This window comes from Erpetoichthys calabaricus, chromosome 1 (genome assembly GCF_900747795.2).
Source record: "Erpetoichthys calabaricus chromosome 1, fErpCal1.3, whole genome shotgun sequence".
Classification (NCBI taxonomy): domain Eukaryota; kingdom Metazoa; phylum Chordata; class Cladistia; order Polypteriformes; family Polypteridae; genus Erpetoichthys; species Erpetoichthys calabaricus.
The window spans coordinates 330,141,760-330,260,296 of NC_041394.2; the positions used below are offsets into that span (position 1 = coordinate 330,141,760).

Below are 118,537 nucleotides of genomic sequence, written 5' to 3' on the forward strand. Positions count from 1 at the left end.
GAGAACTCAATTATTGCTGATGAAGCACATATTGCTTAAGTGACATTTTAATGCTTCATTTTAGTGGTCTCGCTTGTTAAGGTTCTCCAACCTTAATTGCTTATTTCAATCTTAAACTGCTGCATTCAGTGTTTTAATTGCTCCTTATTAGCAATAAGATGTAAAACAGGGGTAGGCAATGTCGGTCCTGGTGAGCCGCAGTGGCTACAGGTTTTCATTCAACCCAATTGCTTAATTAGAAACCAATCATTGCCAATCTCAGACCTTATTTAATTTTATGGCTTGTTAGTCTGTGCAATGTAAGGCTTTTATATCGTAGATTTTTTTCCTTTCCAAGGATATCATCCAAATGATTTGAAGCCTAAAACAGATCATTTTCAGTCTGTCACATTTTTCTATTAAGTGTTTTATTAAATCAAACCGTGCATGATGAACACACACAGATGTAATTGGAAAAAAGCTAGCTGGAGAACTGCTGGCTGCTTTGTCTTTTACATCTTATTGCTAATAAGGAGCAATTAAAACACTGAATGCAGCAGTTTAAGATTGAAATAAGCAATTAAGGTTGGAGAACCTTAACAAGCGAGACCACTAAAATGAAGCATTAAAATGTCACTTAAGCAATATGTGCTTCATCAGCAATAATTGAGTTCTCGTTAAGGAACTGGGTTGGAACAAAAACCTGCACATACTGTGGCACTCCAGGACCGACGTTGCCTACCCCTGCTGTAGGATATAGTTTAATACAAAATTGCTTTCAGGAAATTGATCAAAACAAAATTTTATAATGGCCAGCACATATCTCCGAATTAAAAAAAGGAGTGTGTGCCACTTTTTTTTGGTGGTTGCAGTAGTTCAACATCATCGACGGTGTCAGGTTCAAGAGCTCCCAGCAGTCGGAATGGAGCGTCGAGTGAACCCGTATCGTCACAAAGAGATGCCACCAATGTGGTGTCCAACCCTAATGGAAGAAACAAAACTTAAAGAATAACATAAGTGGATTGAGACACACACGTTCCAAGAGAAAAAAAAAACAGGACACTGTTGTCAGCGACAAACTCAAAAACAGGATCACTGAGGTGTCAGTCACAAGTGATTGTTCTGTTCTAGACAACAAAATAACAAAATATCAGCATACACAATTGGAGATAACCAGGAACCAGGATGCTCTCATTCCGTAAATACTTGAAGGTGATTTCCAGCCAGGTTCAGATGTCCTCCTACTGATCCTGTAACCCCTATGAGCTTCCAGAAGAATCACAACTGGGGACAACTCTGCATCCTTGCAACAAAGTGACGAAAAAAACAATACAGTGGTGTATTTAGAATAAGGAGTCTGGTTTACATTTATCATGAAGCCCATAAGCAGATATGAGAGAAACATCTTTCCAGTTCCTAACATAGAAAATGTATTAAATGAGCAAACCATTTTTCAAGAGTGAGACCATGGATGGTTTAGAAGAGAAAAACAGAAAACAAACTAATTTTGAGGGTGCAAGAAGCCTGTATTGTTGTTCTGAGTGTGACTCATGTTGGTAGTATAAATTAATTCTGCTCAAATTATGAGCTAATGAGTGGGAGTGCTGCCACTTTCCAGATCCTGTGTCCTGGGTTTGAATCTCATGGTCAGTAAGCAGGTTCCTGTGTGGAGTTTGCCTGGTGAATCATTAAAATTTGGGTGCGGACAGCACAGCATCCAGTATGGTGCTCAGGGTCCCCGTTCCAAAAGAGAGTTGTTTATAACACAGGGAAGACCCCCTGTGAGCAGATGAGCTGCTCCTTGAACACTGACACATCCTCACAGATGGGGTCCTTTTCGACATGCATACATCAAAGAGTTTCTAAGTCAGTCAGTTTATGTATTTATTTTTACAACAGTCTTAATTGCATGCTTTGAAGGTCTCCATTTTGAGTTGTTAGAGTTTCTTTCTTATAGCAAGGATCTTTATAAATTTGTTCTCAGGTAATTTCTTTGGGTTTTTTTTTTTGTGTTTCTTTCTCCTTCCTATTACAGTTTTGGAACATGCTGACTTCATTTTAAATATTTCCAATCGAGTCCAGCTGCAGTCAGGGCAGATTTAGGCCTCAGACAGATTCAGCGACCTGAGACATGATTTTCTCGGAGAGACACTTATATGTTCCGTGAGATGAGTCCACACCCTGGGCCGGAAATAAAGGAAACAGAGTAATTAACAAAGTAGAACATCGTAAAGAATTCAAAAATGTTGGCGCGGTACACATGCAGAGTAGGTTAGAGATAATGGAAGTACGAACATTCGAAAGTCTCTAAAAATGGACAGGAAAGATCGTGTTAGCGCAAACAAACAGAAATTATTAGTCAGTGAAATAACGGAACAGCGAAAAGAGATCGAATATATTGTTCAGATTTAAACTTTAAGTCAGAGACTTGTAGATCGTCTAATTCGTGTTGCCAGCAAGAATTAAAAGATTCCAAAAACGTTGTTGTGGTATGAAGTCCCATGAGACAGAGACTTTTAACGTGAGATTCTTTCAAGTCATGCCATACTTACAACTATTTTCAGACAAGATAACAGTCATCTAACCTCAGTCGTGTGAATGCTTTTGTCAGACACACTTTTTCAAATTTTATCAAGACAATAATTTTATACCTTCAAGATGACACGTCAACGGCTAAGTGAAGAAGAAAGAGCATGGACAAACATTCAAAAAAGTCGTTTTATTTAATAGAGAGAAAGAAACGATATTCACTCACAGGCAGTTATACGTTGCGTTGTCACGATGTAAGTCCAAACACGGAATCAAAATTCAATGCGATCTTGAAGAAAAGTTAACTCCAAATATTGTTTTTACTAAAGTTTTAAAGCAAAAGTGAAAATAATGCATATGTAACAATTCCCATGAAAATAACAATCTCTTAAAATTATATATGCGGTAAACCAAACCCAGGTGTGGGCGAGCAGGGGGCAGAGCCCCCTAGTTTATTATAAATTAAAAAAGCTTCAGCAAGATAAACTGTCGTGCTAATGTAATAAGCGTCTCTTCATAGTTCAAAGCCGATCTTAGCTGGGCGACTCAAATGACTACTTTATACCTCTTCATGCTTCTGAGGGCGAGTGCGTCATTCCTCTGAAGCATAAATTCAGCCACAATTAATGCATCGTTAATATAAATATTAAAATTTTCTACACCAGTAATAATACAGTAGTAATGATATAACAGAGAGAGGACCACAAAGACTGTTTTCTATAGAGCTCCTAAACATCTGGTGCGTAGTATTACATATTTTGACTGTTTAAACAAATTATATGATTTATTCAATTCCGAGTCTATAAGAATATGTAGCGTTAATTGTACTGAGTGCAGCACATTATTTATTCTTCATCTTCTTCCTTAGCATCTCCCATTTTTATATGGGGTTAGCCTTCTGATTAGCAGTGTAGATCCTTAGCCACAGAGCCACTACTCCATTGAGTGTAGCTTATAACTAACATATTAAAAAGTGCAGTCTCATAAATGTGACATGGCAAACGCAGATATAAAATATATACTATAAAATACAAAATGATAAGATTTTTTGTTCAATTTATTTCTAATATATGACGCCTAAACAACTGCTTCGGATGCAGAACTGAGAGACCTCGATAGTTTAAAAGTTTAATAAATGCTGAATACACATTTGTAAAGGGAATTGAAATCGTCATGAGGGGCATGTCATATAGGCGTCAGTTGACCGGCGAAACAGGGTAGGGGGTGTCAATTTATGGACCTCATAGTGTCTGAAGTGCTCGGTTCTGTCCGAGGCCTAAAACTGTCCTGACTGCAGATGGACACTTCTCAATATTTCTGGGATTCGTTCTTGCAAAGGTTAATATTTTTTTCATGTCTTTTCCATTTGTTTTCTGTTATGGGTGGTGCCATCTTTTGGGCTGGTTGAAGTGGAAAGTAGCTCAGATAGCGTGATGCACTACACTCGATGCTACCGCATGAGGATCGACCCCGAGGATTTTAGGGCTATCCAAGATTGGGTTTTTAAAACAAAACTCTTGTAGTTTGGTGTATACTTCTTGGTGAATTCTGGTTAATTTAAACTTTGCAACAGTTATTGACGATGATTTTGAGGTTACGGTTTTTGGTAGTTGAATTAGTGTTGACTTTTGTCTTTTTTTCCATGTCTTCTTATAGAGTTGAGTCTGGGGGGCTGTCAAGAGGCAGGCCTTTTAAAGCCCATTGCAGCACTCCTTGTGTGATTTTGGACTATACAAAAATAAACTGTATTGTATTGTATTGTATTGTACTCTCTCTTTTACGTTTCATCACCCTTATCATCCTTCAAAAATGAAAAACAACAAGCTGCCTTTTCTCCAGTGTAGACAGAACATCCTTCATCCGTGTGTCTGCCTGGGTTTTGATCCCACATTCCCAAATTAGTGATTTCACATTCGCTCCATACAAGTGTGTGTGGGCTCGACAATGGACTGATGTCTTGTCCAATCCAAGGCTGCTGCCTGCTTTGCTTCCGGTGATTCCAGGAGAGGCTCCAACCTTATATTAGACTGAACAGGTTTGAGAATGACTGCCTGGTTTACCTTAAAGCCTTACTCGATAGTAGAATATTTGTGGGAATCTGTTTAGATGTGTACTTTCTTGATTGTTGTACAGGCAGTTCATTTCTCTTTTCCTCAGCTTTTCACCCTGATCTGCATAGACTGCTGCCTGCTGATGGTTACCATTGATTCTGTAAATGTGAGGAAGTATAACACATGTCACTGCAAATACGACTCCCAGAAATACAACACCAAATATTTCTAGCTGACAAATGAGTTTTAATAGATGAAATGGTAAGGGTCTGAATCATAAAGTGAAAGAAAGACCCCATCTTATCTAAATTCAACAAAATAAGATACTCCACCTTGCAGTACATTAGGCACATCTGTAAGTTAAAGACCAACCTACAGAATGAGTTGGGCAGACATTTCCTTACAGTTATCATAATCAAACTAGACAAGTGGGATTACGGAGACCTGACATGTTGTTCTGTCTGGAATGAGGTGTCACCTCAAGGATTATTATTGTAGGAGGCATACGGAATGGAAACGCATCCCGGCAGGAAGTCAGGAAGAACCCTCACCCAGATGGGAGGCCCCAAGAGTTCAGAAAGGCATTCCGGCTAAGAGATGGAAGAAGGTCGCACCCGGAAAAGAATGTCCCAAAGGAAGGATATACATCCCAGCCGGAGAAGAGGCCCCAGGCAAATGGACAGGTGATTGCAGTGCATTATTTGGCTTGGATAAAAGAAAAGGGCAGGGAAGGACTGTCACAGAGGGATATTTATTCCAAGAGAGGCTAGGTGGCAGCAGCCATCCATATCCGCACCCATTAGGGAACCAGCAGGGAATGCCAGGAGTTGAAGTCCGGCAGCACAGCCTCGCTGGGGTCCGAGGGTGGCGCAAGGGGGAGCTGCGGGGAGATGCACTCTCCAAGTTATGGGACTTCCATATGACCCAGAAGTGCTTCCACTGGGCAGTCGTCCTGACACTGGAAGTACTCCCGGGTCCTTAATAAAAGGGACTCCCTTATCCAGGTGAGTCAGTGACAATATTGAAACTCTCTTCTTGGCTGCCATTCCATCAAGATTGTACATCTGTCTTTTTACAGCAGTAGAACAGTAACATTTAACGCACTGAAAGCATGCTGTAGATCCCTAGCTGTAATTATCAGTTTCTTTGTGCTTTCCCAGCACATCATGCGCTCTGATCTTTGGCTACATTTACAGGCATGCCAGTTCTTGGAATGGCTGACACCTCTCTTGAAATTTGACGTGATGTGAGCACAAATGGAGACTCAACCGACAACTGCTCTGCTTTTATTTCAAGGTATCTGATCACCTACTCAAACTGGGCGCTGCAAACCCAATTTGGAAAAGGCAAGGATGTACCTAATTTTTCACATATGGCTATCAACATGTTGAATATGAAATTGAATAAAAAAATAATGTGTTATTTATCACCTGAAGTTACATTTAGTGCTTGGTGTGATCAGGGTGATTGGTATATAAATGAAAGAGGGGGTACTTACTTTGTCAAATGATTAGCCAGGTAAGCCTCCTGTTACATCAATTCTGCACGTAACAACAAGCACATAAAACACCAAAATGTTTATTTTTATCTAAATGTCAGTTAATTTACATCTAGTGACTTCCATTGTTTTATTTGTGAACAAAGCAAACTGTATTGACTCCACTGGACACCATCATAATTTAGTTAAAAATGGAACCAGGAGACAGATTGTGGTTTCATTAACAGGCAAAGATCAATAACAGGGAGACAATATTCTAATAAACAAGCCCAGGACATGACACCAAAATGGTAAATCAAAGAATGTAGGTGCAAATTTGGTAACTAAAATAACTTTGCATAACCAGAGTCAACAGAGAAAATGAAAGCTGTAGTCCATTCACAAAAGAATTTCAGATCCACAAACCTGGACAAACCAACAAGTGCATGAGTTTGATCTTTATATCACTGACACACTTTTGGTGCATCTGGCTTAGCAAATGCTTGGCAACCAGACCAAACAAAATGCACAAGATGGAGGCACCTTTATCGCAAATCGAAATGGTGTCACTGTGAAACTTACTCACTTATAAATCTCTCTATAATATAAAAAAAAATCTTGGGACGAGACAAGACTTTTTCAGAGAGACACTGTCACGTCCCATGAGACAAAGAGTAGATGACAAACTAGAATGTCGTAATAAATTCAAAAACGTTGGCGTGATACACATGCAGAGCAGGTTAGAGATAATGGAAGTAGGAAAAGTCTCCAAAAAATGATGGTAAAGATCGCATTAGCGCAAACAAACAGAAATTATTACTCGGTGAAATAACGAAACAGCGAAAAGAGATCAAAATATATTGTTCAGATTTAAACTTTAAGTCAGAGACTTGTAGATCGTCTAATTCATGTTGCCATCAGGGAAAAGTTGTGGTTCTTCCCAATGAAGAGGCATATCCGTGACAATTAAAAGATTTGTTGTTTGGTGAAAGTGAAATCCACATACGCTGCTATGCTTGTGTCACAGAGTTGCACAGATACACGGGAGATTTTAGAGACAGAAACTTTATTCAAACGAGCAAAGCAAGCAGACCAGTCCTCTAGTGTTATTAAAAACATATCTTACTTTGGTTATCTTTAAAAAGAGATGTGCATAGGGGGCAGCTTAAGGGCTCTACTGACTGTAATTCCCCTCCGCTCCAGGGTGGGTGCTGTGTTCTAATGCCTGTTCTCGTCCTCCCTGTGCAGAGCAGATGAGTGACAGCTCTAAGGCCTCTGATGTCACTTCCTATGTCTGTCTACCTGGACAGGCCTCATCCTGCCAGAAGGACCAATAGCCACAAGTTCAGCCATTTTGTGTTCAGTTTGAAATGACGCTGTCTTGCTATTGCCATTTGTTTTCTTGCTCTTCCATTATATGGGGGTCACTGTGTTTTGCCCCAGCTCTTTAACGTGGTCTGTCTAATCTCATACAAGTGTAAGAAACAATTCAAATCACGATACAAACTGGTTTTGATATGGATGACTTGCGCAGCATACTGTACATACCTGTGGTTCAAACTCGACTTTAAAATTATTTGAGATTTAAAGTATGGTAGGTGCTCTGATATTGTATTAATACATTTGAAATGTTTTTCTGTAAAATAAGTAATGAAGTATTATACATTTGTAGATTTTCCATCCAGTTGCAACCTATGTCAAACAATTTGGGTTACGCATCTGCGAGTCCCACCTGTATTTGTACTGCATTGTGTTTTTCTATTCTAAGCATTTTTGCAAATGGACTGCTTACTGCTGCGGTCTTACAGCACCAGGACCCTGGGTTCAAACCCTGAATGGAGGCTGATATCTGTGTAGAGTCTGCACATTCTGCTAGAAGGGGAAACTGAATGTTCTTTTAAACTTGTTTGGATTCATCCTGTTTGTCTGTTAAAATTCTCTCTGTGTGACTGTTCCATTAGGCTGCTCTGTTTGTTCTAACTGACTGAGTGTTTGCCTCATCTTTTGTTAGCTGAACGTGGACACTGTCGTGGTGACAATTCTGGTTTTAGGTGTGTTCGCAATTAAAGCAAAAAGCGCCTACTGTTGTTGTCATGTCTGTCTGTTCGCATGAAACAACTCTACTCCCAGTGGATCACATTTGTGAAGTTTTTGGCAAGGGAATTTGGCAGGATAGGTCAATTTTTATTGAGATATCTTGAACACAGTATGCAGCCCAACGGTTTGAAACTTCAAAATCTTCCATTGAAAAGTAATGGCAAATTTCCAAACTCATCTTATTCTATATGACTTCAATTAAGAAAGAGTTTACTGTTTCAAAATCCCCCTTTCTTCAAATTGTATATTTTTAATATTTTCATCTTTTACTCATTCGACAGCCACTCCTGGGGACCCACGATGTTTCTGCTGCCTTTGTATATTTATGCTTGATATCAAAACAGGGACCCTACTCTTCCTGGAGGCCTATGATGCTGGTAAGATGGTCCTGTTCATAAATATGTTATCGTTGGCACAACTTGAAATATGTATGTTTCTTTTATTGTATCCTTTTTAATTTGGCCTTTTTCTATAATGTTTGGTCATTTAATGCAATAAAACCTGCTTTTGTTTAGTGCTTGCTCTTCACTGAGTTTTTACCAGGAATTATTGGTATCCACGGGAGCAGACAACACCAATTACTCCAGGGTAGCGATGTGTTTACTTCACGTGTCACCTCATTAAGGAATGTACCTTACAAATGACACTCAAGTCATTGCTCCCCTTTAGCATTCCATCTTTTCGGTATCTTAATTACAATTAAAGGAGCAAACTCTATTGAAAAGGCTGAATTAAAAAGAAAATGGCAAATGAAATGTAGCATTCCATGTTTTGGAAAAAAAAATGCAAATATTTCATAATTTCTCAAAATAAACAACCAGCTCACTGAACTTTGGGAATCATTAAAACTAAAAATGATGCACCGATTGTGAAATTGGTCGAAATAAAAATGTTCAACTATGGGGGTCCCTGAGGTCTGTAGGGATTGAACAGCACTGGTCTAGAAGGAAAAACTGAAGTATAATAAAAAAAATAAAAGTGCCATGACAAGTGACAGGGGGTTTCTCCTATCATGATGAGGGAAAAATGAAACTACAAGAAAAGTTCAGTTCTGATTAGTGAGTGGCATGGTTTCCTGACTGAGGGTCTCCTCTTAAAAGAGGTTGCACCAATAAATAAATAATTTTACAAACAAAAAAGGAGCACATCTATATTTGCATTATAGTTAAGCATACCCACAAATATACACAATTTAAATATAATCGCGTTTACAAAAGGCCATCCTACAAAAAGGCATTTTTATCTGTTATAATAAGTTGGCAGTCAGAACACTATTGTTTGCTTTACATTATAAGTTAAATTATTTAAAGGGAATGAGATTGGTGGGACAGCATTTGCTGTCTGTTGGTTCATATTATTGCCTAAAGGCAGGGTCATCTCAGAACAAGAAGCCACATAACATTTAAGGACTGCAGTTCCTAAAACCTGACCATTCCTCAGTCGCTGGAGGTGTCACTGCAGGTGAATGAGTACATGACTCATTTTAAGATTGTTTCAGAGTTTTCACATTGATTCCAAGACTTGCATTGCATTGCATGTGTAGGGCAAGGTGGGAATAAATTTGGCAGCCATTCAACATAACATTTACAGTGATTTGATAAAGAATTTCAGTTCTAATACTACACCTCAGCCCCCATACCCAGTCAGGGAGGTGAGGGTCCAATTGATTACTGGGTGGATAATCAAGCTTTCTGATTGGCCCACACACTCATATCAATGGTAAGGGAAATACTGTATTACAGTTGCTCTATAATAACTGTATTGTCCCTAGTAATGTTTCTTTTTGTAGTTTTTGTGGTTAATGGCAGGTGATGGTAACTAGCAGGACATCAAGTTGGACCTGGTCATTATTTATTCTGGGAAATCCAAAAATGTGACCTCCTAAAAGAAGTCTATTTTGCATGACTCTTTCCATGCGAAACGGACAGTTGTTTGGTTCCACATCTTGCAGATCTCAGATTGCATATTTTAGTATGCTTCTGAAGATTGCCACTGCAAGAAAATCGTTTGCCACATTCAGAACAGCAATATGGTTTCTCTCCAGTGTGAATCCTTTTGTGGACCTGAAGACTGCTATTGGTGGAGAATTGCTTGCCGCATTCAGAACAGCAATACGGCTTCTCTCCTGTATGAGTTCTTGTGTGCGTCTGAAGGTCACCACTGTAAATGAATCGTTTGCCACATTCGCCACAGCAGTATGGCTTCTCTCCAGTGTGAATTCTCCTGTGGGCCTGAAGATGGCCAAACTGTAAGAATCGTTTGCCACATTCAGAACAGCAATACGGCTTCTCCCCGGTGTGAATTCTTTTGTGAGTTTGAAGGTAGCTATCATGCAAAAATCGTTTGCCACATTCAGAACAGGAAAATGGCCTCTCTCCTGTGTGAGTTTGTGTGTGTTTCTGAAGATTGCTGCTGGTGGAGAACTGTTTGCCACATTCAGGGCAGCAATACGGCTTCTCTCCAGTGTGAATTCTTATGTGTTTCTGTAGACTGCTTCTGTCCAAAAAGCGTTTACCACATTCAGTACAACAATATGGCTTGTCTCCAGTGTGAATTCTCATGTGTGTTTGAAGACTGCTAACTTGTGAGAACTGCTTTCCACAATCAGAACAGGAATATGGCTTCTCTCCAGTGTGAATTCTCATATGTTTTTGGAGACTGTTATTGGTGGAGAATTTTTTGCCACATTCAGAACAGCAATATGGCCTCTCTCCAGTGTGAATTCTTGAGTGTTGCTGAAGATGGTTACTCCTAGAGAACTGTTTTCCACACTCAAAACAGCAGTATGGCTTCCGTCTTGTGTTACTCCATTTAGTATCACTGGAGTTAGATTTCCGTTTAAACTTTTTACTTTGCTCTTGGCAGACCAGTAAAGCAGCTAAATTTGTATCATGCCCCTGTTGTTCAGCGTTCACTTCCTTCATTCCGATTTGTTTTACAACTGGCAGAGTTAAAGTGGCTGGAGTCAAAATCTCTGATGCCAATTCTAGTTTCTTCATATTTGCTTTCCACTGTGTTTGTTGAGGACTGCAGTGTGGAGAGGTCTGACAAAATGAAGATGAGAAGAAGGTGCCACTCTCTTGTAAATCTATAATGAAATAAAGTACAATATATTGCAAAGTTTAGAAGGCGATTCGCCATGAAGCAATATACAACAGCTTTTCCCTTGGAAATAAACCAGGCTAGCAACAATACACAAATACTTGTCTTTCCATCTTACTGGTAAAAGAATAACATTTTCTCTGCTGAACACTTTATTTAGTTTGATTGCCACCCAAAACTCCCACTGAAACAAACTATTGATGTTCAAGTCACTGTGCAGACTGGCATTGCACTTTCAGACTTTTCTGTCCTGTTTGGTGTGCTTTTCAGCAGCTGCCATTTTGAATGTGTACTATGGTCTAATATTCCAACTTAATTGTGCTGCAGCACATTTATTAGCCAATGACAGTGAAGAAAACAACTTATGCTAATTTGAGCAGTGTGACTGATTGCTGGCAAGCAGAAGCTCACTCATGGATGACCTGACAGCTTGCATGTGCCTCCAATTATCATGACTGGGACAGAACCCTCCACTTCTCCCAATGGGGGCAAAAGCCCCAAGAGCGAACCAGAGTGGACTTTCTTCAGATGCTGGTAGTACTAAGGTGTTGTACCGTGTTAGCCATTATGGATGTAGTGAGAAGTGAAGCAAAATGACACCTATTACGTCTTGCCTGAAGAAGGGGCCCGAGTTGCCTTAAAAGCTTGCATATTGTAATCTTTTTAGTTAGCCAATAGAAGGGGTCATTTTGTTTGACTTCTCACTTCAGCTGTTGGTAACTGGAAGTACCCACCTACTGAGTATCATTTAGTATGGTAACCTATTTGCAGAGGAGATTAGAGTCAAAGGACCTGGAAAAAGGACTTTGCCACAGAGTTTGTAAGATTAGGATGTGAGCAAACCCATGAGCAAGAGTGGCATTTGGGGGTGGCAAGTGGGGCGACTGCCCCAGGCCCTGCACCTAAGAGGGCCCCGCTTTTGAGGTATGCATGTCCCGTTCGAGCAGATTTCAAGTTATATTCTCCAGTTATATTTTGATAAAGTCCGCGTGTTATCTTGCAAAAATGTAGCTGAATACTGTAATAAGAAAATCTGATGTATGTTAACATTATTTTTATTAAATTTACGCACAAATTTATACAATCCACACATGCCGGTAACAGTGTTTGATGTAACCGCGTGGGGTTGGTCAGCCCTAGGCCCCGCACACCCCTAAGAACGCCTCTGCCCATGAGCAACATAAAAGAGGGGCTAGTAAAAAGCTTTACTTTTGATCCAGCTCCCCATTCCTTTGAGTCATATAATACTAAATGATGAAAGACTGCAAAGTGTTCCACACGATTGCCTCGCAGCTCCACAATCCTTGGTACGAGTCCTGGCCCTGGCACTGTCTGCGTGAAGTCTGTGCTCAAAGTAAATGTAGTACATGCTGGAGGGAGAGGTCAGTCAAGGAGGTCAATGTCTGACTCAAATGTTATCTTTTTCATTTGTTGCATACATGTAATGGAGATTACCTAAATCATCATTTTCAAGCTAAACCTTGCTATTTTTGGAAATTTGATGTCTGCCAGCCGGGCAGGAAATTAACAAACCAACAGCAAGAAAGTCTCTTTTTATACTGAGAGTTATACCAAGATTACTGTCAAAATTAGTAGGAAAGGGAACTAAAAAACAACATTGAAAAGTGTCCTAGAAATTGTGATTGTAACAGTTGAAGGAAAATCAGATGTATTAAAAATCATTTTGCATTGTAGTGGACAAGTAAGGTTTTTTAAAAATTTGGTACTGTATATGTTTAAAAGTTTGAGAATATGGTAAAAACAAGTCAGGTAAATGAGGAATAAGGTATCACTCATTCAAGTTTCAAATTTTAATTAGCACAATCCCAAATGGTAACTGCCAACTCTGTCCTTGGCTCTGAGGCGAAGGATCTGCACTGGTATCTGGAAGGTTGCTGGTTCAAATCTCCATTACTGCCAAAAGAGATCCTTCTCTGCTGGGCCCTCGAGCGAGGCCCTTAACCTGCAATTGTTCCAGGGGAGCTGTACAATGGCTGACCCCAAGGGGTATGTGAAAACTAACAAATTCCTGATGCTAGAAATTGTATAAGGTAAAATAAAAAATAAATAAATTACTAAAATGTTTATAACATCCTTAAGCTTTTTTACATTTTATATTCACTGTAATTTCTTATTTAGAAACATTACAGCTTTTTCAAATGTTCTTATGCCAGATGCTGCAAGTCTGTATCCGGCTGAAGGGCTGGACCAATTGGCCCTGCAGTGTTCCTGGTTTACACTTGGCTGTGTGTGTGTGCTTGTGCAAGTGTAAGTTTCTAGCTTAATGATGGACTTTAAAACTACAGGTACTTCTTCTTGGTATTAAATCAAGGACCATCTTTATTTTTTTAATGCGCCTTTGCACGGGTAGCACAGTGGTAGCGCTGCTGCCCTCGCAGTAAGGAGACCCGGGTTCGCTTGCAGGGTCCTCCCTGCATGGAGTTTGCATGTTCTCCCCTGTGTCTGCATGGGTTTCCTCCCACAGTCCAAATGACATGCAAGTTAGGTGCATTGGCCATCCTAAATTGTGCTTGGTGTGTGGTTGTTGTGTGTGCCCTGCGGTGGGGTTGGCGCCCTGCCCGGGTTTTGTTCCTGCCTTGCACCCTGTGTTGGCGGGGATTGGCTCCAGCAGGCCCCCGTGACCCTGTGTTAGGATATAGCGGGGTTGGAAAATGACTGACTGCCTTTGCACTTCTGGGATGAGCTTTTCAGGTCAAGGCTATGCAGCCCAAGCCAGTGAAGAGGTTCAAAAAGTCCAGGACCATTTGCTCCTTTAAAAGCAACAGTAATTTCAAAGAAAAGCAAGCAGATCCCTATCAGGAATGTGCTGTGCACAAGACATTACACTAATCTGAATCTGTCTGACAGCACTAAATCTGACCTTTGCAAAGTGCAAAAGCAATTGTGATCAACCTGCACAATACACTGCCTACAGGCCCTGTTTTTCATTGCAGTGCATCCCCTCCATGTGCATTAAATATACACACACAACAAATATTACAAAACAAAATCACAAGTTTGACATTGATGTACTATATTCAAAATAAGTTAATCAATTGAAATTGTAAATCCACTGAAAAGATAACTGGATGTTTGTCCGATCGGTAGGTTTGTTCAGGCTCTTTATACACAAAGTCAACATGTTAAAGGAAAAACAAAAAACACTAACCTGCTCCATCACCTGCCCCTTCACCCTCACGGGTTCAAAAAGAGGGTATGGAAGCTTGTGGGGTCTCCCCGTTCTATGACATAACACTTTAGTTTTAGAGATGCTGAAGTCCAACGTGCTCTCGTCAGTGAGGGTGATCAGAGCATCCACAAACTGGTAGCATGAAGTCTAAAATGTATTTGTCTTCTCCATGGGCTAAGAGGGTCATCTACGTACTTGAATAAAACTATTCAGCCAGTGTTACAGTTTAATTAGCATACGTGAAAAATAAGAGAGACCCTACTGTTTACAACCACCACCACCACCTGCTGTGGTCTCTCCTGCCGGATCTTTCTCATCTGTAAAACCACAATGGATTAACTTGTAACCCAAGAAGCCGGAATGTGTACAGTCAGGTCCATCAGTATTTGGACAGTGACACAATTGTCATAATTTTGGCTCTGTGAGTCACCACAATGGACTTGAAATGAAGCAATCATTATGTGATGGAAGTGTAGACTTTCAGCTTTAATTTAAGGCTTTTAACAAAAAATATCATTTGAGCTGTTTAGAAAAGACGGACATTTTTTACACATGGTATAAAAGCAAAAGTATTTGAACAAACTAATGTAATCATAAATATTATGATCATTTTCAATATTTGGTTGCAGACCTCTTCCAGTCAATGACTGCCTGAACTCTGAACCCCTGGCCTTCTCCAAGTGCTGGGTTTCCACCCTTGTGATGCTGTGCCAGGACTTTACTGCTGCTGTCTTCAGGTGCTGCTTCTTCGTTGGACTTTCTGCCTTTAGTTTTGTCTTCAGCAAGTGAACTGCATGTCCAGTTGGGTTGAGGTCAGTCGAATTTTCCATTTCTTTGCATTGAAAAGCACTTGGTTTGCTCTCATAGTATGTTTTGGCTCATTGTCCATCTGTACTGTGAAGTGTTGTCCTATCAGTTTTGCAGCATTTGTCTGAATCTGAGCAGATCGTACAGCTCTGGACACTTCAGAGCTCATCCTGCTACTTCTGCCAGCAGTCATATCATCAATAAACACCAGTGAGGGTCTTCCACTAGCAGCCATGTAAGATCAGGCCTTAACACTGGCTCCACCATGTTTCACAGATGATATTGTATTCAACAGATCATGAGCGGTTTCTTCTCTTGTCCATAATCTTCTTACAACATTCTGGTATGTATTGATCTTCGTTTCCTTTGTTCAAAGAAAATTTTTCCAGAACTAAACAGGCTTTTAAAAATATTTTCTGGGAAAGTCTAATCTGACCTTTCCATTCTTGAGGCTCACCAGTGGTTTGTACCTTGTGGTAAACCATCTGTCTTTACTTTCATGAAGGCTTCTCTTGATTACAGACTTTGGCAAGGATAGTGGAGAGTGTTCTTGGTTTGGCTAAATGTCATCAATTAGGTTTTCTTCATCAAGGACAGAATTCTACAATCATCCAGCACAGTTGTCTTCTGTGGTTTTCCAGACCTTCTGGTGTTGCTGAGTTCACCACCGTGTTTCTTCTTTATAAGAATGTGCCAAATGGTTGATTTGACCTCTCCTGGGGCCTCATGTATAAACAGTGCGTACGCACAGAAATGTTGCGTACGAACCTTTCCACGCTCAAATAGCGATGTATAAAACCTAAACTTGGCGTAAAGCCACGCACATTTCCACGGTAACTCATACCTTGGCGTACGCAATTTATCCGCCTGGTTTTGCAGACTGGCGGCACCCAGTGTCAAAGCAGTGCTACTGTTCCTGTATGGTTACCCTTTCTTAGATCCACATCCACGGCGGCGGCTTTATAAATACACTGAAATTAACCGCATATCGTTCATAAATTTAATGCATCTGATTGTAATTAACCTGTAACAATATAATGGTCCACAGAATGGTCAAACTACTGTTCCTGTGTGCTCATCCTTTCTTTCTTAGCTCCACATTCCTGACGCGGCTTTATAAATACACTGAAATTAACTGCATATTGTTTATTAGTGTAATGCATCTGATTGTAATTAACCTGTAACAATATAATGGGCCAAGGAATAGCCATAGTATTCCAAATACCATAACTGCTTTAGTGTTGTTACGCTCACTGCATCTTGTTCTTCTTTTTGCTGTTCCTGTTAAGGGTTGCCACTGCGGATCATCTTTTTCCATATTACTCTCACTGCACCACTCAGAGTATTTATATCACTGTATCCGAGTGTGAATCACAGCAGCAGATGATCGGAAAGAGAATTATCGGTATACAGTTTCAAGTACACACTACCTCAACCACGGCAAAAAGCGTCAAAGCCTTTCCTGTACGGACCTCGCGTTTCAGAAACAGTTTCATCCCAAGAACTATAAACGCATTCAATCACCTCACTGTAAACTTGCACTACAGTTATAATATTGCACAACCTGCGCTACTTTATAAAGCGTGTATGATGGCAATATCATTTTTAAGATGAAATGCAGCAAAATGTGTTGCTTATAGTATACAGCTAGAACTTTAACTTCATTTAAATAATCTGTATTGCTAATAATTAAACATGTGAGGACACGGTGCCGCAGCGTATAGCTAGTTCAAGGATAGCTCCTGCCTTGCGCTGTATTCTTGCTGGTGCTGACGCGACACTGGAAGGATTGACGAATAGAATAATTAAACATGTACTACGAAGATATTTCAATGTTCCTTAAAAGTTTTGAAGAATCAGCGTTCTAAGCTTACAAATGGCTTAACGTCTATTACAGAGAGCTGATTGTGTGGCGATTGGAGAAAGAAAAGTATGGACAGGAATTGGAGGTTAGTACGTTTGAAAGAGACAGTACTTCTGTAATAAATTATTTCATCGAAGGTCGCACATGGTGCAGCAGCCTCTTGCGTGAGATATGAACAATCACTGCGTCACCGTGTTCCCATGTTAATAACATGCTTTCATTCCGATCATCATGAAAATGATATCACGTATACATCTCAGTATTTTAATATTCAGAGAGCTGTAATATCTCGAATGTAATGCATTCTGTGTCCTGTCGGAGAAAGAGAAAGAACGGAAGCACGTAGTGATTCACACACATAGAGCACATAGAAGATCAAACACAGAAAAAAGCATTTAACATGCTACTTGAGAAACTAGTAAAATAAACGATTTTAAGATGAAGTTTATAATGTTCTACTTTAATGGCAAAATAAACTACATGATTAAAGTGAAATTTCGAGATTAAAGTTGACATTTCGTGCTTTTTTCCCACTGTGTGCCTATGTTTTTTGTTTGTACCCTAATATGCTTTCCTATGACACTCAGACGGTGGGCTACGACTCGCCTTTTCACAGCGACTTTGATATGTGATTTCTTTTTCATTTCGGGCACTGTGCGACTTTGTGAATTTGATCTTTCGAGTTTTTCCGACACTTTGTCACTCGATCAACTTTCTTTTGTTGATTATACCACTGTTTAAACTAACAAATAGTACGTTTTTCCTTTGCCTCCACTTGGTATTCGCTGAAATTCTTATATTTTCCCCCGTGCTTTTCCCATTGTCTTTTCACAGAAGGCTATTTATATTGATTTGCATATTCAAAGAGGCATAATTCTGGGAGGAGTTGGGGCGGGACAGAAGGCGCGTGCACGTGCGTTACTTTTCACGCAAATCGGGATTTATGTAGTGGAAGAACGTGAAAGTATGCGTGCGCACAGATTCCTGCATCTGGATTTTTCTGTGCGTACGCACAATCCCGCTTTGTGCTTACGCCATGTTATAGTGTGAGTTCTACGCACGGCGTTATACATGAGGCCCCTGGTGTTTCTGCTGTCTCTCTAAAGGGTTTGTTTTATTTTCTCTGCCTAATGATGGCCTGGTATTATTTGCATGGCCGGCTCTTTGAACCTCATATTTAGGGTTCACAGTGACAGTATCCAAATGCAAACTCCACACTTGGAATCAACTCCAGACCTTCTACCTGCTTAACAGTAAATAAAATAATGACGGACCTGCTCACAGCTGACTAAGGAACATCTTGTCAATCAAAAATCCATATAGTTTTGAGCCCCTGGAAATGGAAGGGTGGGGGGACATGTATAAAAATGGCTGTCATTCCTAAACGGCTCATACAATATTTTTGTTAAACCCCATATATTAAAGTTGAACATCTATACTTCAATCACATAATGATTGCTTTATTTCACATCCATTGTTGGGACATACAGAGCTATAATCATAAAAGTTGTGTCACTCTCCAAATACTTACAGACCTATCTGTATATTTAGTGTATTTGGAGCAGAAGAAAAATGCATCAATATAATTCTAGCATTGTAACGTGAAGAATGTAATGTGCCTATTGTATCCAGATGAGTCAAACCGGCATCCTCCAACCCTCCAGCCTGCCTTATTGACATACTGAAGGGGATATAACTGATTTCCACTGTACTAATAGCGTGGTCTCATACCACCTTTTTCTTACACTGACCTAAAATCAAAAACCAGCAGTAACCATGGATACCACTGGTTTGACTTTGTGTCGAATGAGCAGTTGCTCATGGAGTCCCGAATGTGGCACATCACCTGCATTGTGAGGGAGCATCGGCGCGAGGGTGACCGGCTCGCAGGACCTGAGTGGCTGGACCAGGCCAAGGGGACACCCACGTAACACCTGGATGTGGCAAATAGAGGGTCATTTCCAGAAGGTGGGACCGAACGCGTGTCTGCTGTACCAGTACATGCTCCCCAACCTGACCTAAAATCACGAACGGCCTCAGCGTTTGGCTTCGTGGGCTCAGATATAATGGTGGATTCTTTCCACGACCTGAAAGTGAAAGTCCATGAGTAGTTAAACAGCTGATTAAGACCATCACCCAAGCTCTGCAGCACATTCTGGGAGTTCCCTGCCTTTAAGCCTGTCTGGACCAAAGGCTTTATGTGGGTGTTGTGATGTGAAATTTTGCATATAAGTTGATAAATATTTTGTATGTCTTTATTTGTAACTTAGGCAAAGCAATGTAATATTAGTGATACATTATAGATAATAACAGCAATGGTTTGACGGTTTAAGAACTCCATCCATCCATCCATCCATCCTCTTCCGCTTATATGAGGTCGGGTCGCGGGGGCAGCAGTTTGAGCAGAGATGCCCAGACTTCCCTCTCTCTGGCCACTTCTTCTAGCTCTTCCGGGGGAATCCCAAGGTGTTCCCAGGCCAGCCAAGAGACATAGTCCCTCCAGCGTGTCCTGGGTCTTCCCCGGGGCCTCCTCCCGGTTAGACGTGCCCGGAACACCTCACCAAGGAGGCGTCCAGGAGGCATCCTGATCAGATGCCCGAGCCACCTCATCTGACTCCTCTCGATGCGGAGGAGCAGCGGCTCTACTCTGAGCCCCTCCCGGATGACTGAGCTTCTCACCCTATCTTTAAGGGAAAGCCCAGACACCCTGCGGAGGAAACTCATTTCAGCCGCTTGTATTCGCGATCTCGTTCTTTCGGTCACTACCCATAGCTCATGACCATAGGTGAGGGTAGGAACATAGATCGACTGGTAAATTGAGAGCTTCGCCTTGCGGCTCAGCTCCTTTTTCACCACGACAGACCGATGCAGAGCCCGCATTACTGCGGATGCCGCACCGATCCGCCTGTTGATCTCACGCTCCATTCTTCCCTCATTCGTGAACAAGATCCCTAGATACTTGAACTCCTCCACTTAGGGCAGGATTTCTCTACCAACCCTGAGAGGGCACTCCACCCTTTTCCGGTTTAAGAACTCCTTCTCCCCTTTTAGGACTGAGTCTCTTTGTAATTTTACGATAGGAGTGTCTCAAACAAGTTTGGCTAATATTTCTCTGCTAAAGTCTCTCAGTCAACCCCCGCGGGAAAGCCAGGCTGCCTAACCGCCAAGCTTCACCTTAACATATGGTTTTGGGGGATGGCAGGTGTGAAGGTGTTCTATTCCCCCATTGGTCACTCTCTCTCTCTCTCTCTCTCTTACCAAACTGATGCATGAACTGAAAAGGACAACACAATGAAGAGCACAGCTCGGCAGCCATACTGAGACAGGCATGCGGCCTGTTCTGAAGAAAGCTGACCACAAATGACACCTTAACTAGAGACATTTTAAATAACTAACAAGTCTGTGTGCTGCCTGAAACAACACATCACCATTGATCAGGTTGTATGGTTGCTGATACTCAAATGTACTTTGCATATTGTTATTATTTATGAATATTATCAATAATACATTGTTTAAATTGTAACTCCTGCTTGTCTTTTACTACACCTAATTGCCAGAGGTTATAGATGTAGAAGGAAAGGTGGGGAGAAGTTATATACTATAATACCTTATAAACAGGGGTATGTCTGTGAGATTTGAGGCATTCTGACAGAGGCTACATATTAATAATACAAAAGGGGAAAGTACAGCAATATAATACTCTACCAAGACAAAACAGTGGGTTAATCTGAGAAAGAACTGGTGAATTTATGGAGATTAGGACTAGTGAGTATCATCCACTCATCCTCAGGATAGGCGCCATTGACCTTGGCATGAAGGAAGTTCAACTACTCAGCAAGAAGGGTAGGATTGGGTCATTTAGTCTGGGCTAGATTTTTGATCTGCCCATCATGGTATTAAGCCATTTCCATGCCTCCTTTGCACTTTCAGAGATACACTTTTCCTCTATTTACTGTTGTAACCCCATTCTGCTTCTAATCTCTTTATTTAATTGTTTGACTTTGTGACAGTGGTGTGTATAAGATGGCTATGTCTCTCCCTCTTTCTCGCTCCACAGTGAGAGACAGAGTTAGTCTCGCTCATTCTGGTAGCACAGGTTGAACGATGACCTGCATTTTGCTTCTTCTCACTTTGTCGTGGGTGAGATGGATTGAGAGTACCACAGGTGAGACTCTAACTCTTCACACAGCTGGAGTGCAGGAGGTGAGCGTCTACCCCCTTCTGTCTGGGCCACACGCCACAGTGAGTGAGTCAGACAGACAGATAGACAGACAGGCAACCAAAATTTTCCAATTGTTTTATCTATTAAAAAAATATTTTAGGTTTACCTTAACTGAACGTTATGACTTTATATTTGGATGTATTATGATCAGGAAAATGTTACTGGAAAATCCATTATATCTACTACAACCATTCAAAAACTGGGGGACACAATCCTGTAATTGCTTTCTTTCACTTAGCTACGGTAATTCTTACTGTACTGTCAGTGTCCAGACTTTTCCTTTTGTAACTTTGGGATTTCAATGGCTTTCCACTTAGACACGTGAACACAAAGCTACCTAATGCTGTTAGACGCCTGATTTGGACAGTTCTTCATATTGACAGATGAAGTCTGACTCCAAAACAGCACAATATATTACAAAAAAAAGAAAATCTCTTTAATCAATGACTTTTCATGCTTCCAACAGAATTTGTGAATTTATACAGTACAGTGATTCCTCGCTATATCGCGCTTCGCCTTTCGCGGCTTCACTCCATCGCGGATTTTATATGTAAGCATATTTAAATATATATCGCGGATTTTTCGCTGCTTCGCGGGTTTCTGCGGACAATGGGTCTTTTAATTTCTGGTACATGCTTCCTCAGTTGGTTTGCCCAGTTGATTTCATACAAGGGACGCTATTGGCAGATGGCTGAGAAGCTACCCAACTTACTTTCTCTCTCTCTCTCTTGCGCTGACGTAGGGGGGTGTGAGCAGGGGGGCTGTGTGCAGCTGCTTCCTGAAACGACATGCTGTGCTGCACGGAGCTTCGCATACTTAAAAGCTCAAAGGGCACGTATTGATTTTTTTATCTCTCTCTCTATCTCTCTCTAACTCTCTCTCTGCTCCTGACAGAGGGGGTGTGAGCTGCCGCCTTCAACAGCTTTGTACCGGCGGTGCTTCGCATACTTAAAAGCCAAAAAGCCCTATTGATTTTTTTTTTGACTGCTTGCTTTGCACTCCTTTGAAAAGGAAGATATGTTTGCATTCTTTTAATTGTGAGACAGAACTGTCATCTCTGTCTTGTCATGGAGCACAGTTTAAACTTTTGAAAAAGAGACAAATGTTTGTTTGCAGTGTTTGAATAACGTTCCTGTCTCTCTACAACCTCCTGTGTTTCTGCGCAAATCTGTGACCCAAGCATGACATTCTAAAAATAACCATATAAACATGTGGTTTCTACTTCGCGGATTTTCCTATTTCGCGGGTGGCTCTGGAACGCAACCCCCGCGATGGAGGAGGGATTACTGTACATGTTTACAGCGCCCCAAAAAAAGCTACGTCCCATACTATTTCACCTCCTTAGCGTTTTGTCTACCCCTGGAAAAAATGAGCCAAAAACTTTGTTACCCGTAATAAAAAAAAATACCAAAACGTCACTATTAGTACAGTAGGAAAGGTTATATTGAGTGTCCACTACTGTGCCTTTGTTCTGTGACAGTCACCAGTGCACAGCAGGGCATCACAGTCAGGACAGTAGAAGTTTCTTTTAGCACATTTTTTCTTGTTGCTTGCACATAAGATGGTAAAATGTCATGATCTACATGCTTCTTGTTTTATTGCTGGCCATCACAGTACATGAGTTAGTGACTTCCACATTTCTCCTGACACGGACATTGGCAATTCCTGCATTGTGAACAGCGTTTCCCGGGATCTAATGTCTTTCTTGTCTAGTTCTTTCGATCACTATCCACAGCTCGTCACAGCTCTTCAGTCTAGACCTTGGCACAGGCAATAGCATTTGATCTGAGGACTACAGGGGGTCTCATTGTCTGATAAGGTATAAATAATTCAGAAATATAATATGGAGAGTCATGCCATTCTGCTGAAGCTGCTTCGATCTACCATATTTTTTTATATAATCAATAATTAGTATGTTATTGTGATATATACTTTAAATGTTTTTAGATACACACATTTAATTTTGTAAATATATTTTAATATGGCTTAAAGATCGCAATGCATTAACATCTGGCTCAGTAGTCTTTTCTATTTATCTATTTAATGTATTAAATGATGTTTTCTTAATATTACTTTATGACTGAATATTGGTTTGTTTATTGTTACTTTCACATTATTGTGCTCTGTGTTTGTTTGTGTGTTTGGTTATGTGACGATGCGGTTCAGCTCCATGCTCCCATCGGCTGTTAGGGAGCCCTTGAACGCAACACCATCGGTAATGTCACCGATGAGCTAGACAGTGAGGCAATAACATTTGAGTTAGGGGATGGTTCAAAAGTGCAAAAGTGCTTTTATTACAAATCCAAATAACAAAAACTAAGTGTTCAGATAAAGTGCACCAGTGCAATGTTCAATAAATAAATAATCCATAAGGTTATTATTTGCCTTTCCCGCTTTGTATGGACCCCAAGGGGGCAGGGCCACCTACGTCACTATGCTCTGTGCAAATCTATCTTATAAAAACCTGATTTTGTGGTACAGCAGACACATAGCCAGATTAAACACACTAGAATTGCCATGCAAGCAATATGACAAAAAGATAGTGTTGAAAAGGCCAATATAGTATTTATGTGTTGTTTCCCTTTAATTAAGATGATGTCCACCTTGAATTATTAGTTACTGTGATTGGCCTGTGCGGAGTTGGAACTTGGCCAATCACAGGGCTTCACGTTGAACCTTATAGATTAGTTTGGTGGCATCTTAACAGTAGAGTAGGAGCTTCATTTGTCAAATGTGAAAGTTTGCGTAACTATATATAAAGTAAGTGGAATTTAATTGTTTGTCCTTAAAGTATATTGTTTATGTGTTTAAGTTTGTAATTTGGATATATATAATTAGTACAGTTTCTAAAATATAGATGTTTTGAGGCAGCTAAAGCGTAGTTGAACAGACATTATTTGGAGTTTCACACATATTATTTGTATAAATAGAACATTTATATATGTCAAGAATAATTTACTTATTTAAGTTGAGTAAACATTTTATGGTTTAACGTTCTAACAATTTCCTGATTTGATGTTACCTTGAGTGTAGTACGCCATCTAGTGGATAAATAAAATACCTGTTAATAACTAATGTTTACATTGACAAACTTAAGAGAAAGAAACTACAATAGCTAATTTATTTTTATTATTTTATTTAGACCATACCTTCACATTTGTATAACTTTGGAGGAAATGAATCAATAGAATTTGGACATCTTCATCCACCTCTGACTGGATGTGTGTAGAGGTTGTAATTTAATCCTGAACCAACGTAATTCTTCACTACAGATAGATTAGAACAAATGGACACTGTGCAAGTTGTAACCATGTGCTGTTTCTATCTGTTAAGTCAGCACAGACTTGTGTCCTTGTTGTTGCCTTGTTTGGAACTGCATGCTTGTCTGAGGGGGCCCTAGATGTAGAGAAACAGTATAAAGCCTTAGAACATTGCCCGGCACACATTTAAAGCCAATGAACGAATGGAAGACGTCACCATCCTGAGAATGCCTTCTGCATCTCAAATGATGACACAGACAGACTCCACTCCTCGGGCTCCCACTCCCAGACCGTGTCTTGTCACTGGATTCACTCATCTTTGTACTATCTGCAGTGTAGGCCAACATTAAATAAAGTTATTTCTCCTATGTGATTTCTTACTGCCGTATTACTAGGGAGGGGTATCGTCTTTTATGTTACAGTATATCTATATAGATTTGGGTTAAGTAACACGCCGCAAACACAAAAGAACTCATTCCCAGGGAGTGAGCGCCCCCTGCAGGACACACCAGCTCTTGACACAGCCCAGCTGTGTCAAAGGTTACATGGCAGCCTACACTGCAGTTCTGCCGTTGCATTTTGGCTTTAGATTCCCGTTTTTTTTTTTTGATATTGCACTTCTGTTTTGGATTTGCAGTCTTCAATGTCTGGTTGTCTTTAAGGTCCATTTTACTGGATTTGTTTGCTTTAGGTTTTGCCTACTTTGTGATCCTTTTTCTTGCCTTGTCTATTTGTTACTCCCCTTTTTTAAATTTTCAATACATATTTAAATACAGGTAAAATTCTGTTACAAAAAATTTTCATTACAATGAAGCATTTTTATGGTCCCCACAGTTATGGTCCCCATATGATAAGAGTCTATAGAAATCTTGTTACTACGAAGTACATTCAGCAGATACTTTCATTACAACGAAGTGCCCAAAAGACCTTGAAATGCCCGAATGAAACATCCGCAGAGCAGTTAGTTCTGTGGCCGCAGCTCAGTTGTGCACAGCGATCCCCAAACAGAAACACTAATTTTTTTTCTTTCTTCAAAACTTCCTCGTACTGTTTTTTTTTTGTTGTTGTTGTTTTTGCTTTCGGTGCTTTTTAGTCATACCTTTTGCTTATTGCTCGTCAACATTAGAAAAAACATCCATTGGAATTTAACATCCATTGTCGCCCTCCTCTAGAAACGACAGACATGAAAAAACGACAACAGTTCACATTAGAAAAAAAAAATTAAATTTTTTGCAGCTCTTGATTCTGGCAAAAAAAAAAAAAAAGATATTGCCAGTGAATTTGGAATTTCGCCATCGACACTGTCCACTTTCTTGAATGACCGAGCAAAAAAAGAAGAAAAATCTCGGGTTGCAAATCTATGCGAACTGCTGCATTTGAAGACGTCGAAAAAGCCGTTTTTATGTGGTTCAGTGATGCGCATTCAAGAAACATTCCTATTAATGTTGTCACTCATTCAAGAAAATGTGGGGTTTCTAAACTCTCTTGGGACCTCCGTCAACTGAACAACACGCAGAAGAGCGTCCCGAAGTGCAATCACCGCGTCTGTGGAAGACTGTTTATCTGTTGCCGGGGCAACAGCAGGCTCACAGCTCTGATGCAGCTCGCCGCCGAAGCAAACAGTAAAGATCTCGATGGGTGATGCAAGGAACATTGTAAATGCAGGGCACAGTATTACTTGGCCATTAACCTGGCCACGACCCTGCCTGACTGCTGTGTCTGAGTATAGGAGAGTGGCAGATCACGCTACAATAAATAACTGGGCTGTTCCTGTTTCAAGCTGAATAAAGCTGGTTTTGCTAAAGTACTGAGACTCAGCCTCATGTTTTGGGGTGCAAGACAGGGACTTATAGCATGACCCCGATCTTTTAGGATTGGCTTCTGTGGTGCCTCACTGCAGCTCTGTGTGTCTGCTGTTGCCCTGCCCCAGCAACGGACAAACAATCTTTTACAGACGTGGCTATCGCGCTTCGGGATGCACTTCAGCGTGTCGTTCCCGTTTTTGGGGAGTGGTCCCACAAGAATTGAGAAACCTCACAATATGAAGAAGGAAGGGATTATTCGGCTTCTGATTGCCCACAACATGCTTCTACATTTAGATAATGTTCGCTTTGAATTCTTCCAACCCAATTGCACAGCAGTGCTTCAGCCATTGGACCTGGTCATCTTTCGCACCCTGAAAGTATATTATTGCAAGGAAATGCTGAGAAAAATTCTCGTCAGCATAACTTGTAGACAGGAGAAGATGAAAATGAAGGTGAAAGAAGCTATTGAAATGACTGCAAACGCCTGGACACAAGTTAAAGAAAGAACTATAGTGACAAATACAGAATCTCATTACTACGAAATTTTCATTACAACAAAATATTTTTTAGGTCCTTGGCAGTTCATTATAACAGAATTTTACCTGTATTAAGGAACTTTGCTTTTGTTTGTCCTTTGGACCAGAGATTGAAGGTGTCTCTCTCCTCCATTCTGAACATGTTTGAGAATTTCAAGTTTAAAAAGCCTTAATCCCCATTTTGGAAGCCTACCATTTAAAGTTAGGCTGCTAGGTATGATGCCTACACATGGATCTAGACCGCCAAAGAAGACACATCTGGTTTTTGTTTGTTTTGTCTTGTTGTGGAAACCATTACAACCTGAACATCTCTGAAGACCCAAAACCTCTGCCACTAAGAAGACACTTACTCATCACGCCGGTGTTCATGAGCGGCTCTTGTTCTGATTACATACTGCCTGCCGAACATTGACTGCCACTTGCTTCAAGAAGCTTAATCAACTTATAAAGTCAAATGCTATTCTTCTATAAGATATGAGGGTTCTTTACTGACAATTTTGAGGCATGCGTGGGGTTGTGTTTGTAGCTTACATTAAACTGCGAGATAAACTAACCTAATGTTCAAAGAGCACGTGCCCCTTTATCATAAGAAGCCTTTGAAAAAGCAAGACAGCACCCTTCAGGTAACTCACACAAGTTTTAATTCAGCTCTTACCTTCTCCGGAAAGACTTGAACAGGATGCTTTCTCAGTCTTCTTCACGTCAGAGTCTAAAGATTCGGACTTCACTTGGACAGAATGAAGTTTTATGGAGTAGTGACTGCTCAGCCTGACTCCTGATTTGGACAGTTCTTCACCTGGACACACATACTGACAGTTGAAGTCTGACTCCAAGTCTTCTTTCTTGATGCTGTTTAGAGTTTCCTTCATCTGCATGTCAGTGCTGTCAGATGACGACTCACATTCTTCTTTAACACTTATTGATGCCCATTCACAATCCTCCCTTTTAATAACAGGACTCTCCAGTTGATGGTACACAGATTCCCATTCACAGTCCTCTTTTTTAATGTTCACTCTACTTTTCTCTACGGCATTCTTGGCAAGGACATCCCTGCAAACCAAAGGATTCTCTCCTTTCACATCAGGACTCTTCTCTTCCGAGGTGGCCACCTCTTCACATTTGTACCCCAAAACTAGAGGCTCCTTGACAGCTGCACACATCTCTTCGATTGTGAACAACTGTCTGGTACAACAGCTTCCTTTCTTCTACTCTGTAGACAAAGCAAAACAGAATGCATTTGGAAATCCACCAAAAAGCACTGAACTGAATCATTCTTAAATGGAAACCATTTGGAACAACCACAGCTCTTCCTAGAGCTGGCTGTCCATTCAAGGGAGAAGGGCCTTTGTAAGAGAGGTGAGCAGGAACCCGATGGTCACTCTAGCTGAACACCAGAGAACCAGTGTGGAGATGGGAGAAACTTTGAGAAGGACAACCACCACTAACCTGAGCTTTATGGGAGAGTGGCCAGGAGACACATGAAAGAAAGCAGACTGGCAAAAGGCACCAAAAGAACTCTCTAGACTGTGAGAAATCAGCTTGATAAAAGCAAGATTAAAGTGCATTCTAAGTGCAACGTGTGAAAAAAAATGAGGCACTGCTCATCACCTGCACAACACCATTCCAGCCAGAAGCACGGTGGTGACAGCATCATGCCATGCAGCTAGAGATTGGGAGACTAGTCAGGGTCGAGGGCAAGCTGAATGGAGCAAAGTACAGAGACAACCTCAGTGAAAATCTGGGCACTCTGGACCTCCAGTGAAGAGGTCTGAATACTTGCTGAAGGTACTCTGTGTTTGTGTGTGTTTATGTTATATAATATATATATATATATGTATATACATACAGTGGTGTGAAAAACTATTTGCCCCCTTCCTAATTTCTTATTCTTTTGCATGTTTGTCACACAAAATGTTTCTGATCATCAAACACATTTAACCATTAGTCAAATATAACACAAGTAAACACAAAATGCAGTTTGTAAATGGTGGTTTTTATTATTTAGGGAGAAAAAAAAATCCAAACCTACATGGCCCTGTGTGAAAAAGTACTTGCCCCCTGAACCTAATAACTGGTTGGGCCACCCTTAGCAGCAATAACTGCAATCAAGCGTTTGCGATAACTTGCAATGAGTCTTTTACAGCGCTCTGGAGGAATTTTGGCCCACTCATCTTTGCAAAATTGCTGTAATTCAGCTTTATTTGAGGGTTTTCTAGCATGAACCGCCTTTTTAAGGTCATGCCATAGCATCTCAATTGGATTCAGGTCAGGACTTTGACTAGGCCACTCCAAAGTCTTCATTTTGTTTTTCTTCAGCCATTCAGAGGTGGATTTGCTGGTGTGTTTTGGGTCATTGTCCTGTTGCAGCACCCAAGATCGCTTCAGCTTGAGTTGACGAACAGATGGCCGGACATTCTCCTTCAGGATTTTTTGGTAGACAGTAGAATTCATGGTTCCATCTATCACAGCAAGCCTTCCAGGTCCTGAAGCAGCAAAACAACCCCAGACCATCACACTACCACCACCATATTTTACTGTTGGTATGATGTTCTTTTTCTGAAATGCTGTGTTCCTTTTACGCCAGATGTAACGGGACATTTGCCTTCCAAAAAGTTCAACTTTTGTCTCATCAGTCCACAAGGTATTTTCCCAAAAGTCTTGGCAATCATTGAGATGTTTCTTAGCAAAATTGAGACGAGCCCTAATGTTCTTTTTGCTTAACAGTGGTTTGCGTCTTGGAAATCTGCCATGCAGGCCGTTTTTGCCCAGTCTCTTTCTTATGGTGGAGTCGTGAATACTGACCTTAATTGAGGCAAGTGAGGCCTGCAGTTCTTTAGACGTTGTCCTGGGGTCTTTTGTGACCTCTCGGATGAGTCGTCTCTGCGCTCTTGGGGTAATTTTGGTCGGCCGGCCACTCCTGGGAAGGTTCACCACTGTTCCATGTTTTTGCCATTTGTGGATAATGGCTCTCACTGTGGTTCGCTGGAGTCCCAAAGCTTTAGAAATGGCTTTATAACCTTTACCAGACTGATAGATCTCAATTACTTCTGTTCTCATTTGTTCCTGAATTTCTTTGGATCTTGGCATGATGTCTAGCTTTTGAGGTGCTTTTGGTCTACTTCTCTGTGTCAGGCAGCTCCTATTTAAGTGATTTCTTCATTGAAACAGGTGTGGCAGTAATCAGGCCTGGGGGTGGCTACGGAAATTGAACTCGGATGTGATACACCACAGTTAGGTTATTTTTTAACAAGGGGGCAATTACTTTTTCACACAGGGCCATGTAGGTTTGGATTTTTTTTCTCCCTAAATAATAAAAACCATCATTTAAAAACTGCATTTTGTGTTTACTTGTGTTATATTTGACTAATGGTTAAATGTGTTTGATGATCAGAAACATTTTGTGTGACAAACATGCAAAAGAATAAGAAATCAGGAAGGGGGCAAATAGTTTTTCACACCACTGTATATATATATACATATATATATATATATATATATATATATATATATATATATATATATATATATATATATATATATATATTATATATACACATACACTAGCTGTGTAAGCCCATGCTGTAAAAAGCCCAGGCTTCTAGAAGCTATTGAAATTGTCACAAAAAAAAATCAGCGGTTTCGTTTTGCAGATGAGCCCCCCCCCAGTCTATCAGCAACTAAGCAAGTTTCTCTCTTCTTGAAGGTTTCGTTTTGCTTATGCGCTCACCTCACTTGTGTATTAGCAGCTAAGTTAGTCTCAACTCTGTCGCCAAAGTAAAACCACAGAGGAGTTTTCTTTCAGATTCATGCTGTAGCCTCGCACTTCCAGGCCGGACAGACACACACACACACATACACTTCCACGCATAGACATATATATATACACACACATATACTGTATATACACACACACACACACACACACAGTCATATGAAAAAGTTTGGGAACCCCTCTCGGCCTACATAATAATTGACTCTACTTTCAACAAAAAAGATAACAGTGGTATGTCTTTCATTTCCTAGGAACATCTGAGTACTGGGGTGTTTTCCGAACAAAGATTTTTAGTGAAGCAGTATTTAGCTGTAGTAAATTAAATCAAATGTGAAAAACCGGCTGTGCAAAAATGTGAGTCCCTTTGTAATGTTGCTGATTTGAATGCATGTCACTGCTCAATTCTGATTACTTGGAACACCAAATTGGTTGGATGAGCTCATTAGGCCTTGAACTTCATAGACAGGTGTGTCCAATCATGAGATACAAAGGTATTTAAGGTGGTCAATTGCAAGTTGTACTTCCCTTTGACTCTCCTCTGAAGACTGACAGCATGGGATCCTCAAAGCAACTCTCAAAAGATCTGATAACAAAGATTGTTCAGTCTCCTGGTTTAAGGGAAGGCTACAAAAAGCTATCTCAGAGGTTTAAACTGTCAGTTTCAACTGAAAGGAATGGAATCAGGAAATGGAAGGCCACAGTCACAGTTGCTGTTAAACCCAGCAGGTCTGGCAGACCAAGAAAAATACAGGAGCAGCATATGTGCAGGATTGCGAGAATGGTTACAGACAACCCACAGATCACCTCCAAAGACATGCAAGAACATCTTGCTGCAGATGGTGTATCTGTACATCGTTCTACAATTCAGCGCAATTTGCACAAAGAACATCTGTATGGCAGGGTGATGAGAAAGAAGCCCTTTCTGCACTCATGCCACAAACGGAGTCACTTGTTGCATGCAAATACTCATTTAGACAAGCCAGATTCATTCTGGAACAAAGTGCTTTGGACTGATGAGACAAAAATGGAGTTATTTGGTCATAACAAAAAGCGCTTTGCATGGCGGAAGAACAACACCGCATTCCAAGAAAAACACCTGCTACCTACTGTCAAATTTGGTGGAGGTTCCATCATGCTGTGGGGCTGTGTGGCTAGTTCAGGGACTGGGGCCCTTGTTAAAGTCGAGGGTCTGATGAATTCAAACCAATATCAACAAATTCTTCAGGATAATGTTCAAGCATCAGTCACAAAGTTGAAGTTACACAGGGGTTGAAGATTCCAACAAGACAAAGACCCAAAACACAGTTCAAAATCTACAAAGGCATTCATGCAGAGGGAGAAGTACAATGTTCTGGAATGGCCGTCACAGTCCCCTGACTTGAATATCAATGATGATTTGAAGCAGGCTGTCCGTGCTCAGCAGCCATCAAATTTAACTGAACTGGAGAGCTTTTGCAAGGAAGAATGGTCACAAATACCTCCACCCAGAATCCAGACGCTCAAAGACTATAGGAGGCGTCTAGAGGCTGTTATATTTGCAAAAGGAGGCCCAACTAAGTATTGATGTAATATCTCTGTTGGGGTGCCCATATTTATGCACCTGTCTAATTTTGTTATGATGCATATTGCATATAGTATGTGAATTTCCCCTTGGGATTAATAAAGTATCTATCTATTTTCTGTTAATCCAATAAACTTAATGTCACTGCTGAAATACTATTGTTTCCATAAGGCAAGTCATTTATTAAAAGGAAGTTGCTACTTTGAAAGCTCAGCCAATGATAAAGAAAAATCAAAAGAATTCAAGAGGGGTTCCCAAACTTTTTCATATGACTGTAAATAATCTACATTCTAGTGGCTGCTTGATTCTCTGCCCACACACTTTGAATGTGTCATCTTCAGAACAAACAGGTACTGCATATGTATTACCGTCCTGAAACATACAGCATCATAAAATATATAAACCCACCATACAGACTGGACTTGGGGGGCACAGAGGGCCCCAATCCAATACCCCAAACGTCATCTTGATGGATTTGGACTAAACGTCAGTCCCTTTAAATACAGCGCGAAGTCAGACTAACTAGAAAACTGACCATCGGGGTTGTGTGTTCGAGGCTTTAACAAATAATCGGCATTCGGTAATGAACACATAGGCCCACTGCGACCCCCGCGTAGCGCCTGACTGACAGACCCATGACAAGGAGGGTGCAGCCTTGACGTGCCGGTGACACGAAATCCAGTGACTTAGGGTTGAAAGGAATCTTCCGTAGAAGTGATGAACTGTGTGTTGCACTTCAGTGCAAAAACGGGCTAACCCACGGAAGCGACCGCTGTGGCTATGCTAGCTCACACAGCCACTCGGTTGGGACTCGAGCATACTAAATGGGCGGTGACTTCACGTGCCGCTTTCTTGCATTTCTTCTTAATATGCTCTGTAAGTACATACCTTTCGTCTGTTGGTTAGATCATTCTTGATTTCACTCGACCTGTGTGCCGAACATTCGCGCCATACGCACACACATTGAAATCTGCACTTAACAACAAATAACAGAAAGGAACAACGTCCGGTTCTTAAAAACGGGGCGTTGTGTCAAAATAAAAGCTCCATAAGACCGGTCAATTTTCGTACGGATGGAACTATTGGTATATTAATACAGCAGTATCTCACTAAAGAAACCTCAAACAGACAACTGTTTTTTTTGAGCAGTGACATCGTGAATCTGCCAATCCTCTTACCTGTAAACGACAAATTTCTTACAGAAACCTTAAAAATATCTGTCCCTCTATCCTTTCTGGATCCATTTCTGATCTTTTACTGTCTTCACCTACTCCATCAACACTAGATAGTCTTGTTGACCACTATAACACAGCCCTTCACTCAGCATTAGATAAAACAGCTCCTTTAAAACATAAGGAGGTTTCCTTTAAACGCTCAGCTCCTTGGTATAACTCAGAATTGCGATCTATGAAAGCAGCTGGCCGACGCCTTGAGAGAATGTCACGTAAGACTGGCCTCACCGTGTACATCCAGGCTTTCTCTGACCACCAAAGAGCTTACAGAGAAGCACTAACTGCTGCCAAGAACACCCATTATGGCAGAATAATAGAAAGTGGCCACGATAACCCAAGGGTTTTGTTCTCTGTAGTTAATAAACTATTCGAACCCGCATCTGGTCCAACTACCTCTTCTACTGAAGTCTGTGAGGAATTCCTCCACTTTTTCCGTAACAAAATTAAAGATCTAAATAATTCAACTAACATAAATACATCATCTGTTTATATCTCTCCCTGTTTTCCCACTCCATCCAGCTCCTTCTCTAAGTTCTCACCAGTCACATCTGCATCTGTTAATAACCTGCTTTGTAAGATGAGGCCGACTACTTGTGTACTGGACCCCATCCCCACCACACTACTTAAATCATGCCTTCATGCCATAATCCCGACTGTTACAACAATAATAAACTCATCCCTTGACACTGGCTCTGTGCCGCTCACTTTTAAAGTCGCTTCTGTAACCCCAATGTTAAAAAAGTCTGGTCTTGATGCTGACAATCTTAACAACTTTCAGCCTATTTCTCACTTACCTTTTCTGTCAAAAGTTCTTGAGCGTGTTGTAGCTTCCCAACTCACCAATTACCTAACCTCTAATAATTTGATGGAACCCTTTCAGTCTGGTTTCAGGGCGCGGCACAGCTGTGAAACTGCTCTGCTACGGGTAACCAATGATTTGCTTATGGCAGCAGACTCTGGACAAACCAGCATATTAATTCTATTAGACCTCAGTGCAGCATTTGACACTCAGGTTCAGACATGACATCCTACTGTCCAGAATGGAGAACATGCTGGGTATCTCTGGCACTGCCCTCCAGTGGCTCAAGTCCTATCTGACTGATAGGCAAGAGTTTGTTAGTCTTGGCAACAGCAGATCCAGCTCAGCGCCAGTCACACAAGGAGTCCCTCAGGGCTCTGTCCTCGGTCCTCTGCTTTTCTGTATTTATATGCTTCCCCTTGGCCATATTATCCGTAGTTATGGATTGGGTTATCATTTTTATGCAGATGATACTCAGCTCTACTTCAATGTTAAAAGTGGAACTTCATCAGAGCTTTCTCAGCTCACAACCTGCCTTAGTGAAATTAAAACCTGGATGGAGCAGAACTCTTTAAAATTAAATTGCAATAAAACTGAACTCCTGCAAATTGGGACTAAAATGCAACTTAATAAAATGAGCTCCTTCCCAGTCCATCTTGGCAGTGATCTCATCAGACCTGCCTCTACTGTAAAAAATCTTGGTGTCATTTTTGATTCCTCCCTCACTTATTCCGCCCACATAAATCACATTAAGAAACTTTCTTACTTTCACCTCCGTAACATATCCCGTGTTCGCTCCTTCCTCTCCTTCTCTAATGCTGAGAAACTTGTCCATGCTTTTATCACATCCCGCATCGATTATTGTAATTCCCTACTGGCAGGTGCCCCTTCTAATCTTATATCACAGCTCCAGCTTATTCAAAACTCAGCTGCAAGATTCCTTATACGGACCAGCAGCAGCGAGCACATCACACCCATCCTGCTCCATCTTCACTGGCTCCCTGTGTCTTACAGAATCGAATATAAAATCCTACTAATAACCTACAAAGCTTTAAATAACCTCACGCCAAACTACATCAGTGACCTTCTCCATCACTATGTGCCTGCCCGCCCACTAAGGTCCTCTGATTCTGGTAATCTTGTTGTGCCCCTCACTAATCTACACTCCATGGGTGACAGGGCCTTCAGCTTTATAGCGTCCAGACTCTGGAATGACCTACCGAAATTAATCAGGTCAGCTGACTCCATGAATTCTTTTAAAAAACAACTCAAACACATCTGTTCAGGAAGACTTTTAGCTCTACTTGACTTTATTACCCTTCTCTCAGTTTACTTCTCTGTCAAGATGCTCATGTAACCTGTGTGTGTGTGCGAGACCATCAATTATGTTGTCTGTTTTTTTTTCAGAATTCACTGTCTTAATCTTCTTTATTTATTTATCTGGTTTGTACAATGCTATATACTGTATATTCTGCCGTTCTTTACTTATTCTGTAAGTGCCTTGAGCATGGGAAAGGCGCTATATAAATAAAATGTATTATTATCCATTACGCTAGCACTATACAGAAAAATGAAGCTTCACTTTTTAAATGATATGCCGGAAATAATCATATAATACAATTAAACAGGGTGCATAAAACTGTCAGACATAAACAACATGCATCATTATATCAGGACACTGACCTAAATACATCTATTTTGATACACAAGCTTCGGTGGGTATGAATGGCACTTTTTCAATTTGAGTATCTTAAAACCTAAGGATTGCGGCATCCCTCAGGGGATTAAAGTGTAAAAAAATCAGGGCGGATTACAATCTACTGGAAATTATGTAATAAGATCAAGGGCCAAGAACTTTACATCGCCGTGTCAGCAGCACTAAACCCAGCGTGTGTTCTACACCCAGACCTACAGTACAAGAAAAGGTGAGACTCGTGGCAGCCGAGGTGGTTTGTAATGTAAACGCGGACATCTAACTGGAATAATGGGAATCATTTTACATTTCCACTATAGTACCCGCACTGCTCAAAGCAATCCTGCAAAAGTATGCACATTTAACATTATGTAACTGCTAAATGTTTGTTTGAAAAAAAAAAAAATATTAATAATAAGAGTCCCTGTGCCCAAAATGTTTGGGACAAAGACACATTTTTCCTTGATTTTCCCCTCTGCTCCCTAGTTCAAAATTAACAATCAGACAATTAAGACGTGATTAAACTGCACATGGCAGACTTTCATATAAGGGGACTGGCATACATTTGGGTCACAGTGTAGAAATGACAACACTTTTTATACACGGTCCCCCAATTTTAGGCCATGGGGGACCTTCAAAACTTGACCTGATGTTACTTTGGAGAATTAATTGGTTAGGACTGGCAAGCTTTGTTCTCATCAAAGTTTTTCTATTGATCATCTCAGACAGTATCAGCAATGTAATAAAGTGTTCACAACTGTCTTTTCTGTAATGATGTAATGATTACAACTGTCCCATAACAGAATGTTGATTTTTGCAGTGAGCTTTATATCGAGCGTTTAATAATTAACTACAGCTGCAACAACAAAGAATGAACAGTTTTGCATAAATGTAAATAATTTAATTTATACCATATTTCCAGTTACCTCAAAGTGTGACACTCCTCAGGGCAGTAAAGTTAAAGAGAGACGCTAACTGGAACTCAGAGAACATAGCATAGTGTCCCCGTTACTCCATTAGTACACTGGGATCCACACACCGACCACAGGGTGGGCTTCCTTGCTGGCCTCACCAACACCACTGGCCGGACCACAACGTGTTTAGCTTCAGGTGGGTGACCCGCTCTGAAGTGCATGTGGCACAAGTTAAGTCAAGTGGCTTTGAGCAAGACTCTTAAACTTCAATTGCTCCGGTGGCGCTGTACAATGGCTGACCCCGCGCTCTGATACCAAGGGGTATGTGAAAACTATCAAATTCCTAATACAAGAAATTGTATAAGGCGAAATAAAGAACAAACAAAAAAATAATAATGGCATGAAATCATGCGCTCCAGGACTGCGCTTTAGCAGTACAACAGGAGCTTCGTTTGTTAAATGTGAAAGTTTCCGTAATTATATATACATAAGTTTAGTTTAATTGTTTATCCTTAAAGTATATTGTTTATGTATTTAAGTTCGTAATTTTGGATATATCCAGTGTTTCAGTACAGTTTCTAAAATGTAGACGTTTTGGGGAAATTAAAGCATGGTTGAACCGACGCTATTTATTTTGGAGTTTCACACATGTTGTTTGTATTCTAATTATACGACTGTAGTTTCCTCTTGTAAAATATACGTTTATATTAAGAGTGACTTACTTATTTAACTTGATTAAATACTTTACTGTTTTACGTTCTAGCAATTGCCCAGTATTGATAGATAGATAGATAGATAGATAGATAGATAGATAGATACTTTATTAATCCCAATGGGAAATTCACATTCTTCAGCAGCAGCATACTGATACAATAAATAATATTAAATTAAAGAATGATAATAATACAGGTGAAAGAAAACAGAGTATATCCTGAGTGTTGTGCGCCACCTACTGGATTAAAAAAAAAAAAAAGCACTGTTAATGACATATTCAAGAGAAAGAAATTATAATTGTTTAGTTGTTTATTTTAGACCATACCTTCACATTTGTGTAACTTTGGAAGGAATTAATAAATAGATTTTGGTCATTTGCATCCACCTCTGACCGGAGGTGTGTAGTGGTTTTAATTTAAAATAATAATAGTAATAATAATAATAATAGGGTACTTTTCTATTATCGTGACGTAACATTTTATTTAAATAGTGCCTTTCCCATGCTCGTGCTCCTTTGCTATCCCGAACCATCTTATTTCTTCACAAAACTGACCTTCAGAGGTCACGCGAAAAGACCATTTCTCTTCGGGGATTAATAAAGTATGTTAAATAAAACAAAATGCAGCAGATTCCGTTCATCAGCAGACACTGTCACACACACACACTCACACACACACCCCAGCACATTCCAGATAGCGCGTTGCCACACACACCACATGAGGGACCACCTGGTTTGACAGAGTAGATGCACTAGCAAGCTCTTGATTTAAACACCATGCTTCACTGACAGGAAGAATTGGCTTCTAATTAGGAAAGGCACTATACAGATAAATGTATTATTATTAAATTAGAAAAATATTTGAGCCTTCTAGGAACTGAATTGAAGCCCCCGAAATTAGCTGGTCATCCATTGGCTTGTTAAGAGTGCTTCTATCGTTTTAAGGAAAAAACAATAAAGGATTCTGAATCTTTCGAGGCAAGTCAACCAAAATGAATCCAAACAACATATTTTCTATTATAATCAGAAATAATTGGACGCTAATTAAGTGACTGGAATGAAAAGCTGCAGCCCTCCAGGGTGTGAGTTTAACTTCCCTGTACCAGAGGGTGATGCAGTTGGTGGTCTAGTCCATAATGTATCTGTCACTGATACAAATCTGCTAGAATGCCCTTGGGTTTGATCATATTCAGCATACCTAGAAGAGGGGCAGACCCACGAGGTCAGTTGAGATCCTCGCTGCTATAGGACATCAGCTCTTTTGAAAAGGTAACAAGGGAGAATATAACTGCCCTTTCCATGCAGGCGAGAACTAAGCAAACAGCAGGCAGAACGTGGCATAGAGTCAAGTTCAGGGGAGCAGTGTGGAGACGGCAAACATTTTTCGTGCACTTGGCCTTCTTCTGGAACAGTCAGGTGAATAATGTCTTTCTGCTTGAATGCCACACAGCTTAATGATCAGTCTCATTGGTGTGCGATAGAAGAGAAGTAGCTCTCCCATCTTACACCTCAGGCTTTGGCCCAACACCAGACATGACTAAAGCAATGAGGGAAATGTAGGTCAACTGGAAAACTTTCAGACTGCAAGTGAATTGAATGAAAACACGTGCCTTTGGATGACTGGTGTCTTTGAAGAAGAGAAGCAATGCATAGATCCCCTGGCGCAGGTTCCATTGAGCTTCCTCTAGGCTTGTGTCACAATTCTCAGTACATTTGGCTTGTAAGACTGGAGCCAGCCTGGGTGGGAATCTTCTGAAAAATTGCAGTGGCTCTCAACTATCAGGACAAGCCTTATGATCCCCACTGCACAGACGTCTAAAGACCCCTTAGTCAAGCTGACGTGCGTTAGCGGAAGTATGAAGGTGCAGCAGGAAATCCTTTTCTTCCAAAAATATTATTCATCTTCTTCAGTTTTACTATAATTTTGTGGTCAAGATCAGGGGTGTCTATTTCCGATCCCAGAGGGCCACAGTGGCTGCAGGTTTTCATTCTAACCCTTTTCCTAACCAGTGACCAGTTTTTACTGCTAATTAAATTCCTTCTCCCTTCATTGTAGTAGCCCTGTTTCAAGGATCTAGTACTCCAAATTGATTATTTTTTCATTAAATGGAAGGGAAACAGAAAGAAGACGTAAAACGAGTCAATAGCTAACCAGCTAAGTCGGGACTTCAGACTCTAACTAGTTTCTTAATTAGAAGCCCATTACTGTTGTTAATTAAACCCGTTATTTAATTCCATGGCTTGTTGCTGCTCTCATTCTGCCACAGCAGACATTTCCAAAAACTATTGCTTTTTTGTGTAACAACACTGTCAAGATGGCTTGGTGATCGGAGTTAGATTTGCCTTATTGAGACCTCCTTTAATTTTCAGATATTTCAGAATTTGTCATTTTTCGCTTACATCAACTTACACGCCAGAGAGGTTTGGGGTCAACTATTTGTACAGCACCCCCGGAGCAGTTGGAGGTTAAAGGCCTTGCTCAAGGGCCCAGCAGAGTACCATTCCTTCTGTCACTGCTGAGATTTGAACCTGCAACCTTCAAGGTACCAGCCCAGATCCTTCAGCCAGTGAGCCACCATTCTTTCCAGCAATTCAATTAACCAAATTACCAAAAAAAAAAAATTTTTTGTACAGGTGAAAGGATAAATCTTGATGAGTAATTCAGTGTACAGTCTACTTTGAAATGTTTATTTCTACCAACTGATATTGTGCTGAATGTTGTCTACAACACCTCTTAGTAGTCGCAACACATCCTTCACACCGGCATTTATCAGAGCACTTTCAAGTAGTGTGATGAGAAGGAATTTAGTCTTGCCAAGTAGGCATTATAAACTAAACACTCAATGTTCTTGGCACCTCAGTTGCAGAACTGGCATAATGGCAAACACCCACGGAGGCACAGAGAGGTTGTTCTTGGCCAATGAAACTGGAGTTGGTGTACAATACCGCCACTGCACACTATTCATTAGTTTTGGTCTACCTCTGTGCCTGTGCTTCACGCTCCCCTTGTTGCAGCTCTGCCTCGCACATATGGGGATGCGGATGTACAATTTAAACAGATTGTTACTTTCATGGGAATTGTTACATACTGTATGCATAATAGAACTATTTTACATTACAGCGAGTAATTAACCATATTAAAAAAAACAATTTAAAGTAAATTCAAATGTTTCATGTTGCGGTATATGTTTTCCTTCTGTTTGGCTTTGAAATTAACATGCAAATACTTTTTAAATTTACACTTTTACTGTAAAACTTCAGTAAAAACATTTTTTTGAATTTGTCAATATCGCGTTGAATCGATTCTGTGTTTGGACTTTCATCGTGACAACACAACGTACAACGCCTGCGAGTGAAAATTGTTTTTCTCTCTAATAATTAAACCGACTTTCAAATGTTTGTTCTTGTGATTTGTTAATTGTCATAGCAAAAGCTATTCTAACGGGAAACTGTGAACGTTTTAATACTAATGGCATATCAAGATCTCCTTTGGCGTCTAATGTTATCCGCGGGAGATGTACTACATTACCTTTGCCTACATCCTTCTTTCTACAGTAATTCAGCTGGTGGAACACTGGATGGTGTTAATGGTTGTAGATATTCTTCAAGATATTGTAAGTTGGTGTTTTCATCTTCTGCACCATCACCACCAACTGTTTCAGCACAGTCTATGGATACGCATTTAACCAATTTGCCGTGTAACCAATCGACATCGGAGCTAGGATTGCCCATGTACTCATTTTTTCTTTTGATAACCCTTTGTGATGAAAATCTTAGAGGACATACTGTATGTCCAAATCCTATTGAATTGGGAACTTAAAGTGAGGAACATGTTAAAAGTTATAAGACCTGAGAGCGCAGGAACTGGGTCTGTCAAAAGCATGCACCGGAATGAGAGGGCCGTGTACTTGGTTGAGGAGGGCGACACTTGAGAAAAAAAAAAAATCTTCCAAAAAGTCTTGTCGCAGGACTTTGAGAGAGATATTCAAACCCAATTCCCATGATCTTCATAAAACCCTGAAAATGGTGACATTCTTGTCCCCCGCCTGTTATTTTCATTTCCCCTTTTCAATCTAGCACTGCACTCCCTTCACCTCACAAGCTTGTCTGTCATTTTTTTTCTCGCAAGTGTCTTTGCTGGGCTGTCAGTCTTCTCACATTGATTGTTTTAATAGCTTAAGACAGGAGGAACACTTAATATTTACAGGCAAAAACAAAAAAAAAAAAAAAACTTTCCACAATGTGTCAACAGCGCTGTTTCACATACTACTGCAGTAAATGGTACACTAAAAAGCAGATGGCATATCATTCAATACACAAATCACACTTGGATGATCTGAACATTTTTAAATGTACACTACAATCATGACACCACCAGTCACAGACAGGATGCCCAATTTGCATAGCAACCCATAGTCTAAGAACCACTGGCTCAGGGCCTTTTGGATTAAACCCACCACCCTGCACATTTGGTCCTAGCACTGGGTGATGGATCTTTAACAGGTCTCGTTACTTGGTACAGGCCTGCAGCCACCCTCATCCTGCCATTTCTCTTCTCTAACCCTGCGTCACCCCCAGAATGAAACCACTCTACATACCTGAACCTCTGAGATCAAGAAACCGTTAGCAGTCTCTAGACTAATGTTAAAAAATAAAATCTTATTTACTTAAACATATAACATCCTAAACAGTAATCTAACCTATGGCCTGTATAATACACAATTATTGTGCAAGTAATAAAGAAAAAAGAGACGCCTTCCAACACAGTAACCCTGACTCAGAGATTCTGCCCTTCCATCTTCAGAACAAGCTAAAAGATCAATAAAAGTCCAGCATTGTTTTTGTAGCCAAATCCTGCACATCTGAATTATTTTGATTTCTATCATCTTTACCCTTAAAGGGGACATTCAGTTTTGGGACAATCTCTTTTCCTTTCACTTAATTTTACAACATATGCAAAAATAAATCAAAATTACATTTCTACATGTGAATACCTTCTCAATTATGTTGTCTTGCTTGTAATCTGAAGTGCAGGTCTGAAGTTCAATCTTGAATTATTTTGAAAAGCACACTAACTCATTACTTAGACATTTTATGATAGAATTAGGGGAGAGAGCCGGTCATGACTAGGGCTGGGTTTAAAAAAAGATGATTTTTTTTTATTCAAAATCGATCTTCATATATCAACTCAAAATCGCCAAATTGATTTTTTAAATATATGCCATTTACCCGTGGATGTGTGAATCTTTCACCCCATTAGTCTCACATACCCAGCCTCGCACAACGAGATCTGGCAAAGTAGTCAAAAAATATGACATTAGTTGCTAAACTGAATGTGCCGTCAAGGCTAAAGGCTGATATCTGGGTGCATTTCAGATTTCAAAAATATAAAGTTAGCGAAGAGCTGGATAAAGAAAATATGTAATATTGTCAAAATGGAGGCAAAATAAGAGCGAAAATACCACAAACCTCCGAAATCACTTAAGACACCACCCTGATCCACAATCTGCAGACATGTCCAATCGGAAACAATTGGACGAATGGACAACTATGGACAAATTTCCCCTTGGGATTAATAAAGTATCAATCAATCCCAAACTTGTACACAGATGTGAAACATGGAGTCACTAATTCACTTAAGTCCACAGAGAAAGTCACCCTAACTTGTGATTACTGGACATCCAGAGCAATAGATTCGTACTCGTCTATTACTCCTCACTATATAGACGATGACCAGAATCTCACATCCCATGTTTTACAGACTAGGGCAGTTGATACCAGTCACACGGTGAGAGTAATCAGACTCCGAGGTGATACAAGAAGCTAACAAAGACCCAGCCCTCATAATGGACAATGCTGCGAATATGGTCTGTGCTGCTGAACTGATGGAGTGGCTGCACATTAAATTGAGTGTGTGTGCGAAACATCCAGCCTCACAAGCAGCTCTCAAATCACCAGCCGTTACACACTGCTTGGCCGCATGGGACACAGTGCATTATTTTTCATCGTAGCGGTATGACGAGCAACAAGCTCAAAGAGAAGCAGAGGATGCTGCAGCTGCCCATAAGATGGTAGTCAACATGGTGACGCAATGGGACACCACAGTGGAGCTGCTGGAACTCTTTCTAAAGCCGTAACCAGCAGTCCTGCTGACCCCCCAAACCCCCCCACTACACAAGAATGAAAGAGACCTCTGTACTCTGACAGAGGTTGACACAACGATCACAGAAGATGTAGTTAAAGCTCTTAAAGCTACTAAAGGCAGCCATGCTAGTAACGTCTGAAGAGAAGACCCCAACGCTGGAGGAGACGAGCAGCGACACACAGAGATTAAGGACCTCTAGACTACTATAGACAACAACTTAAAATTCAAGGTATGCTTACTTAAAGTGTGTGTGTGTGTGCATGCAGCTGTCTATGCAATTTTTTTATACAATACTATAAAAATAAAAACTATACTATTAATGATTAGGGGGCTTCACTCGCCAACTCCCCTGCCTGTACTATGTGCCAGCAACTTTGTGTCTCTGCCGCTCGAAAACAACAAATCTAATTCTCGCGGATAGGCCTCTTCATGGGGAAGAAACACTACTTGTCCCTGATAGCAACATGAATTAGACGATCTACAAGTCTCCAACTTAAACTTTAAATCCAAACAATATATTCAATCTCTTTTCTCTGTTCCGTTATTTCACTGAGTAATAATTTGTTTGTTTGTGGTAATGTGATCTTTACTATCATTTGTTTGAGACTTTTGAATTTTCTTACTTCCATTATCTCTAACCTGCTCGGCCTGTGTACCGCACCAACGTTTTTGAATTCTTTACGATGTTCTACTTTGTCATCTATTCTTTGTCTTTAATTTCTGGCCCCGGGCCTGGTTAAATCTCTTGGCACAAAGTCTTGTCTCTCGGGACGCGAAAGGGTCTTTTCAAAAGACCATGTCTTGTCGCAGGATAAAAAGCCTTGTCTCAAGATTTTTTTTTAAGAGAGATATTGTACAAAATATTACATAATTTGAGTACAAGTTAAAGGGATTTAAATAGGGGCATGTGAAATCTTTTAAGATATGTGGCCCTGAAGGACAGGCTGTAAGTAACATCCGACCCCTCCTTTCTTGTCCGATGAGGCCTGTGATGATTTTCTCAGGACTGAAGTGGTTTGTCCAGGGCAAATGGAGGCATCTAATGCAAGTTAAAGAAGAACAGAAATACTGATTGTTCCTGTATATTACAGTATTTGAATATAAATTCAAACTAGTCCCCTCACCCCCATTAGCAATATTAAACAAATTACCTAGCAAGTTCCCAATTAATTTTCCAATTAAAGTTTAGTCCAGAAGAATCGGATAGTGAGTGAGCTGAGCAAACTGAATGTACAGCAGGAAGTCAATTCCCTTGGACCTTTTGAAGTGGATGATGCCCCTACTGCAACCAAAGAGATCAAAAGAATCTTCTGCATCGGCACTGGTGGCACTGCTTGGGCCACAAGCTACGGCATTACAGAAAACGCCAGCTGAAAAGGCACAGGATGAAGTGAACAGATACAGGAAAGTACAACCTGTTCCACTCTCTGACAATCCACTGAACTGCTGAAGGGTACATGCAGATAAATATCTACTTTTGGCTCGTCAAACAAAGTGATATCTTTGTATCCCAGGGACCAGTGTCACTTCTGAGGGGGTTTTCTCAACTGCTGGAGATATCGTTACTGCACAAAAGGAGCTGCCTCACTCCACAACATATAGATCAGCTCCTGTACTTGCAAAAAATCTCACATTCTCCGAGAAGTGGGATAGTAGTCCTGAAGGGGCTTAGTGTCATAAAACCTCTGAAGTGGATGCTGTAAAGTCCACAAGATTTGGTTCCTCGCACTATTTTGAAAGAAGAGACTTTTTTCAGTTTCTGATTGTTGGCGGTTGACATTTTAAAATATGGTTGTTTGTATCTTAGTCTTTGCACTGTATTTATTTAAATTAGTATAGATCCCATCCTATGTTAAATAAAAAGTTCAGTAATGCAGCTGCATTAGGGTCAATTCTTAACACATGCATTAATATTTTATCAATGTATCACGTTAAATCAATTTGGGACCGTGTGAATCGGAATTGAATCGATTCATGAAAACAGAAATCAATACCCAGCTTTAGTCATGACAGATTCAGAGGTTACTTAAACTGTCTCCCAGGATGATTACCTTTGTGGTTTTACATACAGGGTGGTCCAGATCTAATTATGCAATTTTCATTACGTTATAACAAGTTTATTACATAGAGAATTCACAAAAAAAAATTTTTGCCGCCGATAGATGGCAGCACCTGCCCTGCATTCGTTTATTACAAGATATTTCAAACAATTCTTTTGTCTTGCATTGTTTTCCTGCATTACATTAAAAGTTGTATAATTAGATCTGGACCACCCTATACTTTGTCCAACACAACAGTTAAAATTCTTTCTTGATTTCTAAATTGCCTACTGGGGCCGAGGTGGCTTTTTTTTTTTTTTTTTTTTTAAATAGTAGAGAACTGCATTGCCTTTGTATAGTGGGACCCTGGGTCATCCGTTTAATGATGGGCTAATTTGATAACGAAAGTTAACTTAGACTTTACTTCACGCTTGACCACTTCCTACCTATCTTGATCTTAAGTACATCAGATAAGCCTGAAGTCCAATTAAAATAGACTATACCTACAGATCCAACAACAGGCCTATGCCACCTCTAGATTTTGCACAGAGAGACTTGGGCTGAATGTACCATTTCTAAAAGGTTAGTTGATATGCATATAGCAATTTTCTTGTTCTTCCTTGTTCTCCAGTGTGAATTCTTGGATGTAGTGAAGGACTAGGTTCATCAGAGAATTGTCTCTCTTGGGGTTAATTTCTTAATTAGGTTTAGTCTTTCATATAGTCAAGAGGTAAGCAAACCTCTTATTAGTCATGGTGTACTGATCCCAGTGTGAATTCTTTTATGGACCTGACGATTACAGTTGATCCCAAATTATTTCCAGCAATCAGAATAGCTATATGGCTTCTCTCCAAAATGAAGTCTTGTGTGTAACTGAAGACCACGTTTGTCAGCAAGTTCTTTGCCACATACAGAACAGCAAAATGGCTTCTTCCCAGTATGAATTCTCATGTGGGTCCTCAGATTGCCTATTTGTGAGAACTGTTTCCCACATTCAGAACAGGAAAAAGGCTTCTCTCCAGTATGAATTCTCACATGGGTCTGGAGAGTGCCTATTTGGGAGAACTGTTTGCCACATTCAGAACAGCAATATGGCTTTTCTCCAGTGTGAATCCTTGTGTGTAACTGCAGGCCACGTTTGTCAGAGAATCGTTTTTCACAATGGGAGCACCAATATGGTTTCTCCCCAGTGTGAATTCTTGTGTGGATCTGAAGCCGGTTTCTGGTGATGAATGCTTTTCCACATTCGGGACAGCAATATGGCTTCTCTCCCGTGTGAATTCTTGCATGGATCTGAAGCCTATTTCTAGTGACAAAGCCTTTGCCACATTCTGGACAGCAATATGGTTTCTCACCAGTGTGAATTTTAGTGTGGGTACGAAGATGGCCTATTTGAATAAATCGTTTACCACATTCAGAACAGGAATATGGCTTCTCTCCTGTATGAATTCTTCTGTGGGTTTTAAGATTGCTACTGCTGAAGAATTGTTTACCACACTCTGAACAGCTGAGCAGCTTCTGTCCAGTACGATTCAACTTACGTTTAGTTTTAGATTTTTGTTCAGAAGGGTTTGCCTGCCCTTGGTAAACATGCAAAGGTGTTGAATTTTTGCCATACACCTGCTGTTGGGTGCCGACTGTGTCTACACTTATTTTTGCAACAGACAAAGAATAATACTCTAATGGGACCAGTAACAACACCCCTGATTCAGATCTCAAGTTTTCATTTTGCTGTGGTCTAAAGGGAAGAGATGTCTGTGGAAATGAAGACGTGGAGAAGGTACCATTTCCTTGTAAATCTGCAAAATAAAAAAAGAAGCTTCATTTACAAAACTGCAAAGAGGAAATATTTTAGTGTACAACAGCTTATTCTTTTTGAAATAACCCAACTGTCAACAATGAGAAAACTTGAGCACTTTCAACTTACAATGACAAAAACTTACTTTATATATTTAAAAAATAAAATTGGAAACCTTTAGACAATAAAGCATATAAAAAGAAAAATGGTTATAGTTGTGAAACTAAACACAAGTCACAGTTTGTATTGTGTTTATGCATCCTCCCAAAAATCTTCATGTGATTTTCTCCTGCTACTGGGGCCTCATTTATAAAGCTTGCACACAAAGAGGCTTAAAATGTGCATACGAATCTTCAATGGAAACGTTGAGATTTATAAAAGAAAACTTGACGGGTGAACATGCGTACACCATATGTTTAGAGAAACAGGGAAATGACTCCCTTGATCATCAAAAGTGCGGAGTACGATGTACAGACTGTAGTTTAGTTCCCTTTTAAGAGGGCCAATATTGCACATTTGTGCTGAAGAACTTTAGTCTTTCACCAGTTTATACTAGCTAACTGTTCTCAGGGAACTAGCCAACAGGTCAGAAATAACTTAGCCAAGATTCACTCTATCATATTCACTGAGAAGGCACTGCCTCCAGGTTGTGTGTGGTGCCAGTGTACATACATAAAACATTTTCAACAACCAAGAGGCAAACTGCAGCAGTATTGGGTTCTCCTAATGTAATCACATCACTTTACTGCACTCGTATTACATTAAGGGCATCTAACGAGAATGAAGCTGCCTTTTTCAACTGCAAACTGTTACATTTCATTAATGCACAAGTCATATGTGATGCCAAGATGAGACTGAAACGTCACATCTCCAAGGCCTGTGTCAGCCCACGATTAATTTATTTCGAGGCAAACTAGCATTGGCAGGCATGACGGTATTGTACATGGTGGCTGAACCCTCAGATTTTCACACATTGTGTACTACTCATCACATCAGCAGTCATGTCGCTACACATGCCTGGTATTAGTGGCTATCTGCTCAGATGATGACACCGTACACCTTTCCTGGACCCCCGGAACAAAAAAAAGATGCTATCTTGCCACACATGATCTTGGTGGTGGGGTCTTGACACGTCTACCAGCCAACAAACATCTGCAGCATTGTGACTTTATAGGTATGAGGCTGATTAGCAACACGGCATATTCACAATACAATTGTGATTTATAAAGGGCAAGTTACATGGGAATAAGTTTTTTTTTTTTTTTTTTTTTTTTTTTTTTTTTTAAATTTGACAATTTTTGCCATCCAAATATTTTCACATTCAAATCTATGCAAAGTTTTATAAAGGAGGTCCATGATTTCATACACAAAAAGGACATGGAAGTTAGGTTATTTGGTAACTCTAATATTCCGCTCATTATCAGTACTGTTTCATACCACATCAGTTTAAAGTTTGGTTAAATTATTTGTATTTATTTTATATTCTGTTACAGAAAAGGGTACAATATTGTTCACTTTAGTAATAGAGGTACTTTTAATAAAAAATGGTTGAAGGGGATTGGGACTGGGACTTTGTCCCTCCCTTTCTTATCTCTCTATTATAAAAGAAAATCTTGAGACGAGACAATTGCCAAGAGACTTTCTCAAGTCCCGCCCTCCTCTCAACCATTTATGGCTAACGTCCCACGCCCACGGTCCTTTCATCTCTCATTCATGTGAATGCTTTTGTCAGACACAGTTCCTGCTTTCTCAGCTCTTATGAATTTTTATGTTTTCCTCACTTAAGATCCAAAATAAAGACGACTTATGTCCAAATCTTATTGAAGAATTTCATCCCAAAGGGTTATCAACAGAAGAAATGAGGACACGGGCAATCCTAGCACCGAGAAATTAAGTCAATAGAATTAATGCGAAAATTGTTGATCAGTTACACGGCAAATTGGTTAAATGCGTATCCATAGACTATGCTGAAACAGTTGGTGGTGATGGTGCGGAAGATAAAATCATCAACTTACAAATATCCCAAAGAATATCTACAACCATTAACACCGTCCGGTCTTCTACTGCACAAATTACTGGTGAAAGATGGATGAATCGTAATGTTATTGTGTAATTTATGTCCGAGTGATGGGCTATGCAATAGGACGAGATTAGCTGTATTAAAATTTTACATGTCAGAATTGTTCGACCAATTTTGAACAGGCGACAAGAAAGGTAATGTAGTACATCTTCAGGGAATAACAGACACCAAAGGAGATCTTGAAATGCCATTCGTATTAAAACATTTAGTTTCCCCGTTAGAATACCTTTTGCTATGACAATTAAATCACAGGGACAAACATTCAAAAAAGTCGATTTATCTATTAGAGAGAAAAACGATATTCACTCACGGGCAGTTATACGTGGAGTTGTCACGATGAAAGTCCAAACACGGAATCAAAATTCAAAGAGATATTGACAAAAAGTTAATTCCAAATAGTTTTTACTTAAGTTTAAAAAGTATTTGCGTGTTAATTTCAAAGCCAAACAGAACAACAACGTATAACGCTACGAATACCTCAATGTATAACGCAACATGAAACAATTTTCAATTTATTACATTTTACTATGGTTAATTACTCACTGTAATGTAAAATAGTTAGGTCTATTATGCATATGCAACAATCCCCATGAAAATAATCTGTTCAAATTATACATCTGCTTCCTCATACGCGAGCGGCAGAGTGGCTAATGCGTAGCACCCACTTGGGGGTTGGCGAGCGAAGCGAGGAGCGGGCAGAGCCCCCCATTTATTAATAAACCACTCATTATGCCTCATTTGCATGCCTCAGCTACTCATCATGCAATACTCTGGTACCCTTTCTGTTCCAATACAACTCATTGGTGGAACAGATCCTATCTTTCATAAAAATGAAAGACTTTTAAAAAGCCAATTCTCCAGGCAGGATTTAAAATTGGCAGTTACTTTTGTGCGCCAGAGTGCCGCAGCCATCATCTCACATGCCCACTCACTCACTAACTTGCATTTCAGCCCAATCAGACAGCAAACCCATAAAGTAAGAAAAACAGCAGTGTTCGCTCTAAAACAACTGGGGCAGGCAAGTTCAGAATTTCTGAAAGTGAACTGAATCAATGCTTACAGTGAGGTAAATAAGGCAAGACAAACACACTACTGCATTATGAATTTAACAGAGTGGATAGAACAGTTCTAGTGTAGCACATGTTTTTGTGCACAAGCTGCCGAGTAACAAAACACAACTTAGGGTTAATGTTGGAGTGTACTGAGAAATTAGTAGGCAGACATGAGGAGCCAATGAAAAATAGTAAAAAGATCAATTGTATTTTGATACAGCTATATTTTAGCACAGAAAACACAAGCTTTTTACAGAAAATGTTACATCAATCACTGTTAAGTACAACAATACCAACACGTCAATATTGCAGCAGTTCGGCTTTCAATTTTATTTATTCATGTGTTTTTGTCATTAATTTGCTTAAAATAAAAAATTTAGGTCTTGCTGGAACCCTCCAACTTGTTTAAATTACAATAGGAGTATGCACAAAAATCTTTCTGGTTTACGTGATGCATTATTGATTGTATGTTATGATCATTCTCACTGGCAATATCTCCTATTGTATAGATTTCCACTAGCATTTTTTAAAAAAGAAAATTCATATACGATGTGAATTCATCTTAATGTATCAATTAGTCTCAATCATCATGTCAGCGTCCCACAACAAACACAAAGGCTCAACTCTCCCACCATCAAGCCTGTGTGAAGTATAGACAAAGTACTGATATGACATGCAAATATCAATACAGTGATCATTTCTGTACATTTTGACTGCAGTATTGACATATTTAAAATATTTTTTCAGCATTGTGTTGGATCAAAACAAAGTTTCTATATAAACCATTAATTTAAAATTATCACATTTTAGTTAAAGGACATTAATTGTATAACAAATCAATATTTTATAACTTTTCCAATCAGCTCAGTTTCAGGAACAAAGGAAAGCAAAAATATTCAACTCTTGTTATTTGTTTAAACCACATTCCCCCTTGATGTCATCTATAACCCACATCTTGAAGCACTTCGAAAAATTATAAAAGAACTTCAGCCAATCTATACTAATTAATAAAAGGCAAAGCCCTCACTGACTGACTCACTCATCACTAATTGCCCAACTTCCCGTGTAGGTAGAAGGCTGAAATTTGGCAGGCTCATTCCTTACAGCTTACTTACAAAAGTTAGGCAGGTTTCATTTCGAAATTCTACGTGTAATGGTCATAACTGGAACCTGTTTTTTGCCCATATACTCTAATGGAGGAGGCGGAGTCACATATCGCGTCATCACGTATCACGCCTCCTACGTAATCATGTGAAGTGAAAACAAGCAGGAGATTTACAGCACGAGTCAAATGCGGGAACGAAGGTAAATGACATTAAATGTTGAGTGTCTTTTAATAAGCATACATATTAACAGATGTGCAATTAAACGTGTGCATTTACGGGGTGATTTCTCAGGCTTAAAGCTCGAAGTGATCACTCGAGTGAAGGCAGCTTCACAAAAAAGACAGATCCTTAAACGGTTATTGGTATATTTTCCCTCAATTTTAAAAGGTTTTCTTTTCTTCTTAATAAAAATTTAAAAGCAGAACTTCGCCGGTGTGAAGCGCGGGGATTTGAGCGACTGACGCATACAGACATATTCATGAGTGCAGGTACTTCGGAAAGAAAGCACCCTGTAAACCTTAAGTTTAAATTAAGTTCATAGACCTACAAAAGGTTGCCATTGATTTCAGGCAAGATTGCTTTTCTCCTGTACAACTATACGTTGCATTCTCAAGAGTGTGCTTGCACGGCTTGGTCATATTACAACCGGAGTGCTGAACTGACAACATGATATACAAACAGAACAATCGTAAAAACAGGATTAAATAAAAAGGCTGCTTCCGTTGGCAAAGCAACGAAAAAGGAAGACCTTATATGACGTTCGTTTATAAAACAGCGGAGAAGCTGTGTGAAGTCAGCTTCACAAAAAAACAGACCCTTAAATTGTTATTGGTATTTTTTCACTCAATTTAAAAAGGTTTTCTTCTTAATAAAAATTTAAAAGCAGTACTTCGCCGCTGCAAAGCACGGGGATGAGATTATATATATATATATATATATATATATATATATATATATATATAATGTAGTACTAGGGTGTTGTACCGTGTTAGCCATTATGAATGTAGAGAAAAGCCAAGCAAAATGACACCTTTTATTGGCTAACTAGAAAGATTACAATATGCAAGCTTTCGAGGCAACTCAGGCCCCTTCTTCAGGCTTACATCTTGCCTGAAGAAGGGGCCTGAGTTGCCTCGAAAGCTTGCATATTGTAATCTTTCTAGTTAGCCAATAAAAGGTGTCATTTTGCTTGGCTTTTCTCTCTATATATATATATATATATATATATATATATATGGGCGGCACGGTGGCGCAGTGGGTAGCGCTGCTGCCTCGCAGTTGGGAGATCTGGGGACGATTCCCGGGTCCTCCCTGCGTGGAGTTTGCATGTTCTGCGTGGGTTTCCTCTGGGCGCTCCGGTTTCCTCCCACATTCCAAAGACATGCAGGTTAGGTGGATTGGCAATTCTAAATTGGCCTTAGTGTGTGCGTGTGTTTGCTGCGGTGGGTTGGCACCCTGCCCAGGATTGTTTCCTGCCTTGTGCCCTGTGTTGGCTGGGATTGGCTCCAGCAGACCCCCGTGACCCTGTGTGCGGATTCAGTGGGTTGGAAAATGGATGGATGGATTACTTATATATATATATATATATATTCATGGCATTCGAAGTCTGTGTCACAATCTGATTGTATGGGTGGTCACCTACCAGGTAACGCTTGTGGTTGGCCAGCAATCTGCTAACATCCAGCACGGTGCCCTCCGCCTCTGGTGCTGACGTCCGAGGTTCGATTCCCGAGAGGGAGTGCAGTGGAGTGTGTACGCCTGATGAGCCCACAATGAGGGCGAAACACGTGTCGCGTACTCTTTGCATTTATTTGACAGTAAACTATTTTCAACCAGAGAGAGCGAGAGAGAGAGAGAGAGAGAGAGAGAGAGAGAAATTATATATATATCCACATTACTAACCGAGAATGGTAAACCGGATGGACGCAGGGACATCCGGCCATGGGCCGTGGACGCAAAAGACGTACTGTGCAGGTGCCCCAAGAAATGAGGCGCCGCGACCACAGAAAAAAAGGAGTCAGACGCCGGCGACGCACACAGCGCCGCACGAATCCCATTGCACACGAAACGGGACGCACACAAAGATGAGGATTCCACAAGCCCCTAGCACACAAAAAAAAGAAGCCGTGAGCGCCACACAAAGCCCATTGGACACGAAACAGGACAGACTACGGACATAGCACACGAAACGTTCACAAAAACGACGATTCAGACCCACGACCACACTAACATCAATAAGAAAGGACACCCAAAGCCCCATTTCTGAAGGAACCGTCCGTATTAAACATACGTCTTCTCAACACCTTCACACTATGCAGCATAGGTGGATCTCATTACAATGAAGCACTATTAACCGTTCAACCGCAGAAAAGGCTCCATATTAACAGTGAGTGCGATCCTCCTTATTACTTATCCATATTTCTCACGATGAAGAACAAACAAGTCATGAATTCATGATCACGGGTACAAATCGATACGGCTCGGATAACGGGGGGGGGGGGGGGGGGGGGGACACACGAACCCGCATGAAAAAACAAAATACACCTCGCGTCTCAGACATACAAAAACGGCAGCGAAGAGACAACATAAATAAACGCAGACGTCTACAACACGCATCTGAAATACCGGAAAACAAGCAGGCAAGGCTTCAAAAAGAGAAAGCTCGACTGACCGACATACAAAAACGGGCAAGGCTCGATACAAACAATGCACGACATAGACTACAACGGACTTCTCACACAGCACAGGCGAATCGATTACAGCTCCAAAACAGCACGTCCCAAATACTGGACATGCAACGACGCATCTCTCAAACGGCACAAGCAAAAGATACACGTCACGGACATCAACGCCAGACACCTGCTAAATGCTTGCGCCAGTTAGCCGACAACACGTTCAATAATGAGTCCGCTATTCAGGAAAATTCATTGGGATTAATGAATGTCATTTGCAATCATTGTCATTCACTTAACTTCCCTGAAGAAACAACTGGCAATACAAATAATGAATTTACACGTTGTTGTCAAAAGGGTCAAATTAGACTGCCTCCTTTACATTCATATCCTAAATATCTACAGAAGCTTCTAACTAACGATGTACCTGAAAGTAAAAACTTTATGAACTGCATTAGATCCTATAAATCTGTATCCACTATGAACATGAACAGTAGCAATGCCCGTGACATCCGTCTTGCAAAACTGTTAATTATTGATGAATGTACAATGGCATCCAGTCACTTACTCAACACCATTCATAAACTTCTACAAACATTGATGAATAATAATATTCCCTTTGGAGGAAAGGTACTTTTATTAGGAGGAGATTTTAGACAGTGCTTAGCTATTGTTCCACATGCCATGCGCTCAGCTATTGTTCAGTCCACCTTAAAATACGCAGACAATTGGCATTGCTTTCAAACGATAGTTAGTACAAAACATGCGATGTCCAGATCCACATTATAACAATTGGTTATTACAACTGAGAGATGGTACACTCACCAATACAGATGGACTTCACCCAGATATTATTACAATTCCTCAATCCTTTATCTGCGACGACTTAGTTACAGAGATATTTGGAACAATCATCTCATTAGACCAAATACCCCTTTTAACACAACGCACTATATTATGTCCAAAAAATATTAATGTGGATCACATAAATAACCAGGTCACTGCATTACTTCCTGGAGAGGCACGACTCTTTCTAAGCTCTGACAAAGTTGACTCTGATGACGACAATGACCATCTTAATTTCCCCTCAGAATATTTGAACACTATTAACCCAGCCGGATTACCACAACACAATCTTAGCCTTAAAAACGGAATAATCATGCTATTAAGAAACCTTAACACTAAACGGGGTTTATGCAATGGCACACGTTTAGTCGTCAACACCATGACACACAATGTTATTCAAGCGACAGTTCTTACAGGATCACATGCTAACAATACTGTTCTGATTCCTAGAATTGACCTTTCAATGTAAAAGGTAATTCCAGGTCAGAACTTGTAACGCCGACAGTTCCCAATTAAACCTGCATTTGCCATGACCATCAACAAATCACAAGGACAAACCATGGACAAGGTTGGCATCTACCTCTCTGAACCTGTTTTTGGACATGGACAACTTTATGTTGCCTTCTCACGTGTTCAGCGTTCATCTGACGTTAAAGTTAAAAATGCTCCATGCCAAGGAAGACTCATTCAAGGACAAGACACCATCTTTACTAGTAATGTTGTGTACAAAGAAATATTCCAATAAACCATTACACTGTACCAAGCACTTTATTGTTTGCTTTCTATATGCATCATCCACACCTTCACACAATTCTATATCTCATTCATACATCTCACTGTTTGTCATGCCCCAACACCAGGGGTTGGCGAGCGAAGCCCCCTAGTTAGTTAGTTAGTTGGTTGAGAGAGAGAGAGAGAGAGAGAGAGAGAGATGTGTATGTATGTAGATATGTATATATGTGTATATATGTAGATATGTAAAAGTATATATGTTTATGTATATATGTGTTTACATAACCTCTTTAAACACACTACTTCTCTGCTGCGAAGCGCGGGTATTTTGCTAGTACTATATAATGATGAAACACTGAAAGATGCATTTCCAGAACTAGCCCTCCTGGCATACAGGCAACCACCAAACCTGCTGCAACTAATTGTTCAAAGCTTCCCAAGTGGACCAACAGATAATGGCACATCTCACCGTCTACAGAAGATGTAAAACGTGTTCTTACATGTATGAAAAAGATTGTGTAATTATATCACACTGCCGGCTAGAACATCGCATAAAGGGATCATATTCCTGCAGATCATCTAATGCAGTCTACCTAATTCTCTGTATGAAATGCCCTCTATGTGGGAGAAACTGGACAAACACTCCACTAGAGAATGAATTTCCACAGGTTCCACATCAAGCATGGCAATCGGGATGTACCTGTTGGAGGTCATTTCAGCAGCCACGGACACCGTGAGAAGAACTCTTAAGACACAGTGCTTATGGGCAACTTCAAAACACAGCGAGAGAGAAAAGAATGGGAAGTTAAACTCATGCTAAAATTGAACACATTACAACATGGTTTAAATAGAGACAAGAGTTTTATAACAAGCTATGAAGATTGTTTGCATCTCTCGGAGTGACAAAGACAACCTGACTACAGACCCAGGAAAAACTCATCAGAAAGACTTTGTTGGACAGTTATCTTATCAAAAGATCTTGAACATACATTGTTCTCTCTTGCTAAATGAATCTCAGCCTGGAGAGGTCTATTAATTTTTTTACATTTAAGATGTCTCACAAAGGTTTTCCAATGTTATCTGTCCTAGTGTCTATACAAACACAGGGAACTCCAGTCTCTGGATTACATCTTGCCTAAAGGGGCCCAAGTTGCCTTAAAAGCCTGCATATTGAAATCTTTAGTTAGCCAATAAAAGGGGTCATTTGACTTGACTTCTCACTTTGGTGCAGTATAAAATATTCTCACTTTTTTTTTTTTTTAAACAGAGTAATAAATGTTGATTCAGCCTGTCTTGATTGAATAATTTTACTTTTCTCAAATAACAGCTTAACTGACCAAGGAACAGCAGAGAATTGTGCAGACATCACTGTAAACCCCCTCCTGTAATTTACAGAGTATATCTGGTCATGTAAACGGGTGCTAATCTCATAAACTTTATGCTTTAATCCAGCTCAGCAGAACAAGTGTTGGGCACGGCTGTTACTCATGATGATAAATGAGCACCGTATCATACATTACACACAGAAAACTATTTGGTGTGCAGTCTTGTATCTATGGCTTATACTTAATATATCATGATAAGAAGACATTTCTGAAATTCTCAACTTCAATGCCAAGATTTTTTTTTTTTATAACTCCATTGATTGAGCATTATATCAGTATCAATCAATCAGTTAACTATATTTCTTTTGTGTACTGCAACTGAACATTCCCAGTCTTAATGAGGAGACTGTCGAGGCCAGAAATAAACTTCCAATCTTAAGTATAATGAATGAAAGTTTTGTTTAATAAATTGTAATAGACTACAATCACCCCTTTAAGCCCAATTATGTCAATCTATGGAAAAGTATTAGGGCCACAGAAGGGGGAGGATTAGGTAGACAGTGACAGAAAAGGAAAGGTCCATTTCGTGATTAAAGACGAAATTCACATTAATTATGAAATAAAGTACGTGATTAAAATAGGAACGTTGCTGCATCTTTTTTAAAAAAAAAAAAAAAAAAAAGTCGATGTTAATTTTAGTAGAGTTTCTCAAATCCCATCATAACTAAAGTAGCGTGTTAAAATGTTTCATATTCCAAGTGCCGCCCCCCGACCCAGTAGTTAATCACCCTGCGCTTCATAAATGAGCTTCCTCTTGAGCAGACAGGAGCCGCAGGCAGCGATTGCCAAATTCATGATAATACAGCTCTCTGAACATTTAGAATCCACTAAATTTATACTTTCATTTCCATGATGAAATTCATTAAAGCATGTATATTACATTTTACAGATAACTTGAGGCACATGTGGAGTTTGCACGTTTTCCTGGTGTGTTACTGGTGTACTTCTGTTTCCTAAAATGGTGAAAGGTAAGCAGTAAACTGCCAGAGGTTTAAATTTAAAAAGTTTAGGTTAGCAAAAACTGAAAATAAAGGAAATGTCAGAATATTACAAATAGATCTTCAGGGAACAACTAATAGTAAATTCAAGTAAATGAAGCCTTGCAAGTTGAAACAAAACAATTTGCACAGGCGTCCCAACTTCTGTTGAATACTAAAAGAAAAAAAAAAAAAACAGCAAACCACCAACCCACTCTTTCATAAAGCAGAGGTGGAGCAGATTGTATTACTACCAGAGGTGGGTAGTCTCACCAAAAATTGTACTCAAATAAGAGTAGCTTTACTTCAAAATAATATTACTCAAGTACAAAGTAGTCATCCAAAAAATGACTCGAGTAAAAAGGTATTTGGTGAAAAGACTACTCAAGTACTGAGTAACTATTTGATCATAATAAATGATTTATTTTTTAGAAATGTTGCAATGAGATAAAAATATAAAATGTGCAAATTCTGCTATTTCCAAATAATAAAATAAAAAAGGAGTAAAAACAACATCTTTACAAAATAAAGATGCACAAATAAACACAAAGTTACAAATCTCAGTTTTTCACAACAAAGCTAACAAGACCTAACATCCACCGAACGGCAAAAAATGAATTTATGTAAAACTTACCGCGACATGTTTCCTCAGGTTAGACACAGTTTTTGTATACTGAAATGTCCGTTTGTTTTGGCAGACACAGAAGGCATCGCATTATATACAGTAGCTGTTCTTTTGCACTGTGTGTAAGCGAAATATGCCTTTTATACGAGGCCTGGGGTGTTCATCCTCTTCAGTTTCAGCATTGGAGACAGTTGCCTCTGCCATTTTTCATGTATTATTTCTTTCTCTGTCCGCTGTCTGCGAGGAGTGTGCGCTGCTATGCTGCCACAGTTTGTGTGTGGTCATGTAACTGCATGGCTACATCCGATTGGTGAAATGGAGTCATGTGATTATTGTTGCTACATCGGATTGGTGAAACGGTTATGCAGTAGATCCACTGGCAGCTTCTCTCTGGCAAAAATAGAGCATAACTAATGTGTAAAAGGAAAACAATAACGAGCACAGTGTTGCCCAATGTAGCGGAGTAAGAGTAGCGTTTCTTCTTCACAAATGTACTCAAGTAAAAGTAAAAAGTATGGTGCAGTAAAACTACTCTTAGAAGTACATTTTTTTTTTTTTTTTTTAAAGTTACTCAAGTAAACATAACGGAGTAAATGTAACTCATTACTACCCACCTTTGGTTACTACACCCTCTGAAGTACTACATGGACAATATCGCACTGTAGAAAATTGTAAATTCCAGAGATAATGGCAAGAAAACAACAATTAACAGGGGAAATGAGACAGAGCATTATTACCCTTATAAGTGTTGGCTGTTCGTTTAGAGAAACTGTCAAACCTGGAGGAGGATGTGTGATGGTCTGGGGAGTTGGTGACTTGCAGAGAGTGACTGGCATTCTGAATCAAAAGGGTTACCACATCATTTTGCAGCACCACACAATTCCTTCTGGTCTGTGTCTAGTAGGTCAGGGGTTCATCCTACAGCAAGACAATGACCCAAAACAAGACTCCAGGCCAGTGACGTGCAGTGGGGTTCATAGCTGGTGAGGCACGGACTGCTTCAGAGTCAGATTTACAAAATATATGAACCCAAGAGAGTAGCTTCTTCAATATTCAAATGTCAGCATGCACATTGACTACTGGTTATGTTTCATATCACATCACCATTCTTTATATATATATATACACATACACACACAGGTAAGGTGCATATTTGGCTAAGAAAGAACATTACATTTACAGCAGAGAGAGTACATTTGCTCTGCACCCTCCATGCGTTCAAAATTTGCCATTGCAATTCCACAATTCAAACTCCTTCAATAAAAATGAAAGTATAGAATGGTGTACAAAAAAAAAAAAAAAAAAAAAAGATTTCAAGTTTGACCTTAATTGAAATGTAGTTGTTTTTAAAAGCTTTTAATTCTGATGTTTTAAAATGACAAGAAAAACAAAAGAATTTTATTTAAAATTTGATTTAAAGTCAAATTTTAGGTGCCCCTTAGTTTACAGCAAACCTTTTAGCGCCAGCGTTGGTCTTCAGTTATTTATCATCACTTCCTGTTTTGACTGAAAGTCCAGTTTTGAGAAATTTTAGGCCTAGATATATAATCTTCCATTTTGGCAGTCAGTCAGAACAAAAAATAAAAATGAACAGACCGCTGCAGTGCACTTGACTTTGATATCGCTAACTTATTGGCGCCTCTGCGTACAGCAGCACCAACAAGCACCTGTTGGGCTCACATGCACCCCCTTCGGTGCGGCACGGTACTGTCTGCCTCACCTTATGCCTATTCACTGCGGTTTTATGTCCGATCAGCAAGACTAAATATGTCACACACATTCATTAAAGATATTAGCCAGACTGTTGAAAGTCAGGGTGTATAATAAACGTGTCTGCAAACATTACATTGGTGACATACAGAGAGAAAGCAACAGGCATGCGCCATCTGCATGCATCAACCCGGAGCGTGAGGGAGAGCGCAGTATGAGGGGAGGTGAGGGGAGGCTCGTCGCTGCCGCACCTCGCATTTCTCCCCTGTATTTGAACAGGAAATGTGCCAATTCAATGATTCTAACTATAAAAATTATTGGAATCATAAAGAAAACCTTTATAGCACAGACAAGTGGATGCATTTATGTTATTATTATTTTTTTTTTTTCTTTTTGTGATGACAGGTGTGGCTCTGCCTCCCCTGACCGCACGTTCCTGCTCCAAGCAATGACGGAACTTCATTAAAAGAGAAGAAGGTACACTTCAAAACATGGACAGGCCAGCGCAGTCTCCAGATTTAAACCGCAGTGAGTTAGATTGGGATGAACTGAACAGAAGAGTGAAAGGAAAGCAACCTACAAGTGTAACACATTTGTGGGAAATTCTGCAACAGTGGTGGGAAGATCTTTCTCACCAATATTTGATTACCTTTATAGAAAGAATGCCATGCGTGTGTTTGGCTGTTCTAGCAGCAAAAAGGTGGCTACTCAATCAGAAATGTGGATAACATTTTGTACACTTAATGACTCCTTGGCTTAATTTTGTTATTTTGCTATTATTTGTTCTATGCCTTGATTTCATGATACATTAAGACACTATGTGAATTTCCATGAAAATTGGCATATTTTACAACTTTTGACTAAGAGTAAGTCACTACCAGCTGATCACATCTCTTAACTTTTCAGTTTATAATTCAAAAACAAGCCAATATTTCCAAGTTGGAATACTGGAAAGAGACGGAGCTATTCAGGTAAACATCATCAAAACTCACACCAACTTTTTCATTTCAGGTCTTACCTTCTCCTGAATACCTTGAACATGTTGCTTTCTCACTCCTTTCCATATCAGAATCCAAAGATCCAGTCTTCACCTGGAATGAATTATTCTGGACGGCAGGAGGTTCACTTTTCATGAAGCCTGTTCCAGCAGGTTCTTCATCTGTACATACATGCTTAGACACAGACTCCGATTTAAGATGTTCTTCCTTAACACAGTTTATAACTTTATTCTCTGGCAAGTCTGAGGTATCAGGGGTTGGGTCAGAGGCTACCGATCCCCATTTACAAATCTTATATTCCTCAGTGATGTTAACACTGGTCTGATCTTGCATACATTCCCATTCACAGTCTTCTTCCTTAATGTTTGCATTACTTTTGTCTTCCATGGCAACACATGAAAGCGAGACTCCTGTGCACTGCCAGATTCTCCACTTCCTCGTTTTCTAGTGTAGGGGAAGCTTGAACTTTAATATTGTAATCTTGACAGATGTCCTTTATATTGAGTATGGGAGTGTTTTGGGGAAAAAAATAGCAAACACCTCTAATTAGCAGCAACAGAAAGGAGCCGATAGCAAGGCATGACGGTTACAAGTGTATGAAGCCTCTCCGATTATCCATAAGCGACCTTCATCTTGCTTTTATACAAAACACAACAGCCAAACATACTCCACCTCTTTTTCACTCGGACTCCATTGGGCTACTTAATGGTACAATCAGGACTAGCGCCCTTGTTTTTTTGGTTGTTGGTGTGCCTCCACATTCAGATTTGAAAAGTTCACATCACAGCATACATCCAAAACATCAGTCCCGGAGTAGCATAGGACAGAAAACTCTGAAGTGACAATGCCAGTCAGCTTAGCAACTCATGCATGGCTTATTACTGGTCTCTTCCAAGGTTGCTCAGTCAAGCTTGCATTCCATTGCACAAGTCTCCTGGACTGCCAGATGCTTCTCCTCCATTTTGTATGGGTTTCGATAAATGGCAGAATTTTTTTCTCTCTGTAGAAAGAACATAGTAGAATAAATTTAAAACTGCACCAAAACACATTTGAGTTAGCTTTTGCAACTTTTCTTCATAGCTTATTGGCCACTGCTCTTGCCTGGACTTCCAAAGCATGTATGCTTTCCTTACAAGATGAAAGGCCAAAAAACACATTTTTCTCTCACCTCAAAATGACAATATATAGCACAGTGTAGGTGATCACAGTTCATTTTGCAGCTGGAACACCAGCCACAGGAAGAGATGTAAGCAATTCATGAACAGTTCATAAATCTCAATAATATACACTCAAGTTTCACATTATGTCTGCCGATTAACTGTTTCAACTGAAAAGAAGAGAGTTAAGTATACAATTTTGCTTCCAATTATTGGCAATATAACCCAAATCACAATGAAAAACAAATATTGATCAAATGTAGAAATGTTTTACTGATGCACTACTTACTGTATACATCACCTCCAGTGACCTACTATTACTACGTAACTGACATTTCACTCGAGGCAACTTACATAAATTGTAACCATTTGTTACTTTCTTTTGCTTTTACAAATTTGACCACGGCCTGGTGAACTGATATACTCGCGGTCACACAGTGTCAGTAGTAGGATTTGAACCAACAGCCCTAAGGTTTGAAGTCCAAATTCTTAATCACTGCACTACACTGCTTACTAATAACATCAGCCCTTCAACAAAAAAAAAAAAAAAACAAAACAAATATTGTATATAGGAAAGTACATCTGATACAACCAATAAACTGACAGCACTGTAACAGAGGCCCTTTCCCTTACAAGATTTCCTGGCTGAACACAGCAATAATAGTATGGTTTTCCTCCCACATTCCTAAGAAATGCAGGCAAGATGGGTTGGTGAGGCTAAATTGGCCCCGATATAGTAATGTATGTGTGTGTGTGTGTGTTCACTTTATGATGGGTTGGTCCTTCCGTGAGAACCTTAAATACAAATGGGACTATTTCATTTTTGTTAGGTAGAATGCCCAGTGGGGACCGGGGGAATGGGGTCTCGTGGCCTGGAACCCCTGCAGATTTTAATTTTTTTTCTCCAGCAGTCTGGAGTGTTTTTTGTTTTTTCGGTCCTCCCTGGCCATCGGACCTTACTCTTATTCTATATTAACTAATGTCTTATTTTAATTTCTTACTTTATCTTTTACTTTTCTTCATTATGTAAAGTACTTTGAGCTACTTTTTTGTATGAAAATGTACTATATAAAATGGTGATGGTGCCCTGTCCAGGAATTGGGCCTACTGCCCAATGACTGCTGCCATAGGCAACAGCTTCCCCACCACCCTGCACTGCATAAGCAGGATTTAGAAAACGGATGGGTGGGCAGATGGAAGTTACAAAACGTGTGTGGGGGGGGTAAAAAGGAAGGATTATATGGGGATGGACATACTACAAAAATACCAAGACTACTTTTCACCATATTCCATTTCCTTTCAAATTATATGTGCATACAGCAAAAATTGTTTTTTTATTCTCTTCTTCTGTACCCTTTAGGAAGACACTGAAAGTTCAATTGATTTTCAGAAGCACACTATCTACACATACATACATACATACATACATACACATAAATACACACCCACCCACACCTTATATTTCTATCTAACTGCATCTATACAAGTAAAATGCAAAGTTAACCGACTAACTCAAACAGAAACACTATTTCTAGTACTTAAAAAAGTTGAACTTTGGCAGAATTGTATATTTAGGGCAGTAAGCATCTGCTAAGAAAGGGCATGAAACACCCCAAAATCTCCTGATTGCTTGGCCGAGTTAAGTGAAATTTGGAGACACAGAAAAAGTAGCCAACCTGTATTTTTTATTTGTCAATTTTTTTGTTTGCCGACAACATTATTTAACAATTTGTTGGACGCTTTAATCCAAGGCATCTTACAACATTGGAGGTTTAACTGGTTCAATCCCCCCACCCGTTGGTGCACAGGCAGGTGAAGTGACTTGCTCATGGTCACACATTGTCAGTAGCAGGATCTGAACCCACCACCTCAGCGTTTGAAGTCCAAAGCCTTAATCACTATACCACACTTCCTGACAATATAATCTTCCTTTGTTAAAAAAAAAAAAAAAACCCTACAAATACTGAATACAGAAAAATTCTTAGCTACACAGTACTTCTCCTACATCTTATTGACTGACTGCATATAAATGACGCTCACTGTCTAATGAAATTTCCTGAACGAAGCTGGCTAACATTAGTATGTGTACCTCGGTCTGTCAATCACGGTGCTGTTGTAATTGCAGGATACCCTACCATTTTTAACTCGTCGTTCTGTTAGTATCAGAAAACTACAAAACTCCATCATGAATGCTAAGATGAGGAAGGGGGGTTAAAATTGTGACGTCATTCATTCGCAGACTTGGCCTCCAACTTGTCACTCAGCACTCACTGGGAATAGGACGCTTTGTAAATTCTCATGTAGTCAGGCGTTTTAACACCTATTTCGTTTGGTGCAAATTCCTCGAAAGTCCGGGTCGTTTAGGTACAGTATATTTGGTTTGAACCAAAAGAACCAGATTGACAGCCTTTGAAAAGGATGCTCTCTGAGGGGTACCACGCGAACCCTGTATCGGTTCGCATGGGGTATGAAAGTGATCCGACACATCTAACCACAAGTTTTGGGCTAAATTGTGCACGTTATCGTTGTCACGATAAGCTTCTGCTGTCGGTATTTAACGAATGCCCATGATCCAGTTATTTGATAATAGGCGTTTTGGTCATAGAGCTGTGTTTAGAAAATAAGAAAAAAATTGTGTCGTGGAAAATGTGGCATTGCGCGAACACAACTACTGTCCTTGATATTTCCTTGATATTTTCTACCTGAAAAAAAAATCTGCTCACTGAAAGAACTCCGCGGCACGAGCTCGGTGTATTTATTATGTTTAGTTCGCTTGAAAGTTTTGACTTAGAAACGCAACCGACCTAACCGTAAATTAGAGTGACGAATCTGAATCAGATCAAATCAAACGGACTAGGAGGGTGAAAACATCTTTAGTGCAATTCCTAGGAGTAATTCCGGGACGCTTGATAAAATACGGACCCAGTTCTTAAAACAAAACTGTATTTTTTCTGATAAATAAAGTTACTACACAAGTTTGATTCCCCACGCACACCACTTTATATCACTCATATGCAGTCCAATCCTGCATTGTACAAACAGTTGCTTCTCCCCCACTTCGATATTAAAATTAAATTTAAAAAACGTCATAGGTTAATTCTCACGCTGCAAGGGAAATACCGTAAAAGAGGTAACGTTTCGGCTGTACAGCCTTCATTAGGTGTGCCCGACTTAGAATTAAACCTATTCCATCACTGTATATCATGTATAAAAAACACTAGGGGTTAGTGAGAACAGTGCATGATCTGGACTAGCTGTGAATCATATATAATCCCTCAAAACACAAAAATACCCCTTTAAACCGAAAAGCTCCACAACTGATATACTGTTCGTTGCGGTTAATAGAGATTAAGAAGTGGGGAGAAATAGTCGCTTTTCTCATACAAAAACAGAAAAAAGGCACACATCGCTCTCAGTGCCCTGTGAACTGTGGAATGGCGCCACCATTCCCCCCCCCCTTCTCGCTTTCATTCAGTAAATAATTATGTACCTTTTAACGTTCAAAACCGGCTTCTTCGGTCACGTCGACGACACCAAGCAGACACTTAAACTGCCTGTTCAACATTGCTGCCGTGGGAGCATGTCGGCTGCGCTCTTTCTGGATGAGACGTTCACCAAATATCTGGGGGGGTTACAAGATGTGAAATATTGGGAAGCCCGTTTCTATCAGAAGCAAACCTGTATACCTTTGCCATGGTATTTCTTCAAGTCTTCCCGCTTGGCTGCCTCGTCCTTTCTTCCCCACAAGCTGCCAACGCAGCCGCTAACTGACACCGTTGTAGCTCTGGCTAGATGGGGGCACTTTACTTAGTTTGTGGAGACCGGGGTTTCTTCTATATTCCATTCATTTTACTTAATTTGTGGAGACAGGGGGTTCTTCTATAGTCCCAGCAAAATTAATAACGACACTGAATCAAGCTTCGGTTTTCTTACGGGAAAGTCTGTATCAGAGACGGAAATAGACGGTTTTCCATTTAAACAACAACAACAAGGCCTGGACAAAGAAAACGAAGCATCATTGAACAATGCTGCGACACTCCTTGTATGATTTGGAAAATTACTGTAAGGAAAACAGAGTGACGTTTAGCTGATGTAGTAACTTAAGTTACACTACGAATAAATGGGTAAAAAAAATTTGCTGCCGTACATACACGTGGAGTATCCCAGCTTCCGTTTACGTCGCTCCACCTGATAACCAATCTGATTGCATCTTTATGTCTCACGGTTTGAAGGGCCGGCCGCAGCGCTGCCAATCATATTGCGTCTTTAATGTCACATGTTATAGGCCGTGGCTGTCCGCACGACAACAAATCAGAGTGCAGTTTTATGTCACATGGTTAAGTAGTGGCGAGCCGCTGGACAGCCAATGAGAGTGCGGCTTTCGACACACGCCCCCAACAGAGTGAAGCCCTCGTAAATTCTCATATTTTATCTAGAAAGTATGTACGTTTTACATTTGGGCTTAGAAAAACACGAGGAATCAAACTTCGTGCATGGAGAAGCATACGGAAGAACAGGATAAAAATAAACAGTTAAGTGCCTTTTTAACCTGTGCAAAAGTCAAGGTTTTAGCGGACAACATCCTTAATAGAAATGTACTTTTCTTGGTGTAATTGTAATGCGAAGGCACCTAAACGTTATTAAGCTAACTTAATTGATTCTAGTAACGCTAAATACTGTGTAGTTCTGCAGTTTTCGTTTATACTTTAATAATATATCCTTCCATCCATTATTCAACCCGCTATATCCTAACTACAGGGTCACGGGGATCCGCCGGAGCCAATCTCAGCCAACAAAGGGCGCGAGGCAGGAAACAACCCCCGGGCAGGGCGCCAGCCCACCACAGGGCACATACACACGAAGCACACACTAGGGACAATTTAGAATCGCCAATGCACCTAACCTGCATGTGTTTCGACTGTGGGAGGAAACCGGAGCACCCGGAGGAAACCCAGGCAGACATGGAGAGAACATGCAAACTCCACGCAGGGAGGACCCGAGAAGTGAACCCAGGTCTCCTAACTGCGAGGCAGCTGGGCCACCGTGCCGCCCTTTAATAATATAGTTTCGGTTAAATACATTTTCTTTATAAATACTATATATATATATATTTCTGCCTTACGTCTTGACATTTAAAACTTATATTAACCTTCTTTTTTTTTTTTGCAATTGCAAACTGGGCGTCAAACAGCCCCAAGTAGTAGTAGTAGTGTTGCCAAAGCTCAATATGATGTTCAATCAGACTTGTGCATTTTATTTTCAGATGTACAATTCTGTCATAAAAATTGAACGAACTCTAACTGTGACCCTGTGCAGAAAACGGTGCTGTCTTTACCAGTGTCCGTTGTATCCCGTGGGCAAGTACCTGAAACTTTTCATGGGCACAACTACATTTTGAGGGGCACTAAAAATCAGTATTACACACAAGTAAGTAGAAGTTATTTTACCTTAATTTAGAAAATATGTCAGCTTACATATGTAGTGGTACTGACTGTTATTTTCTTTTTTTTTTTAAAGCTTTTCAAATATGTTTACGCAGTCTGGATCACAGACAATAATCTCCCTATCATTGCTACTTGTGTACAAAGACAAGAACATCAGTGTTATGTTTTAAAAGAACACGACTATGACAAGTGTGACAAGTTTCAGGTCAGTGCAATAGCATTGTGTCAATTATCATACAACTGTTTTGGAAGAAGGTCTTTCTGGAACTTGAATTAATGTAAATTTTATGAAATTTAAAAAATATATGAGAATCATAATTTCACTAAGTAATCTTTGCATTGAGCCACCTGTTAACAGGAGGTGTTTTTTGAGGGTAGTAAGATGGACAAGTAAATATTAATAAAAAGTAAAAGGTGCCCATCTTGTCTCTGCAAACAAGTCTTATTTTATGTGTAGTGGGCATAAAGTTGACTTAATACAGATTTATTACATGTTTTATTACCCATCTTACAGGATATCTAGTTATCCGAAAACTTGTAGCAGCCTGTCTGTGGTTAGTAGATACTGCTGATGAACTGAAAGGCACTGTGCGGGAGCCATTGTTTGTAAATATGGATTTAGAGAGAGCTGAGGGAGTCTTTGAAATGTGGGAGAAGGGTGAAGACATAAGATTCTCTGTTTATATTTAATTTTCAATATCAGTAGGACATGAACAAGTGCCTGTCTGAACTGCATGATAAAAAGAGATTGTGTCTTCATGCCCAAGTCCTGAGCAACAGTGATGATAAATATTCTGAAAAGGAGTCCAAGTAAAGGTGAGTGACCTGCACTCTGGCGGTTCAGTGACTGCGGCCCTCTCACTTGGCCCATCTTCCTTATTGTAAATATGCAAATACTGTCAGAATTGCTTTTTCAGATATTTCACGACAACTCATTTTACTTGCAGATAGTGTGGTGGTGTTAAATGTTCTCTTTTTTCAAACGATTGCATTGATTTGTTCAAAATGGTTCTTGATTTTGTGTGTTTATAATGCACAGATGTTTGTGAAATAGTTTACTGTACACTGCTATCTGATTATGCACTTTACACTAAGAAAAAAATAACACTGGAATCTGTTTTAACCCCTAAGCACTGCTCCAAAGAATTTTGTGGCTTTTCTGATAAAGCAGTTCTGATCTGTTTCTTTTGTCACTCACTACGTTTTTTTAATGCTTCAATAGCATTACACATCAAGAACCTTTTAGAGTGATTTATTCCAATTAATTTCAGACTCAAGTACGTTGTGAAGGACAGCTGGGTCCCATGCCCGGCAGGGACGCCCCTGCTGCATCTATTCCTGGGGAGCCACCATGGGCAGCTCAGTACCTCCCCCGGGATGCTTGGTGGCAGCCTCCCTGGTGGACGATGATTCCCCAACCTGGCACAAGGCTCCATGGGAAGCCTGCTTGGGGGCTTGGATGGCCGCCAGGGGGAGCTGCATGGACTTTCCAGCAAAGCTGGTCGACTCGTCAGCCCCACCCGGAGGGTCAATTAGGACCAGGTAATCAAGCACCTGGTACGCCTCCGGGTGGGGTATAACAAAGGCCAGCCACCACCACTCGAGAGAGCCAGTCGGGAGGAGTGGTGGTGCTGAGGTAGAGAGAGAGAGAGAGAGAGAGAGAGAGAGAGAGAGAGAGAGAGAGAGAGAGAGTGAGAGAGTGTGTGTGTGTGTGTGTGTGTGTGTGTGTGTGTGTGTGTGTGTGTGTGTGTGTGTGTGTGTGTGTGTGTGTGAGAGTGTGTGTGTGTGTGTGTGTGTTAGTTGTGATATATTCAAGAAGTGCTTTTGGGACTGTGTTGGGCCTGTGGGACACGGGGAAGGCGTGCCCCACGGCTGAAGAAATAATAAAGAGTCTTTATTTAAGTACGTGCCTCTGCCTGAGTCTGTGCCGGGTCGGGCGCTATAAAGCGCCTTTTACAACGTTTACATAAAAATTACTAAATTTGTAGATACCACTCTTGTTTATAGCCAGATATTTGTAAAAGTAAGCTTGAAAAATAAACATTCATGCAACATGGACAGGTTTTAGTGAATGGCAATAATTACAATAAAAATAAATGGAAGTGGGCCATATTTCCTGACATAGAATACTTTAAGCTTTATAGTGGAGTAGTGCTTTAAAATGGCAGACCTCCAAGATTTAAGCCAAACTGTGTAATTAGACAGAGTTGTCCAATTTTCTCATGTCCATTTCAAGTTGCTGCTGTGCTTTTCGCTGCATTTGTCACTAATACAAATTACAGACCTGTATTGTTGATTCCAACATTAAAGGTTTAGGCTCAAGTTTTACAGCAGGATGCCCTCCTTGATGTTAACCCTCTCTATTTACCTGGACTGGGTTACCAGTGCCAGCTGGGTTTGCCCCTTGTTGGCTTAGTTTTGAAGGAAAAGGGTCAGATGGGTCAGGAGGTGCTGGACTGGGATGGATGGAAAGGCATCAGCAGGTACATAGACACGACATAGAAGTGGGAAGAGATGAAGAGGCAAAAAGAAGTTTGTTGATGAACAGATAGTCACCAATCAGTGACACTATAAATAGACAATCTTCCTTTTTTCTGTAATGGATAGTAAGTTATATCATTAAACTTCGTAGAATGTTACTCCAGGGTATCCTATATACACAAGAATATCAATTAATTATGAACTATTACCCATTAAAGACTGAGTCACCTCATTTGTGATAAAATCATTCTCCTATGAATATACATACATAGTCAAATGTGCTCAGTCCAGTTCAGAGTCACAAAAGCCTGAGCCTTTCCTTTCAGCACTGGACATAAGACAGGAAACAATTCTGAACAGGGGATCAGTCCATCAGAGGGGTCACTCTGCCACACACCAACACTCAAACAGGGGTCAGTGTGGAACAGCTGATTTACTTAACCTGCACATCTCGAGGGACTGTAAGGGGAAAGTACAATGCGTAGGGGAGACATGCAAACTTTATACAGATAACAAACAGGCACAGTTATCGAACCTAGATCACTGTCTGTAAAGTGGCAGATTATCTGCTGATCACAATTCAAATGAAGTAAAATTACTCAAACTGCCATTTCACATGGCAGTAACACTTGATGTTCTTTGAATTTTCATTCTGTTATAGAAAATACATTCCCCTCAGGAATTAATACAGTATAAAAGAAAAAAATGATGGATGACCTTGTGCCTCTCAACAGATTTGACATTAGGAATCCAAATTCTGCTTACCAAAGTAAATGGCATTTTAAGACTTGCTAAACTGCCCCCTGTCATTGTATGTTGATAATTTAGTTATGAAAAATGTCAAAATGCTAAAAAAATATAAATGAAAGAACAACAGTTATTATATTAGTAAATCTGTCTGAATACATTTAAGTGAGTGTAGTGGTCTTATTTTTGAATTTCTCATGTTGAACAACACTTTCAAAATTATTTGGATCAGGTAATTTCCATCTAGTCCAATTTTTCAGTGGAATTTCTTCCCCTATCCTATTTCTAAAATTGGGACACTTAAATTATCACTGCTTGGCAAGTGTAATAATACCAGTACTTTCCAAATTTTATAAATGTTTAACTCTTGGTCACTTATGTTGAAATAAAATTTCTCTTTCAATTTTTTTTCGTCATCTGTGAATAACCAAGATACAGTATACAAAATGAATCTTGATCCATACTACTTAATACAAATATATTTACTATTAGTCATTCAGTTTTTAAGCTCAATGACACAGCTGTATAACTAGTCTGAAGTTTTACTAGTTCATAAGATTCTGATGTCCTAAACCATTTTCCCCTTAACAGCTTTTTATATGATACAGTTGATAAATTCATCCGTTAAAAACAGAAAGATTAGCGCCTTCTTTCAGTGTAATTTAGTGATTATTCCTTACATCCTGGCTAATTGGAGAGGTTTTCTTGCAAGTACAGAATGAACAAATGTTTGGTGTTTATCAAAGAAATATTATAAATATTTACCTTTATAAAGAAAGACAAGTATGACTTAAGCTAATTCATAAATATTATCCTTTCAAAAAGTTATCTTCTTAAATAATACACTACCGTGGCTGTCTGTTTGTCTGTCCAAGATTTTAAATCGCCTGTAGCTCGCAAACCGTTTGACCTATTGACCTGAAATCAGTCAGCCATTTTCCAACCCACTATATCCTAACACAGGGTCACGGGGGTCTGCTGGAGCCAATCCCAGCCAACACAGGGTGCAAGGCAGGAATAAATCCCAGGCGGGGCGCCAGCCCACCACAGTGACCTGAAGTTTGGTACACATATACTACATGACGTCTACTGTCCGCTTGGGGTTTGCTTCCAGGGTCCTCCCTGCGTGGAGTTTGCATGTTCTTCCCGTGTCTGCGTAGGTTTCCTCTGGGCGCTCCGGTTTCCTCCCACAGTCCAAAGGCATGTAGGTTAGGTGGATTGGCAATCCTAAATTGTCCCTATTGTGTGCTTGGTGTATGTGTGCCCTGCGGTGGGCTGGCACCTGCTCGGGGTTTGTTTCCTGCCTTGCACCCTGTGTTGGCTGGGATTGGCTCCAGCAGACCCCGTGACCCAGTGTTAGGATATAGCAGGTTGGATAATGAATGGATGGATAGAATCAGCTCCTGGCAGTGGCCAGCAGGGCGGCTGTGCGGCACATGTGTACGGGCGCCGTTGTCATCCCTACCACCTTCACTGTTACTTCTCCTACCTCTTTATATCTTAAATCATTCTTGACTTATTAATCAGTTTTAACACAAGAAGATGCCGATGAAAGAATAGAAGAAATGGGCCGCTAGGGTGGAGAAAAGAAGAGCTGCTCAGGAAGCAGCAAGCGCATCAACCTCTGAGCAAACAAATGGTAAACGTACAGAGAAAGAAAGAGGATGAAAACTAGAAGTCAAGTGTATTCACTGCACGTTATTGTGCAGTCCGCCGTTACTGGTTTTGTATAATGAAGGAAAACATTGGAACTGCGTTTTTTTTTTTTTTGTGCATTTTAACCACAATCTTCTCTACTTCTATTTTATGAATGTACCTTTAATAATACAGTAGTAATATTTTTATTTATATAGCACATTTGCCACGCTCAAAGCACTTTATGCAAACAGTTTTTTTTAGGGATTTTATCTTAAATGATTTTCTCTGCTCTTTAAAGATGTGCTTAAAGAAATCTGCTCGTTTTTCTTGCAAAACATCACAATCTCAAATGTAAATTTAATGATAAAATAACCATTCATTAAAACAGGTCAAGCTATAAATCTGTTAAACCCAAGAAATTGTTAAATCTGTTGTTATTTACTTTGTTATATTTTTCATTGCTTTCTAAGTTTTGAATTTTTATAGTATTAATGAAATCATTAAAAAATAATGGCATAGGGAACTATTTTTCTGGATATTAGTCTAATAACGGAGTAGAGAGAAGTACTTTTATTTCAGAAAATACCTATTTGTTATTTCATGGAGAGGCATTAATTACAGCATATGTAAAACTTTTATTTTGACAACCCATTTTCCGCTTGTGACGTCAATTATTTGCGCCAAAGATCTGTGCATTTTGATCAGTGGAGCAGAGCAGCGGAGGTCCGTGTCACAGTGACAGAGTCTCTTGCGTTTATGTCGCTCTGATTGACTTTTTTTTCTTCTTCCAGTGGAGTTTAAGCGTAACCATAAATATCTACGAGTGTAACACGTGCAGTACTGCCATCTACTGGACAGAGGAAGAATTTTCTTTGGTTGCTCTGTAGTGAGAAGTTAAACAAAATGACACCGTTTATTGGCTAACTAGAAAGATTACAATATGCAAGCTTTCGAGGCAACTCGGTCACCTTCTTCACGTAACACGTAACTTCTCACTAAATCCATAATGGCTAACACGGTACAACACCCTAGTACTTTGGTTGCTCTCAAATGCCTCCCTCAAAGCCACTTATTGTATAATACAGCGTTACTCAACCTGTATCCCCTCTGGGCCCAGTTTTACCCTTTTAAGTACATTGATGACACACAGGCAACTAAATAACGGAAGGTTAAAGGGCTTGGGGGTTCACCCTTGGTGAAGCAAGCATAGTTAAAAAATTGGGGAAAAATATTGTACAGTGTTGTCAATCTCTTCGGTGGGCCTGGTGTTGCAGCATCTCAGTAGTTGAAACTGCTTTGTCATGACCCAGAAATACCAGCCTTTGTCACGACCCAGTGGTTGACAAAGACTGGAATAATGTATCCAACAATGCATTCTCAAACAATTTAACACTATGTAGCATAACATTGTCGTTCCACAGAAAATCCCTACATCGCACAGATGGGATGTGGCAAAAGGTAGGAGCATGGCCAGGGCTCTCTGGTCTAGCTGTGGACACTCTTTCACCACTCAAACCTGAAATGCACACAAGGTCTTGGACTTGAACTGGGGCTTTGTTGTTGAAGCAGAGGTCAATCACTTCAGTAGCAACTGTTCCTGTTCTGTTCTACAGGGCTCAGATCAGCATGTAGCATTGTACTGAAACAGTTACTGATATAGCCATATTGTAGAGTATCCTTCACTGAAAAAAAGTTCTGAAAATATTTTTACTTTCTCACATGGAATCACGGTGCAGATTATTGAGGTCAGTAAGTCATTTCAAGCTCTCAAATGAGTCAACATTCCCCTCTAAACGTTAATATTTAACATTATACATAGTTATTGTCTGTTTTTTCACCTGTATTATTATCATTCTTTAATTTAATATTATTTATTGTATCAGTATGCTGCTGCTGAAGAATGTGAATTTCCCATTAGGGATTAATAAAGTATCTATCTATCTATCTATCTATCTATCTATCTATCTATCTATCTATCTATCTATCACTTGTTGTCCAAGACCTTCAGATTCCTTGTGAAGGATGTAATTGTATCTGCAAGATGTGTTTTAGTGCCCTGCTGTGACTCTAGCTTTTTTTGTTGCTCTAGCTGGAGGTGAAAATATCGTACCCAAGCCACAGCGACTCAAAGGCAATATGCTGCATATCGTATAGAAGGAGCACTGCTACACATTTCATCTCAACAAATGGGCTTTTGGGGGTAAAGGGGGGCTGTCACCATTGGGTTTGTAGTGAGTCAGTGTTTATTAAGAATGTCCACTCCACATAAATAGCTCCAACATTGCCCATATCAAGTTACTCTGCATGCATGTCACTGAGAACTTCACCTGGAGCCTCAACTACTGATCTATCATCAAGAAAGCACAACAGTGGCTTTAGTTCCTTTAGTCCCCCACCCTCCATCTTCACCATGTTTTACAGAGGTGTTCTAGAGAGAGTGCGGACTAGCTACATCACGGGGTAGTATTAGTTCTGTATTTAGGGAGTGAAATAATCTATTTTTATATTTCGCTCTGTACTTGTACTATTGTATTGTATTCTTAGGTGGCCATGTTAGATTGGCCATCTAGATCTGTGAAGAAGATTTCTTGTGTTCTCTTTTATGTATTGTATTTACCCCATTTTTGACAAACATTACATGCCCAGGGGTCACTCTGAATTGCATTTCTTCCATTTTTTACCCCTACAAGGGTATTTTTTCCTTGTCTTCTTAGGTAGTCAAGGCAGGGGTGCTGTTGAAAAACAGGGCCTGTCAAAGCCCATTGTGGACCTTCTTGTGTGATTTTGAGCTATACAATAAATAAATTGTTGTATTGGAACTGTAGTCCTGTGAGTCATTAGTTACTGCAGAGAATTGTTAAGGCATCTGTGGACATCATTGGAGTATCTCTCCCCTCCATACAAGACACCTACAGCACACACAGTCTTCACATGGTGTCCACCATTGTGGCTGACCCCTCAAACCTAGCACATAGGCTGTTTGAATGCTTACCATCTAGCAGATGTTATCACAAGATCCAAGCCAGATCACCCATACTGTGTAACAGTGTCTTCCTCAATCAGGGCTAGCTTAACTATTAGGCAAAATAAGCCTATGATTAGGGCATCACAGATCTACTATAAAAGAAAATCTTGAGACGAGATGAGACTTTTTCCAAGAGATTTTCTCAAGTCCCGTCCTCCTCTCAACCATTTCAGGTTAACGGCCCACACCCACGGACCTCTTATTCGTGTGAATGCTTTTGTCAGACACAATTCCTGCACTCTCAGCTCTTATAAATGTTTACGTTTTCCTCATTTTAAGACATTTATGAAAAGTCCTCGGTTTCATCCTTTAAAGAAGCTTTTCTGGACAGTATTTTTAGACATACAATCTATTTGTTTCCTTCATTGTAGTCCTTTTCTGGAGAATAATTTTATACATGCTAGATGACAATTCAACAACTAAGCGAAGAAGAAAGGGCAGCGCGTCGAAAAGAGGCCCAAAAATGTTGGAGAGAAAAGAATTTAAAAAAGAACAATAATAATCTAATTGCAAATTTGGAAAATAAGGAAAGTAATAGTCAGCCCGGACCAAGTGGAACTGAAAACCTAGCAGGTCCAAGCGGGGTTGGAAATAAAAGACAAAGAGTAGAAGACAAAGTAGAATGTCATAAAGAGGTTCAAAAACGTTGGCGCGATACACATGCAGAGCAGGTTAGAGATAATGGAAATGCTAAAATCCGAACGTCTCAAAAAACTGATAGTAAAGATCACATTCGCGCTAACATGCGGAAATTATTACTCAGTGAAATAACGGAACAGCAAAAAGAGATTGAATATATGGACATAGGTGATATGACAGAAGTACAGTATGTAGATATTGTTCAGCTTTAAAGTTTAAGTTAAAACTTGTAGATCTTCTAATTTGTGTTGCCATCAGGGAAAAGTAGTGTTTCTTCTCAATGAAGAGGCATATCTGCAAGAATTAAAAGATTTGTTGTTTGGTGAAAGTGAAATCCACAAACACTACAGGCAAAATATCTGAATCTACAATCATTTTTTGACATTCACATCATTCAATGCTCAAAATGTAGATTTACACGATTCTGAACCATATGCTATGAGAATCTGCGGCCCCGCAACAATTAAAGCTACTACAAGTTTCATTTGGAAGAAACCACAATTCAGTCAGGTTTATATTTATGATCACGGAGAATTGATGCAACTTAGAATCAAAAGAGTTAAACGATCGAACGTATTAGAAATTCTACAGCCAATAATGGATACAAATCCATACGTCCAAAAGTATTGCACCTTACACAAAATTTATCTGCAAAACACAGACAAAGACGTTTTCTTAGATTTCTATATGAATCCGAAAGATCACGGTCTCATTTATAATAAACCCACATGTGACTAATTGTCAGAGATAATAGTTTCGAAAGATGCAGATACCAAAGACAGAGTTGAAATTCGTGTTTATCGCCTTTGCTTTTCCCTGATGGTGAAACAGAATGGTCATATAATATGAAACACACAAATTCGGATAAATACATAACACACACAATATTTCGGGTCAAAATTAGCAATACGTTCCAATGTATTTAACACAGTTTTGTCATCTCAACATCTATCATAACATTACATCATTCATGCGTGCCTAAAAGTCAAAGCTAGTCATCTCTTCTTTATTAAATCGAATCAAGCAAAACTTAGAAGGGAACATATGCAAGGTCTCATTGATCATGAACAAAATTCAAATATCAATAGTTCAGACAAATTCAAAATAGGTAAAGCAGTAATATTACCATCATCATATCAAGGTAGTCCAAGAGCATTGCAACAGTTATATCATCAAGCAACGCCAATATCCAGAACTATCGGTCGGCCAGATTTACTTCTTACAATGACTTGCAATCCACAGTGGCCAGAAATTCATCGATTCTTGAGAACAATGCCACCGGCTACTTTGGCTCTGGATATTCCAATCTGTTTAAGTTGTACATCCGCTTACCCATACGCGAGTGGCAGAGACGTGAGGTGGCTGGTGCATAGCGCCTGCCGGGGGGTTGGCGAGCGGAGCGAGCAGGGGGCACAGCCCCCTGTAGTGTGTGTGTGTATGTGTATATATATATATATATATACACTAGCTGTCCCTCGTGGCTCCACCCACATAGTAGTGAAACGGGACAAACTTTAAAAATCAATAAAAGAAATGTAATTCTGGCCAAGCAGAAGGTGGGTACATTCCAATGTCAAACGTTGCCACTGTAGCTGATCGTGTTCAGCTCTGAACAGAGCAGAGCGTCCCCCGTGTGGTGAGAAGAGCATGTGGCCGTGATATCTCTGCCAATCAGCAGCTACCCTCTAAAACACATGTAGCTGTGCTCTCTCTCTCTCTCAAAACCGTCAAACGTTACTCCTTAACAATCTGTAGATGATAATGTCTGTTGAACAAACAGGTATCGCTAGCTAAGCAGAGGCAGGGTACACTCCAACACATGGCGAGAGGTAGAGCAAATCAAATGGAGGCTGGTGCGTGAGAGAGGAGGGCCCTGCCTGGCTCCCTACTCTTGAGGTCCCGCTTCCCCCTCCCTTCAGCCCACAACCTGTCTCTTGGATTGGTGTGACTAAATCAGTGCTGTAACCGTATATTAGCATTATTTAGCATTATGAGAGAAGTCGCAAAATGAACCGGAATGTTCAAGCAAATAATAGAAAACAATCCAATCTAAATCCATTAAGTTGTTCTCGCGTGAAAAGTGGATGGACAGAAAGACAGACGTTTTATTTTATATAGGGGTGTTTTCTTGCTCCTACTCTGTTCAATGCTTGTATGGACTGGGTGTTCGACAGGGTCAGGGGGCATCTGTTGGTGAAGAAAGATTCACGGATTTTGACTTTGCTGACGATGCTGTGATCTTCGCGGAGTCAATGGAGGCTCTGATCGGGGTGCTCAAGAGACTGAGTGAGGAGTCTGTGTGTCTGGGCTTGTGAGTGTCCTGGAGAAAAACCAAGATCCAGGCCTTTAATGACCTCTTGGGCACAGCTATCATCAGTGTGTCTGTCTGTGGAAGGTGTGTCGACCTTGTCGAGATGTTTACTTAGCTTGGTAGTTACATTCATGTCTCTGATGACTCTTCCTATGAAGTCAGTAGATAGATTGGGAGAGCATGGAGGGTCATGTGGTTGCTGGAAAGGGGTGTGTGGTGCTTCCGATATCCATGCAAAAGGACGAAGGTGTAGGTCTTTAGAGTCCTGGTGCCTCCTGTCTTGCTATATGGTTGCAAGACATGGACGCTATCTAGTGACCTGAGATGAAGACTGGACTCCTTTGGTACTGTGTCTCTCTGGAAAATCCTTGGGTACCGTTGGTTTGACTTTGTGTCGAATGAGCGGTTGCTCATGGAGTCCCGAATGAGGCACATTACCTGCATTGTGAGGGAGCGTCCATTACAGCACTACGGCCACGTGGCGCGATTCCCCGAGGGTGATCCAGCTCAAAGGATTCTCATTGCTGAGGACCAAAGTGGCTGGACCAGGCCAAGGGGTTGCCCACATAACACCTGGCTGTGGCAGATAGAGGGTAATTTCTGGAGGGTGGGACTGGACCGCATGTCTGCCTGGGGGGGTGCCAACCGGGATCCCGAGCTGTTTCATCATGTAGTGGGGGCGGCAATGTGCTGTACCAGTGCATGCTCCCCAACTTGACTTGACCTGAAAATACTTCTGCTGCCGAGCCTTCTTAGAGATGGAGGTGGTGTTAATGTCACAGCTGAGAGTGCTTGAGCACAGAAATTTGAAGAATTCCACCTTATTGGCTATAAAATCATTATTTACTAGAGGAAGAGATTGTAACACCTGTTTGCTAGAGCAATTTGCCAATTCCACTGTCTTCATAGTATTGAGAACCAGGATATTTGTAGCACACCAAGGCACTGCTGTTTCATTACCTTTAAAGGTTAGTCATTTTGAATTGAAGACAGCATTCTTGACCAATGAATGAGGGGGAACACACACACACATTTTGCATATCTTCACCATACAAATGGGATGTCACATATGTAAGTTATGTGACACAAATTAAGGGAGAAATTAAAGGAAGAAAGGAAAAATTAAAGGAAAGGAGAAATTAAGAAAGAAAGAAATTAAGGGAGAATTTTTTTTTTCCACTCATGGACGTTTTTTGCATTGTTTGCTGTTGTCCAGCATTGGACACCATAGTGTTTTGTTCTGTGAGGAACGTTATGATGTCCTTTCTCCACAAAAACAGATTAAAATTTTTTTTTGGCCACCCCTACAAACTACATGGGGTAAGAAACATTTAAATAAAATATCACCGTTGGGTGGAGTGTCCTAACCCTTTAAACATCATACCAGAACCAGAAAACAAGCAAGGAGCCTGTGGTCATTCTCTTGTGTTTTATAAATATGTAAGGAATCCTTCATGTGCTGCTAAGTAAATAACATTCATCACAAAATACAACAGAATTTAAGGGGAAATGGAAATTCTGAGTAAGTAGCCAACTTCAGCCTCTCGATCAGAGCTGAGATCAGATTAAGACTAAATGGCTTCTTTATTTACAGGTTTCTGTTATTGGATTGCATGCAGCACACTTTTGTTTTCTGCTCGACTGTGTGATTGAGCCCATGCCTTACACTCAGTGCTACTGGGAAAACAGTAATGCCAGTATCTGTACATCAATAAGATAAGTATTATGTTAGGTTACTCGTTACTTTAAAAAGTAACCCAATTATGTAACGCATTTTACTTTTAATGCTGCTAGATTGTGGTGTTCAGTTTAGCACTGTACTTTCAGCTGATCAACATAAGTTTAGCGATTTCTGAAATATTGAAACAGATAATTTCATAATACAATCGTCCAAGCATTTGCCTCAGGAAGCTGATCTTGTGGACACATCTACCTATGGCTGCTGAGAGTTTGTGCAAAGCTAACACATGCGCAGGTGAAAGAGAGAGTGCAACGGACATAAGTGGACTGCAAATTGTATCCCGATTAAGTTTTCATGGCCACATAATCAGGTTACTCCTGTCTGTTCGCCCCATTTCTCTAAACCAGTGGTCTCAAACTCCAGTCCAGGAGGACCACCGTGGCTGCAGGTTTTCATTCGAACCCTTTTCTTAATTAGTGACCTGTTTTTACTGCTAATTAACTTCTTTTGCATTAACTGTACTTGACTTGCTCTTGAAGACTCAGCCCCCTTAATTGTTTCTTTTCCTTTAATTAGCAGCCATACAATAAGGAGATACAAAATGAGCCAAAACAACTGGTGTCCATCACACAATAGAGGAAAACAACAATTTCAGAAATGTCTGCTGTTGCACAATGAGAGCAGCCATAGAATTAAAGAATGGGTTTAATAAACGACAAGACTCGGCGCCTGATTAAGCAACTGGTTGGAGTTTGAGGCCCTGACTGAGTTATCTTCTGTCGGCTCACTCACCTCACATTTCATTTCGGTTTGGGTGCCATTTAAGGAAAGAGATGAAGCAATTCAGATGAGCAAATCTTACAAAAACAAGTAAATTAAAATGAATTCAAAAGAAGTTAATTAGCAGCAAAAACAGGTCACTGATTAAGAAAAGGGTTAGAATGAAAACCTACAGCCACTGCGGCCTTCCAGGACTGAACTTAGAGACCTCTGCTCTAAACAGAATAAGGGTTTACATGGTATGTGGGGGGGCTGCACGGTGGCGCAATGGGTAGCGCTGCTGCCTTGCAGTTGGGAGACCTGGGGACCCGGGTTCGCTTCCCGGGCCCTCCCTGCGTGGAGTTTGCATGTTCTCCCCGTGTCTGCGTGGGTTTCCTCCGGGCGCTCCGGTTTCCTCCCACAGTCCAAAGACATGCAGGTTAGGTGGATTGGCGATTCTAAATTGGCCCTAGTGTGTGCTTGGTGTGTGGGTGTGTTTGTGTGTGTCCTGCGGTGGGTTGGCACCCTGCCCGGGATTGGTTCCTGCCTTGTGCCCTGTGTTGGCTGGGATTGGCTCCAGCAGACCCCCGTGACCCTGTGTTCGGATTCAGTGGGTTGGAAAATGGATGGATGGATGGTATGTGGGAGCCTAGTTTTGTATAAGCTTTTTTATGTTTTGTTAATTTGAAGATATGTTAAATTTATTTCATAGTTCAAGATTAGTTTATGCATTAAGAGAGGCAGATAATGATACAGTATTAATGGGGTATTGTTTCTTTAAGAAGGGGTGCGTGGATTAACAGGGCAGTGGAAACACACAGTTTTCTTACCGTGTGTGTCTTATGTTTCATTGTGTAACTGTGGAAATATATAACGTGGAAAATAACCGTCATTTGATTTACACAACAACAGAGTGGATAAATGTGAAACGCCATGGACTGGACACGCGTAAGTTACTGCCGTAGCCACACGTTGTTTCGCGCCTAGAAGTCAGGTTTCTGTGAATAACCGAGTTAGTACAGCACATGCAAACATACTGAGTGTCTGCGGCCTTGTGAATGATTTCACAAGCGTTTTCCAACACATCCCAGTCAGCCCAAACACGCAGTCTTGTAATGTTTCAACTCTCTCAGCAGACCATGAGTGTATGGGTGTTCTTTTTCCACTTTTGCTTATAAGTGGATAGCAACGGCAGCGTAAAATGGTCAGAATTACACAGCAGTGTGTGAGGTAAAGGGCTACAGGCGTCCTGTATAGCACAGTAGAAGTGCACAATACGTGGGGTGTCTGCCCGCTCTACAAAGTACTGTTAGATCCAGCAGAAGAGACATAGCAGGCTGCTATTTGATTTTTGTAGTTTTATTTTATCCTTCCTTGATATTGTTATTTTTAAACAATTTTTGAATTGCCAGTTGTTCAGGATGTTATAAGTGCACTTTCTTTTTTTCAGCATGCACCTGGGTGTTTTTCTGATATGTTCTTTTCTCTATTCTTGAGTCTGTATATTATATAATAGCATAATCTGCAACATATATTGAAGTGCATTTTGCAAGAAAGTGAATTGAACTCTCTTGTAGTCAGAGGTTATAGTATAGAAAGCAAAGTCAAATTCATTTTAAGTGACTTTTCCTATACATCTTGATTCCTCTATTTGTTTATCCCTTTGACGTAATCTATGTTGTTTGAGCCAGCGTCCATTCATCTATCAGCAATTTCCATTTCAAAGTCACCGATCTATCTCAGTGACATCAGGCACAGAGCACCAATACATCTCCAAGCCCTGTCATGGCAGATGAGTTTATAGTCACCAGGTAGCCCAATGTGCCTGTCTTTCAAACTGAAGAAGAGAACCACGAGACCACGGGACATGCAAACTCCACACACACTGTGACCCTTTACTGAAACAAAGTATTCGGGTGGGGATGGGGTCTGACAGCTGCAACTTTTTTAACCCTTCATAATTAATTGAATTTATTTTTATTTAACCAGAGATTAAATTAAACTACTAGGGTTGTCTTGTTATTGTATGCTAGCTTCATTCTAACAGGAATAAACTATTGTACACTAAATTATGATGTCTTCTGTACTTCTTATGTGAAATTGTGCATTTATGTATTTCTGCAGATTTACAAGAAAGCAGCACCTTCTCCTCATCATCATTTCCTCGGGCCTCTCTGCACTGTAGACCACTGCAAAATGACAACATGAAACAAGTCAAATTCAAATCAGAAATGTTATTGCCGACCTCATTGCCATATATTTATCTGCCTTGTGGGAAATTAAAAAGGGTAGATGCTAGCACTACTCAACCTCTGGCGCACAAGGCAAATCCAGTAGCTTTGTATGTTTGCCAGGAGCAGAGAAAAACTTCTGAACAAAAACCTGACACAAAGCAAAAGAGAAATCATACAAGACGGAAACCTTTCCGTTGTTCTGAATGTGAAAAACAGTGGTCCAAAAGTAGCCATTTAAAGGCCCACGAAAGAATTCACACTGGAGAGAAGCCATATTTCTGTCTTGAATGTGGCAAACATTTCTCTTGCAGGAGCAATCTTCAGAAGCATAGAAGAATTCACACTGGAGAGAAGCCATATTGCTGCTCAGGGTGTGGGAAACGATTCTCTTGCAGTAGCAATTTTCAGAAACATACAAGAATCCACACCGGGGAGAGGCTGTATAGCTGTTCAGACTGTGGTAAAGAATTCTTACATAGAAACAATCTTGACGTGCACAAAAGAATTCACATTGGCGTTATGCATGAGGCCCCAGGACTCTGAACAAATCCAAATCGTATTATGTGATATCATCTACTGTTGAATTCTGCTCTGTTCTTGTAATATTTCTATTGCACTATTATATTGTACTGAGGATTACTTGTGTTCTGTTCTGTGTATTGCATTGTATTTACCTTCTTCTCTTTGATACCTACTGCATGCCCAACCTACCTGGAAAGGGGTCTGTCTGTGAAGATCTCTTGCCCAAGGTTTCTTCCATTTTTTTTTTTCTCTACAAGTATTTTTATTTTGGGGAATTTTTCCTTGTCTTTTTAGAGAGTGAAGGCTGGGGGGCTGTCACATCTTGTGTGATTTTGAGCTATACAAAAATAAATTGTATACAAGAAATAAAGGATATGCCATGAGGACTCCCACAAAATCGGAATCCAGAAAAGTAAGGCTGATGTCCAAATTACATTTATTTGCATAGCAGATGCTTATATCCAAAACAACTTACAAAAGTAGAGCTCCTGAAAATAGGGGGACCATGTATAAAAATAGATGTATTTCCTAAACAGCTCATACAATATATTTGGTAAACCCCTTAAATTAAAGGTGACAGTCTACACTTCAGTCACATAATGATTGCTTCATTTCAAGTCCATTGTAGTAGGGTACTGAGCCAACATTATGAAAATTGTGTCACTGTCCAAATACTTCTGGACCTGACTCTATATCAGTCAGGAAAGGGTTACAAAGCAATCCATAAAGATTACAATATGCAAGCTTTCAAGGCATCTCTGTAATTGTAATTGTAATTGATTACATCTTGCCTGAAGAAGGGGCCTGAGTTGCCTCGAAAGCTTACATATTGTAATCTTTTTAGTTAGCCAATAAAAGGTGTCATTTTACTTGACTTCTCACTACATCCATAATGGCTAACTCAGTACAACACCCGAGTACTAAAGCAATCCCTAAAACTGCTGTGAGAGCCATCAGCTCCAAATGGAGGATGGTGGTAAATCTGCCCAGGAGTTGCCAGCCTGGCAAATTTACTGCATAGAAAGCGCGTCTAGGAAGTCACAGAAAAACCCAGGCAAACGTTTAATGGACGGCAGGCCTCCCTCTGCAAAGTTAAACGTCAGTGTCCAAGGCTCCATCCCTAGAAAGACACTGGGCAAACTGAGGTGTCAAACGTGGCACTTTCTGGACCGGTTACATCTTGCATAAAGCTAACCCAAATTTTCACAATAAGAACTTTAAGCCCACAGTCAAACATGGTGGTGGTGCAGCGAGGGTGTGCCGTTTCAGAGCCTGGCTGACTTACCGTAATTGAGGGAAGCAAGAATTTGGCTGCCGATCAGAAAATACTGAAGGATAATGTCCAGTCATTAGTCCATGATCTGAAGCTCAAGAACAATTGGGTTATGCAGCAGGACAACAATCCGAAGCATAAGAGCAAATCCACCTCTGAATGGCTGAAAAAAAAAATGAAATTAGGAATTTAGATTAGCCTAGCCGGAGTCATGACTTGAACCCCATTGAGATGTTATGGCAGGATCTGAAATGGGCAGTTTAGAGCCAAAAACTCTCCAATGTTAGGTTAGGTTTAGGTTAGGTTTCTTTATTTAGTCATGTTTACACAGGAAAACATGAAATGAAATTTGCCTTCTCAGTTGCATCTAATAACAGGTAACAGACAGAATGAAATAAAATGGACAAATAGAAATAAGAAAGGTTAAGGTAAGGCAATTAGATAAAACATATTTATATCAACAACAAAAAAAAAAAAAAAAGGTTACAGGATATATATAAAAACCTTATCTCCGATATTTCTTATTGAAAAGTCGTATGGCACTAGGAAGAAAGGAGTTTCTGGAGCGATTTGTGTGGGTTTTCAAAGTAACTATCCTTCCTGATTTACTGAAGTTTAGTTCTACATGTAATGGATGTCTGTCATCAGTTGAGATGATTTCCAGTTTCTTTAGCATTGCCTTCTGACACACACTAGTCAAATCAAATGTGGCTGCATTAAAACCCCTCATCTCCCCCCTCTCACTGGCGATCTTTCCACTTCACATCAAATCAACATTTGAAAGTGTGGGTTTTAGGCAGGAGTCCAATTCAAGATTAAGAAATGAGAAAGAGAAGTGAGTCCAACCATAACCTGATGAAAAGACTGCCCGGATTATCAGTGCAAAACAAGCAAGCGAGGGATGGAGGCAAGTCTTCATTTCAGAAGCTCAAGCCTGTTTGACTGAACTCGCTCGCCAGCAGTGCACAGGATTCTCTCTGTAATGGTGTCTGAGACCACAGCCACAAGGAGCTCACACAGAGAACAGATTTCATGATGCTGGTTGTCCAAATGTGGGGTGGGAAGACTCATTGCAATTTTTGATAAGCAGTTCAAGTACATGCAGAAGCTCCTTCGTTATTCCAATAAATTCTTTCTCACACAGTCAGATTAATCAATTGCCTTGACTGTTTTTATCATTAGGCCAAATAAAGATTAACAGGAGTGATGTCACAACCATGATCTAAACAAACTCAGGCATGTTAGGAGTAATCGGTGTCACAGACTACTCACAAATGACACTAGACTTTCATGGCAACTGCCAAGAATGCAGCATTTATCAAGCAAACAAAATTCTGCATCAATTAATCGTGCAAAGGTGTGCAACGATAAACTATGGATACCTAAAATTGTTACCAGGTGGCCAAGCGGCACATGTCATGCTGGCATCTTTAACAGCAGGCTGTTCCAGAGGTGCGGCTGGAGACTTGAAATGTGTGACCCAGCGTGTCTTTTGTGCAAACACTTGGACCCCTCTGAACCCTCTAACCGTGCCTTACGGAGCAGCAGTACAATCAACCAGAAGGCCTGCTGCCACATTGAAAGATTATTCAGGGTTAGAGAAAAAGGATGTTCTGCATGGCCTGAGGTGGGGTTGCGAATATCCCCGAGCAATGCCTGTCCACTCATTACTGCACGAGCTTTGCTCCCATAACGTGGCCCTTGACTAAGGAGATTCTCCTTTGCTCTTTTTTCATCGCAGACAAATTAATGGGGTCTTAACAGGACCAGTGCTGCCAGCCAACCAACAAGACAATAATCACAGGTTAACAGTCCTAATCATGATGTGTTCACATATATGCTTAGCACTTCCACGTATGTAACTTTGACACTCAATCATTTTACCTAGCACTTACATACAACGGCACATATATAAAGGGGAAAATGACAACACTCTGGGCATTTGCTGTATCTTTTTATTAAAATTTTGCAAAATCATTACAAAACTGTACACAATCCAAAACAGGTATGAAGGAAGTGCAACTGCCGTCAGGTACAAACTTCCAAGGTCAATAATGTAGATTTATAAATCTATAGTGGCATAGAAATAATAAAATAATCCAAACATCATAATACAATACCCACCAACATTGGCTAACGTACACTAGAACTGGTAACTATTTTCATATTAATATATTCAGCTAGTGTAATGGTGTGCCAATTAGCTGTAAATACAAACGGATGTAGAGGAGCTTCTCATATCATCACTGTTGCAATAATGGCAACTCTGGAATAACAACCAATACAAATATGTCTACCATTAGCATTCCCTCCTCAATCTGCAGGATTTTGGCACTAGTGTCTAGCCTTTACCTTCAGTTTTTGTCTTTTCAGCATGCAGCTCCATCACCATGGTTTAAAAGTGCCATCTTCTCACTGTGCTTCTGTTCAGACATAAGCAGCACAGAACAATCAGTGCAAGGGAGAGCCCCCCTTATGGATTGTGTTCTCTATTCTTCTGGGCATAGGTGGCTGCTCCCTGGATTCACATTCTTCTGCATCCCCTTCAGTTGCAGAGGTGGCCACACTCACCAAGATATGTGTCATGAATATGTATTTATAACAAGTTATTGTGTACCTGATATGGAAGATGAAGGTTCCAGGTGGGAGATGTGCCATATGAGAATTGTTCAACACGGTCATATAAAAACAAGCAATGCCACCTTATGGAAGTGTGCTGTACAGGTCCGATTTCCTGATAACTGTGCCTCAGGCATCAATGTAAAATTTACATGCATGGGAGAGAGCTAGCGCCATCTGGTGATCAGGTATGTGTGCGTGCGGATAGCTCCCAGGTTTAAAGGTGCATGAGACGCGTGACAGGGGGATGGGTATCCAGGTCCCTTGTTGGGCGAATACTGGGAGAGCTTATAAAAGCCTATCAGGGAAGTGGAAAGGGAGGATAAGCTGGGTGAGTGGGAGGACGTACGGTGTTGCTAGAGAACAGGAGTCGGTTAATAATATGAATCTGTATTTGAGAGAAGGACCCTGAGAACAATTGGATGGGTGCAATTGTTACAGTATATTTTGGTTTTTCTTTGTCTTTTTGCAATGCACAACTTTTGTGACTGTTTTTGCCACTTGTTGCACAAATAAATTGCACTTTTTTTCAAATTACATTTCTGTGTCGGCATCTCTTACTGTTCCACTGACCTCAGTAACTCTACCAAGGGCTTGCAGTCTGACAGTTTTATCTGTTAAGGACCAGAGTGTCTGACATACAGCGCATCCGGAAAGTATTCACAGTGCATCACTTTTTCCACATTTTGTTATGTTACAGCCTTATTCCAAAATGGATTAAATTCATTTTTTTCCTCTGAATTCTACACACAACACCCCATAATGACAACGTGAAAAAAGTTTGAGATTTTTGCAAATTTATTAAAAATAAAAAAGATTGAGAAAGCACATGTACATAAGTATTCACAGCCTTTGCCATGAAGCTCAAAATTGAGCTCAGGTGCATCCTGTTCCCCTGATCATCCTTGAGATGTTTCTGCAGCTTAATTGGAGTCCACCTGTGGTAAATTCAGTTGACTGGACATGATTTGGAAAGGCACACACCTGTCTATATAAGGTCCCACAGTTGACAGTTCATGTCAGAGCACAAACCAAGCATGAAGTCAAAGGAATTGTCTGTAGACCTCCGAGACAGGATTGTCTCGAGGCACAAATCTGGGGAAGGTTACAGAATAATTTCTGCTGCTTTGAAGGTCCCAATGAGCACAGTGGCCTCCATCATCTGTAAGTGGAAGAAGTTCGAAACCACCAGGACTCTTCCTAGAGCTGGCCGACCATCTAAACTGAGCGATCGGGGGAGAAGGGTCTTAGTCAGGGAGGTGACCAAGAACCCGATGGTAACTCTGTCAGAGCTCCTCTGTGAAGAGAGGCGAACCTTCCAGTAGGACAACCATCTCTGCAGCAATCCACCAATCAGGCCTGTATGGCAGAGTGGCCAGACGGAAGTCACTCCTTAGTAAAAGGCACATGGCAGCCCGCCTGGAGTTTGCCAAAAGGCACCTGATGGATTCTCAAACCATGAGAAAGAAAATTCTCTGGTCCGATGAGACAAAGATTGAACTCTTTGGTATGAATGCCAGGCGTCATATTTGGAGAAAACCAGGCACCGCTCATCACCAGGCCAATACCATCCCTACAGTGAAGCATGGTGGTGGCAGCATCATGCTGTGGGGATGTTTTTCAGCGGCAGGAACTGGGAGACTAGTCAGGATAAAGGGAAAGATGATTGCAGCAATGTACAGAGACATCCTGGATGAAAACCTAATCCAGAGCGCTCTTGACCTCAGACTGGGGCGACGGTTCATCTTTCAGCAGGACAACGACCCTAAGCACACAGCCAAGATATCAAAGGAGTGGCTTCAGGACAACTCTGTGAATGTCCTTGAGTGGCCCAGCCAGAGCCCAGACTTGAATCCGATTGAACATCTCTGGTGAGATCTTAAAATGGCTGTGCACCGACGCTTCCCATCCAACCTGATGGAGCTTGAGAGGTGCTGCAAAGAGCGAAACTGGCCAAGGATAGGTGTGCCAAGCTTGTGGCATCATATTCAAAAAGACTTGAGGCTGTAATTGCTGCCAAAGGTGCATCGACAAAGTATTGAGCAAAGGCTGTGAATACTTATGTACATGGGATTTCTCAGTTTTTTTATTTTTAATAACTTTGCAAAAACCTCAAGTAAACTTTTTTCACGTTGTCATTATGGGGTGTTGTGTGTAGAATTCTGAGGGAAAAAATGAATTTAATCCATTTTGGAATAAGGCTGTAACATAACAAAATGTGGAAAAAGTGATGCACTGTGAATACTTTCCGGATGCACTGTATGGTTATTCCAGGGTCCTACTTGAGTTAATCAGTGTTGATGAGATGTGGAGTGTTGGGACAGTATTCATCTGCCATTTTATACATGAAATAAAATCATACTGCAAACAAAAAGCATGAATTTTTCTATGCAGTCTGCCAATTTATGTTAACTTATCAATATTTTTTGAAAGGGGCGGAGTCTTCAACACAACAAGCAAAGTATTAAACAAAGCCATGAAGCCAGTTTTATAACAAACTGAAAATGAACCACTAGCAGAATCAAATGATAGTGATAACAATGTAAACTGGTCATCAGGTGTTGACACAGATCATACGGCACTTTACAACAAAACTACTGTGATATGCCTGGTGAACTCAGTCGGCTGAAGGTATACTGTGGTGCAAGGGGCAAAACATATGTGATCAAGTAGAAGGACAAGAAAGATGTTAGCCCCCCTAAGCACTGTTCACAATGCAAGAAACATCATTGTTCATGTCAGGGGAAATGTGGAAGTCACTAAACCTTGTGCAATGGTAGCCTATTAATAACAAAAGGAGCGAGTCGATTGTGCAGATCAGGGGGTGGGAATCTAAATTTGACCCACTTTGGTAGTGAGAAAACATTCCACAGGAAGGACACTGCTGCAGATAATAAGGTGTTAGTGAGGCAGTACAGGAAACCACAGATGTTATATGTGGTGATTTTGGTTGAATTGGTTGGCTACAGGAGCCGCAGTAGCAGAAGTATTATTATTAGACCGGGTATAAAATTTAATGACATTTAACATGTCACTTCGCATATCAAGTACTCGATCTCTGGGTACCTCCTTCATTAATGGCACAATACTCATGCAAAAATGAAAGTCACTGCAGAGCTCATTTTCAGAACGATCTGCCATACCCCGCATAATGGTGACCAGCTCCCCCATAACATCGTTAGCAGCTGTTTTTTGATTGTTTTCCTTTGGCTGTGTCTTCTCTCTTTCTCCTTCTTTGACCTGAACTGCAGTTGCCTCTGAAGTCTGTGCTGATGGATGCATACTGTCCCCATTTGTAGTGATGCTTCCATCCTCTTCAGCATAAGGCGAGGATTTAGAACCCTCCATACTTTCAGTGTCAAAGCTGAAAAAAGCACTAAAAAGAAAAAGAAAAAAAACACATTAATTTTTTTCTATTAAAAAATGTAAAAATTAAAGGCTTAAAAAAACTAAATTTTTACCTTGCTCCTTCAACTATTGGTAACAGGAACCGTAATTCCTTAAAGCGAAGAATTGTCTGTGCGGTTCCGGCAGCTGAGCCACCACCGGTTTCTTTGATTTGTCTCACCTGACGAAGGAAATTATCCTTAATTGTCCTCCAACGTGTCTTCACTGCATTTACTAGAAAAGAAAAGAAAATATATATATATATATATATATATATATATATATATATATATATATATATATATATATATATTGCCAGTTACATTTCTTTCTTGCCACACGGGACTCCTACACCTCACTGCTTTTAATTCAGACCTGGAAAATGTACAATAAGCACCATAGTGAAAAGAACCTCTAGAACATTCTAAAAGGGACTTTAATGCAAAAACCCACGTGAGGATACTAGGATGAAACTGCTGACCTTTTCTGAAGCCAGTGCGATTTTCCTAAATGTAGCATTGACGAGAAGTACATCAAGAGCACAATGCCATCCTATCCCTGGTACCAAATACTACAACTATAAAAGTTATTTCTATGGTTGTTATGTTTGTGGTTGCTGATGCCAATTATTCATTCACTTATGTTGCTGTGGAAGCTTCTGGCAGCTCTTCACACTCAGATGTGTTCTAGATATGTAAGCTGGATCAGACACTACATCTGAAAACAATGGAACTACCCTTCTCTCCCTTCTTTTGTCTGTATACAATGATGACCGCTCAAGATTGGGCAGCACCTCATCATGTTCTACTGACCAGGTCTCAATATTGCAAACAGTGGGTTTGGTTACTACTTTAGTAGGGCCTGTGCATGGCATGATCACCAACAAGCAGTGTGTACTACTTTTCACTGTTCCATTATAATGGCAGCTGTAAAGGCGACATTTGTGCTACACAGTCACACGAGGGGGAGGGGATGGCTTCAGTTTTGGAGACTTGGTTGGCCACCAACTGCAGCAAGCAAAGTGGAAATTTAAAAGAGGGACAACAAGCAAAATTGCCAGCAGGACCGGTTTGTTGACTTTTACTCCTCTAAGAAGGTGCATTCTGAAGAAAACTTGCTTCAAAATAATTTACTGCTTTCAATTGTTTTTGGGAAGACTTTGCTGTTTAGATCTTTTTCTCCATTTAAAAATTTGTACATAGCTACCGTAGATACTCGCGTATTAGTCGATCTCGCAGATAAGTCGAGTGTATTTTTAAGCCGAAAATTACGAAATTTGTTATGACCCGCATATAAGTTGAGGGTAAAACTTGACAGCTATCAGAGAGAGGGCGACAATCAGCTGTTAATGGCGACAAAACTCACTGTCACGTCACAGGCATTCCCTCTGTGCTTGGAGGAATGCTAGACTCGTTGACCCCGGCAACTAATCCCTGCGTGTGCGTGAGTTGCGAAATGTAAACAAATGTAAACAAAGGCAAGATGGCATCTAAGCGAGTGCAGAAAAGAAAACACTCGGCAGACGATGTTTTGCGCATTATTGCTGAGTCGGACTCTGATTTTTCAGAATCGGATTTTATTGACAGTGATCAGGAATCGAGCAAGAGAGTGAGAAGCCGGCATCAGCTGATCGGACACCATCCGATGCTGCGCCAGCTGAACGCATTCACGCGGCCAATGCACCTACAGCAAGGTTCGCGTGGGAGGAATACCCAGACATTGATCCGTGGGAGCCGAACTGGCTACCAGACTTCATAAGACAGCATGGCTTGCTGTTGGACACGACAGATCACCTGGACTACTTCAGGCTGCTCTCTCCTGATGCTGCTTTTCAGCTACTGTCAGACGAGACAAACAGGTAGGCAGAGAAATTTTTTGAATCGCGGGCTGCACTTGTATCGCATTGATAGCGTGCGTTGCCTTGGTTCTTTTGATTCCAAATCTGGTTGCACGTGGCAGCTAATGGTATGTTTTTTATCCAAAACCTGCAAAAGCTAATGCTCAAATTCAAGTATTTGACAGTTTAAAGAATTATTTAATGAAATTAGAAAAAAAAACTAGCTAATTAGCAATAGTATTGCTGGCTTATAATTATTTCAAAGACCATGGGAAACGGCAGATGACCGGTGACTTAACACCATGAAGCGTTGAGTGTACAATGTCATTACCCAAATTCTATGGACAATTGTGTTGCCCCGCGGATAAGTCGACCCTGTTTTTTTGAAAGAATTTTAAGGCATAAATTTTTCGACTTATACGCGAGTATCTACGGTAGTTATCCATTTTTTTCCTTATTAAAATAACATCTAAATAAAGATCAGTGTGAGATTAGGTTACTGCCACTTTAATGACGGTGTAGGAGCATACAGCAATACAAACACACACATGGCACATTACCTCGACTCCGCTGTTGGGCAATGGACATCTGGGCCCAGTCAGGTGTAAGAAGTTGTGAAATTTCGTGCCATGCTTGTAATCTCTTGTCTCTGTCCTTGTAGTGTTGGTGCGCCAAATCATGCAGGTGTGGTCGCCTTCGGACCTCCTTGATGAGCCCCTCATTGTCAATCCAGGTCCTGAATGGAGCCATGAAGTCCTGTTTCCTAAAAGAATGCGTCACAGTGAAAATGCTGCTTCATAAAATTTGATTTTTTGTGTTTGTGATAGCATGTCTGCTTTACTAGACTAGAGGTCTGGACCGCAGAACCAGGTACATACACACAAACAAAACTCGTCTCTTCCAGATACCACAAAAAGTAACGCATTGATTTTTAATGTTAATAACAACAGAATAGACACCTTTTATGCGATCATGTTTCCCCATGGAACTATTTTTCCATTATGCCTGTCTTTCAAATTCTGTTTTGTCTCTCCATTGGAGGCTGACCAGTTTCCATAATCCTCCAAGCAGAAGCGCTGGTAAGGACATCAGTGCAACATGTAAAATATACAGAGAGAAGCAAACGTTCCGTGACAAAAACGTAATATGGGATTTTGTTATATATTCATAAAAGTAGTACTCTATGAGGAAAGAAAAAATTCAAAAGTACAAAATATCAGCTTTTACTTCTGGACTTTTTTTTTTTTTTTTACTTTCTCGTATATAAAGTATAGGGAAAGAATTGCAATGGTCCAAAAATTCAATTTCGAGGTTTTGATGAATCTCAACGTTTTCCGAAAATATCATTTTTGGAATTATGTCTGTGGTGTTTGTGTGTGTGTATATAAACACGATAACTTGAGTACACTTTCACTTAGGTCAATCAAATTTGGCATACAAGTATTAGGTACAAAAACAGGGATTTCTATCAACTTTTGAGCTATTTCCAATAACTGGAAGTTTCCCCAAAAATAATAAAAATTTGATAATTTCACATCATATTATGTTAAGCACCACATTTTTGTCTCTTTGCATTTGCTTAGAAAAATCACGAGTTGAGATGATCACAATTTTCCATTTGACGTTTAAATGGTAATACATACATATCTGAGAATGAAAACGAAATTTTGTGTACAAGTATCACATTACACATTACACAGTGAGCCAGTATCAGGAAGCAGTCATGCATGCCCAAGCCATGATGTTGTCTCCTCTATGCTTCAGACATGAATTGGTGTGCTTCATATCATTTGTAGTTTCTTCATTTCTTCACACTTTTCCCTCCTCGCCACTCTGGTAAAGGTTCATTTTTACCTCATCTGTCTGTACAACTTTGCTCCAGAACCCCTCTGGCTCATTATTGTACTTCTTTGTGAATTCCAGCCTAGACTTTTTGCTCTTGGTTTGCATCTTGTAGTGTAGCTCCTGAATTTATTCTCTTTAATTCTTCCATGAACAGTAAATACTGACACTTTGACCACCACACACACAGTCTTTTATTTATTTGGATTTTTTTTTTTGTTGAGTTTCTCTACCCTTCACAGCTCTAACAATACTCCTGTCTTCAGCAGATGTGGTCTGTCTTCCTCGTTGCAAATTGCCAACACAAATTGTGGTTTGTTTCTTTTTTTTTAATCAAATACTCCATACTGTTGATTTTGGAATGCCCACTTGTTCACCAGTGGTTCTCACTGGTATTTGCTTGACTTTCATTTTCAGAATTGCTCCATTTTCTATTATAGTCAGTTCTCTGTTATTTCATTGATTTGTACCTACAACCAACTCTACAAAAAAGTTCTAAAAGTGTAAGGGCTGATAATTAAGAGCAGTAAGAATCACCTACTATTCATCTTTTCCAAAATGTCTAGGGGACTAAACACATTAAAAATCATTTTTGATAGACTTTATAATTTATTAATTCCTGAGAGAAACTGTCTTTTTGAATGGCCTTTGGAGGTCAGAGCACAGGGTCAGCCATTGTTCAGCACCCTGGGGCAATTTTCAGCTTAAGGGCCTTGCTCAAGGCCCCTACAGAGTAGGATTCCTTCAGGCAATAACAGGGTTTGAAGTGATTATTTTTTCAGGTACTGGTGTATATCCTTAGCCTCACAGCCACCACTCCACCCAATATTATTTACTTTATATGTAAAACAAATAAAAGCTGACATTTTGTACTTTAGTCTCGCATTCATCAATGAAAATAACAGAAATAAAATACATTACTTCATTGTCCCAGTACTTTTGCTTTCTACTGTATATTAGCAGAGAACGAGCACATAACTTTTATACATAGGGTCACATAAATTAATTTTCTACTGTTAATTTATGAAAACCCACTACCTTGCTCGCTGGTTCATGAGGTAGAGAGCTCTCGGCAGACTGCACAGGCTCACAACACTGGACTTTGCTTCATGGAACTCAGAGTGTGCATGTGCTCAGCCTCATCTGCAGGTTGCTAAGGAAAGACAACGAGCAGCATTCCTACGTTGTGCACTTTCCTGCAGAAAACAAAATGCACTAAGGTGTATTATGGTGTGTCTACATGCAGAAAATATGTTCCAGGTAACTTTTCTTTTTCTTAAATGAACTGTGCTTCTCCATGATGACACAAATAAGGGCCGGGAGGGTTGGATCCCTCAAGAGCAACTTTTGCCCCCACTGACTGGAATCCACAGCGTTTTATAAACAAATAGGAGATTATTATAAATTATGCAAAATGACATTTTACCTTATCAGAATAGTAAAGGCATCTTTAGTTTTACTAACAGCAAAAATTAATAGATCTACATTATTAATCTTTATATATAATCTTCATTTGGATCTTGATCTTTGTTTGACCACGAATTCATGTTCCCCTGACCACCAGGGGGTGTCCAAGAGCCTTGAACACCATACACAACTCAGCCAAATGCAATTTTAGGTAATATGCAAGGTTGTTTAATCTTTTCTTTATATATAATCTTCATTTGGACCTTGATCTTTGTTTGTCGGCGAATTCATGTTCCCCTGACACTGCCTTGGTTGTTACTTTTGTTTACAAACACTGTCGATACCACTCTTTGTGTTTAGATCTGGCGTTGACACCTGCTTCGATGTCGAGACTGTGGTTTTTTGTGTTTCTATCGGCCGTCGTTGGCAGTACTTCGTCCAAATCGAATATTCACCCACTTCTTGGAGTCGGCAGTCAAAGTATATAAGTCGGACACACTTCTGTGATTTTCCATCAGTCGGCGTTTGGAGTTCAAGAAAGAAGCATCGGTTCTTTCTTACTCTTTGGAATGCCACAAAGCAACCTGCGAGATTGGAGAAAGGTTGAGAAGAGATCGTGAGAGGAAACGACAGCGTAATGAAAACGAGACGGACTGTGAAAGGAGAGAAGCAGAAATGCTCCTCCACCACCACATAATTACTATTCGGACAGTGATTCCGAGTAGGCTGTTCCTATCGAATCAATGTCCAAGGGTTTTGTTTTGTAATTTTGTTTACCTTATAAAAAATCATAATGCTGTGCGATGAAGGGCCCAGTTCACGACTGGCAGCCGCGTTTAAACAGGGAGCCCTTCACAGACAACTTTAACACGCGCAACGTAGTTGGGCGCACATGGCTAGTCAGTGTATAGATTCTGTTTCCTTTCTTTTCCTGAAAACAAACAATCCAATCACATAAAGATGTGCCAATTCAAACTGTTTTTTACTAAAGCAAAATCGTCATAAGTAATATATTGATCCAATGAAAAGAGGTTTCACTCAAGTCAGTGGTGCTGAAGGTTTTTCAGACTGAAGATTAACATGTTAACGTCAAAAGGTTCAGCAGACTGACCGTCTAATAATCATGTGTTAGCATCATTTCTGTATTACAATTACCTTTTTTATTTATTTATTTATTTGTTTTTTTTTTTACACTAAAAAGGTATCTGTGTGAAAAGTTGTAAAAATCTAATCCAGTGCTGCTGGAGTTGCATTTCAAGTCACTGGATATTAGCCACTGACCCATAACAATGCCAGGCATATACAGGCAGACAGGCTGGCAGTGCTGAAGCAGCAGAAAAAGGCACAAGTCACTGGCTACAGTGGTCTTGAAGAGCTGGAGGAGTCTTCAGTGCTTTTTGGTCAGAGATTGCACACATGTAAGAGCTACATCAATTAGCATTTCTACAGCTTTAAACTGTGTGTTTGTCTGTGTGAAAAAGCACAGGCCAGAAAGTGACAGGAAGGTATAGGCCTACTACTCATTAGAACATGCATTACCTAGTTCTCATATCAAATAAATTGTGCTTTACATTTCTGCATCAATCATTAACATAAGTGTTCACATAAATGAAACTCATGATCATTGCTAATGAAAATTAATGTGTTACATATAATATGGTCTGTGCATTAAAGTTTCAATTTTGCTTATTCTATCCCGAGAGAGAGAGAGAGGAAGTAGTGTAAATCAGCATGTATGTGATTTGGTCATAGGCAGGAAGTCAAACATTAACAGCTTACTGACATAAAGTATGTCAAACAATCTTGAGTTGACATTGCTTTTATATACCTCTTCTATAAACACTGTGTCAAACAGTAAATCGAGACAATAGATTATGATTTTTTCAACTTCTCTTGAGCATGACCCTTAACCTGAAAATCGCTGTACAATGGCCGACATTGCACTTCGACCCCCAAAGGTCAAGTGAAAAGAATTTCCCTTTGGGAATTAACAAAATATATCCAAAAAAAAAAAAAGGCTCGGTCAACAAGACTATGAAATAAAATAAAGAACTGTTGCCAAGCAACACAAAGTGTACTTTGTTACCAACAATAATATTTATTGACGAGTGAAATGGGAAGTCAGGCAAAAGGACACCTTTTATTTAATTATTGCTTTAATTTGCTAACTTCTACAAGTTGCCTGAGGAAGGAGCATACGCTGCCTTGAAGCCTGCATATTCTAATCTGTTCAGTTAGCTAATACAAGGTGTCATTTTGCCTGACTGTTTACTGCATCTATTACGGCTAACAATGTGCAAGATCCTACTACTAATGATGAGTGAAACAGCGAAGCTTCGTTTTACATACACTTTCATTAAATATACTCAGATTTGTTAAAAATAAGAGTTTTTATGGGCGATTTTCTATGTCTTTGGGGTGGAAAACAAAGAATTCTGCCTCCAAAAGATTTACTCACACTGCTGCGTTTGCCTTTTGTTTTTTGGACAGGTATGTAGGAATGGACAGGATTAGGAACAAGTATATTAGTGGGTCAGCTCAAGTTGGACGGTTGGAGACAAAGTCAGAGAGGAGTGATTGCGTTGGTTTGGACATGTGTAGAGGAGAGATGCTGGGTATATTGGGAGAAGGATGTTAAGGATAGAGCTGCCAGGCAAGAGGAAAAGAGGAAGGCCTAAGAGAAGATTTATGGATGTGGTGAGAGAGGACATGCAGGTGAAGGGGTTTAACAGAGCAAGATGAAGAGGACAGAAAAGATATGGAAGAAGATGATCCGCTGTGGCAACCCTTAACGGGAACAGTCAAAAGAAGAAGGAATGTAATGCAGGTGACTCATAGCGTGCCAGTAAAATCAATTCTACTGTAGGGTCCTTGTTCACATTACTGTGGAGCAGCACAGTACTTTTTTTTTTATATTATATATACATACATATAAATGTAACATGCTGTTTATCCCCCCAAAACCCTTCAAATGCACCATTACATACATTATTGTGTTTTCCGAGCAGGAAAATTCCCAACGCAAAAAGCTAACCCCCGATGTAACCCAGCAACGACACCTGTCTGCTTCTAGATTCCCACAGATCAGAGTGAGGATATACAGGCTCCAAATGTTGGAAAGCGTTGATTATTACTTCTACCTCGGATGCATCTTTAGGATTACAATTGCCAAGATTTTCATCACTAGCATCACAACAGACGTCTCAACAAAATGTCTACATGCGACATGTAATTTGTCTGGCGATTTATTTCTGTTTTCTTTCCCCTCACTGGAGATTTTTTTTAAATGCATAATGACAGGCAGACACACGCAGAATTAATACAGGAAAATGCATTCAGACAAGAACTAAACACTTTTGTTTCATTTTCTATGCATTTCTTGTGACATGTCACTCACATTCACTGTAAATTCAATACATATGCAATTCTTTCAGGCATCATTAGTTATTTTAAAACACCTGAAAGTAGGGGCATACTTAAAGTAAACATTCTAATCCCATTTCACTGTGCGTCTTTAGTCAATGAATGCCTTGCGTCTTATTGATGTATGAGGTGTTACTACAGTGAAGTTCCCGCTACCTGGATTTATTTGTACTTTGTCAATGCAAGAGCTTTGTTAGGTCTTAAAAGTTAAACTGAGACACAGAGGTGAAAGTGACATGGCAGACATTGATCTCAGCAAAGCAGGCAAAATGTTGAACATAATATAGATAATGGAAGCTGAAAAATAAGTAATGGAGATTAAAAAACTGGCCACAAGTGTTTGTGAAATTCTTACATTTAAAAAGAAAAAAAAGTATTTTCCTTCTGTGGTATTTCAAATTTCTGTGAAAAAAACATACCAGGTTTTTGACTATGTATGAAAAATAAGCACAACAGCTTTCATGGGTTTGGGATCACCTACAGATTTTCATATTTTTGATAGAAAATTGGTACTTTATTTTATCAAAGTATGCAATTGATTTTAAAATATAGGCAAGATACTAATTTAGCAAAATTCTATACCTGCCTGACATGAGTGAATTTATACCTTATTATTCATATATGACTGCAAATCCCCATAATCAGCAGCCATGCCTTCTGTGTCCTAATGGTAAACTCCCTTTGCTCATCCTTAATGAGCCATGTATAAATGCTAATTGGTTATCACAGAAACCTTTGCTATTGTGTAAGCACGACAGAAACCGGTTATTCTGTTCAGTAAAGCATATAGATGGTCTTCTCTTTGATTATCAGATACTGGCATTCCTAAAATTGAATTCCAGGATCAAAAATGGTCAAAATGAACAACTTTCTCAATAAACATTCCAGTGCATTTTTTTGTTCAGAATGAAGATTATTCTATGCAACAGACTGTCAAGAAACTGAAAAGTTCATTGTTGCCAAAGGTTTGAAGTGTGTCACTGTGATCTTTGAAGTTTATTCCAAACACTTTATTTTATTATAAATGGGTACTTGAGACCATAAAATAAATACAGCTGAAACCACACAAATCAGCTGACAGAGGGGAGAGGGACAGAAACAAGTGGAAGACGACTCATGAAGGATATTTAAAAGTGATGATATGTACTGTTTGGTGATGATCAATACAGTATATGGCCAGGGGCCACTGTCTACTAATTACTGGTTCCACATCCTTCCAATCCCCCCCCCCCCCCCTCCCCCAACCCAAACCCAAGAACAAATTCCATAGTATGGTTCTTTCAGGTAAGAAATTTTGGTTGATTAGAGTAGGCCTGGCCCTTCACTTTCAGGCAGAGGCCATTGGGTGATAAGAGCAGGTACACAGTGCAGAGATAGGGGAAAATGTGCTATCTGGGTCTTAGAAGAGAACAGACCATGAATAACATAGCTCAATACCCATACCTGGCAAGTTTCATAAAAAGCTCACTGAATGTGGAAAATGTGAATTTATAATGGAGAGGAATCATCTAGATGCCACCTGCAAGAAGACATGCTGCCTTGCACTCTGCCAAACTGGGCATACCTTCATCTGCATTCCCCGTTGAAGAAGTGAATGATGATTGTACTGTTCCAATGACTTCTCTTCTGCCTGAATAAGTATGTATAAATGATTACACTACATTGTACACTGGGAGTGAAAGAGGCATTTTAAGGCAAGTTATGAGTCTATATATCTTTTTGTAAGATATTTTTCTTGTCTGACCATGCTTACTGAAGGGGTATATACTGTATACAGGTTCAGGGTATGTCCTGCATTTCAATAAAGAACACAATCCCAGGGAGCAAATGCCCCCTGTTGGAGTCATGAATAAGTGTCCATTACTGCCCTGAAAGAAGTGGGTAAAATGGATTAAACCAGGTAAGAAAAAGAAAAGCAAGGTTCAACTGAACAAGAAAGAGGAAAGGAGATCAACGTGTTTAGTCCGAGAAACAGATACCTTACATGACTTTAGTTGGCTGCAACATTAGCAATGTCTTGGCTGTATCTTTAAATCAATTTTAATGGTATCTTGCTTAAAAAGAAAAAAGTACCAATTTCTATTAAAAACACTAGGGTGCTTCGCTCGCCAACCCCCCTGCCTGTGCTACGTGCCAGCAACTTGATGTCTCTGCCGCTCACAAACAATAAAACTTTTAATTCTCGTAGATAGGCCTCCTCATGGGGAAGAAACACTACTTTTCCCTGAAGACAACATGAATTAGATGATCTACAAGTTTAAAGCCAAACAATATCTACATACTTCTGTCATATCCTATGTCCATATATTCGATCTCTTTTTGCTGTTACCTTTTCATTAATATCGCATTGAATTTTGGTTCCGTGTTTGGAATTACATCGTGACAACCAGGGCTATGGAGTCCATAGATAAATCCTTCGACTCCGACTCCTTAGTTTCCGGTACTTCTAACTCCGACTCCCCGACTCCGTCTCCTCTGTGTTTAACTCTTTCAATGCGGGTGTTGAATCATGTCAACTCTTTGGGTTTAGGCGGATGTCGAATCCGGAGTATATGGCAGTAATCAGCTATATACGTCCACAACTTCCTCTGTTATACTTTGACTCTCTTAGCCAGCAGTATGACGCTTGCAGAATGTGTTACACTGGCGCCACTGTTTCAGACTTCTCTTGCTGCATACTGTGACTGCAGCCACTGGCCAAAACGAAAAAAAAAAAATAATTAGCCCTCAAAGAGTTAATATGCTAATGTATTTTCCATGTTGATTGAAGGAAGGCAACGTACACGTCATTTAACCACAGAACTACTGGCTAGGAAGCTGACTCTCTACCGTATTGGCTAGTTTAAACAAAAGACAAGAAACCCTGAACACACATCAGGCCACAGCACACACCTCCACCTACAACATTACACTTGTTTACACTCGAATTAACTTGTTAGACACATTATATCTGAAATAAAATGAAAACACTTTCTGTAATGTATCATAATCCAGATTACAATATGTGAATGTCAGGTTGTAGAACAGCTCAGCTGAACTTCACATTAGTAGTAACACAACTAAGCACTGGGCTTTATTCTTACATCAGAGAAGTACTTAATGACTATTGCTTGTGAAATGGGACATCTGAACTTGCTGAATTTTTTTTCATTACAATTTAAATTTATTAGGAGTCTGAGTCGGTACATTTTTGCCATGTGAAAGATGAATGTTCTCTTCGTTCCCTTGTACTAATCCTTGTCTAAGAAGTTAAGCAGAAGTAAGCTTTAAAAACATGCTTTGATGAGCAAACAGAAAAATATTTGTCCAAGGGACTCAAGGTCTAAGCATTCCAAACATGAGTCTGCCTTATCTCAGTTTCCTCTTATCATGAAAAGCCTGCGCCTGCCTACTTTGTTATTTTTCTCTTTGCAGCTGCAAGCCACCAATATCTTTCTGCAAAGCTTAAAACTTCAGTCAAGGACACGGTGCACTTTGAGAGGGCTAAGCAGATCATTGTTTTAGAAATGAAGCTGCTTGAAACTTCAACCTTAAGAGATGACTGTTGCATTCCATAATGATATTAAATCACGCGTTCTAGGGGTATAAAACTTTGCCCCACCCGACAGACGGGGTTCAGAAGAGCCCTGACGCTGTCATGTAATATTGATTGCCTGTTTTTCTGAAACTCTGCTCACTGTGACGATGAAAAATAAAGTTGCTATATGACCACACCTGCTGTCTTGTCTAAGTCTTCGTCCACAGCCAACTACAACCCTGACTCCAGGTACCCAAAATTGTCTCAGACTGCTCGACTCCGACTCCACCGCCCTGGTGACAATGCAACGTATAACTGCCAGTGAGTGAATATCGTTTCTTTCTCTCTACATGAACTGTGTCTGACAATAGCATTCACACAAATCAGAAATGATTGAATCGTGTGCATGGTTATAAATGTTTTAGATGTGGGCAGGACTTTTCCAAATCTCTTTGCATAAAGTTTTCTCTCACAGGGCTTGAAATTTTCTCTCATGGGAATTCACTTTCACCAAACAACAAATCTTTTAACTCTCATGGATACGCCTCTTCATTGGTCAGTAACACTACTTTTCCCTGATGGCAACACGAATTAGATGATCTACAAATCTCCGACTTAAAGATTAAATCCGAACAATACATTAAATCTCTTTTCACTGTTCCGTTATTTCACCAAGTAATAATCTGTTTGTTTGCGCTAATGCTATCTTTACTATCAATTTTTGGAGACTTTCAAATTTTAGTACAGTACTTTCATTATCTCTAACCTGCTCTGCATGTGTATCACGCCAACATTTTTGAATTCTTTACGACATTCTACTTTGTCATCTTCTCTGTCTTTTATTTCCGGCCCCGGGCATAGTTAAATCTCTTGGTACAAAGTCTCGTCTCGCGGGACGTGAAAGTGTTTCTCTGAGAAAAATCACGTCTCGTCTCTCTTCCCAAGATTTTTTTATTATAGCAGAGAGATTTAAGTGTATATACATATCTGTATAGTGCTGATCTTCACTCTTTGAGGTGCTTTTAGATTACCTCAAATTACAGCTTTTGAATCAGTGGGCATTTCTGTTTTGGACTAATCTAACATCCACTTTCAGGTGGTAGTCTGACTTGTTTAGTAGTTACGGATGCTGTGTTGATGATGGTAATAATAATTATTTCCATTTACAGAGAGTTTTTCTCAATTTCCAAAGTGCACTCCACACAGGGAGGTAGCCGTTTGTAAAAACTGACAATGAAGAACAGCACTGCAAAGTGGGAAAGACAGAAGCAGTTAAAAAAAATGATAAGAGTCAGAATGTGAAGGCCAAGTTTTAGTATGGCAGTGACAGTCATACATATGAAACTATTATTAATATTACATTTAGAGTAGTGCTGGGCGGTATACTGGTTCATACCGAAAACCGTTTTTTTTTATGATATGGATTTTTCTTATACCGCAACGCCAGTTTAAATTGCCTAAACGACGTTCGGAACGCACCGCAGCGGGAAACTGTTCAAGTTGGGACCTTTTTCACTGCTACAACGCTAAACACAGATTTGTTGCACTAGGGCTCTTTTTCATTGCTACACCATCAAATAGGTAGCATTCCGAAACTGAAGCCGACGATAAAGTTGAACATGATGAACAGCAGAACTTTAGCCGAAAAAAAGGAGTCACGTCCGTCGCCTGGAGATACTTTAGTTTTAAAAGGTCAGATGTGTAAATACTGTTTCTATACTACTGGATAATACTGCAAGCCAAGTTGTACTTGTTTTACTTGTTTTCAATACAGTGTAATGTACCTGGGTACTGTGTAATAGTGTGACGACATGTTGACTTTATTCTCAACATTTCTACTTTATTCTTGCTGTTTATGTCAAGATTAAAGTCGACATATTGACTTTATTCTCGTACTTTGTCATTAAAGTAGAACATCGTAAACTAAACTTCATCGTAAAATGAATATTTAATTTACTAGATTTTCACAAACCCCGTCATAAGTTATATAGCACATTAAATGCTTTGTGTTAAGTGATTCTTAAACTGACTTCTTCTTGCACTAAGAGGAGGCACCGGCAGCGATTGCCGCACAGAATGCATTCACTTCATGATCTTCCTGTTCTCTGAACATTTAGAATGCTAAGATAAATACTTAATATAATTTTCATGGTGAAATGCATTAAAGCATGTATTAATCATATGGGGGCACGGCAGCGTGCCTGCCTTGCATTTGCATGTTTTTCTGGTGGGTTTACTCGGCGTGCTTCAGTTTCCTTTCAAAGTCATGTAGGATGTGGGGTTTTGTTGTGCTATATTGACCCTGCTAGTGTATGTTTTGCTTGTATTCATCTTGCAATGTGCTGGCGACTCGTTCAGAGATGGGCGCAACTCTGAATGGATGGCATAATTAAACATGTATAACGAAGATATTTTTAAAGTTCTGAACACTCCGTGGGCTAAGTTTATAACTAGTTTTAATTTCACAAAGACGTTTATCGTGTGGTGATTGGTTATATGGTGAAAGAAAAAGGAAGGATAGGAACTGGGGTTTTGGTATGTCAGATAGAGACAGCATGCATGCAATAAAGATAGCCCGCTCAGAAGAACATGCATTGAATTCTGTGTTCGTGTCTCCGACAAGCAGATCACAAACCCAACATTTACACAATATTTAAGTTAAACCTGTGCGATAGCCATTCATACATCAAGTTTTTTGGAGCCTCGTCACACCTGCCATAAAGTTCTCTACACTGAACATACACCTGGGGACCCCTTACTGCGAGGGAGCAGCACTACCGCCTCACTACCGTGCATGTGTAATACCTGCTTTAATGCATTTCATCATGAAAATGATATCAAGTACTTATCTTAGCATTCTAAATTTTCAGAAAGCAGGAATATCATGAAGTGAATGGATTCTGTATGGTGATCGCTATCTTCTCTTAGTGTGGAGGAAGTCAGTTTAAGAAGCGTAGTGATTAACCACTGGGTCGGGGAACGTAACACAAAGCATTTAATGTGCTGCATTAATTTATGACGGGGTAAATTAAGTATTTGATTAAACATTGATTTTAGGAAGAAGTTTAGTTTACGACATTCTACTTAAATTATGAAGTAAACTATGAGAATAAAGTGGAAATGTCGACTTTGTTCTCGACATATAGTTTGTTTTTTACTTCCCAGTATAGCTTAGCTTGAAGCAAGGTCCATATTAATGCAGTTTGCCTAAATGATGGCTCAGTTGGTAAAGATGTCATCACCAAGTTGCACTTGTTTTATTTTATTTTAATTTGGTGAATACTGTGTAATGCACCTGGGCTTGAATTAATAGTGCAACTATCAGTAATAATACTATTATTTAATTTTATTGTTATTATTTATTAGTTTAAATATTATGCAGTTTAATGATGATAAAGTTGTTTAAAAAGTCACTTTAACGTGTCAGTGGACAGAGATTGTTAACATTAACAGAAAGTGTAGTTGGTTTACAAAAAATATTTACTATTTATTCCTTTTCTAAGACATATTCGGTGCAATACAATTTTTGACAAGCACTTCTGGATATTTTACTAAGTCTAAATGCCTCTTTGTATGGTTGAAAATATGTTGTCAAAATTATAGTTTGTTTTTGCAAAATTTGTTCAATAAAAAGGTTCTATATTTTGACTGCATCTGTCATGCAATGTGATACCTTCTCCATTAGTGCCACCCCCTTGAAAACTCTCTCTTTATGGGGCAATGCAAACCTGTATTAATACTTGTGTGCACATTAAAATGTTTTTTTTGTACAATGTACAATACTCGACAGTGGAATAGGTTATTCTTAGCCAGTAATTGCAGTGGAAAATGTGGTTAACATCCACTCATGCATGGGGAAAAAAATACCGTCGAATACCGTGAAACCGGGATAATTTAGAAAAATACCGTGATATAGAATTTTGGTCATACCGCCCACCCCTAATTTAGAGGTGTTTTTTTTTCTCCTGTCTTTAGGTGTTATGAGGCAAAACTGTTTCATTTGGGGTCATATTTGCCTTTTCCTCCTGATTATTCCTGACACTGAGTAGACGACATACAGTAGATTGTACTGATGTGTTGTAGATTACCTGTGTTATGCAGATGTGGAAATAAAGAGGAGCGCACATCAAAGCACTCCTGCATTTTCAAGCTACGTGTAAAAAAGACACGAGAGTCTATCAGCTAAATCACAGCAGCCACAAGCTTTCAGTTTCTTTCTTAAGCGTACCTTTTCAAGTATGATACTCTCTTAGGCCTCTTCACATCCGATGCCAAAGCCTTGGACTTCACTTGGACCGAATGATTCTGTATGGAAAAGGGTCCACTCGGTGTAAAGCTTGATCCGGGTACATGATCACGTGAACACACATACTGAGAGACAGCCTCCGATTTAACACTTCCCTCCTCAATGCCATTTACAGGTTTGTTATTCTTCATGCCTTTTGTATCAGATATTGGTTCAGGGTCTTTATTGCTTACTGCTGCCGACTCACAGTCTTCCTCTTTCATGTCAGAATCATGTAGCTGACCATCCACAGACTCCCAACTATAGTCCTCCTCCTTAATGTCCACAATTTTCGCCATATTCATGAAAATGAGGTCCCTGTGCAATAAAGAATTATCTTCTTCCACATCATTCCTCATCTCTTTTAAATCTGCCTCTGCGTGTTTATATCCCATCTCTAGTGGCTCCTGGACAGCCATGCATACCTCCTCCATTTGGTTTGCATATTACTGGAAACAGCATCTTACCATGTTCCCCCTCGAGGAAGAGCGCAGAGAGTAGAATGTATTCAGAACTGCACAAAAAAAGAATAATAATAAAGTGGTGAACACACAATTCTTTTTGACTGTTCTCTTAGCTCACTGTCCTTAAGTCAGTCATTCAGCAACTCTCTGAACTAGTGCCTCCTGCATTATGAAGACAAAAACAGCACAAAGCATTTCTAGGTGTGTACTAATAAGTGTACTAAATACTTTAACTCGGATCAATCTGGACCTGTACACAGTGTGGATGCTTTAAAACCCAGCCTCCGATTAGACCTAATTGCTTCACATACACTTTCGGCTGTGGACAGTGGTTTGAAACTCTCTCTCATAATAATAATAATAATAATAATAATACATTTTATTTATATAGCGCCTTTCCCATGCTCAAGGCATTTCACAGAGATTAAGAAAGAATGGCAGGGAATACAGTATATAGCATTGTACTAAACCAGATAAATAAATAAAGAAGAGTAAGACAATAAATTCAGATAAAAGCCTAACAGACAACATAATTGATGGTCTAGCACACACACACACAGGTTACATGAGCATCTTGACATAAAGGTAAACTGAGAGAAGGGTAATAAAGTCAAGTAGAGCTAAAAGCCTTCCTGAACACATGAGTTTCGAGTGTTTTAATAATGGGAACTTTACACGATATGGGGCATGAAGCTGTAGTTATACAGTATTTAAAATTTTTCTTTCATTCTTTAAACTACATTTCACTTCATACATCATATATTAGCAAAAATATCAGTTTTGTTCATGTCAATCTATTGACCAATCACCAACTCTTAGATATTTGCCAATGGAACTAAGTTGCTTAGCAATTTCATTTATAAAAAGTAGACACCAGAAGCCCCAAATCCAGGCCTGTGTCTTCAAAGAGTCTGCTGCCGAGTTCAGCACTCCACGTTCAGCTCATCAACATAAATGTAGAGATTTCTGAAATATTGAGACAAATTACTTCAACCAGGAGAAGGAACAATACGATTGTCTTAGTATCAGCTTCAGGAAATTTTTCTGTGGACGCTTCCACCATTATCTGCCCGTGGCTGTATTAAACAAAAACATGCCACCTAACAGGGTACATGGCCACATAAACCGGTTACTTGTGAGGAAATCTGTGTGTGTTAACCCAGTTTCACACAGATGAGTAACCCCATTCCATTAAACAGAATAAAGGAATACATAATATTCATGTTATTAAAGCACATGTAAACGCACGTACTCATAAAATCAATGCACAGGTCCAGTGGTTTTAAATGACACAAATTTGTAAGTCCAGTCGTATTGCACAGTCAGACATTCTAATGAGGACAAACGCCTTCAGCAGGAGTGACATTGGAGCATCACACCATTTGGCATAACCTGCAGCTTCTTTTTTGGTGTGCATGTATTAGAGAAGCTTGTGAACAGTACACGTAATGTTAAAGCGGATTTCAACTCGCTCTGAATCACTCACTACTCTGTACTGGCATGCTATGGATTTGAATAAATGGCTTTCATCAAGAAACAGTGCAAGTTATGAATTAGTTTTTCTAATTCTGGTGTGACTTTTAGGGAGCCCATTGCCACACTATTACGCTGGCTATGAGCTGTGCTTCTGCACAAAAAGCAACAGAAACCCACTAAAGAGAGACAGTGTTCACATGGATTTTAAATAAACTGTAACCACTTTGTAAAATTCAGTTAGCAAATTAAAGAAAAACTTGTTTATATAAAAATGTTGATGTAAAGACTATATTCTTACATTCAAACATGTGAATCCAGAAACAAACAAGCTTCACCATTAACAACTGTTACTATTCTTCTTCACATTTACTTATTTGGTTTGCCTCTTTATTAATGACGACTTACAACACGGGAGATGCAATTGGTTACACTTCTTTTGACAATTGCTGCCAGGCGGATGAACTGCCTTGCTCAGCGGCACACAGCGTCAGTAGCGGGATTTTAAGTCCAAAGCCTTAAACAAAACCCTCATTGTTTGTGAACATTCATGACCCCACATTTATCTGATTACATTCTCCAAACGCGCCGCACACAAAACACCGTTTATTAAACTTAAAAAAATGCACTTTGTTTTAAGAATGCCCGCTCGAGTCGACCAACCAGCGTTATTTCAGGCAGACGGACTAACAGCCGAATAAACATATACAAACGGTGGAAATCATATGTCCGAGTTAATTAAAACAGAATATCTGAACGTGAAGATGTAGGAAAGACCACCCAACCTTCCGAATTTAATTCCCTCAAGTTTACGGACAACAAAAAAGCAGGATCGGCCTTAACGCACCGCTGAAAGACTCCAATGTAAAGTTGGGACCTCTAAAAACAGCACATCGGGTCTCCCCCCCAATGGTTCATACGGACAATCTATGATCCCAAAAGCGTCTAAACGACACTAGGAGCAGCATTCACTTTCCGCTCGACGCCTGCAGTTTGTATTTCTGATGACAGCGCAACTCCATGTGGCCATGCCTTACCTTTTTTCTCTGCTTCGTACACTTCAGTGATGCATACCTTTTCTCTGTCAGCTATGTTTACCCGGATGGGCGTCATAAAATGATCAGTACGACCCACACTCTCGGTTTACGAGCTGGAGAGGCACGTGATGGGTCTTCAACTTCCGTTTACAGTCCTCTGATGACGTCACTTCCCGTCTTTTTAAAAATCAGTTTGCTTCTCATTGTCAATAAGGAATCGAAAACGTTATTGAATAACAAATTGCAGACACAAAGATATTATTAAAAGAAATAACAAAAATAGCTTATCACTTTTTATTACAACTAGCTAAATGAGGATTCTAATATTCTATATATACGCACGCATGTATAATAATATATACGTATAAATAGCAATACACACCTGCAAACTTGACTGAGAATACCAAGAAGAAATACAGAACAATGCCCAGAAACAAAATTAATTTTTAAAGGGTTTAAAATGGGCTACGATCAATTTCCAAATACTATAATTGTTTACTTTTCAATTCGTTTACATTTGTACCTAATATGCTAGGGTTGCCAGATTAGAAAATTAGAAATACGGGACACACTTAAAATCTCTCTCAATATTACTATATATATAAATGTATACATGCCCCCTACACACCCAGACCAATATATTATATAAAAGTACAGACATAAGTTAAAAACATAAAGCAAGGATTTTAATGGGTTATGAGGAAAACAAAAGTAAAATCATTTGAAAAGTATTTAATACAAGCTAAAAAAAAAAACAAGTTGCAAACAGGCAGCAGACACTAACTACCTCGATACATTTGGGTTATTTTCATCAAGAGAATCTGAGAAAAGAAAGTATAATTACTTATAAAGTTACAACTGAGTACCCTAAGAAGGTAGTAAAAATATATTTTTATTACGAAATTTGAAAATGAACTAAATACGGGACATTTGAGTGTCACTGAAAGGTCAGTACAGGACAGGGGACAAAATTATCAAATATGGGACATCTGGCAACCCTGTAATATGCAGAGGTGGAAGTAATATTTAAAAAAACTCAAATAAAAGTATTGTTAATTAGGAAAAAAAGTATTTACGTAAAATAAGTGTCATATAAACAAATTAAGTAAAATTTTTTTAAAAAGTACAATCTGACAAAATTACTCAAGTACCGTCAGCTGGAAGGAGACCCCAGGGAAGACCCAGGCCAGGGAACGCCTTGGGATCCCACAGTATGAGTTGGCAAGTGCGTCGGGGAAAAGGACGTGTGGGCCTCACTGCTAAGACTGTTGCCCCCATGACACGGTTTTGGATAAGTGGTGGAAATGAATGAATAGATAATAGGCAAATCTACTTTTTGACTTTCCACACTTATAAGTGCACTGCGTCTCAAACACACTATATTTAAAAATAATACATTTTGAAAGGGCTATGTCATGTTGGAGTAATGCAGCTGCATAATCAGCTCTCTCTCTCAACACTTAAATTCTTATTTCTGCTGCCTAGTGAGTTGTATTCTCTCTATTTGTTGGCAATTTCTGTCAAGCCTTCATTTTTACATGACAGTTGGCCATGTTTTATACCAGAGGCTGTTTAATTATACTACACTACCTTCTATACATGTTGATCTTGAGAATACATTGAGCAAGTGTGCACTTTAAATACTGTTGATCTTAACATTGGGTCTATCAGGCCCGTGCTACCTTCAGATCTTGGGATGCGTTGATTCTTTCATATTAGCTGGTGTGCACATAGTAGTTTCTTGATTTAGAGGCCAATAAAAAACAAATACAAGTTTTTTTTTTATGAATTCTCATGGAACAATTCAAGTTGAATATACAAGGATGGGCAAAAGTGTGTTTACAGCTGTTTGTATGGAAAAAGACATGCAGATTATCCATCCATCCATCCTCTTCCGCTTATCCGAGGTCGGGTCGCGGGGGCAGCAGCTTGAGCAGAGATGCCCAGACTTCCCTCTCCCCGGCCACTTCTTCTAGCTCTTCCGGGAGAATCCCAAGGTGTTCCCAGGCCAGTCGAGACACATAGTCCCTCCAGCGTGTCCTGGGTCTTCCCCGGGGCCTCCTCCCGGTTGGACGTGCCCGGAACACCTCACCAGTGAGGTATCCAGGAGGCACCCTGATCAGATGCCCGAGCCACCTCATCTGACTCCTCTCGATGCGGAGGAGCAGCGGCTCTACTCTGAGCCCCTCCCGGATGACCGATCTTTTCTTCCTATCTTTAAGGGAAAGCCCAGACACCCTGCAGAGAAAACTCATTTCAGCTGCTTGTATTCGCGACCTCGTTCTTTCGGTCACTACCCATAGCTCATGACCATAGGTGAGTGTAAGAACATAGATCGACTGGTAAATTGAGAGCTTTGCCTTACGGCTCAGCTCCTTTTTCACCACGACAGACCGATGCAGAGCCCGCATCACTGGACATGCAGATTATAATTATTACAATAGCTTTATTAACTCAATAGATTTAAGAAGGAGAAGACAAATAAGAGGGATGGCATGGTGGCGCAGTGGTAGCACTGCTGCCTCACAGTTAGGAGACCTGGGTTCGCTTCCTAGGTCCGAAGGTGTTTACGTGGGTTTGCTCCCACAGTCCAAAGACATGCAGGTTAGGTGCACTGGCAATTCTAAATTGTGCTGTGTGTGTGCTTGGTGTGTGTGTCCTGGGGTGGGTTGGCGCCCTGCCTGGGGTTTGTTCCCTGCCTTGTGCCCTATGTTGGCTGGGATTGGCTCCACCGTGACCCTGTGTTAGGATATAGCAGGTTGGAAAATGGATGGATGGATGGAAGACAAATAAGATGAAAAATACGAATAAATACAATAATTAATAAATAATAATACAAGAGTAAGCTCTGTGTGTTCAGTACTCACAGCTGTAAACCTACTTTTGCTCACCCCTATATTTATTATCTTTGCTCTCTGGAAATAATATAAATTTTATTTCATTTCCATTCCATGATGCCATCTTTGTTTATTTCATGAGTGATGCCATTTCTCAGGCTCAGTAGTTGCAAGAGGGTGCAGTTTTGTGTGCTGTGTAACATCATCATGGGCACAACACTTCATTCACCATCTGGGATTTGGATCAACACAACCTCATTACTCTTGTGCTTCTTCCCAATTTATCTCTTGCCCTTCCCAATTATGAAATTTAAGCAATGCCTTTGACTTTGATTCTGGTTAATGGTTTGGTTTTGGTGTCAAGAGGTCTTCATCTATTTGGTATCAACCATTTGTTGACCTTGACCTTGATTAATTTTTCAGTTCTCTCTATTTTTACTTTTTCTCCTGCTTAGTTCACTGTATGTACACTTTCCCTATGTATTTATAGCAATTAAAGACACTTAATTAAAGAATGTGCCTAAAGATCATTGTGAGTGGCAGCAAAAAATAGAGTTGACTAAGGAGGCAAAAGACATAGAACGTAGAAGGACAAAGGATGGAGACCTACAAAGTCAAAACGAAAAAGAAAACCACTTGGTATAAAAGCAAACTGTATTAAGTTGTCTGGAATATCCACCAAGGGGATTACTAAACCTACCACACACACCATCATATTTATACTGGAAGTACTGGTGGTGTCACTAATCACAGCTCTTGTGAAAATGTGAACAGAAACATGATGATGTGTGGCCAACATGCCATGAAGTTTTTTTAAAAAAAAAAGATATTAACAACACTTCCACAAATAAAACAGAAAACTGGAAATGAAGTTAGAAATGAAATGCACACATCTAACAAACCCCAACACACACAAAAGCATGTGTATAAAAGTGACTATTATAAATATAACAATAGATTTTTTCTTAGTTGAAATCTCTTGTAGGGGTGACACGGTGGCGCAGTGATAGCGCTGCTGCCTCACAGTAAGGAGACCTGGCTTCGCTTCCCAGGTCCTCCCTGCGTGGAGTTTGCATGTTCTCCCCGTGTCTGCATGGGTTTCCTCCCACAGTCCAAAGACATGCAGGTTAGGTGGATTGACGATCCTAAATTGTCTCTAGTGCTTGGTGTGTGAGTGTGTGTGCCCTGCGGTGGGCTGGCACCCTGCCCGGGATTTGTTCCTGCCTTGCACCCTGCTTTGGCTGGGATTGGCTCCAGCAGACCCCTGTGACCCTGTGTTAGGATATAGCGGGTTGGAAAATGACTGACTGAAATCTCTTGTTCTTCATTGAGGTTGATATTTTCATTGAATGCTTCCACTGAATTTTATTTATACACTTATCGAGCAAAAAGTAATTTGAATTTTGTTTGAGGATTGTTTAATCAATCACGGACACTCTTCTAGGTTCCTAGGTGGTGGTTGCTGGAACTGAAAATCTTCAGGTCTTCTACAAATAAGAGAGTGAGCAAGAGAGATGATTTTATTTGCCCCCAAGAGGAAATTAAGATTTTACAGAAGCTCCAATAACATAGAAGAAGTATAACAAACAACATCCCCCCACCTCACCCCCACTCACACAAGAAACTCTGGCTCGGCCAATGATAGGAGAGCTGTTGCCATCTAGTAACAGGCTTGTAGTTGGGAGTAACATGGATGGGGTTGTGGTCAGATCCACCCAATTGTGCAACAGGTTTACATTTAAAGGTATTTTTAACAAACCAGGTCCAACTTGTTGTGTCCATGAGAAGATGATGCAACTAATGGAAGTCTGTCATTGTTTCTTCCAAGGTTCCTCTGGCTGAAGTGTCCACCATTCATGAGTCGTAGTGATTCATCATTAGAGTGTTGGTTGCCGAGTCCCCATTTGCAGAGGGAGGAACATAAACATTAATAAGGATGATATAACTTAATCTTCCTGGTCAGGTAACATGGATGAAATCCTACAGCCAATACTTTGATGTCTGGGGTACAATTTTAATTTAATTGTAAAATGCTCAATTTAACCCCATTCTTCCTTCACATAAGATGACCAGTCTCCCCACTCTTGCCTTTTTTGTATTCCATGTGATCATAATAGATGAAATCCACCGTGCATCAAAACAGTGTCAGGAATATGAAGGTTAGGAGATGAATGATTATATGAGGTGAGGTTGATTTCCAGTGCTGATGATGAAACCAAGACCAAGGTTATTGTGGAGGGTGCTTGATGGATTTAATTAAATACAAAACATTCTCCTTGGAATATTCCTCTTGTTTTTACATTTAGGATTGTGACCCAGCCTTTGTCATGGTGAAGCTACAGAGGTGAGTGGTTCATACTGGTAAATATGAAGAGTCTGTATTCAGTTCCCACATAACCTTGTTTTGTTCATTATCACCATTATATTATTTTGATTCAGTAATTTAAATGGTGGCTGCTGCTGTAAAAGCTCAAAAGCAGTATAGAGGCAGAATAGGGGGCAATCATTTCTTGATATCGCAGCTTTCTGTTCTTTTAGAAACAGGAAGGTTGCTCCTGTATTGAGCCACTGTGATATTGTCTGTGGTTGTTACATTTTATTATTTTTCACAGACAGCCGTTATCTTGGTGCAGGGATGTTTGATGCTCAGACCAGAAGTTAAAACAAACAGCATCAGAAGCTGGAGTCCTCCAGTTAACACTGACCGTACGCATGGGTTCTTCCTATATTACGCATTTCTTTCCTTTGTGGGTTTCTATGTCTCTCAGTAGTTTGCGTATCTGCATTACTTCCTTATTGACCATTTGTATGTCTTTGTGAACATTTCTTCAAGAGGTTTCAGTTTCTTTTTTTGTCATGTAGTTATAATTCATCTAAGGTACCCCACCTAAAATTCTGGAGAACTCAAGTAGGTTGACTCTATACAATTTGTTCTGAACTTTGTGTTTTTGTTTGTATCTTAACTTTTGAGCTTCTGCCAGGATTCCAAGTTATTTCCCATTTTGAAGTTCAAGTCCTCGTGTGTTGAAATGCAATACTGTGATTTCAGTTATTGTATTTTGGCTAGCACTTTGTGATTTCACTCTTACCATATACAGTGCCCACCATGAATATTGGCACCCTTGGTAAATAAAGCAAACACGGCTGTGAAAAAAAGCCTGCATTGCAATATCTCTTGATCTTTCATTCAAAACATTAACAAAAAAATTAAATAATCAAAAGTAATAGAAATTGATATTATGAAACAAGTATTTTTCTCAAATTATAATAACTGCTATACCTTTGTTTATTGCACAGTCCTCTTTTGCCAACATACGATGCTAAATGAGGTTGGAGGACACATGGCAAGGGATCGGAGACTATCCATCCATGCAGAATCTCTCTAGACTTCAGAATTCAAAGGTCCTCTTCAGCTCATTCCATAGATTTAGGTCAGGGGACTGGGATGACCACAGCAAAACTTTGATTTTATGGTCGCTGAACCATTTTTGTGTTGATTTTGAAGTACACCTTGGATCATTGCCCTGCTGAAAGAGCAAACAACCGACCAATTTAAGCTTTATAGCACAGAGAGTCAGGTTTGGATTTTATATCTTATGATATTTGATGAAGTCCATGATACCATGCATCCTAACAAGCTGTACTGGGCCTTAGGCAACAAAACATCCAGAAAACACCAAAGATGCTCAACATATTTCACAGTAAGAATGAATTATTTTTCTGGATGCCTCCATACTAAACCCATCACTGGTGTCTGTTGCTAAAAAAAATCCATTTTTGTCTCATCTGACCATAGAACTTGGTCCATTCAAAGTTCCAGTAATGCTCTCGTGCAATGCAAAAATCCTAATAACTGCCATTTTTTTTCAAAATTGAGTTGTTTCAGTTTTTAGAGTTACTAGGTCTCTCCTGATGTTATAAGGTAATGGCCAAAGATGTCTTCATTCCAGTCATAGCATGACGGAAGAAGCTAGTATGTACACAGTATTTTACATACTGCAAGACAAAAACCTAGCAACTCCACTAACCACTGACCGCCTACCAATGAAAATGTAGGATTACAATCACGTGATTTAAATGCTACGACTGTGTGATTTAAATGGTGTTTGTTTTTTTCACAATTGTGAAACGTGGAGCTCAGGAAAAATGAAATGTAAAGATCGATAATTATAGGGGCGACAGCATTTTCGCAATTTGCCGAAAATTTGAAAGATACTCGGTTTTTCCATAGTGGGTGAGAATGTTTGGGCAGCTGTAAGTGCTTGTGTTTGTTGTTTGATAACAGCAGAGGCATTTTACTGGCAAACCCCCTCAAACAGCTTGTGGTTATATAGTTGCCATCTGCTCATAGATTTGAAGACTTCCTGACCCAGAGACCCAACTGATATCTGCAGTTCTCCAGCTATGGTCCTTGGACATAGTTTGAGAACTTAAGAGATCCTCCTCACTGTGTGTAGGGTCAAGACAAAGACCCACATCCTCTGCCAGGCCAATTCTTAACATGGTGAGGTCCTTTAAAAACTTATTAAATATTGCCGTGAGGGAAATTTTCTTACAGCCATTTCCTGATTTTTGCAGCTCAACTACCTTTTGTCACACATCGTTATTGTGTTCTTTCCTACTGTGATAGATGTCTAAGAGAATCTGGCCTGTGTGTCACCTCATACATATACAGTGGGGCAAAAAAGTATTTAGTCAGCCACCAATTGTGCAAGTTCTCCCACTTAAAAA

The 118,537-nt window shown here is 39.9% G+C and overlaps 4 protein-coding genes across 7 annotated transcripts; 1 reads left to right on the plus strand and 3 right to left on the minus strand.

Moving 5' to 3' along the window:
- Positions 1 to 9,256: 9,256 nt before the first annotated feature.
- On the minus strand, positions 9,257 to 33,255 carry LOC114666269 (gastrula zinc finger protein XlCGF57.1-like). Its single transcript, XM_028821083.2, has 3 exons — positions 33,141 to 33,255; positions 27,575 to 28,129; positions 9,257 to 11,221 (listed from the first exon to the last, which is right to left on the minus strand). Exons 2-3 carry the CDS (start codon positions 28,077 to 28,079, stop codon positions 10,026 to 10,028), a joined length of 1,701 nt encoding a protein of 566 aa, XP_028676916.1. The 5' UTR covers positions 28,080 to 28,129; positions 33,141 to 33,255; the 3' UTR covers positions 9,257 to 10,025.
- A 12,672-nt stretch (positions 33,256 to 45,927) lies between these two features.
- LOC114666496 (zinc finger protein OZF-like) lies at positions 45,928 to 62,897 on the minus strand. Its single transcript, XM_028821402.2, has 2 exons — positions 61,788 to 62,897; positions 45,928 to 47,585 (listed from the first exon to the last, which is right to left on the minus strand). Exons 1-2 carry the CDS (start codon positions 62,152 to 62,154, stop codon positions 46,600 to 46,602), a joined length of 1,353 nt encoding a protein of 450 aa, XP_028677235.2. The 5' UTR covers positions 62,155 to 62,897; the 3' UTR covers positions 45,928 to 46,599.
- Positions 62,898 to 67,317: 4,420 nt separating this feature from the next.
- LOC114666800 (gastrula zinc finger protein XlCGF7.1-like) lies at positions 67,318 to 84,709 on the plus strand. 4 transcript variants are annotated; one of them, XR_007934891.1, is made up of 5 exons: positions 67,318 to 67,455; positions 68,188 to 68,351; positions 68,442 to 68,573; positions 69,075 to 69,184; positions 80,804 to 84,709. XR_007934891.1 is itself a non-coding variant. In XM_028821822.2 (5 exons), exons 4-5 carry the CDS (start codon positions 69,151 to 69,153, stop codon positions 84,424 to 84,426), a joined length of 687 nt encoding a protein of 228 aa, XP_028677655.1. In that variant the 5' UTR covers positions 67,318 to 67,455; positions 68,188 to 68,351; positions 68,442 to 68,573; positions 69,072 to 69,150; the 3' UTR covers positions 84,427 to 84,709. The 4 variants fall into 4 exon arrangements, 2 of the variants coding, with proteins under 2 accessions (XP_028677655.1, XP_028677649.1); XM_028821822.2 differs by having other exon boundaries at positions 69,072 to 69,184; positions 83,774 to 84,709; XM_028821816.2 differs by having other exon boundaries at positions 83,774 to 84,709.
- Positions 84,710 to 87,619: 2,910 nt separating this feature from the next.
- On the minus strand, positions 87,620 to 111,068 carry LOC114666675 (uncharacterized). The gene is made up of 5 exons (XM_028821622.2): positions 110,970 to 111,068; positions 107,939 to 108,509; positions 94,082 to 94,284; positions 91,759 to 91,918; positions 87,620 to 91,673 (listed from the first exon to the last, which is right to left on the minus strand). The coding sequence occupies exons 2-5, from the start codon at positions 108,427 to 108,429 to the stop codon at positions 91,229 to 91,231; spliced, it is 1,299 nt and encodes a 432-aa protein (XP_028677455.2). The 5' UTR covers positions 108,430 to 108,509; positions 110,970 to 111,068; the 3' UTR covers positions 87,620 to 91,228.
- Positions 111,069 to 118,537: the final 7,469 nt, after the last annotated feature.

Bases quoted from the DNA above. Each gene is read 5' to 3' on its own strand.
- LOC114666269 (XM_028821083.2), bottom strand. From the start codon at position 28,079: ATGTGTGCAGCTGTCAAGGAGCCTCTAGTTTTGGGGTACAAATGTGAA. The intron at 11,222-27,574 runs GTAAGAGCTGAA...ATTTCATTATAG, and splicing joins TTCAAGTCTTTCCGGAGAAG to ATTTACAAGAGAGTGGCACC.
- LOC114666496 (XM_028821402.2), bottom strand. From the start codon at position 62,154: ATGGAAGACAAAAGTAATGCAAACATTAAGGAAGAAGACTGTGAATGG. The intron at 47,586-61,787 runs GTAAGACCTGAA...TTTATTTTGCAG, and splicing joins TTCAAGGTATTCAGGAGAAG to ATTTACAAGGAAATGGTACC.
- LOC114666800 (XM_028821822.2), top strand. From the start codon at position 69,151: ATGATAAATATTCTGAAAAGGAGTCCAAGTAAAG. The intron at 69,185-83,773 runs GTGAGTGACCTG...GTATTTCTGCAG, and splicing joins GAAAAGGAGTCCAAGTAAAG to ATTTACAAGAAAGCAGCACC.
- LOC114666675 (XM_028821622.2), bottom strand. From the start codon at position 108,429: ATGGAGGAGGTATGCATGGCTGTCCAGGAGCCACTAGAGATGGGATAT. The intron at 94,285-107,938 runs GTACGCTTAAGA...GCATTCTTTTAG, and splicing joins AGAGTATCATACTTGAAAAG to GAAACAGGACTTCATGGCTC. The intron at 91,674-91,758 runs GTAAAAATTTAG...TTTTCTTTTTAG, and splicing joins CCAATAGTTGAAGGAGCAAG to TGCTTTTTTCAGCTTTGACA.